This window comes from Oryx dammah, unplaced genomic scaffold, assembly GCF_014754425.2.
Source record: "Oryx dammah isolate SB20612 unplaced genomic scaffold, SCBI_Odam_1.1 HiC_scaffold_10, whole genome shotgun sequence".
In the NCBI taxonomy this organism is placed as follows: domain Eukaryota; kingdom Metazoa; phylum Chordata; class Mammalia; order Artiodactyla; family Bovidae; genus Oryx; species Oryx dammah.
Window position 1 is genome coordinate 16,305,556 of NW_024070194.1, and position 122,709 is coordinate 16,428,264.

Here is a 122,709-nt window from a genome sequence, read left to right on the forward strand (position 1 = left end):
TTCATGCTATTGTTGTCATACATTTTGCTTGCTTGTATGTCATAAAATTCTAAGTAGATTATTATTTTTGTTTAAATAGTCAATTATCTTTTAAGGACATTTAAATATAAGAAAAATTATATATTCCCCCATGGAGTTATTTTCAGTGCTCTCCATTCCTTTGTGTAGATCCAGATTTGTATCTTGGTATCATTTTTCTTCAGTCTGAAAACCCTCCTTTAACAGTTCTTATTGTTCAGGTCTACTGGTGATGAAATTATTTCAGCTTTTGTTGCTTTGAAAACATTTTCCTTTCATCTTCATTTTTCTCTCTTTTTAAAAACAAAGTAAAATTGACTTACAGTGTTAAATTAGTTTCAGGGGTACAATATCATGATTCAGTATTTTTATAATTGCAAAGTGGTCATGATAGGTCTAGTTACCATCAGTCACCATCAAAGTTTTTCCAAAATTATTGACTATATTCCCTGCGCTGTGCATTACATGACTTATATCTATTTTGTAACTGGAAGTTTGTACCTCTTAATCTCCCTCACCTGTTTTATACACCACTCCTTCTGGCAAACACCAGTTTGACCTCTGTAGCTCTGAGTCTGTTTCTGCTTTGTGATGTTTGTTTTTTAGATTGCACATATAAGTAAAGTCATATGATATTTGTCTTTTTCTGACTTATTTGACTTGGTATAATACCCTCTAGGTCCACCCATGTTGTCACAAATGGCAAGATTTCTTTTTTTTTTTACAGCTTATTAATATTTCATTATGTGTATATCTTTATCCATTCATCTGCTGATGGGCACTGAAGTTGCTTCCACATTTTGGCTGTTGTCAATAATGCTGCAGTGAACATTGGGGCACATAAATCTTTTCGAATTAGTGCTTTTGTTTTCTTCAGGAAAATACCCAGAAGTGGAACTGCTGGATCATAGGACAATTCTATTTTTCCTTTTTTTGACGATTCTCCATACTGCTTTCCGCAGTGGCTGTACTAATTTACATTCCTACCAACACTGCATGAGTGTTCCCACTTCTCCAGTTCCACACCAACCCTTGTTATTTCTTGTATTTTTGGCAATAGCCATTCTGACAGGTATGATACTATATCTCATTATTGCTTGATTTCCATTTTCCTGATGATTAGTGGTGTTGAGCCTAAGCTGGTCATTTGTGTGCCTTCTTTGGAAAAAAAAGGTATATTTGGTATATATGCCCATTTAAAAAAAAGAACAGGGGTTGTTCATTCTATAAAACTCTTAGAGGAAAACATAGGCAGAACACTCGATGACCTAAATCAAAGCAAGATCCTCTATGACCCACCCCCTAGAGTAATGGAAACAAAAACAAAAGTAAATGAGTGGAACCTAATTAAACTTAAAAGCTTTTGCACAGCAAAGGAAACTATAAGCAAGGTGAAAAGACAATCCTCAGAATGGGAGAAAATAATAGCAAATGAAACAACTGACAAAGGATTAATTTCCAAAATATACAAGCAGCTCATTATAACTCAATACCAGAAAAACAAACCCAATCAAAAAGTGGGGAAAAGACCTAAACAGACCTTTCTCCAAAATAGATGGCTAACAAACACATGAAAAGATGCTCAGCATAGCTCATTATTAGAGAAATGCAAATCAAAACTACAATGAGATACCACCTCACACTGGTCAGAATGGCCTCCATCAAAAAGTTTACAAACAATAAATGCTGGAGAGGGTGTGGAGAAAAGGGAACACTCTTGCACTCTTGGTGGGAATGTCAATTGATACAGCCACTATGGAAGATGGTATGGAGATTCCTTTAAAAACTAGGGATAAAACCACCATATTACCCAGCAATCCCACTCCTAGGCATATATCCTGAGGAAACCAAAATGGAAAAAGACACATGTATCCTATTGTTCATTGCAGCACTATTTACAATAGCTGGAACATGGAAGCAACCTAGATGTCCATCGACAGATGAATGGAGAAAGAAGTTGTGGTACATATACACAATGAAAAATATTACTCAGCCATAAAAAGGAATGCAGTCTGTTCTAATGAGCTGGATGAACCTAGAGCCTATTATACACCAGTGAACTAAGTCAGAAAGAGAAAGATATATATCGTATTCTAATGCATATATACAGAATCTAGAAAAATGGTACTGAAGAATTTATTTGCAGAACAGCAGTGAAGAAACAGACATAGAGAACAGACTTATGGACACGGAGAGAGGGGAGGAGAGAGTGAGATGTATGGAAAGAGTAACATAGAAACTTACATTACCATGTGTAGAATAGATAGCCAATGGGAATTTGCTATATGTCTCAGGAAACTCAAACAGGGGCTCTGTATCAACCTAGAGGGGTGGGTGGGGAGGGAGATGGCAGGGAGGTTCAAAACGGGGGGGATATATGTATACCTATGGCTGATTCATGTTGGTGTTTTACAGGAAACAACAAAATTCTGTAAAGCAATTATCCTTCAATTAAAATAAATAAAATTTTAAATTATACATATATAAAGAAAAAAAAAGGCTTGTCTTTTTGATGTGAGTTTATTTTGATGTGAGTATTAACCCCCTTTGGCTATATGGTTCACACATATGTTCTCCAACTCAGGCTTTTGTTTTTTTCTTTTAAACTTTTTATTTTATATTAGAATATAGCCAATTAACAACACTGTGATAGATTCAGGTGGACAGGCAAGGGCCTCGGTCGTACATATACATATGTCCATTCTCCTCCAAACTCCCCTCCCATCTAGGCTGCCACATAACACTGAGCAGAGTTCCTTGTGCTATACAGCAAGACCCTGTTGGTTATCCATTTTAAATATAGCACTGTGTACAGTCAATCCCTAACTCCCTAACTACCCCTTCCCCCCGATCCATCCCCCTGCCACCACAACTATAAGTACATTCTCTAAGTCTGTGAGTTTGTTGGTTTTGTGAATAAGTTCATTTGCACCCTTTCTTTTTAGATTCCACACATAAGGGATGTCATACACGCTATTTCTCTTTCTCACTTACTTCACTCAGTGTGACACTCTCTAGGCCCATCCATGTTGCTGCAAATGGCATTACCTTGGTCTTTTTAATGATGACTAATATCCCATTGCATGTATGTAACACATCTTCTTTATTCATCCCTCTGTTGTCGGACATTTAGGCTGCTTCTAGGTCTTGGCTATTGTAAGCAGTGCTACAATGAACATTGGGGTGTGTGTATCCTTTCAGACCCTGTTTTCCTCTAGATATGCCCAGGAGTCTCCCACTCAAGTTTTTAAAAACTTTCCTCTTTGATTTCTTCAACAATCCATCATTTGCTTGCTTGTTTATTTATTTAGGCTGCACCACACGGCATGCGGAACTTCCCCAACCAGGGATCAAACTAATGCCCCTACAGTGGGTGACCTACCCGAGGGTGTGGGTCCTGGTTACACTGCATCTCCACCCCTCCTGCCATCTTGCTGTAGTTCTCTATGTCTTTAGTTGTGGAGAACCTATTCTGCTAGCCTTCAAGTTGTTCTCATAGAGAGTTGCTCTCTAAATATTAGTTGTAATTTTGGTATGTCTGTGGAGGGAGCTGAGTTCAGGGTCCTCCTACTCCACCATCTTGGCCACACTATCCATTTTTGAGGGACGTTTTTGCTAAATACAGAATTATGGACTCGCGGGGGGGGGGCCGCGTCCGACACATTAAAGACGTCATGCCATTCCTTTCTGGCTTGCATAGCTTATGCCGAGAGGTCTGCTGCTATTCTGATATTTGTTCCTTGGTGTATGTTTTTATTTATTTATTTATTCATTCTCAGTGGTTTATCAATTTGACTGTGATGTGCCTTTAGGATGTAAGTTTTTTTTCATATGTATTCTTTTTGAGGACTACTGAGTTTTTTGGGTCTATGCCTTTATCGTTTTCGTCGTATTTGGAGAATGGTCATTATATTTTCAAGTATGTTTTCTTTTTCTCTCTCTCATCTCCTTCTGGTATGTATTTTTGATACTTGGTATTGTTTCACAGCCTCTTCTGTTCATTCCTTTAAAAGTATTTTGTCTTTGTGATTCATTTTGAATATCTATTTCTGGGCCTTCAATTTCACTGACATTTTCTTCTGTGTGATCACTTATGTCTGACTCTTTGTGACCCCCATGGACTGTAGCCCACCAGGCTCCACTATCCATGGAATTTTTGAGGCAAGAATACTGAAACAGGTTGTCATTTCCTACTCCAGGGTATCTTTCTGACCCAGGGATCAAACCCACATCTCCTGTGTTCCCTGCACTGGCAGGTGAATTCTTTACCACTAAGCCACCTGGGAAGCCTCCATTCTTCTGGGAGGGTCTAATTTCTTCTGCTGTCAATCCTATTCAGTTTATTTTAATTTCAGATATTTCATGTAACATCTCCAAAATTTGACTTGGATTTTTTTTAAGTATATGCCCTCTGACTTTCCTCATTATGTTCATGCTTTCCTTTATGTATCCTTATGTATCTATAATATTATCTGTTAAGGTCTTTGTCAGCTAATCCTATCATCTATCTGTGTCACTCTGGATCTGTGGAATGATTTTTCTCCTGACTCTGATCACATGTTTCTAACGCTTTGCCTGGTGAATTTGTTTTGCACCAAACAATAAATTTTACATTGTTGAGTGTTGGGTTTTGTTGTATTTCTGTAAACATGCTGGACTTTGTTCTGCCAAGCAGTTAAGTTGCTTGCAGATCAGTCTGAGGATTAATATTGAGCTTGTTTTATGGCAGGCCAAAAGCAACATTTACCCTAGGATTACTTGAGCCCCACTTCAAAGGCATGACCTTTGCAGGATTCTATTTAACACTGTGTGTTAGAATGTCTCTTCTCTGGCTGGCAGAAACTTCAACTATTCCCAGAACTATGGGAACCCTGGGAATTACTTGGCATGCAACTTTCTCTTTTTTCTTTCCCTGGTCACATGGAGTTTCATCCCATGTCCTGATCAGAACTCACCTAGGGGTCCAGGAAACCCTGTGGGATTTTCTGAGCTCTATCTCTGTGTAGCTACCTTCTCTGTTATGCTGTTGTTCAGGTGTTCAGTCGCTCAGCTGTGTCTGACTCTTTGTGACCCCATGGACTACAGCACGCCAGGCTTTCCTGTCCTTCACCATCTCCCGGAGCTTGCTCAAATTCATGTCCATTGAGTCAGTGATGCCATCCAATTATCATCCTCTGTCATCCCCTTCTCCTCCTGCCTTCAATCTTTCCCAGCACTGGGGCCTTTTTCAGTGAGTCGACTCTTTGCATCAGGTGGCCAAAGTATTGGAGCCTCAGCTTTAGCATCAGTCCTTCCAATGAATATTCAGGGTTGATTTCTTTTAGGATGGACTGGTTTGATCTCCTTGCAGTCCAAGGGACTCTCAAGAGTCTTCTCCAACACCACAGTTCGAAAGCATCATTTCTTCAGCACTCAGCCTTCTTTATAGTCCAACTCACACATCCATATATGATTACTGGAAAAATCATAGCTTTGAGTATACAGACCTTTGTCAGCAAAGTGATGTTTCTGCTTTTTAATATGCTGTCTAGGTTTGTCATAGCTTTTCTTCCAAGGAGCAAGGGTCTTTTAATTTCATGGCAACAGTCACCATCTATAGTGATTTTGGAGCCCAAGAAAATATCTCTGTTGTATACCCATGTAAATTTTAGCTGCCTCAGCCTTCCTGTACCCCTACCTCTGTCTCTTCAATTCAGTGATTCAGTGGGTGTCAGTTTCCCCATCTCTGTGCTGAAGGTTGAAAGAAAAGTGAAAGTGAAAGTGAAGTAGCTCAGTCGTGTCCAACTTTTTGTGACCCCATGGACTATAGCCTACCAGGCTCCTCTGTCCATGGGATGTTCCAGGCAATAGTACTGGAGTGGATTGCCATTTCCTTCTCCAGGGGATCTTCCCAACCCAGGGATCGAACCCAGGTCTCTGGCATTGTAGACAGATGCTTTATCGTCTGAGCCACCCGGGAGGTGCTGAAGATTGGTGATCACCCCTTCCTGTACATTTCCTGTCTCTCAGGGAGTCACAGCCTGTGCTTCCTGATGTCCAATGTCTAAAAACATTTGTTTTATGTATTTCATCTGCTTTTCTAGTTGTTTATGGTGAAAGGCAAATCCCACGCACTTAATCCTTCATGGGTGGAACTCAAAATCTCTACCCTAGTTGTTTTCACCATTGGTTTATACTTTAAAATATCATGTATTTAATAGATGGTGACTTCATTAAAAGTTGTTAGAGGCAGTTTAAGAAAATTGTGTTGGGAGTTAGTTCATGAATATTTTTGAGTTTTACGATTTTATCAGGCAGTCAGGCTCTGTGAAGATTTTGTGAAAAGTTGAACTAGGCAAAGATCTTCAAGGTTAACTCAAATTGATCAAGACACAATGCATTACTTAACCTTTAAATTTGTTTTCTTACAGCATTCAAGATCTTGACAGGGATGCCAAAACCATTCAAGGGAAAAAAATAATCTCTTTGGCAGATGGTACTGGGTGAGATAAATGGATATCCACATGCAAGAATGAAGCGGAACTCTCACCTCACACCATACACAAAAATTAATAAAAAATGCAGCAGTGACTTAAATATAAGAGCTGAAAATATAAAATTCTAGAAGAAAACATCTGTCTCAATATCCTGATGATTTTGTTTCTCTGGAAAACCCTAATATAGCAGTTCTCATCCACTACTGATGGAAATATACATGGTGCCACCACTGTGGAAAATCATTTGGTGGTTCTTCAGTTAGTTAAAGACCAAAGTATATATCTAAAAGAACTGAAAATAGGTGTTCAAACAAAAATTTGTACAAGAATGTTCATGGCAACACTACTGACAATAGCCAAAAGGTAAAAAACAACTCAAATGTTTGTTGACTGATAAATATTGATGAATATGTGGCATATCTATACAATATATTATTCAACCATTAAAAAAATAAAATTCTGATAAATGCTATAACATGAACATTGAAAACACTATGCTGAATGGACAAAACCAGACACAAAGATCACACATTGTATCATTCTGTTTACATTATAAGTATCCAGAATAGGCAATGTCATAAAGACAAGAAAGCAAACTAGTGGTTGCCAGGGGCTTGGCACAGGGTCTTCCCTGTGGCTCAGCTGGTAAAGAATCCGCCTGCAATGTGGGAGACCTGGATTCGATCCCTGGGTTGGGAAGATCCCCTGAAGAAGGGAAAGGCTACCCACTCCAGTATTCTGGCCTAGAGAATTCCATGGACTCTATAGTCTATGGGGTCGCAGAGAGTCAGACAAGACTGAGCAGCTTTCACTCACAGGGGCTTGGAATTAGGAGTGACTGCTTAATGACTATGGGGTTTCCTTTTGAGGGGTGAAGATATTCTAAAACTAAGGTGTGATGGTTGCACAATATCATGAAAGTATTAAAAACCAATGAATCATACACTTTTAAAATGGCTAAAATGATTAATTTATATCATGTGCATTTTACTACAATTAAAAAATGTGTTCAAGTACACAGAAAGGATAATTCTTGAAATTACTAATTAAGAAACAAATTAAAGATACGGAAGTGAACTTTTTAAGTTAAAAAAAAAACAAAACTGTGAATGAAGAATTAGAGGTCGTAAAATAAATCATGTGTGTAACTGTAAGGAAATGGCAACCCACTCCAGTATTCTTGCCTGGAGAATCCCATGGACAGAGGAGCCTGGCGCAGGCCACATGTAGTCCATGGGTCACAAAGAGTCAGACATGACTTGGTGACTAAACAACAACCGTTACAATGAACAGGTAGGCTTGTAGAGAATTACAATCACAAAGCAACTTTATTTTTGTCTCCTACTCTCCCTTAATTCTAGAAGAAAACTCAGGCCTCTGCAACTTCTCGTCATTCATGTCCAACTCTTTGTGACCTCATGGACTGCAGCATGCCAGACTTCCCTGTCTTTCACTATCTCCCGGAGTTTCCTCCACTTCCTTCGTGCATCTTAATATCATCCTGTAGGTACATTTGGGGCTTCCCAGGTGGTACAGTGGTAAAGAACCTGCCTGCCAATGTAGGAGACACAAGAGATGCCGGTTTGATTTCTGGATCGGGAAGATCCCCTGGAGAAGGAAATGGCAACCCACTCCAGTATTCTTGCCTGGAAAATTCCATGGACAGGGGAGCCTGGCGGGCTACAGTTCCTGGGGTTGTAAAGAGTCAGACATGACTGAGCATGCACACACACACACAGTCACGCTTAAGGTGTATAACAGTCTCAGTTCAGAAATTTAAATGTCCAATTCCGTTATAATCAAAATGGCTTATCACTTGAAGTTGAGGCTTCTCTGGGCCAGCTGCAGACTGGAAGACAGCATTAGGGAGGCAAAGTCTTGCTTGTGTATTAAGCTTTCTGACCCTTCCAGGGATAGGGCCGTGGGAGTGAGGAAATGAAGGCAAAGCAGGAACAAAATCCTGAGTTGAGCTGTTGTGGTAACTGGACACCGACCTGGCAAGTTTTAACTGTGTCTTTCTCCCATGGACTCCTCCAGCACCCCTCAGGGTGGCTTCTCCCTCCCAGTCCTGCCGTCTTCATGCCCAGAGACCCCTCAAGAGTGATGCCCACCATGTGGCCCTGCTTTCTGCTCCTCTGTCCACGCTGTGAGCTGGAAGTTTGCCTCCCGGAGGAAACCCTTGCCTCTTGTTCAGGCTCTGAGATGACTGCATGTTGGTTCCCTCACACGCACACAGCCTACATCCGGTCCTAGGGAGGTGTGCACGCAACCTCCTCCCCCCTCTGCCACATCCAGGCTCCAGGAGTGGAGGCCATACTCACCTCTGTCATCTGCTCCATCATCAAAGCAACCAGCCAGACACTGGTAGCTCATCCTTTAGATTTTTCCAGGCTAGGGTCTGAGTAGTCCACTGGATTGTCACCCTACAGGGGACGCACATTAAGTTTCCGCCCAGGCCCCCTTTCTTTGGCCTTGAGGTGAGGGGCAGCTGACACCCACTACTCTCCCTGAGGAGACTCAAAACACACAAACGGCTCTCTCAAAGAAATTCACACCAAGAACTCTCCTCCTTCACCTCTAACTTCTTTTACACCTTCAGTGTGGGTTAGGGAGTTTAAGAGGGCTTCAGGTTTTTGACTCTCCATTATAAATTCAGTGTATGGTATAGGTATGTAGTGTCTTCCAAAAGACATGTATTTTCACATCTTGTTAAACGTACATTTAAATAACTACAACCATTATTGAATACAGTTAACAGCTACTGTTGAGCCCCTAATTTGTCCCAGACATGGTATTAGGCCCTATTTTACATCTCATTTAAAGTTGGAAGGACTGATGTTGAAGCTGAAGCTCCAATATTTTGGCCACCTGATGCAAAGAGCCAACTCATTAGAAAAGACCCTGGTGCTGGGAAAGACTGAGGCAAAAGGAAAGGGGGGCGGCAGAGGAGGAGATGGTTAGACAGCATTCCCAACGCAATGGACATGAGTCCCAAGCAAGCTCCAGGAGACAGTGAAGGACAGAGAAACCTGGTGTGCTGCAACTCATGGGGTGTCAAAAGATCCAGATACGCCTTAGTGACTGAACAACATTTAAAGTTATTAACGGTTTAAATTCACTGAACGTTATTAATAGTTATAATTACTTGATTTATCAATTTCATGAGTTCCCACAGATAACTGGCATTAAAAAATCTACAGAGTGAGGTGGTATTAATAAGATTCTCAGTAGGAAGAAATATTTTGAAACACTAGTTGCAGAACTGTAGATCAGGAAATGATGGCAAAAGTTATTCAACCTCACTCATTGCCCTTAAGAAGCAGCTGAGGTCCCGAGAGGCTGAGGGACATGCCCAAGGTCATCAGAGTGACAGATCGAAAGATGGGGACTGTCATTTGCTGCAGCTCTTGTTTGTGAAAAGTATTAGATACATTCTGATGCATACTGCTAATTTTAATATTTATCAAACCAGTGGTAGAAATGACTTCTTAATGCAAAATAACTATTTCAGAGTCTTAAAAAATTGAACAATCTGGGCTTCCAACACGAGATAAAGCTGTGAGAATCCTAATCTACTGTACAGGAGAATAATGGATTCTTAATTGAATCTGTGCCTCAGAGTGGAAGAATGATTTTTAAATGGAAAATCTCACAGAGGTGGTGATGAGAAATGAGTTTAGCTAGATGAATGCTCTCAAGAGAAACTAAGACAGCAAAGCCAGGATGGAGAATGGCTTTTTCTTAAAGATTTCAAATAGACCAAATACAGGCAGTTTGTACCCAGATAGTGAACTACTGTGCTTACTCTCATCTTCCTAGTCTTGGCACTGTCTCATGTTCTGACCTCTATTGGGTACAGTACCCCAGGGTTTCATAGATATTTCTTAAAAAATAAGTATATATGGTATAATGATGATATTATTACTCTATTTATCAAGTACTGTTGGCAATCCAGGACATGCCATTCAGCATTCTCAGACTTCAGTCCTGCGTTCATTTACTGAAACACAACAAATCAAATGCTTAAGGGCTGGCAGGGCGTCTAGAAATAATTTCATCCAATACACTTCAAAGATGGGAAAACTGAGGCCCAGAGAGGAAAGTAACTTGCCAGGAAGGTCACACAGTTAATCGCTCTCATCACAAAAGTAAAGCAGTTTGACAGATTCATGAACTCTTGGGTAGTTCCACCCTCAGCTCTGAGGACCTCGGAGTCACATTTTGTAGCCTGAAGTGCTAATTAAACCTGAGGAATTATGGACTTACTATTTATAGGTAGGAGTGAAGACATTAACTAGGCCATGAAACCTGGGGACACAGAAGGAGACTGTTTCCTGAGATTCACATATTATATCCAGCCTTTATATTTTAAGGAAGAACTTGGTTAATGCCATAGTCTCAACTTTCCAACTCTGATCTTCATCTTGAGCTGCTACAGATGTAGCTCTGAAGGACCATGACTGCAGCAGTTTTTCGCATCATGAGATAAACAGATAACTGTACTTCTAATAAATGCTGCTCTCACCAATAACAAAGGTTAAAACCATCCTTCTAAAAGTATCAATTGCTTCAAAGGACTATATTTCAAACCATTTTTTCAATATTTTGAATTTTAACTGGTAATAGTTAATATGCCCTCTTGAATTTGAAAGTGAAAAGGAACCCACAAAAAAATATTTTTTTATCTCCCATGTTTCTTTTTACTGTTCAGAGTGGCTTTCACTGTACTGCCAACATCAAATCTCTCTTAGGAGGCCTGATGGTGTGAACAAAAGCACTGAAATCAAAGAACTTCCAAGTTTTAATCTGTCAGAGACTGTGTGGTACTAGGGAGAGTCATGTGACCTCCCCATCAGTCCCATTTCTGTACAATGAGGATAAAACTCTGGAGGTACCTCTCTTGGATACTGTGTGGACTGGCTAATTAAAGCTAACTAACCCCCTGGAAAGAACAAAAAAATTCTATGTAAGAGCTAAGTATTTATGGGCCACTAACAGTCACAAAAACTCCTGAGACAGGATTCTGTGCAGACAGTACAATCTCTATTGGTGATTACTAATTACCCACTGATTACAAAGAAAGCTTTGAGGGTTCCTTAAGAGGGAAGGGAAAAGAAACATTGTACAATGTCATTCAACAACACCATCTTTATTCAAAAATATATATCTATGAGACATTTCAGAATATACTGCTACCGCCAATGGCAGCCTATACTTCTAAATAAAGTCCTAAATTAATATACAAATTTAAGCTTTAAAAATATTCTTTAAGAAAAATAAAACAAAACAAACAAAGGAAGATTGAAGACTTTCTGAGGAACATGACCTAAAGGAAAGGTCTTGGAGGCCGATGGATGTCCTAAGTGTAGGAAAACACAAAACAAACCCCACCCCCACCCCACCTGGTCACCTCATACATACAAGGAGAAAGGGTCATTTAAATTAAACAAAAGAATAAAAAGTATACTTGGGGAGGATGTGGGAGAATTGAGAGTTAAAAAACAAAAGCATTTCATTGGGAAAAAAAAAAAACAGGACTAACCTCCTTATAGGAAGTCTACTAGTAACAGGTGTTAAGAGGCCAACACATTCATTTACATAATTGCTACAGTTTCATCTCTTGCTCTTGCTGTAATAATTACGCACCAATCTCTAGTCAAAGACTCAATCAGATAAAACACAGCAGTGGGCAAAATCCATTATGTTATATAACATTTTCATCTAGCTGATGAGAGCAAATGCCTTCTCCACCTTTCTGGTTGGTTTGTGGCTGCTAAGATTCTGCTTCCTTGGTGAAAGCACAGAGTACGTCCATGGCGATCTGTTTAGAAGCAGCTTGCCTGCAAGACCGCAGCAGCACACCACATGGGGAGGGGCTCATATGCAGATACAGCAAAGGCTGGAATTTATTTTGCAATTGTGATAAAGTCATTTACTGCCCTATGGCCTCTGGGAGAAACACTTTACAGACAGACCCATTAATTTAATAATGACAGGACGACAGGCAGTGTCGATATGTAACCAACACACAGTCCGTATTCAATCTGAAAAATAGCTTAAATGCTACGCAATCTGTGCTACGAGGTTCTACAGAGTTAAACTGCATACCTGCTGTGACTTTTCCTTATTTTCACTTCATGGCAGGCAGGAGAGCTTCCTGAAGGGAAGCCTGTTACACTTCTAAAAAGACATCACCATGCTCTAACACGTTGAACATGTAGAATCACATGTAATTGGCTTTTTTGGTAATCCTGAAAAGAACAACTCAAAATGATGGAAATCCTGAAGCCCCCTCCAAGGAATTCCTTTTATAGCTTTTGGATTTCAGCCTCCGGGCTCTAATTCCTATTACACTATTAGGGCGAATTGTTTTCTGCCCTTTCCAATGTCAAAAATCAGCCTGCCAAATGAGAATGATTTACAGACAGCAGGCCATCCTTTACTAAAAGTAAGATAAAAATCCTAACTACATCATACAGTCATAATGTCAGCTGGCATGATAATGGAATTAAGACCCCCCAATTAATATCCCTCACTTTCCCCCTTCCCGAGATGGGTTATTCAGCAACACCTGACACAAAGCACTCCTCCTCCTAGGGGCACAGAGACACGTACAGTGGTGTGAACTGAAGGACAGACAAGCATGCAGAGTGTCGGGTCTGCAGGGGAGAGCTTCAAGTTTAGTTACCATGCTGTGGATGTGTGCCCACGCAGTGCATTAATTGGTAGTGTGTGCCCTATTCCCCCAATGGGGTCAAAGCGACAGCAGAACCCGGACTCCCAGAAAGCCTTCAGTTTCAGGGGCCCACTGTGCTATTTCTAATAACTGCCTTCAAGCTTTCACAATGTGGGGCAAGGATAATGTTTCTAGAAACGTGCTCCTGAACAGAGAGGGTGGGACCCTTGATCAGAGCAGCCTGGGAAGGTTGATAGGAACCTTGAGCAAATACCTTATTTTTGATTCACGCTTGTGATACCCATGAGTCTGTCTCGGAACTGTGGCTTGATGTCCCAGATCGGCTTTGAATCTTTACTGCTAGATTCTCTAGTATGCTCACAGAACACATGCACCTAACCTCTGGCAACACATTGCCAGAAGTCACAACAAGGGAGAATCTGAGATTTGGCAAACTCTTTATGGCAAAGACGCTCAAAACAGTTGTGCCTCCAACCTCTGGGGTGTATGGTAGCCAGGAAAGCCAATGATTCCAGACCCGAGTCCCTTGGCGGAAGCCTGCCCTGAACCTGAACAAGCCCAGCTCGAAAAGGAGCAACTGCTTTCATGACACAATGTCGTCATGAGGGACAAGATTCTTCTACACATGATTTTCATAACTTCTTAGGTGTACAAGAGAGGGCTCAAGGGGAAAACCAACAGGGGCATGGAAACATGAAGTGAGTTTGTAATCTTTCCAAGTATACATTGAAACTGGATTCCATTTGCCACTGTTCTCAATTGTGCTCGACAGAGGAGAGGCCGGAGAGGGAGGAGATTCAGTCTGTGGTTCTTTCTTGAGGATGGGGGCCGACTGAACGAGGGACAGAACCAGGGGCTTCCAGGTTATTTCCAACCATGACGTGCCCTCTTCTTTCTGCTGGTACAGATGGGAATCTGGGGCATGACACCTGCCCTAGTCAGTTGAAAACAGGTCACCAGCAGAGGGCAGGGGGGCCAAGCCCCCTGTGACGTTGGGCAGCAACGAGAGGTCTGGCAAACTCTGAATGTGGGACTTGAGTTCCTTGCGGACCTGGGTTACCCGAGCAAGCTTCTGTTTATATTCCTGAGGAGACAAAGAGTTACGTTAAGGACAAAGAGAAAACAAGCTTCTGTTTATATTCCCGAGGAGACAATGCAGTTACGTTAAGGAGCTGATACAAATACTCTCAGCCTCCTAGTGTGTGTGCTCCTGACCAGAAAGCCCCTCACACATTCAGCTAGGCTACCAGGCTCAGGTTTTCAAATGCTCAAAAGCAAGACTTTACACAAAAAACGAAAGCTCTAGAGTTCGATACTGGCAACAGTGAATTAAACAGTATTTAACTGAGTGCCTGAAATCTGGAAGTAAAAAGTGATGTTTTGTATTTGTAGTGTCTTTAGTGCTTATCTATTTCAAAATACTTTGTAAGATAAAATAATGCTTGAGCTTTACAATTATTCTGAAGGCTCCACCTAGACATGACTAGGAAAACCACTCTAGAGCTAACTGTATTTTCTATGTTAAACTTAGATTAACCCAGAGTTAGCATCTTCATAGACAAGGACTTCAGAAGCTCAAAATTCCCACCGCCACCGCCTGGTTCAGGACTTCCTTGTTCCACACGTAGGCACTGTAGCAAGGCCCTGCTGAGGCCTTCTAGCAGTCACCCCTAAATATGCCCCTGGACTTATCTTTCAGAAGCCCAGCTTTCATCAAGTCCCTCCTCTGATAAAGGGAAGCATGGTGCCACACTATCTCCATGACTGATCTGAGTGCAAGGTCTTCTAAAATTAGCTCCTGCCCACATGCTGCACAGGCCAGAGCCTGCACTGGCTGTTTGTCCAGGATCCCCCAAGCCTGAAGGGCTCTCTTTCTTCTCCTGGTCTTGGCAAGGTCCTGACTCTGCTCCTTCGCCAACTGCTGAGTCCCGCCTCTCTAGGAAAATCTTTCCTCCTCGTCCAATACACTGGTCCCCATCTCTGCTGCCTTCCTGGGTGCCGTGCCCCTAACGGGCTGCTCTTAGGCGCTCTCTCCACATGTCAGAGTTCTGCGTTCCTCTAAAATACGACTCCCTGATGACAGGAACTGAATATACTATTTTCTTTCCTCAGCTCCCAGGTAAAAGATCTTGGGTAACAACTCTAGGCCAGAGGACATCTGGTTTATGGCTCCTTTGGGGCTCGACTTTTTTCTTTTCTCACCCTCTTCGGTGTTTCTGCAAAGACAAGGAGGCTCCTGAGACTGGACCCTTGCTGACTAAAGCCTCTCCTACAGGAACATAACAGAGCACTGGGCTGAGACACAAAGCCCTGGGCTTAGTCCTGGCTCCGACTCCCAAGTTCCAGTGTGACTGTGGACGTGTTCCCTCCTTTCCTCCATCCTTCTTTATCTGAAAATGAGGGAAGTGTAGCACCCATAACGTTTTTCTTCATGTTCTAGATTCCTTCATACCAGATACCTTCCATACACTTAGAGAGGCAAAAGGTTTGAAGAAGAGTGATAAGATAAGAAATAGGTTAAAAAAAGAACACTTAGCTGAAGTTGTAAAGACAAATTCCAAGCAAGGAGTGGGAGAGGGAAATGGGGAAATGAGCAGGGAGGCTCTGCCCCCAAGTGACTGCTGGCTGTCAGCCTTCCCCCTGAAGTGAGAGCTGGTCACACAAGCCCTCAAACAGAGTCAAGGGACAAGTAAAGAAAGGAAGCTCTCCTGCTAGCCCCTTCCTTTCTTCTGTAGACTTTACACAACTAAAATAATGACTTCTGTAAATTATTCCCAGTGACTCCCCCAACAAACCAGTAAGCATCTGAAGGCAAGGACCAAACCCAACTGCCTCCCCAGCACCCACCATGCCCAGCAGTGCCCTGCAAACAGTAACTATCTACACAGCTGCCCAATGAATTAACAATATATAAAAGATAGGATTATGTAACAGTAATCACCTTTCATTCTTGAAACAAAAAACTGATTTCAAATCTGAGGATCTATTAATAAAATGTCAAAGTTCTCTGCTCTTCCTTCTACAAACAGTTTTCTCCTTTGGTTTTACAGATGTCACAGGAAGCTAACAGAGGAGACCTATTCTATATTACTGGACATGGATTAATTTCTTGAACTTCTCCTGAATTCTAGGTACAAAAGGGGTAATAGTTACCCCTTGTTCCCAGTGACCATCCTCTGACCAAAGCTGAAACATGAAAGCCACCTCAACTCAGAGCCATCCAGAGCAGTCAGAGACCACTTCAGTTGAAGGAGGAATTCCTCAAGGACAGTTTGAAAATCACCGAGTCTCTGGAGAGCTGACCTAGGATCAGAATCCAAGGGTCCGTACTCTCGGGTGATCCTCAGACTAATTTAGCAAGTCCACCTGAGATCAAAAGGTGGTTGATTGGATTAACACTCCCACACTACCTTAAATTCAAACAACTCTCATCTTAAAAAAAAAAACAACCTCATTTGTTCCTCTTTAGGCGTACAAGAGGTGGGAGGGTATCTCCTCATGTTTCAGTTCAGTCGCTCAGTCGTGTCCAAGTCTGAGACCCCATGAATCACAGCACGCCAGGCCTCCCTGTCCATCACCAACTCCCAGAGTTCACTCAGACACATGTGCATTGAGTCAGTGATGCCATCCAGCCATCTCATCCTCTGTCGTCCCCTTCTCCTCCTGCCCCCAATTCCCCCAGCATCAGGGTCTTTTCCAATGAGTCAACTCTTCGCATGAGGTGGCCAAAGTGCTGGAGTTTCAGCCTCAGCATCGGCCCTTCCAATGAACACCAAGGACTGGTCTCCTTTAGGATGGACGGGTTGGATCTCCTTGCAGTCCAAGGGACTCTCAAGAGTCTTCTCCAACACCACAGTTCAAAAGCATCAATTCTTTGGCACTCAGTCTTCTTCACAGTCCAACTCTCACATCCATACATGACCACTGGAAAAACCATAGCCTTGACTAGATGGACCTTTCTTGGCAAAGTAATATCTCTGCTTTTCAATATGCTATCTAGGTTGGTCAAACTTTCCTTCCAAAGAGTAAGCGTCTTTTAATTTCATAGCTGCAATCACCATCTGCAGTGATTTTGGAGCTCAAAAAAATAAAAGTCTGACACTGTTTCCACTGTTTCCCCATCTATTTGGCATGAAGTGATGGGACCAGATGCCATGATCTTAGTTTTCTGAATGTTGAGCTTTAAGCCAACTTTTTCACTCTCCTCTTTCACTTTCATCAAGAGGCTCTTTAGTTCCTCTTCACTTTTTGCCATAAGAGTGGTGTCATCTGAATATCTGAGGTTATTGATATTTCTCCCAGCAATCTTGATTCCAGCCTGTGCTTCCTCCAGCCCAGCGTTTCTCATGATGTACTCCACATATAAGTTAAATAAGCAGGGAGACAATATACAGCCTTGACATACTCCTTCTCCTATTTGGAACCAGTCTGTTGTTCCATGTCCAGTGCTAACTGTTGCTTCCTGACCTGCATACAGGTCAGGTGGTCTGGTATTCCCATCTCTTTCAGAATTTTCCACAGTTGATTGTGATCCACACAGTCAAAGGCTTTGGCATAGTCAATAAAGCAGAAATAGATGTTTTTCTGGAACTCTCTTACTTTTTCAATGATCCAGCAGATGTTCGCAATTTGATCTCTGGTTCCTCTGCCTTTTCTAAAACCAGCTTGACCATCAGGAAGTTCACGGTTCACGTATTGCTGAAGCCTGGCTTGGAGAATTTTGAGTGTTACTTTACTAGCATGTGAGATGAGTGCAATTGTATGGTAGTTTGAGCATTCTCTGGCATTGCCTTTTTTTGGGATTGGAATGAAAACTGACCTTTTCCAGTCCTGTGGCCACTGCTGAGTTTTCCAAATTTGCTAGCATATTGAGGGCAGCACTTTCACAGCATCATCTTTCAAGATTTGAAATAGCTCAGTTGGAATTCCATCACCTCAGCTAGCTTTGTTCATAGTGATGCTTTCTAAGGCCCACTTGACTTCACATTCCAGGATGTCTGGCTCTAGGTGAGTGATCACACCATCGTGATTATCTGGGTCATGAAGATCTCATCATGTTTAGATTGCTATTATATTCTAGATATCATTAGAGAAAATTCATTTTAATGAAAGGAAGTATGTTCCACATTAAAGTCCTCTTTTCATAGCACTCTGAAAGTGGATGGATCAGGCCCACACGTCCTCGTGACCCAGAGAGGTCTTCTTGTTTTCTATCCACAGACATTTCTATTTTAAGAGCAGGTTCATGAGTCTAGGAGGAGGGCATCACTAGACAAAGGATGAAAGCAGGAGCCAATGAACAGGATTTAAAAAAAAAAAGAGTTGCAAGATACAACATTAATATATAAAAGTCAATTGCTTTTGAATGAACTAGTAGAATTGAAAATAAAACCCAATACTGTTTACATTAGTCTTAAAACAATGAAATACTTAAGTATAAAGCTAACAAAATATCTATGACATCTACAAGAGGAAAACTACAAAATTCTGATGATTGAACATAGAAGAGGTAAATAAATAGAGAGATATTCCATGTTGATGGATAGGAAGATGCAATTCTCTTACAATGTCAGTTCTTCTCAACTTGATCTGCAGATCCAAGGCAATCTCAATCAAAACCACAGCAAGTTATTTTGAAGATATAAACAAACTAATTCTAAAGTTTATATGGTGAGGCAAAAGATTCTGAAGAGTCAACACACTAGTAAAAGAACAAAGCTAGACACTACTTAACTCTAAGACTTACTTTAAGCTGTTGTAATCAAGAACGCAATGCTGGCAAAAGAACAGACAAAAAGATGAGTGCAACAGAATAGAGGGCCCAGAATATATAAACAGTCAACCAATCTTTGACAAAGGAGCAAAGGCAATACAATGGAGAGCAGATAGTATTTTACATACAACATCAACAACATGATCCATGAAAGAAATGACAAACTGGATTTCATTAAAATGAAAAATTTCAATTCTAGAAAAGACTGCCAAGAGAATGAAAAGATAAGCCAGAGACTGGGAGAAAATGTCTGTGAAAGACATCACATGTCATCAGGGAAATGCAAATTAAAACAATACTGAGGGCTTTGCTGGTGGTCCCCGTAGTTAAAGAGTCCACCTTGCAATGCAGGAGATACAAGTTTGATCCCTGTTCCATGAAGATCCCACATGCCTCAGGGCAACTGAGACCATCTGCCACAACTACTGAGCCCGTGCTCTGGAGCTTGTGCTACTGAAACACACACCCTAGAGTTTGTGCTCTGCAGCCACTGCGATAAGAAGCCCCCATACCACAATGAAGAGTAGCTCCCACTCGCTACAACTAGAGAAAGCCTGCACAAAGCAACAAAGACCCAGCAGAGCAAAAATAAAATAAACATTAAAAACATAAACAACATTGAGATACCACCCCATACCTGCCAGAATAGTCAGAGCGCAGGAAAGACATCACCATGTGCCAGGAGGAGGCAGAGTGGGAGGGATGCTCAAATACATCCCTGGTGGGAAGGCGACATGGTGCAGCTACTTTGGAAGACAATTTGGTAGCTTCTTATAAAACCAAACATGCTCTTACCATACGACTATGGTTGCTGATATTTACCCAAAGGAGCTGAGTAACTGTGCCCACACAAATCCCATCACACCACCGTTTACAGCAGCCTTATTCATAATTACCCAAAGCTGGAATCAACCAAGACGTCAAGTAGGGGAGTGGATAAACTCTGGTACATCCAAACACTAAAAAGAAATGAGTACGTCAAGGCTGTATATTGTGACCTTGCTTATTTAACTTCAATTAAATAAGCAGAGTACATCTTGCAAAATGCTGGGCTAGATGAAGCACAAGCTGGAATCAAGATTGTGGGAGAAATATCAGTAACCTCAGATATGAGGATAACACCACCCTTATGGCAGAAAGCAAAGAAGAACCAAAGAGCCTCTTGATGAAAGTGAAAGAGGAGGTGAAAATGCTGGCTTAAAATTCAACATTCAAAAAACTACGATCATAGCATCCGGTCTCCTGGGCTCCAAAATCACTGCAGATGGTGACTGCAGCCATGAAATTAAAAGGTGCTTGGAAGAAAAGCTATGACAAACCTAGATAGCATATTAAAAACAGAGACATTACTTTGCAGACAAAGGCCCGTCTAGTAAAAGCTATGGTTTTTCCAGTTGTCATGTATGGATGTGTGAGTTGGACTATAAAGAAAGCTGAGTGCAGAAGAATTGATGCTTTTCAACTGTGGTGTTGAGAAGACTCTTGAGAGTCCCTTAGACTGCAAAGATATCAAATGAGTCAATGCTAAAGGAAATCAACCCTGAATATTCATTGGAAGGACTGACGCTGAAGCTTCAATACTATCGGCCACCTGATGTGAACAGCTGACTCACTGGAAAAGACCCTGATGCTGGGCAGGAGGAGAAGGGGACAACAGAGGATGAGACGGCCGGATGGTGTCCCCGACTCAGCAAGCTCCGGGAGATGGTGAAGGACAGGGAAGCCTGGCGAGCTGCAGTCCATTCACTGGGGTTGCAGAGTTTGGACACGACTGAGTGACTGAACAACAAAAACAAATGAGCTATCAAGCCTAGACAGGGGAAAACTCTAAATGCGTATTATTTAGTGAAAGAAGCCAATCTGGAAAGGTTAACTACTGTATGACTCCAACTATATGACATTCTGAAAAAGGCAAAACCATGGATACAAAGGTTGGAAGGAGAAGGTACGGATGAACAGGTGAAGCAGATGATTTTTAGGGTAGTAGAAATACAATAGTGATGAATTACACATCTGTCCAAACCCACAGAATGTCCAACACCGATGTGAACTCTAATATAAACTACTGACTTCAGGTAATTAATAATATGGTGTCAGCACAGGTTCATCAGAGCTTCCCTGGTGGCTCAGATGGTAAGGAATCCACTTGCAATGCGGGAGACCTGGGTTCAATCCCTGGGTTGGGAAGATCCCCTGGAAAAGAGAACAGCTACCCACTCCAGTATTCTAGCCTGGCGAATTCTGTGCACAGAGGACCTTGGCGGGCTACAGTCCATGGGGTTGCAGAGACTGAACAACTTTCCTACTCACTCTGCGGGTTCATCAAGAGCAAAAATGTAGCCCATCTGGAGGACATCGATGGTGTGGGAAACGATACAGGTCTCAGGATAAGGGAGTATATAGGAAATCTCTGTACCTTCCTCTTAATTTTGCTATGAACCGAAAATTGTTCTGAAAAATGGTGAATCGGCCAACTGGTTAAAATGTATCAGTAAGAGCCACTAGGTATATACTCTGAATATCTAAATACAGGTAAAGACTGCCTTTTACACTGTTAAAACATCTCTGGACGGGGGAGAATAAGATCCCACAAGCCATATGGCACAGCCGAGAAAACAAACATAAATAAACAAACAAAATCTTTAAAATATGTAGCTGCTTAACTGGGACAGCTGAATGACCCCACTTAATGCCTTGAGGAAAGACAAACAGGTTAGAGCTCACCCCAAGCTCTGATTAGGTCAAACTGAGGCTACAGTAATTTTATAGTCCCCTAAACAGATTTAGTAGTAACTGACTCTGTGATATCCTCACCTTTTTTTTAAAAATTAGACTCAGCCTTTTCCCAAGTGTATATGTGTACAGCTTGTGTCAGGCTCTGTGACCCCATGGACTGTAGCCCACCAGGCTCCTCTGTTCATGGGATTATCCCTGCAAGAATACTGGAGTGGGTTACCATTTCCTTCTCCAGGGGATCTTCCCAATTGAGGGACCGAACCTGCATTGGCAGGTAGATTCTTTAATACTGAGCCACCTAGGAAGCCCTTAATGCTGCCACTGACCAACATAAAATTAAGCATGAATCCAAATAAAACTACTCCCCTAGACACAAATCCAGCCTTTACCTGTCTCCACTTCTTCCCTCAGTTGGGGCAGGGCACACCCTTGATAGCTGCCTTCCTGTTATTCTCTTAGGTTCTAAACAGGCAAAGGAGACAGACCTCAGGAGAATCTAAGCATCTTTTCCCTCAAGGTACTAGTCTGCTTTCTGACAACTAAGACCCACAAGCTCTGCAAGGCTCCACCCCGAGCCCTCAGGAACTCCTGTTCTCAGCAGAAATCAAGAATTTTTTTCAAGATGAAAACCAACTTCCAAGTGATGAGACCCATTCAAATTCTTTGGACTCACTCAAGTGCGCTGCATCCCACAGTCTCTTCAGCACACCAAGTACCATATGGACAAACGATGCGACAAGGTGGTCACATGCTCCTTGCTTAAAATACCTTAGACTTGTGCGTAACAGAGGACTCAGCCCTTAATCTAAGGCTCCCACTACCCTGCCTGGTCCAGGAACTCGAGATGGAGCCCTGCACCATTTACACCAGCAGATGCCACCCTGCCTGCTCCTGTTTCTTAGTCTTCTCTCCCCACCAGCTGATTCACCTCACCCACACTTCACTTGGCTCTTTTTCACACTCGAATCTTCAGACACTTGCCTTTTCCTCCACTACCAGGCAAGCACGAAAAGACAAGACAAACCCAGGAAGTGCTGTTGCTTTCCCTTCCCTGCTCATGCATAATTTACACTGGGGTGGTGGCAGAGGCGAAGGGTTGAGCCAAATTCGCCATTCACTACAAGCACTCACTGCAGCAAAACACCTCCCCACCGACCCCCACCATGGGGAGCCATGAAACAGGCAGGCGTTCTACCGGACTTGCGGCTACTGCTGCCCTGGTGCAGGATCCTGGAGGGGAGGTAATGGAGGGGGCAGCAGGCAGGCATGACGAACTGCCTGGGTTTCTATGATCGCCAAGAAACGCTGAAAACAGGGACGGTAAAGGACAGAGGTGTGGCTCTAAGACTGAGCCTAGGATTTATGTTCCTGGCAAAATTCTGGAATCTTGCCTCAAAGATTCTTCGAACCAGAAGTAGAAAATATGTCCAACATCCCCCTGCTTCCTATGGACCCAGCTGACACTGTGCGAACAGCCCAGCACAGCACAGGGAAACAACTGGCCGAGGGAAGCAAGGCTGACACATTCTTTGCCTTTTTTGGTTAGAGGGGTAAGCCAGACCTGACATGCTGCAGAAGAGCTGGGGGCTAAGACGGTTAGAAATGACAGGGGCCGATGTCGCAACGACCTTTCGAGGGGAATTTCACTTTCAAAACAAACAAAAATTGTAAGCATTTCCTCTAGCAACTCATGTAAGAAATACAGATCAAAATGTAAACTGTCAAACCTATTTTTTTTCCTTGCTAAGAAGTATTTACACAACAAAAATTATGTCAGAAATAACACCAAAGGCAGGGGCTTGATTTGATAAGATTTCTAGTAACAAGATGCCTGTTTTCCTTTATCTGGCCCTGTTGTGCTATAGGACATATGGTATATAAAAATCACCACTGCTCAGCTACTTCCAATTAAGAATTATAAAGGGTTATTATGCATGAAGAAGTTTATGAAGGGGCCTGTTTGAAACGTGATCTGCCGCACTGAATTAAAGTCAAAGAACTGCTTCATCACAGGAACGCCAAGATAGCCAGGCAGAAAGGGAAAACTGAACCTTGCCCCAAGGTTACTTAACATGCCCCATCAGACCCCTTGTCTTTCCAGGAGGCTTTAACTCTATAGTTGCTGAAGCTATAGACTTAGAAATCTACACTTAGAAATCATAGCTTCAACTTAAACTACAACTAATTAACTCATCCTTCATTTTTTATGGGAAAATACAGTATCTAAATCTTTGGGCTGAAAATAAGAATGCTGTTTTTAATTTTTCTTCAAGGATCTACATGGGAACATTAAAAACCCATGGCTGACTCGCACTTCTCTCCTAGCCAGCTCCATTGCTCCATGTGACTTAGTGGCAGCTGCGACATTTCAAAATGATCCCTTCTGAGGTGTCACAGCAGGGCTGGAGCTGCTGAGTTAAGATGCTGGGGAAGATACAAGGAAAAGAAAGCTGTGGCTCTGATTCTAGTCTTCGGTGGCTCTCAGCTCCGTTACCAAAACCAGTAATAAAGGGACTACTACTGTTGGGGCTCCGAGTGGGCTACCCCCAAATGGTATACTATGGCATATTAATTATCTGAAGTTGCATGAAAAGCACTGATATAAGAAATTAAAAAACAAGAAAAACTCTGATTCTCTTCTGTCTCCCTGAAAAGCAGGAAATAAATCTCTAGAGTGAAAGGTTCGCTTTCTGCATCTGGAGGTGGAAAGACAGACACCCTTATTGTCAGAGACAGGAATTCAGAGCTGAGGAGCCTGTATAAACAAACTCTGTTACTTCTCTGATTTACTACCCCACACTCAAATTCTGTTTAGATTCTCTTCTAATTAAGCACCCAAAGCCTAAGTTTCTTTGTGCTGTCCATTCCTTACAAATTTACTGTGTAAAAAGTATAAAAGCTGCCTGCTCTGGTTACTTCTTAGGTCTCATTTTTAGAAGACCTCTGTGTATATGAAAAAAAAAAAACATTTCTTTTTCTCCTCTTAATCTGCCTTCTGTCCTTTTTGTTTTTTGTTTTAGTAGTACAGTCACAAGAGGAGCAGAGGGGGAAATCCCCCCTCTCCAAAAAGTACACACACACTGTTTCTCAGGAGGGAAAGTGACAAAATGACTACAATTCGAAGTATTCGCAGAGCAATACATTACTTTACCAACAAAGGTCTGTCTAGTCAAAACTATGGTTTTTCCAGTAGTTATGTATGGATGTGAGAGTTGGACCATAGAGAAAGCTGAGCGCTGAAGAATTGATGCTTTTGGACTATGGTGTTGGAGAAGATTCTTTAGAGTCCCTTGGACAGCAAGGAGATCAAACCAGTCGATCCTAAAAGAAATCAGTCCTAAATATTCATTGGAAGGACTGATGCTGAAGCTGAAGGTCCAATACTTTGGCCACCTGATGTCAAGAATTGACTCACTGGAAAAAACCCTGATGCTGGGAAAGATTGAAGGTAGGAGGAGAAGGGGATGACAGAGGATGAGATGGTTAAATGGCATCACTGACTCGATGGACATGAGCTGGATGGAGCAAGCTCCAGGAGTCGGTGATGGACAGGGAAGCCTGGCGTGCTGCAGTCCATGGGGTTGCAAAGAGTCAGACACAACTGAGCCGACTGAACTGATTGGCGGAATCAAATGGGAACTGGCTTCTTAAGCTGGAAATCATACCACAAAGTGTTTTTGAAGTATTTCTTTCTCCCCAGAAGACCCTCTACACAAAAGGTTTAAGGGAGCTTCTACTATCACAACAAAAACCCTCTTCTGAGAGGGATTTGCAAAAGCAAGGGAAGAGAATGAAAAGTTACTATGTATCATGTCCGACTCTTTTGCAACTAGATCCCGCCAGGCTCCTCTGTCCGCTGGATTCTCCAGGCAAGAATACTGGAGTGGGTTGCATTCCCACTTCCAGGGAATCTTCCCAACCCAGGGATCAAACCTGGGTTTCCTGCATTGCAGGCAGATTCTTTACCATCTGAGCCACCAGGGAAGCCCAACACACATAATTAAACTAATAAAAATGAAACTAACAAAAGTAAAATCCATTTTGCGTGCATGTGTGTGAAGTCACTTCAGTTGTGTCCGACTCTTTGTGACCCTTGGGACTGGAGTCCTCCAGGCTTCTCTGTCCATGGGATTCTCCAGGCAAGAATACTGGAGTGGGTTGCCATGCTCTCCTCTAGGGGATCTTCCCGACCCAGGGACTGAACCCACATGTCTTATGTCTTCTGTATTGGCAGATGGGTTCTTTACCACAAGCGCCACCTGGGAAGCCCAAACTCCATTTTGGGACTGGGCAAATTTTCAAATCGTAATGTAATCATAAAGCTAAAATTTACAATTGAACAGATGCCTGTGAAAGTGCTTTAAAGAGACTAATTTAAAAATGCACCTGGGTCCCTCAAAAATGCTTACACCATTTATACAATGGGTCCCTCATAAAAAACCAGGTAAAAGCAAACCACTAATGTACAGGAAGTATATTTATAATTAATTCATTTTAAAAAAAGTTAGCCTTCAAAAACCACAAGCTTTATGCAAATAAAGCCCCCACAAACTGATTTCCTTAATAACCATTTTAATAAAAAACCAAGTTATTGATGTTGTGCAAACATGAAAGGTGCAGGCAGACCTTTCAACCGTTTCTCCTGTTGAGCCTGATGCTGGTGGAGTCAAGTATTCCTGCAGGGCAGTGAGAAGCAAAGGGCAGAAAGGAAAAGGACGTCTTTCACACAAAATAACTTTAAGCCATGTCTGTTATAATTTAAAGTGCTTAAAGGTCTGCCTGGAGCAAGGTGGCCTGTAGGTTACTGCTCTGCATTTGATACAGCTCTCTCTACAAGCAAAAAAAGTTTTCACTTCCTCCCATTAGCAAAAAAAAAAAAAAAAGGAAGTAAAATGCGTTTCCTAACTCTCCCAAAAGACTGAGGGTACGTCACCCTCCCATGGGAGGGAGGTCTCCATAGTAAAACAGAAAAAACCTGGAGTGAGAAATTCCAGATTCAGGGACTTTCCTGGTGGCCCAGTGGCTAAGACTCCACTTGGTGTTCCCAATGCAGGGGGCCTAGGTTCAATTCCTGGTCAGGGATCTAGATCCTATATGCTGTAGCTAAGACCCAGCTCAGTCAAATAAATAAATAAGAAAGAGTTGGACACGACTGAGTGACTGAGCATCCACACACTCAGGTGAGAGATGGTGTCAGTTGGGACTACAGCGGTAAGTGGAGACAGAGATGAAGAGGAGGAGGACAAATTCAAGAAAAACTGAGGAGATAAAAATCACAACGGCTTGGCGACTACTCCAATGTGGAAGAGAGGTGGCGGGAGGCTGTCTTGCAGAGCTGCAGCAGTGGAGCTGAAGAAGCAACTGGGACATCAGGCAAGTGAAGTGACTCACGTGGGAGGTGGGAAAAACACGAAGAGAAACACTGGATGAGGCCTAGCGTCTGGCTTTGATGAATGGCAGTTGGAAGGGAGAAGATGGTGAATGTGATCATATTAAGTATGAGGTGTCTGTGGAAATTAAATACATGGGTCTTAAGTACAAGGAAGGATCTAGGTATAGACCTAGATTGAAGCCATCAGCACACAGGTGGTAGCTGAAGCCACTTCAGAGAATGAGAATGAGAAAAAAGCTAAAGGAATATCCATTTATTGGGCAAGAATAGAGAAAAGCATATTAAAGGACAAAAAGCCTAGAACCAGCAGAAGGTGGGATCCAGAAACCAAGAGGAGGAAAACACATGAAAAGTAATAAACAGTATTAAGTGCTGTAGTTTCTAGCCTCTAGCCCTTGCTGGTCTGGTGGCTAGGACTCCTGGTTTTCATGTAGATGACTGTTAGTCACTAAGTCGTGTCCGACTCTTTGTGACCACATGGACTACAGTCTGCCAGGCTTCTCTGTCCATGGAATTCTCCAGGCAAGAATACTGGAGTGGGCTGCCATTCCATTCTTTCTCCAGGAGATCTTTCTGACCTAGGAATTGAACCTGGGTCTTCTGCATCGTAGGCAGGTTCTTTACCAACTGAGCCACCAGGGAAACCCCCATTAAATGCCATAGAGAAGGCCAAAAAGAGAAAAGAAAAAGAGAGCCAGAGATGGAGAAATATCTTTAGGCTTTTGAGATTAGACTACTGGTGTGGGTGGGTGCTCAGTCATGTCCAGCTCTTGGCGACTGCATGGACTGCAGCCCTCCAGGCTTCTTTGTCCATGGGCTTCTCCAGACGAGAATACTTGAGTAGGTTGTCACTGCCTCCTCCAGGGATCAAACCTGAGCCTCCTGAGGCTCCTGCACTGGAAAACTGATTATTTTACTGCCAAGCCATCTGGGAAGCCCTAGGCTCCTGGCGGGGGATTCTAAAGACAGTAATGGAGATGTACCTGCCAAGCTGCAGTGGGGTAAGCAGAGGCAAAATGGGGAGCCACGACGCAGTGATGTGGTCAAAAAGGGAGACTAGTAGTGATGCGGGGTGTGTTCGTGTGAACACACGTGTGAACGTGATATAAAAACCATATTAGAGAGGCAAGGCATGATACACCTGCTGAGAAGGAGCCCTTCAGCCAGCCTACTGGAGACTTTTTACACAGAAAGGAAAATAACTTGGCCCTAGAGGTCCTGCGGAGAAGGCAGTGGCACCCACTCCAGTACTCTCGCCTGGAAAATCCCATGGACGGAGGAGCCTGGTGGGCTGCAGTCCATGGGGTCGCGAAGAGTCGGACACGACGGAGTGACTTCACTTTGACTTTTCACTTTCATGCATTGGAGAAGGAAATGGCAACCCACTCCAGTGTTCTTGCCTGGAGAATCCCAGGGATGGTGGAGCCTGGTGGCTGCTGTCTATGGGGTCACAGAGTTGGACGCGACTGAAGTGACTTAGCAGCAGCAGCAGCAAAGGTCCTGTGCGCTACCTCTTTATAACGGGTGAAGATAAAATTGTTATTTTATAAATGAGAAACCATGCCAAAGATAGGAGGCTGCCAAAACCACTGACTGGCCTCGGTAGAGAAAGTCACAAAGAGCCTGGAATGGGCACTGCGGATCCTCATCACTAAATCCTGACTGGGGTTAAATGGTATATTTCTGGGAATAACTCCTTGTGAGCCTTATGTCCCACAGAGCAGAAACAATGGTGGGCAAAATAAAAGCACCAAACAGAGCCTACCAGACACCATGAAGGAAAAAGTGGGATGAGTCTCTTTTAATCACTATCAAAACCCCAAGAATGCTTAGAAAGCCACCAGCAAATTTTTGCTGAGTTGAAGTTCGCAAAGTTACTCTGCTTAAAATTCTCAAAGAACCTCATGACTGGAGTAGGAGAGATGTCCATACTTTTTCCTAAAGATGTTGAAAGAATCTGAATAAGGAGGAGAACAAGTAAGGAGGCTTGCAGAGTCACAGAGAAAGTTGACTGGTACCATCACTTCTTCACGTGAAGCATGCCATATCTTTGGGAGCTCAGGGACTTTGTAAAGGGTTGATGTTGACTCCTTATTATAAGCAAGCAAAATTTTCCTCTAAACATGGAAAAAGACTCATTCTGACCTTACTTTAAGCCCTTCATTTTATAAGGGAAAACAAAGTCAGAGATATAACTTACAAAATTGCAGAGCATGCCATAATCTAGTTTCACCTTCTTCAAAAACCACAACTTACAGTGGGAGCAGAAGGTCCACCTGAACAGGAGTAGGAACATTCATAAAAACCAGAATAGAGCTTTGTTCAAAATAACATGCACCCCTTGGGTCAAATAGACACTTAGACACAAGAGCTCAAATTTCTGTAATCTGAACTCTGCTCTCAAAGCTATGCTCAGTCAAGTCAATGTTATAACAAGCAGTTGCCATCTTCACACAGCTGTTTCAAATGTAAACAGTTAATTTAAAACCCAGAAAAGAGCCCCATTTGTCTAATTTGTCTACTTCAACGTTCACGCCTTCATAAAACCGAGATTAATCCTTAACTTGTGGGTATATACACACATTACATACATACCTATGTATCTTCTACCTATCTGTCTGTCTATAAAGCTCAGTGAAGTTCTAGTCTACTTAAGATGCTCTGAAAAAGATCAAGAACCCATAAGTCAGAAATGCCTACTGAAGGCAAAGACCTTGAAATACATATGACCTGGGGTATACTTAAAGACAAGCAGATATCTGCACACATACAGAATCCATTTTTTAAAATTTCTAGGAATTAAAAAATCCAGATACTAAAAGTGAGTCCAAAGTTAAAAAAAAAACTTCAATAAAAGTAATTGAATATCAAACCATATTCAAGAAACCATTTAAAATGTTTACAAAGTTTTTTGCTAATAAGGGAAAATAATCACGTAAAGTTTTTAAAGGCAGATATGATCATTTTAATTTTAAAACAGGAGGAAAAAATAAAAGAAATATACCAAAATTAAAAGTAGTTATCTCTGAATAGTGAGATTATGATTTTTTTTTATATTCATTTTTTCTAAGTTTCCTGTGAGTGCTTCTTTTGTAATTCAAAAAAGAAAAAGAACTGAATATTAGTTGAGTAAGAATGAATGTTTGGGGACTTCTCTGGTGGTGGGGTGGCTAAGACTCCAAGCTCCCAATGCAGCGGGCCTGGTTTCAGTCCCTGATCAGGGAACTAGATCCCACATGCTGCAACTAAGACCTGGTGCAGTTAGGCAGCTAGCCAAGTAAGTTAAGTTAGTTTAAAAAAAAAGAATGAATGAATATTTTGGCAGACAAAGCAGTGATGCAGGGCTTGAATACTGTTTTGAATCAATGCATATATGCACTTTATAAATAAATATGAAGAATTAGTGCTACACACACTTGCTAAAACTCAGTGGAGCTGTTCTGGGAAGGAGGAGGAACCATCAGAAGTTAAACAGGAAAACAATGCTGTGGCTCAAGGTGTGGATTTACAGCTGGGAGAACTTTGAATTTGCGTCACTGTTTTCAAAGTAAAGTCTCAAGTGTCACCAAGTAAGTGAAATACATTATATGGGGACTTTTCTCCCCTGGAGTAATGAGAGATTAATATAGAAAGACATACACACACCCCTAAGTGCACACACTGACAGATAAGAGCTCCAGCTACAAATCTGGCCTGAGCTAGAAGGGTCCCCAGTACCTAAAAAGAATGGAAGGAATCCAAGGATTAAACACAGCCTCCAAACTCCAAATCACTTACAGAACCACGCAACTCAAAAAGTCCCCACCTACTGGAGGGAAACTTTAAAAAAAACAGAAGAAAGAAAAAAAGGGGACGCACATCAAAGCAGGGGTGAAAAAGCAGTGAGCAAGCCAAGGCCTGCTGGGTGGGGAAGGACACAAGTACAACTCCATTCCACCAGCCCACCGCTGACCAAGTGACCAGTATGAGCAGACTGGCCTGCTTCCGCCCACAGTGCTGACAGCGCTGCTAGTCTAGGGAGGGGAAAATGACACGCTAAGGAAGGGAGTGATACAGAGGACCCACAGGCAGGGCCTCTCAGTTCCCAGGGAACATAGCAGATGATCACTGGGGTCAGGATTCTGCAGACTGGGGTTCTCTCCTCACTGACTTCCTTCTGTGACCCTGAACTGCTCAAAGGAATGCTGAGCTCTGTCTTCTCATCTAAAAGGGGGATTAGATTACCTGCTCCCATCTGCCCTGACTGTAATGGACAATGAGATACTGGCTTCCCTCACCATGGAGAAAGGGGAGGATTTGTCCAAAGCTGACCAAAAATGGAGCTCTCTAGCCCTACCTACTGTCCATCCCATTCCTGGAATGAACACCTTTCACCATCTGCACCCTGCGGGGAGGTGGGGGATGCCGCCAGAAATAACAGATGCCATTAGTGCCTCCTCAGCTATAGCCCAAGAATCTCTCAAGTCTGCTGGAACCAAATTACAAACAGATACAAGAAGTCACAAGTCAGTGCTGGATTCTGGGCCATTTCCCCCTTCCCACCTGTGCTGTGCTGTCATAAGTGAAAGTGAAAGTGTGAAAGTGTTAGTCACTCAGTTGTGTCCGACTCTTTGTGACCCCATCGACTATATACCCTACTAGGCTCCTCTGTTCATGAAATTCTTCAGGCAAGAATACTGGAGTGGGTAGCCATTCCCTTCTCCAGGGGATCTTCCTGACCCAGGGATCGAACCCATGTCTCCTGCATTGCAGGCGGATTCTTTACCATCTGAGCCACCAGAGTCTCAAAGGAAAAGTCACATGTACTCTTGAGTATTCATTACAGTGGAGGGTGACCTACCAAGTTTGGGAGACACAGCAACAGGCCCAAGTTCAATGACCAATTTCTCCCTTCCTCTCAGAGCAAAAGCATGCAGAGTTATGGCAGGAAGGTACTTAGGAGCTTGGTGGCAAAGTGGGCTCTCTCAAACTCAGAAAGGTTTTCACAGGGGCCATTCCAGAATGCTTTCCTGCAACCATTTACATGCCCCTATATAAGACATCATGTCTCTAAAATAAGATTCTTGGGACTGCTGAAATGATCAACTCTGGCTACTCTTCTGTGTAGAGTGTCTTTCTGTTGTGACCTAATGAAATAAATAAATAAAATTTTAAAGCCACGATAAATAAACTAAAACACAAACTTGATAAAATGACAAGATGTCTGCTTTAAATTGTATTTCTGGTCTGGGCTAACTCTGGGTCTGAAGAGAAGACTATAACAATTCAGAAGCTGGACTATACACCTTCTGAGGTCCTATCCAACTCCATAATCCTATTAAAAACCTTACCTAGACATCCAGGCCTCTCCTCTGCAGAATAAAGCTGGCAGTCTTGCCTGTGCCCTGGTGACTTTGTTAAACACACATGTGTACATATGCAGGCCTTCCAGAGGTGGGTAAACACTGTGCACTGTAAGGAGAGACGGACACTGTCTACTGTGGTTCTGGACACTGAGGGTACCTAAACAAGGCCTCTGTAAAACCAAATGCACTGGGAAACGATGCTCCAGCATGCCTTTGAAAATTCTGCAGCAGAAATTAAAGAACTATCTAACTAAATGGGAAGACATTTCACGTTCAGGGACTGGATGGCTTAAGACTGTTAAGATGGCAATAGTGCCCAAAGCAATCTCCAGATTCAACACAACTCCTATGAAAATTCCAACAAACTTTATTGGAAATGGAAAAGCTGGTCCTCAAATTCCCACAGAACTGAAAGAGGGTCTGAACAGCCAAATGACACTAAAAAAGAAGGACGAAGTTTGAGGACTCACATTTTCTGATCTTAAAACTATGAAGCTACAGTGATCAAAGTAGTTGTGTGTGATACTGGCCTAGGACAGACACACAGATCAGTGGAACAGAACAGAGTCAAGAAATAAACCCATACATCTATGGCCAATCGATTTTTAACAAAAGTACTAAGTATTCAGTGGGGAACAACAAACAGTGCTAGGGCAACTAGGTATCTGTATGCAAATAAAGAAGGTGCATGCACACCCCCCTGCCCCACCTCACATCATATACAAAAATGAACTCAACAACCTAAATGTAAAAGCTAGAACTATAAAACTCCTAGAAGAACACACAGGAATAACTCTTCCTATGACCTGGATTTTGCAATAGATTCTTAAATGTGACACGGAAACATAAGCAACACAAGAAAAAACACATTAGATCTTATCAAAACTCACTGCTTCAAACAGCATACTGAAGAAAGTGAAAAAAACAACCTACAGAATGGAACAAAATATTGGCAAAACATTTAACTGGTAGAAGTCTGATATGCAGAACATACCAAGAACTCTTACAATTCAGGAACAAACAACTCAGATCAAAAATGGGCACAGGACTTGAACAAACATGCTCTTAAAAAAGATACACAACTGGCTGACAAGCACATGCTCAGATGCTCATCCTCGTCAGTCACCAGGGAGACGCAAATCAAAACTGCACGACATCACTTCATATCTGCCAGGATGGCTAGAACTTAAAAAGGACAGACAACGCCAAGTGTTGACAAGGATGTGGAGAAAAGAGGCCTCATACACGGCTAGTGGGGATGGAAAATGGCACAGCTGCCATGGGAACCAGTTCTGGCGTCTCCTCAGAAAGTTAAACATAGACTTCACCTTACGACTCAGTAATTCTATTCCCAGGTATACATATACCCAAGAGAAATAAAAATATGTCCACACAAAAACACACACAACTGTTTACTACTACTACTACTAAGTTGCGTCAGTCGTGTCCGACTCTGTGCGACCCTATAGACAGAAGCCCACCAGGCTCCCCTGTCCCTGGGATTCTCCAGGCAAGAACACTGGAGTGGGTTTCCATTTCCTGCTCCAATGCATGAAAGTGAAAAGTGAAAGGGAAGTCGTTCATCATGTCCGACTCTTAGTGACCCCATGGACTGCAGCCTACCAGGCTCCTCCACCCATGGGATTTTCCAGGCAAGAGTACTGAAGTGGGTTGCCGTTGCCTTCTCCATACAACTGTTTATGGCAACACTATTCATAACGGCCAAAAGGTGGAAACAACCCAACCGTGCATCAGCAAATTGATGGGTAGACATTTTTGCATATCTATAAGATGGACAATTCAGCCATAAGAAGAAATGAAGTACTAATACATGTTACAATCTGGATAAATTCCAAAACATGCTAAGTGAAAGAAGCCAGACCCAATTATATGCAATATCCAGCACTGGCAAATCCATGGGCACAGAAAGCTGACTGGTGGTTATGAGGGGCTGGGAGGAGGGGCACACAGGGAGGGACTGGTTAATGGGGTATAGGGTTTTCTTTTGGTATGACAGAAAGTGAATTGTTTTAGAATTAGATACAGGTGGTGGTTTCTTAATACTATGAATGTACTATGTGTCACTGAAATGCATATACTTTAAAAGGGTTATTATTTTCATGTTTCACCTCGTATTTTTAAAACATCTGCAGACAGGAACACAGTACCCCAGAGCTCGTCCCCGTGTGGCATACAGTCTGTGTGTGTATCACTGGCACGGACATCACACAGAGATCTGTCTCCTTTCAGTTCTAAAGCATCGCTAGAATGTCAACAGTCAAACACCATGTTAAAAAAAAGGACTGATGTGTCAAGGTGGTAAAATTATGAGCATCTTCCCCATTTTGATTTTTTTCTTCAATGCATGTACAAATAAGATTTCCCTCCCTCCCTCTCTTTCCCCTTTGCATATGCCCAGATGGAACATACCACATCAGGCTTTCTCCAGAGTGACAAGACTGGAACTCTGTCCCCCCGACTCTACGGCTTGTGAGCTTCCAGCAATCACTTGGGGCTAGTGGCCACCTCTGTCTCCCAGAAACAAATTCTCTCTTTGCTCTAAGAACTGAAGTTTTAGAGGCTTTTCTGGCTCCTTTGCCTTTTTTGAACTCACTTTCTTCTAGCTCCTCCACATTCCTGATCCTCCCTTTCATGCTGCTATTCGTGCTTCCTGCTGCATGCCCTCTTTCCCATTTCTACGTTTTCTCATGTTCACGACAAAAGCATGACAAATATTAAGCAGCTTTCCTTCTAACCTGCCTGGAGTTTAAGGCCAATGTCTATTATAACATCCAAAAGCAATAGCATGGGGAAAAAAGAAAAGCAAAAAAATAGGTAAAGAAAAAATGAATCATGATTCTATTTAAAGGCAAAAAAAAAAAGAAATACAAAGCAGGAAACCCACAGTTTCCATCAAATATTCACCTTTCTTTACTAATATAGATAGTCTTTACAACCAACAATCAGTTTTTAAATGCAACCTAAAAAACCCTCTTCATTGAGTAAGGTTGTATCAGGTGATGAATTTCACTCCCAGAACAAATATTTACTGAAAAAAATTACGTTCCTGATACTGTAAGAGCTGCCAAAGAACACCTATTCTAGTGAACTCTGGAAGATCTGCTGAAGGCATTGTTGTTGAGTTGCTAGGTTGCATCCGACTCTTTGCAATCCCATGAACTGTAGCCTGCCAGGCTCCTCTGTCCAAGGGATTTCCCAAGCAAGAATACTGGAGTAGGTGGCCATTTCCTTCTCCAGGGGATTTTCCCCACCCAGGGATCGAACCCATGTTTCCTGCATTGGCAAGTGGATTCTTTACCACTGAGCCACTAGAGAAGCCCACTGAAAGCACAGCATTGTTCAAAAACTGCGTTTTATAAGTCGCTTCTATTTTAAATAAATGTCTGATCAAAACAGTATATTAAACAAATAACATTTTCAACTTCCCTCAGTTGATTTTAGCTTAGACATAGTGAGTTAAGGTATTCCCCTTATTGAGAACATTTCTCACATTCTACCTTAACTTCATTCTTGCTTCTACTAGAGTGGAAGCTCACTGAGGGAGAGCACATATCCTGCTCATCTCCACTTATCTCCTGCCTGGCATGGGTTCTGCTAACTTCATGGCTGAATGAGTAGCTGCTAAAAGAGTTTTGTTGTTGTTGAAAGAGTAAGATGCCTAATTCCCACGGAAGGGCTCTGGGACCCCGCTTCCCATACCTTCTGTCTGTCTTCCTTCACTCATCTGTCTGCACCAGTTTGGTTGTTCTCCATTTACAAATGTATTTCCCTTCTTCAGTTGCTACTTCCTCTTATGAAAAGTCTGCCAGGAAGTTTAGACTTAACCTTAAACCACAATCATAACTGCAACCACAATCCTAATTGCCAATTGTCTCCTTGATCTATATTACATACAATCCCTTGGTTTGGTTTCATGTTCAACCATCCTGTTTATGCAAAAATATTATTTCCTTGAGGGCAGAAACACAATCTCTCTGGGAGCCATAACTCTTGTCTTCTACGTCTCAGGGTCTGAATCATCCTAGGCTCTGAATCATTACACTTCCTATCCCAAAGTTCAGGAGACACTGAGAATCTAAGATAAAATTCTCAAGTGAATGAATAAAGAGGTACACTCATTATATAAGGAAGATATAAACCTGTAGAAAAAAATGTTATGTGTTATCAAATTAGAACTTTGGGAAGAAAAAGACTCTCAAGCAAGTAACTACATTTCCAGAGGTCTAAGAATTCCATGTTCATACACTGATGGCAATGAAAAGATTAAAAAATAAAAGCAGATTTCATTACTCTTCTGATGTGGCAGTTTTAAAACAAGGACTGGTAATGTTAAAAAAAAAAAAAAAAGACTGTTAAAAAAAATACATATACTTTATGTACTGTCCCTATCAATAAGACACTTTTGGAAGATTTAGAAGAAATCATAGTAATAATGTGTCTGTCAAGTGGCACATACTTATTAAGTTTTATCACCATAAAGATATAATGGAATTAAGATCACTCTATTATGAGATATGAGAAGAAAAATCTCAGATTCTAGGGAGCAGACTTCACATTTTTAGCAAACATGGATAAAGAATGAAAACCATCTCTCAACATCTTATATCTAACAGTTTGCTTTTTTAAAATGTAGCAAATTTAGCTCCATTTTTACAATGAATAGTTTTCACTCATGTGGCTGACAGACATGGTTTGGGATAAGAACCGGGAGTTCAGAATCTATACTTTCGGGTGATGGGACATACCTGTTCTGATTCTTAAAGTGATGGAATTCCAATGCCCAAGTCAGTAAAAAAACTGGGGCTGGAAAGCAACAAAACAGATCCAAATCTCTGATCCATTTCTGCCTTAATGACCTCCTGTGGCATTTAGCAAACCATTGGTTCTACAGAAACCAGGAAGATTCCCCCAGAAGAAATATAGGGAGGAAAGTGCAACCATGAGGAAAGGAGACGAACAAAGAGTTAATTCACTCTACCAACCCAATCTCCTTCTCAAAGACTGTCCTCTATGGTAGCCTGCCACGTTCCACCCAACAGCAGCTGCTCATGATAATCAATGTCTGACAGATCAGAGAAAGCCCTTAATGTGTCGCCAAGGGGCAGTTCAACAGATGGTATGGTGACTTACAACCAGAATCATTAATTATACTCTCTTATTAGTCCCGGGGCACAGGGCTGAAAATGCTTCCTCAGTGAAAGATGAGCATTTCAGATAAATGACCGTCTGGTACTGCCTATGAAACTCCCTTTAGGATTTCTGGTCAGTGTTGATTTCTAAATCTAAGCCATACTATTTTTATATCTCTTTCCCATCTTCCACTTTCAAGCTGGCTAGGAATATGAAGTTCCCACCTAACACTGCCCATCACAGCTCTCGTAATCATTGCAGTAACGACATGGGAAGAAGCGCCATCTTTCATTTCCCAGCACAAGTCAAATGACTGTGCTGAAAGGCAAACATAATCATGGCAGCCTAAGGGCTAGCTCACTTTCCATCCCTCTGGGCCACAGAAAGTGTTTCTTGAGTGCAGGGTTGGCAGATGGGGACAATCCCCTCCCTCCTTGATCTACTCGTTTCCTGTAAGAAGTGACTAATTCTTCAACTCAAAACTGTCTTCCCTTCCCAAGCCACTGGTTGCAACTCTTCTCTATATATCTTTGAAAAAAAGAAGGGCAGACATTCCTTAAAAGGAAGCTTAGCTGCAGGATGCAAGCAAAAGTTCCCAGATATCCAAACTGCTGGTTCAGTTATCAAAGGACTGAGATAAACCACCAGGTATTTAATTAAGCCAGACAAATGCATGGAGAGAAACTAGTTCTGGAGCTGCTCTCCAAGGGCATTCAGACAATGTCAACTCAGGGTAAAAATCAGCTCCTTCTCAACAGTTTGAGAACTGGCCTCCACAAACGTTATTAGGTTTATGTGGAATTCTAGAACAGACTGCAGACAGAGCTTGGAGGCACACTACTTACTGGCCTTAGTAAGGATATAAGTTGGAAATAAATCTCAATATAATCCAAAAGAAAGTTTTAAGCATTTCCCAAATGCAATCATTCCTTGGCTGTGCTGAATGCCTATTCTTCTCAAACCTCAATCTACAATTGTTTTTCTTGAAATATGAGTTCAAACTAAAGCAATGAGACCCTAAATGCTGTGATTTAAGACTTCATTGCTTGCTTTCTGCATTCCACTTTGGTCTTTCCTGGACATATAAAAAACATGACTTCAATTTTTGACTTGGTTTAAATCATTACAGTATCTGACGGATGTTCTCATCTCATGAATGTTTTAAAGAAAAAAATGTGCTAATTAAGGCATAATAAAACCCTCCTAATGTGGGCTCCAGGAAGGTAAACTTGGGGAGTTTGGGTCTGCCTTGCCGTGTACTCACTTCCAGTTTTTTCTCCTTTTCTGACAAAACGTCTTTCTGGTTCTGGGTGTACTCCACCAACATCCGAGCCAGCTGGCGTCGGTCTTCCAGCTCCGCCGCCAGGCGCCCGTTATATTCGGCTAGTAACAGACATGCTTCATCTACTGTTTTTGAAAGACGTTCAGCTGCCTCTTTGTCTAAATACAAGTGAGACCAAAAAGAGAGAGACAATAAATAATGACACAGGCATAAATGCAAAGACTTCTGGGGGAGGTTAGCAGTTTCTCCCCTAACACCCAAGTCCAAGAATAGGCTGGAACCTGTAGACAATGGACTGGCTGGCAAAAAAATCAAAGGTACTTACTCCTGTCAACAAAATGGGACCTTTCTGAACTTCCTGAAATGAGACAATTGTACAAAGAGGTGAATCTGACAAAGGACTTCAAAATGCCTATTCCTATAAAAGCTCTACAAATAAACAGAGAGTTACAGTCATATGTGAAATAATATTTCCCCACCTCTGAAAATTTCAAAACTGCTTTCTTCATATTACGTCATTAAATATTCTTTGCATATCCATCTGAAATACAAAGTAAGCACCCATTTCTTGAGTGTGAAAACTAAGACAACGAAAGCTACACAACAGATTCAGTATCGTGGGCTTTGCTGAGGAGCTGTGGACTCAAAACCATCGCTCTAAAACGGACCTACAGGGACTTCCCTCGTGGTCCAGTGGTTAAGACTTCACCTTTCAATGTAGGGGGTGTGGGTTCCATCCCCGGTTGGAAAGCCAAGATTCCACATGCCTCATGGCCAAAAAACCAAAACATAAAACAGAAGCAACATTATAACAAATTCAATAGACAAAAAAAAAAAAAAAAAGCTTGATTAAAAATAAATAAATAAAATGGACCTGTAAGATTATATTTCTTAATCTGTGTAAGCATTAAACCTCTTGTTCAGCAAAATATAGTCTGATAAGACAGAAGCTTTTAAATGCTTTTGAATGTGACCCATGCTAAGAAATACACTTTATATAAACATATATTAAAAAAGAAACCAAAGTTTTATTAGACAATATTTCCTTCAGTGTGTGTAGAGCATTCTATCTGCCATCTCATTTAAAAAAAAAAAAGAAAAAGTTTGGTTATTATCTACCAGACTGACTTCAGGCCTAATTAATGGGTTGCAACTCACTGGGGAAGAAACTGCAGAAGAATCAAAGCATAAGAAAGGGTATCCTTGGGAAAAAGTGGTGAACCACACTCAACCTCAGAAGTAAGAAAAGACAAAGGATGATTTGTATTTTTAAAAAACTGATGTAATTAATTACTTGTGGGGACGGTGAGGTTAACACTTAAGTATGTATGTTGCTGTTGCTGTTGTTCAGCTGCTAAGTCGTGTCCAACTCTTTGCAACCCCATGGACTGCAGCACGCTAGGCTTCCCTGTCCTTCACTATCTCCCTGATTTTGCTCAAACTCATGTCTATTGAGTCGGTGATGCCATCCGACCATCTCATTCTCTGTCACCCCCTTCTCCTCCTGCCTTCAATCTTTCCCAGCAACAGGATCTTTTTCAGTAAGTCAGGTCTTCACATCAGGTGGCTGATAGTACTGAAGCTTTAGCATCAGTCCTTCCAATGAATATTTGGGGTTGATTGGTTTGATCTCCTTGCTGTAAAAGGGACTCTCAAGAGTCTTCTCCAATACCACAATTCAAAAGCACCAATTCTTTGGCACTTAGCCTTCTTTATGGCCCAACTCTCACATTAGTACATGACAACTAAAAAACCATAGCTTTGACTATCCGGACTTGGCAAATTGATGTCTCTGCTTTTTAATATGCTGTCTAGGTCTGTCACAGCTAAAAAGACTTTAAAGGATCAAGAGAGTTCGGTGCTTTGAAACAAAGCACTAGAGACTCCAGTAGTTCCATGGGATAAACTGAAAGTGAGTGTCAGTGATACAGATTTGTTGCTTCCTCTGAATACAGGTGGTCAAGGTGAGAGAGTTCAGCACAATCATAGGTAACCCAGATTTAAGAATTCCCCACAGAGTTTCTCTGGCAAATAGTGCCTGACTATTAGATGCTGCCTCAATATGAATACTGGAAGGTGAACTGTTGAGGGATTCCAAATTAGGCCTGATGCCAAAGAGCAGGTACTTCTAGGCTCCTCGGGGACAAGGAAACAACAGGATGTTCTTGGTGGAGGAGTGAGCCAAAGAGAAAACAAAGGAGAGAGACGATTTCAGTCACTGAGGGTAAAGAGGACAGCAAAACTTATTCTTCTAGACCGGTGGCACAGTCTAGGAACAAGCTGCTGGGGTCGTTAGGTTGGTTACCTTCGTCACTGCTGAACTATTTTTGCAATGGTTAATTTCATTAAAATGTTTCAGGGCCTGTGGCAGAAAATGACAAGTAAAACACTACTTTTTGAGATTTAAAAAAAAAATCAATTCTCACACTCCATGAAGTTGTACGAGGGAAATAATTCATTCACACAAATAATTACAACCCAGAAAAAGAACCTGTGATAGTTTTATGAGCCAGAGAAAAGAATGCAGTTGAAATGCAGCAGTGAGATGCTCACTTTGGGGAACTCACCAGTGGCTACCCTCAAATGCTCTGCCCTCCCAAGTCCACAGAAAAGCGCTGTGTGCCTCTTTCAGTCACTTACGCATGGGCACCCCATCTGCTTCCTCCAAGACCCAAGTGTCTGGGACTGTCACCTGCATGTCCCCAGCCACCTCTCCCTCCGGAAGCATTCCCACTAGCACGCACACACACTGCTCTACCTTCGGACCATGGCTCACTCCCCAGCTCCCATGCCACATGCCTGCTCCTCTTACAGCGGAGCTACTCAACAGAGCTGTCTCTCCTCGTGGTTCCCACCCTCTCTCCTACCAGGTCACTAAACTCACTCCAATCAGACTTACACCTCAACCCTTCCGAGCAGCCTGACATATACGTGGACTCCTATTGTGTGTCCAACGCTGTTCTAGTAACACAAAAGACCAAAACTTTCTGCCTTCAAGTTTACATTCTCAGGGAGGAAGAGAAATAAATAATACACTATATTTTACTTATTTACCAGCTGAAGATAACTCTAGAGAAGAAAAAGGCAAAGCATTTGGAAGGAGGTGGTGAGAGAACAAATCATGTGACCATCTGGGGAAGATCATTCCAGGCAGAAGAAACAGTCAAGTACAAGGGCCCTTGGAGAGTGCTTGGCAAGGAGCCCACATGACTAGAGTGTTCTGAGCAGAGTGGGGCATGATCCAACTTCTATTTTAGTGGATCACTCTGGTTACTATGTTGAAGACAGACGGATGGCTGGGGGACAAGAGGCGGCAGGGAGAGCAGACAGGAAACTACTGGGATAATTTGAGTGAAGATGGTGGAGACTCCCACTAGGTGGCAGCAGCGGAGGTGGTAACAGGTATCGGGTTCAAGCCGTAGTTCAGATCAACAGGAATGATGAGAGGGTCATCTACTGAGATAGGGAAGACCATGAGACAAATTTGGAGGGAAGAGGAGGAGTCTGGTTTGGGACAGGTCAAGTCTGAAATGTCTTTCAGGATATCCAACACTCAGAGCAGGAGGCTGGATGTATGGGTCTCAAGTTCCAGGAAGAGGTCAACCCTAGAGATGAAAACTAGGGGATCATTAGCACAAAAATTGTTATTTGAAGTCATCAAACAGGATGAAAGGAACTGTCAGTGAAACTAACTCGGGGAAGAGAGCTAATTACTCAAAATTAAGAGGAGAAGAAGGGAAGAAATCAACAAAGGAGCCTGAAAAGACACGAGATTAGAGAGGAATGCCAGTACATATGGCGTCCCAGCTTCCTCCTGCTGCCAGTAACACAGCATCAGAAACCTGGTGGCTTAAAAACACACAAACGTATTATCTTGACATTTATCATCATGGCCCTTTCCTTTATCTTCAAAATGCATCTCTCCATCTTCTGCTTCCCCAGTCACATCTCTTACTCCTGCTCTCCTTGCTCTTCTAAGGACCCGGCCCACTTGACTAACCCAGGAGAATAGCCTCCGTGCCACAAGATTCTTTACTCAACCACATCCACAAAGTCCCTTTTTCTAAGTAAGACAATATATTTGCAGGCTCTAAGGATTAGAACATGGACATTTGGGGAAGACCATTATTCTGCCTACCACACCAAGTGAGAAAGTATTTTTAGGAAGAAGAAATGATCAACTGGGCCAAATTAAGAATGGGCAAAAATATATAAGGCCTTGATAAGACTAGTGAGGGGGGCACTCTTCATCCCCCTTCTGATGTCTATGTCAGAAACTTTGTCTCTTTTTATACTCTGTGCCACACACACAAAAGAATGGGCAGAAAACGTTCACCACTGAATTTAGCAACATGGAAGTCATCAGCCAACACTGATAAGAGCAGTCAGTGAAGTAAAACCAAAAGGGGGAGCGGGGAGAATAGAGACAGATGAGTAAATGCCATCTATTTAGAATGTTCAGCTACACTACAGAGAAAGGAGACAATAGCCGGAGGAATGTACCAGGCCAAGAAAAAAAAATTTTCCACATGGGAAAAAAATATGTATTTTTATGCTACGGAGAATGACCCAGTGGGGCGGGGGTGGGGGAGGGACTGGAGACGCAGGAGAAAAGGGGAGAATTATCGGAACGTGCCCTTGGGTGGTTAAGAAGAAACAGGCTTACTAGGCTAATGGGCTGCTTTAGAAAACAGCATGCTCATCCACAGAAATAGGAAGAAAAGTTAGCCAATGTTTATCGTTTGTTTTGTCCAGCCACATACAATTGTGAGTGGCAGCAGCCAGGAGCTGGGGAGTGGATGGGGACAGTGAATTGTGACTTTAATGATAGACAGTTTCAGTTCTGCAAGATGGAATGAGTTCCAGAAATTGGCTGTACAACGTGAATGTACTCAGCTCTTCTGAATGGCACACTTCAGAATGGTTAAGATGGCAAGTTTTGTTAGGTATATTTCACCATAATTAAAAATCAAAATAAATAAATACTTTTTAAAAGCCATGTAAGTCCTTTCCAGTAGTCATGTATGGATGTGAGAGTTGGACTGTGAAGAAAGCTGAGCGCCGAAGAACTGATGCTTCTGAACTGTGGTGTTGGAGAAGACTCTTGAGTCCCTTGAACTGAAAGGAGATCCAACCAGTCCATTCTAAAGATCAGTCCTGGGTGTTTTTTGGAAGGAATGATGCTAAAGCTGAAAATCCAGTACTTTGGCCACCTCATGTGAAGAGCTGACTCATTGGAAAAGACTCTGATGCTGGGAGGGATTGGGGGTAGGAGGAGAAGGGGACGACAGAGGATGAGATGGCTGGATGGCATCACCGACTCGATGGACGTGAGTTTGAGTGAACTCTGGGAGTTGGTGATAGACAGGGAGGCCTGGTGTGCTGCGATTCATGGGATCGCAAAGAGTCGGACACGACTGAGCAACTGAACTGAACTGAACTGAAACTGAAGTCCTTTAAGTCAGTGAAAACAGACAGCAGCAATTACACGTGCTGCTGATTTTATATTAACTTGTTTTCAGTTTTGCAGACTGTGATTCAAAAAGTTGGGTTTTTCCAGGAGACTATAGGGTGGAGGGGAAAAAGAGCAAAAGGCACTGAGGGTGTGTGTGAAGGGTGATTATAAAGATCTGAAGCCGAGTAACAGAACACGAGGCCAGAAGGGGGCTAAAGGTTGGGAAAAGGGGGAAAGATCAACAGCCTGTACGCTCAACAGGTTCTTCGATCCAGTGGGTTTGATTGCTGGGGTGGGGAGAGTAGAGAGCGAGCCAAGAGGCCAGGCTGTGTTCTCCAGCTATCCCACTCCTGCCTGAAGGGCTTCCCGCCCCCTCTGTCTGGGTAGCACTGCCTTCCCTCACATCTCCTTACAGCTTGCTTCCTAAATGGAGGTGGGGGCAGGGGGGTGGGGGGGCGGAGTTCACGCGTACTCCTTCCGTGGGAAGAATGTCAACCACCCCTCCCTGTTTAATTGGGGGTGATCATCCCAAGGCCAAGGTGATATGATTAACAATATAAACCCGGGGTTCCCGGCACTGAAGAACCTCAAGGGGGCGTGGCAGGGTACAGTGTAAAAATCATGACACTGAGCCATTCATCTCTTTTTTGTTAAGGGGGTCTTGAGTTTAATGCTTCCCCCTCCTTTGCCCTCCTGCACACACAGTTTGTACCCTGGTTTCAAAAGACCTTAGTTAAACTGAGTACCACAGGCTGAGGCACGCTGCATTTCTGCAATAACTCCTAAAGTATTCAATAGAGCACCCAGCCCCAGGTGGAAGGTCTCTATCTGCAGACGTTGGCATGTCCTGGGGTCTGATGCACTGGAGATATGTTTCCCCTCCCTCATCCTTCACCCGACCTCTAACTTCTCACCTGTTATTTTTTCCAAAAGAGAAACGTCTTGCACTTCCTGGGGTAAAGAAGCAATTTTCTGTCGGACAGTAGCATCCCCTGATGCAGCATTTTCTAGGTCCTGCAAAGCTTTGATCAGCTCCTCAGTCTGTACAAGGAAAACAAAGATAACACCATCCATGAAGATATGTGGGGATGTGGGGTTTAGAGAAACTTAGCTGGAGTTCAACAAGGTGAAGGCGAATTCTATAAATGATCATCCCTGACATTTAAAAAAGAACCACTGTCCTTACCCCAGAGTGTATACTGAATCAGTGATACGGATTCTAAGAGAATGCACACAGTATTTCTAAATATGAGGCAGAACACAAATGAAATTCTACATAACTGTGAAAAAGAATTTTTCTTAAAGAGTATGTTTTTTGAAACTTAAGAAAATGCAGTCTGGTTTACACTGCTTAGTTTCAAAGGATGCATCATATCTAGTATAGAACGGCCTCCAGTTTAGAGTAAAGGAACATGTATGAAATGCTCTAGCAACCTGTGTGTTGGCTGTTTAAATAAAAGGACACTACCTACTTCAATTCTTTCCTGGACTTGCTCTACAAAATGTATGTCACGAAGATGACGTTTTTGATTTCAGCAGCCACTACCAAAATCAAATGTGTCAGGCTCATTAATTATAAACAAAGAGGGAAGAAAACAAAAACAAACAAACAAAAACCAAGAATGCATATTCTGTGTATACCAAAAAAGGGTTTTTTAATTGTCAGGGAAATATACAACACTGACAGGTTAGCTAGTTCACAATACCCCCAGAGTACCATGGAGATGGCAGTCAGGTTATCCTGAAAGTTGGTCATTTGGGCTGTTCTCTTGAAAGTTTTTAAATGCAAAGATACATGGCCTAACACTGTTTTCATTTAACTCCCAGGCTAATTTGACATCTTAACATAACACAAATCAGACATGCTTTCTATTTACACTGGCCTTAAGCACACCCATGTGTAATAAAATAAAGCTGCATTAGGCAGAATGAGAGGCAGTGCAACTCAGTGAAATGTGTATGGGCTTTGAAGTCAGCCAGGCCCAGATTCAATTAAAACACCGAGTAAGTTACTTGTCTCCTTGAGACTCACTTTCTTTGACTGTAAATGAATACATAAATAAACAAACAGCTAAAACGAACCAACCATACAGAGTTCATGAACTACATAAGGGGGTCAAACAATGCAAATATATGGCTAAAAACTCAGTCAATGCTAGCACCTGCTCTAATATTTAAATAGGCTATAGTGTGGCAAATTTGATGTTGCTAGACAGACTACACACTGTTTACTTATAAGACAAGCCGTGGTAGAGGACTTCTGAATGTCTTTGTAATATCTACTGCTTTACATAAACTACTTTTAAAGAATATTTTAAATTTATGGGAGTGAAAAAAAGCCAAATCCAGTTACTCTGTAAAACACAAATCCATCCCGGAGTGGAGGCACGCAAAGACAAAATCAAGCCTGCTTCACGACCTGGATCCTGCGCCCAGTGCCAAGAGCTGCCCTCTGGTGATTCCATACTCTTGATCGCTAGCTCCACCTTGTGGCCAGAACCTTCTACTAGGGGTTACTTCAAGCCACTCAGCCCTATGCTCTGGGGGGTCAAGACATACCAAGAGGGGTCCTGCAGAAGGATCTTGGGGAGAGTAGCTTCCAGGATAGTCGTCATCCTCCTCCTCTTGTATTTGCTGAAAAGTTCGCTTCAGAGATTTCTTCTCCTCTGTTGCTAGAGGAAAGAAAAAAGTGACACATGTGGGTCACTGCAGCCTGAAGAGGCAGGTCAAATGCTAAGCACAATGGGTCACAAATAAAAAAGGGTAGAAGGGTGTACCTTTCCAAAGATGGCTTAACATTAACCCTAACTGCCACTTATTTTCAAGTGGTGGTCATTCCGTACATCATTGAGAAGAGTCAAAATGGCCTCAGTTGGTCATCTCAGATTGACTCACTGGAAAAACACCACCGGAAAAAAGCATCTAAAAGTGAAACTTACCCAACTATTTCACTAAAAAACCTCATTATCTTTAAAAGAAAACAAGAAGTTAACAGGGACTGTAAAAAGGTAACAAACCTCATGAGAAAATATAATGAAGCAAGCCAACGTGTGTACAATGAGAGACTTTACACTTTCTGGGATCATTTCAGAAAATAAGTAGTCGAGAGAGACCCATCGATAAGACTGTGTCAAAAGCTCTAAAAGCAAATACCCTTTAAATCATCCCTTTAAGAACAAAACAAACCTGGTTTTACACTAAAATTTAAAATAACCATTGCTGAGCATGATGATACTGCTAAGAGAAATGACCTAAGTCAACATTTTAAAATTAACCACTTTTGAGGCTAACGGGTTACATTTTTATTTTTATTTTATTTTTTTTTCAGGGGCGCCGGGACCAACGATCACCAGCTTGCCCCACTAGCAAAAATTATGCTTCCAAAATCTCTTGATGTCGATTCCGCACGTAGAGCAAACGAGCTGCCCTACGTGTGCCACTCACGACAGAAGCCCTTTTTTTGGGTTACATTTTTAAATTATCTGTATCATGTGCTCTTAAATTTTTATGATGGATGTATTAATTCCAAAATCATTCCTTTTGCATTAAATTGGACAATACAAAACAAACGCCAAACAACTGAGGGACATAAAGCTGAATGAGAAATTCAAGCCTGGAAAGTAAAGAAACTACTGGATGCGTAACATGTGCCAGCCATCCCAATAGTTTCTTTACATTTGATCCTTTCAACAATTCTAAGGCATGGTGTGTCTCCATTTTATAGGTGAAAAAATGAAGACCCAGAGAGGCTAAATAACTCATGTAACAGTATGATTTCAACATCTGTGTGCTTTCCACTGAACGCAACTAAAACTTACTTAGTGCCACACAACTATCCTCTCCTCTTGTCAAGGGAGAGATGCCATGCACCTGCCTCAGAATTCTGTGAGTTATAAATGGGACACGGATACTTCCTGCTTAATTCAACATTCTCTTCTGGAACCCAGGATGTAGCTTCTGTTCTCTACCTTACATATTAACTGAGCAAACTGTGTTTGACGTGAAAGCCAAATCAGTATCATGGGTTTCATTCTTTTTTTCTTAATGCTTTGTCTGCTCTACTAAAGAAGAGAAACAGCAGCATTCGTATGACGGGCAGTCCTGTCTTCGTGCTATTCTATTATGCACAGATTTATTACCACGGTTTGGTTAAATGACACCATTCCCCCAACGACACACTTTAAATTTCAGTTGTCATGGCGTATTTACTCAGAGTAACTGCATCAACAAACCTCGCTGCTAACTCCGGTCCACCAATCACTACGTAAATAACAGAAGGGCATCGTGACTAGTGACCACATCACTTCTTTCAAGGTCAGTAACTGGTCACTGTTATTCAGTTCACACGTAGGCAACAAAGTGTTTAGTCGTGTTGTTAGTCTCCCAGTGTCAAAATCCACATGACATTTTATAAAAATAAATAATCAAAACAGGGAACTGACTGATAAAGATGAAAGAGCAACAAAGAAACTAAAACTAAAATTAATGCTGGAAATGAAATTCACACGAAACATAAATGGGGCTGTACAAGAGACAGCTGGCTGTAGGGACGCGGACACTTGTTATGTTCTCCAAGAGACTCTGGATTCATAGCCAGAGGGAACTCAGTGAAGGCCAACTAATCAACATAAATGAAGAAAGTGGTTGTGATGAAAAGAATGACAATGTCCTGGAGAAAGTAATGTTGACAAAATTCACTTTAGAGGAACGCTTAAGAGTTACTTCACAACACTGACAGCACAAAGGAAAACACGCTGGAAACTAATCCAAAGTTAGAAAGGAGTATGACAAAGACGGGAAAGATGCAACGAGCTTTGTTCAAATCACTCTTGATAAGTCTGTTACAGAGCAATAAACATCACAGCTCATGTTACTAACTTACGTTAGAACATGCTAAATAAATCTTTACTTTTTTGTTTTCTTATACAATTGAGATCAACAGTGAGTTTTCCTTTCTTTGACAAAAAAATTTTAAAAGTCACAGAACAATTGTAATTTTCCACATTGATTATTAAGATCACTTTGATGGTATTCAGCTTGACCAGTCATTTTAACAGTCCTGCACTATGCAAAGCAAGGATGGCTGTATTTTTCAAACAGAAAAGCTGTAAGGCTATAATTTGCATATGAAATATCTCTGCACACAGTGGCTGCCTAAGTAGAGTGTAGCGTGTGGTATGACCCTGTCGACATTCAGTCACTACAGCATCAAAGTGGCTATTTTTGATTAGTAGCCACAAGAATGTAAGCACAGGAGCAAAAAAGAATTTATAGTATTGTTCTGTTCACTTCCAAACACCTAGAAGAGAATGCTGAAAAATTAACTGTTAAACACACTAAAGAAGGTAGAAAAACTTATAAAACTTGAGTCCTTCAATTTTCCAACTGTCATACAGAAATTATTACATATAAAAACCACGTATCACTGAACATCTCAGGTCACTCAGAACCACTGAATTCAGATAGTGGAAGCCCTTACACATACCTATGTCTTTGCTTTCCCCACTGCTCCCCACCTCATTTTTCATGAGAATGTCAAGGCCCATCAGCTGAGGTTTCTCTAAAGCCAGAGAGCTTGTTTAGTAAGTCTGGGTTCTACAGCAAAAGCTTTTTGCCTCCTAAGTGGGAGTTCCTGCTGTCACTCACTCATAGCAACGCAAAACTGAAATCAAACTGATGACAATTTTAGAGCTGTTTCCATCCTTCACATCCTGATGGAAGAGGGTGTAATAGGAAGTAACCATCATCATCCTATGTTTCCGGTTCTCTCCTGTCTCCACTTAGAGGACCTACTGGAAATAGATTATTTATCATTTCCCCCACAGGGCTTCACCTTTCCTGAGCTATCTAGTTCCATTATGAACACTTACACTGGCTCCATCTTCCAAGTACCATGCCTTGGAGAACGGCAGAATCTCTCCCCAAGTCCCAACCTGAAACAGATTCCACACCTGTGAGGAATTCTTCCATATGCCCACTTTCTGCTTCTTCCCAAAGCCTCTTATCAGCCACCTGTCCTTTCTCATGCCTCATCCAGACCGCTGTCCCATCCTGCCTCTTCCAATCACTCCTTCTCCAGCATGGACCATACTCTCTCTCTCACTAAAGCTGAGCTCTGGCCCCATCAGGCCTCTATTCAAAACCCTGGAAAGACCACCAAGGTTCAGTCTACTTGGTAACGAATGGTAATGGCAGCATCACTCTCAGCACTCCCTTTCAACCATCACCGTCTCCCTCTAACCCCATGGGCCTCTCTTTGAAAGCAGTTGGCCCTGCTACTTTGCATGGCCGTTGGCAGGCACAGGCCTTCCCTCTCTGATAGAAACCTTCAGTACCTTATTCCTTTACAGCCCTATGATGCTCAGGAAAGTGTCAACACACTGAAACCTGAAACCTCCTGAGGGCAGAGGAAGCACAGTGCTTGGAAAGCCCCGGTGCTGTGCCACAAATGACCATCCCCACTGTCCTTTACATGAACTGGACTCTCCTCTGCTCATGTGCAGAGTTAGCAGTGAGGAAGTCCAGAATCCTCAATTGAGTCACACAACCATTAAAACGACCCAGGCATATGCCAGGCCCGTTCCTGAGTGGATTTCAGACCAGGCACCTTCCACTACCCATTCAGCTCTGACCACAGCAGTTCCACTCACCCCCTTTTCACACCCTCACTCACTCTGTTCACAGGCAGGGCAAACATCTCAGGGGCAAAGTTCCTTCTGTCCTCATCTCGCACATCTTCTGTTCTGTCCTCCAACTCATTCCCGTGTCTCCAGGAGACCTTGCACTCAGCTAATCATCAAATGCTCTGATGACCGAAGGGTTTACAGTATGCACAGACCTGCCTATGGACTAGTTTTTCCGACAGTAAAACTAATTCTAAGGCAGAAAGTTAGCCCGAAGGATCCCCAATCACATTAGAAAATGCAGTCATCTACCCAAAAACCTGGACCTTCTAAAGATCTACTAAAAATTTCTAAGATTAAAAAAAAAAAGAAAAGAAAGAAAAAAAACAAAAACCCACAAACTTTATATTACTTTTGTAATGAAAAAAGAGGAAATACTATTTCTAACAGCTCCCTCATTCTTTGTTCCCTCCCTGCAAAATAAGACTTTTCTTTTAAAAAACACATTAACTTCTACCTGCGGGGAGAAAAAGATGTGAAGCAAACCGAGGACTGACACCCGAGGCACGGTACTGGGAGCACCCGACCCGTCTCATCTAGCTGGAATGAACCGCCAGGTCCAGCCCTGAACCCAGGAAGGTAGGCCTAGGGTGTGTGCTCTGAACCACCATGCTTTCCAACTGAAAATACTAACAAGATTCTTCCTACTTTTGCTATTGGCTTGTATTTACAAACTCAGAATATTAGATATTAGAACTGGGAGGGGGTGCCAAAAAGAAGCCATGTAATCACATTAATAACTTCTTATCTACATGATCTCAAGTAATCCTCACACAAGCCTATGAGGTATTACTACTAAGAGCCATACTGTACAGTGAGGAACCTGGGGCTCAGAGAGGTCAAATGCCATGCCCAAGGTCACACAACTTGCAAGTGACAGAGCCAGGATTCATACTCTGGAAGTTTGCTTTCAAACGCTTGCCCTGAAGAGCTAAACTAACTACACTAAAGGTCCAGGGAAGCTGAGTGACCTACTCATGAATTCATACCCTAATTCAAGTCTACTGAATCCATGTGCTTGCAAGGAAAAGTTATGGTGTGAAGAAAATACGCTTTTAAGTTATATAGACCTGGGTTTATATAAACTTACTTATCAATTGTATCTACTTGGACAAAATTACTCTATCCTTTCGAGTCTTAATACTGTAGATTAAGTATTAATACTGTACTTACTACATACAGTCCTTCAGTACCTAAAATAAATTAACAGGAAAAGAAGCCAGCAGAGAGAGAGGAGTTGAATAAATGCTACACCCTTTGAACTTCCCTTTCCCTTCCGAAGTCTACAACCATAGGGTACTGTGTGATTTATGCGGGCCTCCAGTGAATGATGAGGTTCCACCCAGACAAGCAACGGCCTGAGTACCCCCAAGAGCAGAGAGACAACTTTAGAATCTCTGGGTCCTGTATCTGAGAGACAGGTCAGAGAGTCAGTTCCTAGGCAGGTTAAGAAGAAGTCCGGGTATCCCCGAGGAGAGAGGGGTCTGGAGGAGAGCACAAACAGTTTTTTTCTCTACACTCATTAGTCTTAGTCACGTAGTTTTTTCCTTTAAGCCCGGAACTGATGATTACACAACAAACAACTCAGTTTAAACTCTACTAAGGATTATATAACAACAATGTATATATAACAACAATGTATCCTGCTTGAGGGCAGTTCTCCTTCCTAAAAACCTTCTGGCTAATCCTGTTATCTTAAAATGTAAACTGTGGGAGTGGGTCTGGTAAAATTTTCACAAACTTGAGACATTCTTTTGATTTACTGTAATAATTAAAAAGTATGTAACTCCCTTGCTAACATTAGCAAGAGGGGCATTCTCCATCCCCCTTCTGATGTCTACGTCAGAAACTTTCTCTGTCCCTTGTCTTACTTTAATAAAACTCTGCTACACAAAAGCTCTTGAGTGATCAAGACTGGTCCCTGGTCCCGTAGCTAAATCTTTGGAGATCACAAATCCAACATTGTTCACCATAAGCTATCACAGGTATATAAACTCAAGAAAAATCCAGTTCTAAAAATTCCTAAACTCACACATTCTAAAAGATTACAACTGCCAAAGTTCCACAGGAAAATTTTTATTCCAAGGGTAAACTCTTATATAAAGCTGTCTGCAGACAAAGAATTACTCATGAATTAACACTGCAATATAAATGGACTATTTAAATTTGGAAATAAGCTTCTGGAAAAACCCATCAACATTCTGAAAGGACTGTGTAAAATATTCTGGTAATTGAAGTCTGAAGAAGACAGTGAGTTAGCTGAGACGAATACACACGTTGGAACCTTTTGATACGTGTTTTCATCTTTACAAACTAGAAAAAGAGAAATTATCTTTGGATCAGTATCATCCTCCACAGTAAAGGAATATTGCCTCCATTGTTAATGTCTAGACACTCCAAAAAAAAAAAAAAAAAACCCAGAAACCTAATGGAGCTATTTTCAAATCTACTGCTACCACAAATCCCCCAATTAGTCTGACTGCTCCCTGAGTGCAGAACTATTTCTCACTCCTCTCTGCTCTTTCCTATACTGTCTAGCAGAGCTGTTTACTCATAGCATATGTCTGGCAAATGTTTGCTGAATTGAAATTCAACACTTGACTTCAAACATCATCTTTCAGAGCTCTCCTACTTGCCCAAAGGTGTTTTTAAGAAATCAGCACTGTTTACCAATGAACTTGAAGTCAGAGGAGAGGAAAGAATGCCAGCTAATTCCCCAACGCTGTGCAGAACACCTCCAAAGGACACGATGCAAACACGGCCAGAATCCGAAGTAGGAAACATCGTACTCTTCAGAGCGGCCCCAAAATTGCCCTCTGTCAACTCCAAGTAAAACAACAATGGTCTGCAGCCTGAAAGCACTTATGCCATTCTTAGCAAGCCTCTAACCTCTAGCTTCACAGGAAAGTTACCCTACCTTAAAACACATATAAACTCAGATCTGGAAGGGATTATGAAAGGTATACAATAAAGAGTTGCTGAATGAATATCATCACGTATGCTGCTACTGCTAAGTCACTTCAGTCGTGTCCAACTCTGTGCGACCCATAGACGGCAGCCCACCAGGCTACCCTGTCCCTGGGATTCTCCAGGCAAGAACACTGGAGTGGGTTGTCACTGCCTTCTCCTAATCATGGTTAAATTCTATTGCAGACGCATGTACAAAATACTAGAGGAACAAGGAGGGAATTGGCTACATGTGCCCAGACAAGCTGGCAAAGACGTCAGAAGGAGAGTAGCATTCTTGAAGAGTAGGTTCACCACGTACAAGGGGCAGAAAAGACATTTTAGGCAGAGGTAACGGCAAATGCAAAGGAAGGGGAACCACAGAGCATTCAGAAGGGAAGCTGTTAGGAGTGGCCAAATATGGTACATGTGAAGAAATGGGAGAAGAATCTGGAAAAGGAGACTGGTTCACATTATAAAGAGAACACCATGTCAGGACTCGGACTTGATCCTCCAGGCAGTGGGTATATATGCAGTCACATGAGAGCTATGCCAACCAGAATTCAATCACAACTAACCAGAAGCCAAAGAACCAAATAATGTTTGGTCTTACTCCTCTTCAAAGGAAAAAACAACATAGCTTTTAAGAAGGACTTGGCAAAATTCACATACATGCATGTACACATTACCTGAGGATATTCTTGGTTCAGTAAAGACCAAAACCAATTTTTGGTGACAGCTGACACCCATCAAAAGTACATCCTCAAACCACATGAATATTTAATGAAACCAAGTTCCAAAAGGGCTAAAGGACTTATTCAAGAGCCTGTAGTAGTTAACGGCAAAGCTAGGACAAAATCTTACCCAGGGTACTTCCTAGTTCCCGACAACTCTAAACAAGTTTGTTGTTCCTTTCCCTTGTGCAAGGAAAGTCTCAGAAAGGCAGGAGCAAACCAAGAAGAATACAGAGCAAAAGGCAGGGTACGAGATGATGAACAGCATGAATACTAGAATCAGGCTTACACGCTGCAAGCACTACATAAATTCTCACCATCATTTATGATCATCTCTCTCTGAAGAATCATACAATCGCTGGTGGTTCACAGCAACCCCCACTGCAGCTTTTCATATTTGATTCGAAAGTAGGCAAAGACCAAGAGCTGTAAGCATGTGGTGATGTCTCTACCTTTGGGGGGAGGGCTCTTGGAGTCCTCCATAGACAGCTTCAGCTGCTGGATGAACTCGCCGCCATACACACTTCTTTCTTGCCAGATGTTCAGCAATCTTTCTAAAGGTTTTTTACAGCCTTCATCTGCCTCTCTGCCCAGAAAAGATGAAAAGATATATGTAAGTTTAAGATTTTTTATTTTAATTAGGACAGACTTACTTAAAAAAAAAAAAAACCCAGAAAACACCAACAACTGACTACATGATTTACATATTTAAAAACAGAAGAATAAGGTACATACTGTAATTAATGGATACTCAAAACTTCACCAGAAACTATATTCTTCCTGTGGTGTGTAGGGAAGAGAAAGGGATTATGTTACAAAAGTAATCTGTGTCTTTTATCCTCTTTGAAAGGTAAATAGGGCAAAGCCAAAGGCTCGTTTTCACTGACAGAAAATTATCAAAAACCAATCATATCAATTGTGACAGCCTGCTTTTTAGAATGCATTAACTTAAATCTGGTGCCAAACATACTGCTAGAAAATTAAAGCAGGCCAAAACTTTTTAGGATGAGAAAAATGATTAAAATCAAATGTTTAAAATGGGGAATACATTTGTAACAACTCATCAATGCTAACACACCAACACCTCTAACATGCACAAATACAATTGTACACATATATATGTCAAGACTAATCTCAACTTTATACTCACTACCTCATAATTATGTTCATTCCTTGCTAGGTCTACATTCCAGGTTCACACAAAGGTGTTGAGCTATATCTGAATGAAAGAAGCTAGATAGTTTTATTCTTGACATATTCCCTCTTCTTAAAACAGACCATTTTTCAGGGCAATGACCATAGCTCACACTCAGCGTTAGACAGTTGTTTACCACAAAGTGTCAGACAGCAAGTGGAAGTGTAGGGGGAAGACTTTTCGAAAGGAAAACAAATCCCCTCACCGTCCGCTGTGTCACTATGAATTGTTCTGTTCTGTGAAGCACTGAGGGGCTTTACACAAGAAGAGATACCCCAACATCTTAACATCTAAGTCAACATATAGCTTTAACAAGAACCTCAAAAAGTGGAGAGTGAAAGTCACTCAGTCCTGTCCAACTCTTTGCAACCCCATGGACGGGAGTCCCCTAGGCTCCAGGCTCCTCTGTCTAGGGGGATTCTCCAGTGGGTTGGAGAATCTGGAGGGGGTTGCCATGCCCTCTTCCAGGGGATCTTCCCAACTCAGGGAAGTTGGGAAGTCCTGCATTGCAGGCAGATTCTTTACCAACTGAGCCACCAGGGAAGCCCTCCATACCAAGTTCAACTTAGGTGGGCATTTCACCCACCACCAGCCCTGACAACACTTTTAAAACTTAAAAGATGAGCTGAGGTTTTGGCCTCATCTGGTCAGATTGTATTACTTACGAATTATTAGTGGCAAATTTTGCTAAATTGGGGGGTCAAAGTACTAACTAAATCAGGATACATGCAAAATTAATTATTCTTTTGTTCAGCCTTTTTTTAAGTCAGAGGTCAGGATGAGGAAAAGGGGGGGAAACTCATAGCTTATAAAACTTAAAGACATGACCTTGATATTTATTAAAAAAAAATCTCTACTCCATCTTCAAAATACATCTAGAAACAAATTACTTCTCTTTCTCTGCTATCAGCCTGGTCCAAGTCACCATCATTTCTTATCTAATGACTACAGCAGCCTCATTACTAATCTCCCTGCTTCCACCCTGTCCTCCATCTCTTCCCAAGTTTTCAAACTCCAATCCTGTCTTGTGAAGGCAGTTCACATCACTTTTTTTCTCCAAACTCTCAACAGTTCTTCCCATTCTCCCTCAGAATAAACCTAATCAAGCCGATAAACCCCTTCTCGGCCCAGCCCATCATTCCCCTGACCTCACCTCCTGTCCTCACTCTCCCTTCCCTCCCCAGCAGCTCCCTGGCCTTCCTGCCTCAGGGCCTTTGCACTTCGCCTGGAACCACATTACCGGACACAGCTCAGGCCCAACAAGGCCCCTCTGCTCTCCTCCTTCAGGTGTGTCTGTTCGCACAGCACCTTTCCAGGGAACCCTTTCCTAATCTTCCTATTTAAAAGCACACTCCTTACTCCTGCTTAATTTTTCTCCGCAACATTTACTATTTGGATGTGCTCTATGTACAGTTTCCCTGTTGTTTATACTCTTTCCATTTGAATGTAATTTTCACAAAGGCAGGGATGTGTCTTCCCCCAACTGCTATATGCCCAAGAATAAACACAATAAATGCTGAACTGCAATGTTTTTAATAAAATTTTAGATAAGTTTCAGTAGGCCAGACAATCAGTTGGCTTTCAAAGACCACTTGATCACATGGAGGTCATTCATGTCAGACGTCAATGCAATTAAATACTCATCTGCTCATTCATCGGGGTTTGCTACCGTGCTTAGAACACACTGAACAAAGTCTAGGTCCTCACCTCTAGGGCTTGATCTAGCAGCACCCCACCTCTCCATACCTTCACATTCTAGAACGCTCAACCGTATTTTCTACTCAGCATTTTGCTGCCACTGGTAAATGTGACTGTGTTCATGCTATCTCCACTCCCTTGAATGGAACCCCCAAAACGGAACAAGGTGAAGAGCAAGAAGCTGTAATTCAGGTAGCTGAAGTGTATAGGGAGTGTGTGGAAACAACAGAAGAAACTGGAGGGATAGAGACAGAGTGGCTTGAGATTACAGAGGACCTTATTTTGTTGTGAAGTCGTTATGGCCTTTATCCTGGAGGCAACGAAGTCCCTAATGTGATCAAATGTAGGCTTTAGAAATATAAAGTCATTTTAACTACTGTAACAACAAAATCACAACTAACCAGAGTTTAACTGGCTGGTATTTTAACATGAAATCTGTTGTCTTGGGGCTTCCCTGGAGGTCCAGTGGTTAAGAGTCTGCCTTACAATGCAGGGAATGTGGGTTCGATCCCTGGTAGAGTAACTAAGATCCCACATGCCAAGGGGCAACTAAGCCCACGTGCTGCAACTAAAGACTGTGTGCCACAAGGAAAGATCCTGCTGATGCAATGAAGACAGCTCACAGCCAAATAAATAAATATATGTATTTTTAAAATTAAACAAATAAATTAAATCCATTGTCTGCAAATTTTCCTAAAAGAGAAACCAATCATGTCAACAAATTCCTGAAAGGATTGAGGGACACCTACCCAACCACCACCTACCATTCCTGCAGCTTTGGTCTGGTGCTCCATTAAGGCTGATAGTACAGCTGCAGTCTCACTATTGGACAGTGGATACTGATGCTCAAATCTATTATCACCAAAAGATTTTCAAAGGCTTTCGCCACTAAAGGCTAGAGCCAAAAGGGCACTCTAATTTAATGAGTGAACTAATTAACCATGATAGGCTGATTCCTTGAGCACTATAGTAAAACAAAGTTTTGCCACCTAATGTCCAAAGACAGAGACACAACAGTCAAATCTTTTTACAGATGGGGCTTTGCTGTAAGTAGCTCCAATGAAGTGGAAGTCACTTTAGTACCTGAACTGGATACAACCAAAGCAATAAAATCATTTTATGACAGGAGGAGCTATCTTTTCAAGTTGCACTAATTCCATTCTAATTAGAAAATATTTAAGTGAAAAAACACCAAAAAACCCCTTGCCACCTATCAATGAAAAACTCAGAGATAAGTACATATATAACTTATTTTGTGGAACACAACTTAGTATGTATCTTAATTTTAATTATTATAAATCCAACCACTGAAAATCTCATCTAAAACGTGAAAAGTATGTATTATACCCATGTGGGACTGCTGATTGAAGTGTCAGCTGGATACCCGAGGGCCCGCCAAGCCAGGTTACAGATCTTCCTCTGCAGTGCTAAGGGCACTGCCTTCCTTGATACACCCACCGTAGCTCGTGTGTTTCTCTCTAATCCCATGCACAGTACGCCCATGGCAGGCCTACTCAGGACAGAAATGCTAAGTACCCTCAGCACTTCCAAAAGCACCTCATGTAAGGGCAGAGCAGAAACAGTCCTTTGCAATTGTATAGAAAACGTGATGGATTGGAAAGCCTGGCGTCCATGCAGTCCATGGGGTCACAAAGAGTCTGACATGACTGAGTAACTGAACTGAGAAAAGAGTTAACACGCAGGCCTGAGACTGCTGCCCTGAGAAAGGCCTGCTCACAGGGCTGGCCATGGACTGGCATCTGGGAACTTGGATTTCAGACATGGTCCCATCACGTCCTAATGGAAGAGGATGGTTTACTGTGCTTAAACTGTTTGTACAAACAGTATGGTTTTATGCTGAATACCTGTTTTTCTTCTGGGAGTCTAGAATTTTGGCCAAGAGTGCCTGTGACCAACCCCAACAAACCCCTAGGTACTAAATCTCTAATGGGCCCCCAGGTAGACAACACTTGGCATGTGCCATCACAACTCAAAGTGGGAAGAACTGAGTATGTCGCGTGGGACTCCACCACGAGTGGACCCCGGGAGCTTATGCCTGGTCTCTGGACTGCAGCCCTTGCCTCTTTCCCTCTGCTCATTTTGCTTTGTATCCTTTCACTGTAGTAACTCACAGCCATGAACCCAACTACACACTAAGTCCAGTGAGTCCTCCTAGAAAGTCACCAACCTGGAAGTGGTCTTGGGGACCCATGATTGTTATAACAGGAAATAAATATGTATAGGGGGATAATTCCAAATTCATGTCTCCAGAAATTAATTTCCTACTGAGCTTCCAACTATTTCATCAGTCTGCCTATCTGGCATCACTGCTTGGACTATCTATCAGCCGTCTCGAACTTAATATAGCCAAAACAAGATTCCTGATTTCCTCTACCAATTCTTTACCCCAGTCTCCATCACAGTAAGCAGGGCCATCAGTCATTCATATACTCATGTCAAGAACCTAGAAACACGCACTCTTTGACTTCTCTTTTCCCTCACTACCAGCTCCCACTTAATTCCCACAAACCTTCTCGATTTTACATGGGAGTGAGCCACACCAATCTATCCATACACATTTAATAAAGCTGTAATCGTCTCACTGCTTCTGAGTCCTAGCCAATGTCACCTCTAGCCCATGCAAGTGCAACACCCCCATGCCCATGTCCCTGCCCTTTATAGTTCATTCTCCACCCCAAAGTGGAGGGATGCTAGAACAAAAGTAATCGGAATACATCATGCCCCTGCTTAAAATCCCTCACTGACATCCCATCAGGACAAAATCCTAACTCTCTCCCAAGGCTCACAGGGCATATATGACTGTCACCTGGCTACCTTTCTGGTTACTTAAACTGCTATTGAAATTATATCTACTCCCAGGAGCTTGGGTTTCGCCCTGTAGCTTAGATGGTAAAGAATCTGCCTGCAATGCAGGACACCAGGTTCAATCCCTGGGTGGGGAAGATCCCCTGGAGAAGAGAATGGCAACCCACTCCAGCATTCTTGCCTGGAGAAGTCCATGGACAGAGAAGCCTTGGGGGCTACAGTCCAAGGGATCAAGGAGAGTCAGACACAAATGATCCACTAACACTTATTTACTTACAAGCTTGGCAAGCTTTCCCTGACTTGAGAGGTTTGCTCCCCTCCCCCAACCCTAGGTGGCAGGGGGTTTGAAGGAGGAAGTAGGAAATTATCATAGAGATTCCTAATCAGTTTTAGTCAATATTAATGGGTCTATCTTTGTTCATTAATTGGACACAAAAAAACAATACAGAGAGCATTTCTCATTGTTGATAAGGTGCCTCAGGATCAAAGTGGAGTGGCTGGACTTTCTATCCTAATAATGGGAGAGGGAGTAGGGAGGGAACTTAGAAACATGGGGATCTTGGAAATAATATCCAAACAGAACCTTAAAAGAACTAGAAGAATGCAAAGAGGAAAGCTAACAGGCCTGTTTTATTTTTTTTAGGATCAGATCTATTTTCCCCACGATGCCATGGAATTAGCCAATACATGTTTACAATGTCTCCTAGATAGGTTTTAAGATGAAACCAAGTAGAAAAGGAATTTTTAATCTTGGTATTGCTCATCCCTCTTCTCCCACCCCTTGCTACTTATCCTTTTCTGATTTGGGGGCAGCTAATGATTACTGTTCAATGTTTAGGAAAATGTCTGTTATCCCTACAGGAATTATTTTAGTGAATTTCCTATACTCTAAATTAGTTAACTTATTCAGTGACTATTTCCTGTATCCCTACTCTGTGCCAAGGCTGTGCAACAATGTTGCTCAGCTCTTGGGACATCACTGATATCAAGACTAAATGGTGTTACCTAAGCTACGTAAGCCAGTAGCTCAATGCCAGACATTGCACTAGGTGCCTGGAACACAGCAAAGAATAAAAAAGAAACAGTCCTCTTTACAGAGTTTATAATTTAGTGCTCTCCCGTGAATGAGCAAAGACGGTTGTTTTACTTTAACTTCACAACAACTCTAAGGAGATCGGTGGTAACATCCCCTTTTAATCAATTATGAAACTTGGGTTCAAACAGCTAAGTAACATATCCAAGGCCACTCAGACAGTGTTGGAGGTAGAGCTACAGCCCACATCTAAGAAACTGAACTAAATCTCCTCAAACAAAGAAATTGCCTCTCTGCAATTTCAGACGGCTACTCTAGTAGTCTGTTCTAAGTTTATTCACTGTTATGAGGATTCCATATGTTTTCAAGTTCCTAACACATTCTGGTTTTTAAGTAGCCATGTTCACAAAAAAAGTCACTTGATAAACAAATATTTTGTTTCCATCTCTATAAAGCTAGATGTCATCTCTTAAAAATGTTCTGAATTTCTCATTTCATTCTTTCAAACTTCCAAATCTTTCATGGAATGCCAGACTTATTTCCACACTTAAGGTCTTTCACTTACACTCTAGACCCTAGAACAGTTTTTGTTTAACCCACTAGTCTCCTCACTGCCAGTTTCCTTTGGCAAAGATGTTTACTTTCATGTGTTTACTTAGTAACATTCTAATGAAAAGTAATTTTTCTTTGCTTCTTCTGGGCAGCTAAGTGTCAAAAGCAGTTTGCTTTTAAATGAATAAAAATGATTTGTAAAATTTTTAATGAGATGTATAATTTCCATGATCTCAGCTATATGTATGCCCTACGCTCCCGTCCTCTGTCACAAAACACAACAGTGGCAGAGTCTCAATATGATAGAGCCAGAGAAACTTTTAATACTAATAATTACTATCTTTGCAGTTACAATAATGACTACTATTTTTAGTGAGTCAGACATCCAGACACTCAGAAGGAAGTAAATAAAAACAAAGGCACAAGCAACTAATTTCTTGCTAAATAGCATGGTTTTGTTACTGGAAAGTTCCCTTGTACAATTTAGCTTTGTTTTTTGACCATAAGCTAATGAGGTAACTCAGCCAAACCAAGGAAAATACCATATTCTAGAAATAAATTCAATAGTGAGTCCATCTTTTCTAGGAGAAAAGATGTGCTTTAAGTGTTAGACGGAATCCCTTCAATACAACAAAATATTTACATGTCTGAGATAATTCTCAAGGGCCCAGGCAAAATATAAAACCACACTCTCTATAAAGCACATCTCTTTTAAGTATGAAGTTGGTGAGTTACAAAGGCTATCACAAAAAAAGAACAAAAGGGAAAAGTAATGCATTTAAAAATAAAACATACCTGGCAACGTGAGAAAAAGCATCCACAAGGACAGATTCAAATTCCCTCGTGAACTCAGGTCCTTTCCTTTTACTGTTCTGAATGACATCGTTGGCTAAGTATAGAAAAGTAAGCTTTCTATTTGATTTGGCTAGAAAAAAAAGAAAAGATAATTTAGCTTACAGCAAGGAAATTCTCAATCCACAATTCTTTCGCCTTACGCTACTCCTAAAGAATACTAAGACAAACATTACCCATTTGAGGTCTAGACTGCTATGTTTGAAAACAAACCAAAAAACCCCACAATTTAAGGAACTCCTGGAGGTATGTCTAGTAAAATAGGACTGAGAATACAATTTTGAAAAAAAAAAAAACAGGAAACAAGAAAAGCCATCTTAATTTCTGTGTTATTTTAATCAATGTAATTAATTGGCAATAAAAATGAAGATAATCCAAAGAAGATTCCTAAAGGATAAGCAGTCAATATTCTCCAGAAGACATATTAAAAGCAAGATTTTCATTTATTCTGTTGCAAAGATGAACATTTCTAACTCACTGTTAATTATCAAATACCACAGAATGAAAAACTCAGTTAGGTTTCAATTTTAAAATAGACTCTTGTAATTTATGCTCCTGGACCAAGAATTCCTTTTTCAACAGTTTAATAACCATAATCAGTCAATGATACCAACTCTACAATCCAGAGGAATCTCTAGATGTATCCGTGGATATTCATCTTAAATAAAAATACATGTTAATGCTACATAATCAGTGAAAATTTACACACGTCTGAAATCTGGATATGCAAAATCATGGCTCCCACAAAAATTCTTCTCTCTTATACCTACTAAATGTAGCATTCTCTATTACTCTACATGGCATCATATATTTAACCATAAAAACCTCATGCAATATATCTGAGTTACAGTTGCTTAGGGGAACACAGTCAATTTCCCGGCTTCTCTGCACATAACTTTTCAACCATGGAGTTAACATCAATATCATTTTTGGTCCCAGTTTTCCTTCGTAAGAAATAAATAGTAACACAATCAGTTCAAAACAAAGTTTTCTTCAACATCAAAGTGCCCGAAACTCAAGCAAGCCCTTTGTCAAACTTTACACACTGAATTACTAGTCCTTATTCTTTGCTCTGAGAAACCATTTCTGTTTCTTTTGAAATGCACACACCATGCATAAATTCTGACACAGCAGGCATAAGATCTGACATTTTAAAATGTAGTACAGGAGAATAACTCGGGTAAAAACAGATTTTTAAGGCATGTTAATAGTGTAAACTGATGACTTAAAGTGCTCATAAAATTAAACATGGATACACTGAACTGTATTAACCTTCTGGTAATAACCTAGTTTAGATAGCCAACTGATGAGAATATTGAAAACCTGGAGCTATCTTTAATTCTAATGATTATTCAAAAGCAGAACATAAGCATCAATAGTTTCAATATGCCACTGTTACTACAAAGGTATGATTACAGCAAAAAGCACTTTTTTTAAAAAAGTAAACCTTGTTCTAGGATATTGCAGCAAATTAAACTATCACGTTAACAACACCATGAAAGTTGAAGATTCAGAAGTAAAACAGAACTTCTAAAAGCAAATCGGACTAAGTGAAGGTTTACAAATACGATATACTTTATGTTTTTTTTGTTTTGTTTTTTTTTAAAGCCCAGAATCCATATTGTAAAATGTCTGTTAGGCCATTCAAGACCTGATACATTGTGTACTATTACAAATATGATAGCTAAGAAGATACAGAGCCAAGGTTTTCACCATCTATGATGCCAATTAATTCTCATCACCCTCAAATTTAGCAATGGGCATTTGTTTAGGATAAAACTTCATCCCCCCACATTCAATGTCCCGAACAGTCAACATTAGCACCATGTGTGCAAAAGCAATATATCAAAGCCTTAGACAGAATTCCCTGGTGGTCCAGTGGTTAGGACTCTGAGCGCTCACTGCCTAGGGCCTGGTTCTACCCCTGGTTCTATGCCTTAGTTTTTATGGGAACTAAGATCCCACAAGCCAGAGCCAAAACAAACAAAAACAACAACAAAAAAACCCTACAAAACCCTAGAATACTTGAAAATACAGTCGTCACACACACACACACACACACACACACACCCTCCCCCACCCCCCCCACCCCCGTCTACTCCAGCCCTGGGTGATAACTCACTTGTTCAGGTGTCTTTCCAATATGTCAGTACAGATTCTTTCACTCCCTACAGAAGCCCATTCCAAATTGGTTGAAACAGTTATTGAGCAAGGTTTAAGTAACTGGCTCTCCAAAATTTTTCACTTTCACTTTGGCTAGTTCTGACATCTAGGGAAACTAACTTTTTTTTTTTTTAAAGAAAAGGTTCATTTACCTGCATTCAGGCTAAGGTACAAAACACTACTGAAAAATGTTCATCTAAGAGCATTTTCCCTGGAGAAGGAAATGGCCAAGCACTCCAGTATTCCTGCCTGGGAAATCCCATGGGCAGAGGAGCCTGGCAGGGTACATACAGTCCATGGAGTTGCAAAAGAGCGGAACAGGACTTTGCAACTAAATAACAACAACACAGAGTATCTTACACCAAATTGTTTCAAAAATAAAGGGAGCCGTTCTACTTAGAACAGAGTCCAAAGGGATAAATTAAGAATTATTCCTCGGAAATGGAAAGAAAATAACAGCAGGAATAGAAATAGTATTCAAGCAGGAAAAGGAAAAACTTTAAAGTCTCATAAATATTTGGAGGCAAAAAGACAATCCGTGAGTGTCTGAAAGAAATGACTACAGACAGAAATGCCCACTTTTAAAGACTCAGGGTGGGCTAGAACCTAAAGGGCTAGTCAATTTGAATGTCAGGGCACAAAATCCCTTTCCACTTTAGTGTGGAGGCATTTTCAATTCATGAAGGAAGCTTGGGTATTAGAAAACTGTATCATGAGGCTTGGAAGACCAGCCTCTAGTTCTTTATTGTCCAATATGGTAGCCACTAGCCACATGCAGCTATGAATATTTGCTTTGTACCTAACAAAACTCAGGAACTGAATTTTCCATTGTATTTATTTGAAACTTCCTTAGTCACACATTTTGAGTGCTCATGGCAAGAGGCTACCTTATTGGACAGCAAATGTAAAACATTTCTTTCATCACAGAAAGCTCATGTCCCAACTGGATAACTCTTGACAAAGCATTTAATCTCTTCATATCTTTATCTTTTCATCTATAAAACAGGGATAATAATGCTGACCTACTTACAACATAAGGTTCCATTATACGAGATTAGGGTTTAAAGGGAAGTCACTTAGTCATGTCCAACTCTTTGCAACCCCATGGACTGTAGCCTATCAGGCTCCTCTGTCCATGGGATTTTCCAGGCAATAGTCTGGAGTGGATTGCTATTTAGCTTCATAAACAAAAGAACTCTAAACTGTTACTCTCAGTAACTCAAATATGGTGAGGTGGGGAATCAAGATGGCATCACAAAAGAAGTGACATTTGAGATGGATTTTGACATGCCTCTGAGATCCTCCTAGAAAGGATCCTATAGAGGCAATTCAAATTTCCTCCCCACGTCTCAGATGATCTGAGTGGCACAGTAGGGTACATGAATGACATTCTGGGAGACCCAGGCTCTGTTCTCCAACTATCTAGAAGGATGAGGCGGACCGTCCCCTCACACCTCGGTACAGCACATGATATGTGGGGGGGTGGGGGCGCGAGGGTCTCTGCCAGAGGACTAGAATTGGGTCTCCCAAAAGAATCCCGGATTTTGGTGTCTGCCAATCTGATGTTATCCCAGGCTCACAGGTTTTCTCCTCTGCATAACAGGGTGACATCCTGAGCTCACAGAGAGCAGAGGACACATGTAAAGTTACCTCCTATGCTATAAAAGGTCTACCACACACAGGCTGTCCAAAACAGCGCTACGCTTCATTTCCTCCGCTTTCTGCTCTGAAACTCACCGGGGCCTGCCACCACTATGCAGGTGCCCATCTTTCCTCCCCTGAAGGCAACTGTGGCAAAGACCATGTCGCACATGGAGTCACCAGCAAACCCCTCACCGCATCTATCCAGTGCCTACACTGTGTCGGACACCATGCTAAACGTTCATGTGAATTAGCTGATTACTCTTCACCCCACACCCTTTGAGCCTCCTTTTTTCTCACCTGCCAAGTTCCTACTTCATAGAACTCTGAGAATTTAAAAAAAAAAAAAAAATGACATGTGTGTAAAGAGATCAGTACTGCACTTGGCACAGAACAAACGCACCGTAAGTATCACTTATCATCATCTTCATTTTACAGATCAGGAAACTGAGATACAGAGAAGTTAAGCTGCCGGAGCTCAGTCAATGACAAAGTCGGGCTTAGATTCCAGGCAGTTGGCTTTCAAGCACCCAACCCAGTACCTGGCACATGACAGGCTGAGCTCAATCAATGGCGGCCAGATCCTGAGCAGGATCTAGAACCAAGGAGAGCTGCATGAGAAGAGGAGCCTGAGAGGCTAGGTCTAGGTGGAGTGGCCTCTTAACTTCTCTGTAATGGCAGTGACTATATCCATTCCCCAGGACAGTGCTGAGCATTGAGTGCAAGGATGTACGAAAGGTCCTAGCACACTAACTGGCACAGAATAAAGCCTCTGTAAGGGCCAACTGTCCTCATTTTCGTTTGACAGATGAGAAAACAGAGGCTTAGAAGAAAATTGCCAGATATCACTCAGCTAGTAAAAGTGGCTGAGCCAGGGCTCGATCTGGGCAATCTTGCTTCAAATCCCTAGCCAGTGCCTGGCACACAACGGGCCAGGCCCTGTACCCTCCACCTGGCGCTCACGGGGCCGAGAGAACAATAGTCACAAGTGTCAGAAGAAGCCGGAGGGGGAAAACGACTGGATGAACTGAGAACCCTGAACCCGGGTCAGTGGAACTTAAGCACCTTAAACCTTCCGAGGCCTCGGTTTCCTTCTCCGAGAAATGAGGATAACACTGTCTCCAACCTAAGCAAGCGCAATCGATCACAGGTCCGGGCCTGGAAAGCCAAGGCTCAGCAAAGCTACAGGAGCCGCGGGAGTGGGTGCGGACGAGGGCTACCGGGGGAGGACCGGAGGGGACGGAGAGGATGTTTACCTTTGCGGAGCTCGCGATGCCACACCGAGACGATGGGTCCCGCGTGCTTGCGGTGGTGGATGAGCCACAGGGAGAGGGTCTGCACGCTCTGCTGAGAGTTACTCAGCTCCGAGAGCTTCTTCTCCAGCGCCGACTCGGAGAAGGAGGACATGGTGGCGGCGGCGAGGCCCGGCAGGGAGCGGCCTAGGCCGCCCAGTGCGGCGGCAAGAGTGACGGCACGAGGCCGGGGCCTCACTCCACCCGCCTGCGGGACTCTTTACGGACTGACAGACGGCCCGGGGGCCCTGCGGGGGAGGGGATGGGTCTCCGCAGTAACAGCCACCCGCACCGCGGCCACAAGATGGCCACCGACCTCTCACCCCGCCGCGAGCGCAGGGTCAAAGGGCAAGCGCAGAAGTGGTGGGGTACCGAGGTGGGGGGAGTCAGAGTGTAGAAAACACCCTAGTGTTGAAGGCCTCTTTGAATATCGCTCTTGAGTACTCCGAGAGCGGCAGACCAGGAAAAGAGAGCAACTCGACGGCCTCCGGAAGGCGCTTTGACCGCTCGCGCCCGTACGCCGGCGCAGTGAGTCTCATCGGAACCCTTTCTCCCGCTCCCGCAGAACCTTTCTGGCGCTGGGCGGTGCGCGAATTACGCGTCACTTCCGGCGCGGCGGAGGAGGCGGGAGAGTGAGGGAAAGGCTGGAAGACGAGGTAAGGGAAGAGTGGCGCGAGCAGGAGGGAGCACAGCAAACGCGAGCCCTTAGAGGGGAACCCCAGGGAGACCATGAGGTTGAGAGATCATAGCCTGGGAATGGAACGGGGCCTTTCTCCCTCACCTGGCAGGCCGCAGCCACACTCTTCCTCCTGCTTTCTGACCTTCCACCACAAAAAGCTTTTTTTTTTGGTTCCGCCGAGCCACGCACGTGCACTTTTTCTGCCTCCACATCTTGGCTTTTGCTCATCTTTCTCCAGAGGTGACGCCCCCCTCCCCACGTGGTGGGTTCCCACTCCACCTCCAGAACCACCCTTAGTGGCCAGTTCCGATGTTGAGTTTGTGACGGCTGTAAAACACACCTTTGTGCTCTTGGTTGTTGTGCGTGCCTGCGTGCGTGCTCACTAGTATTTGACTCGACCCACTTCAGTATTCTTGCCTGGAGAACCCCATGGACGGAGGAGCCTGGTGGGCTACAGTCCACGGGGTCGCAAAGAGTCGGACACGACTGAGCGACTTCACTTTCACTTTCTAACCCCATGGACTGCAGTGCCAGGCTCCTCTATCCATGGGATTTTCCAAGCAAGAACACTGGAGTGGGTTTGCCGTTTCCTACTCCACGGGATCTTCCTGCTCTTCGGGGAATTAAAGGCTGCCCTCTGGGGGGGTCCATTTGACTGTTGCTCAAATTTAAGTACCATATGTTAACTTTGTGGGTGGATAAGAAAGTCAGTGGGTTCGTTAACCTCCTTTAAGAAACACTATTTTGACACTCTGTTTTCAGAAACAGAAAACTCTGTACTCTTTTCCTATTTCAAAAAAGTTATAAATTTCAGTTATCAAATCACCAGAGAAATTTGTCCTTTTAACTGCTATGGGGTTGGTGGTAGGGAGTTAGGTTATTGTAGACATAACAGAATTTTTAAATGTCCCGATCATAGTGGAACCAACCAGTTGAAGCAGATTCCAGTTCGGAGACGCTGTTCTGTTATAATCAATGCCTGTTTTTGCTCTTAATGCCCTGATTTTTGCTTGGCTGCTTTTACTTCTCCAGACTAGAATCGTGATAATCACAGCCAACATAATGAGCTGCTGCTGTGAGCTAGATACACTGTTTTCACACAGTGACTCATTTAATCGTCGCAACAAAGCTATGAGACAGTATTATGTATTCTCATTTGGCAAATGAAAAAACTGAGGCTGAGAAAGTTTAGGTGACCTATCTAAGATTACAGGGAAGGGACTCTACCTATCTTTTTTACCCTAACACCTTATTCGTAGCTGGTTGAGTGAATTAATATCAAAGAGGTGAAAAGCCTAAAATCACAGTCAATATCCAGTAATAATTATAACCTAGGGCCTTTGAGTCCAGTTGCTCAGTCATGTCCAACTCTTTTCGACCCCATAGACTATACAGTCCATGTAATTCTCCAGGCCAGAATACTGGAGTGGGTAGCCGTTCCCTTCTCCATGGGATCTTCCCAACCCAGGGATTGAACCCAAGTCTCCCGCACTGCAGGCGCATTCTTTATCAGCTGCTGCTGCTGCTGAGTCACTTCAGTCGTGTCCGACTCTGAGCGACCCCATGGACTGCAGCCCACCAGGCTCCTCCATCCATGAGATTTGCCAGGCAAGAGCACTGGAGTGGGGTGCCATTGAGCCACCAGGAAAGCCCAAGAATTCTGGAGTGGGTAGCCTGTCCCTTCTCCGGCAGATCTTCCCAACCTGGGAATCAAACCAGGGTCTCCTGCATTGCAGATGGATTCTTCCAGCTGAGCTACCAGGGAAGCCCCAAATCTAGGCCATCTTTCTATATTAAGTAACAGTGTCATATAGTGAGCACTTTTACACCAAGTTACTATGTATTAAGCATCTTACATACATTCTTTTATTTAATCGTTAACAACAGTCCTATGGGGTATGTGAGGTTGCTCAGTCATGTCCGACTCTTTGCGACCCCATGGACTGTAGCCTACCAGACTTCTCAGTCCATGAGATTTTCCAGGCAAGAGTAAAGGAGTAGGTTGCCATTCCCTTCTCCATGGGATATTCCCGACCCAGGGATTGAACCCGAGTCTCCTGCATTGTAGGCAGACGCTTTACCCTCTGAGCCACTAGGGAAGCCCATGGGGTATGGGTATCAGTATTTGATATATGAGAAAACATTAAACATGGATGAGTAATCTGTTCAGTGTCACTTGGACACAAGAAACAACAGAACTTGGAAACAAATTGAGGTTATCTTGTCACAGATTCTTCATTCTCAAGCCAGGGGTTCATTTATTCTTTCAGCCAGTAGTTTTTGAGAGCCTTTGAAGCACTATTCAGAATAGTGCAAACAGACTGAATCTTTGTCCTCGGAAGCTTATCTTCTGCACAGGAAGATAAACATAGTCGTATGTAAAATGAGCCCAAAAGTTGTAAATGCCTTGAATAAAGATAAAGGAGGGTAAGAGGGATGAGGGGCTGGGGCGGGGGGTGGTTCCCTGGTAACTCAGTGGTAAAGAATCTGCCTGCCAAGGCAAGAGACTCAGGTTGGATCCTTCGGTCCAAAAGATGCCCTGGTGAAGCAAATGGCAACCCACTCCTGTATTCTTGCCTGGGAAATCCTATGGACAGAGGAGCCTGGTGGGCTACAGACCATGGGGTCACAAAAGAATGAGACACGACTTAGCGACTAAACAACAACAACAAAAGTGTAGCACCTTATCCTATACAGAGTGTCGCATTTGTCTTCCACACCTGCACACCATGGCACAGAGGTCTTATATCGCCCATGCCTGTGACAAAGCAGAAAGAGACGGGAAGGAAGGGGAGAGGTTGCCAGGGAAATGGGTTCGCTCAAACACTGATTGCAGTTCTGTTCCAACACCTCCCCAGGGACTGCTTTCCACAACCCAGTAGGGCTCCACTGAACTTGGAAAAGATAAGAGTCAAGAACTGGTTTATTCAGTCACTCTCTGCCACAGTTGAACTCTGCCTTGTCTTCTCTGCTCACCCAGAGAATCAGGTTGTTCTGAGTGCCTCATCCCAGTATCACTTTCTGGGCCAGAATGCCTCTTGCTATAAGTTATATAAACATCAGACTTTGCAGTACCACTTTAAATAATCAGTGTTGCATTTTATAGGAATAGAATCTAGGACACCTAAGCTTCTAAATCTCTAAACAGTTTCTTCTGTAATTGACATATTGTCACACAGGTGTGATTTCATGGCCATCCCATAAAGGTGTTATATATGCGTACCTTTTATAGTCATGCCAAAGTAGCCATTTGTTATACTCTCTTCCTTACAGAAAGCTGGTTTCTGTATTTCTTTGAAGATTCTCAATTGTGGTAAATCTTCATCTGTACAGTATCCCATTGGGAGAATATACTGCTATTTATGCATTCTACTATAGATGTGCAGTAGTTTTTAATGTGGAGGCAATTGTGGATAGTATATTCCAGAACACATCTATTGTATGCATTTCTGTTGGGTATATTTATCAAAGAATGCGCTTACTAGATCATAGTGTGTATGTTTGTTTAACTTTAGAATAATAGATACTGCCTAAGTATTTTCCAAAGTAGTAGTACCAGTTATACTCTTACCAGCACTGAATGAGAGTTCTCATTGCTTCATATTCTTGCCAACACCTAGTATTTGCTTTTTTCTCCCCCTTTTTTTCAGTTTAGCCCTTCTCGTTGTTGCGTAATGGTGTTTTGTTGCGGTTTTATATTGCGTTTTTCCATACTAACGATGTTAATATCTGTTAATATCTTTTCATTTGTTTCTTGGCCATCTAGATAGCCTCTATTGTGGTATGTTTGTGCAAGTCCTTTCCCATGTTTCTGCTGGGTTGTCTTTTCCTTAATGATTTATAGAAAATCATTATTATAAATATAGATGTGTTATAAGACATATCAGATATCTTTCCTCACTTTATGGGTTGTTTTCATCCTCTTAATGGTATCTTTCGGTGAACAAAAGTTCTTAATTTTAACATCATCCAATTTATCCATTTTTTTTCTATGGTTAGCTCTTTTCTGTGTCCTGTTTAAGAAATCTTTGGCTACTCCAACATTACAAAGATTTTCTTTTTCTTTAGAGAGATTTATTATTTGACATTTCACATTTAAATCTAGTATGAGATGTAATCAAGACCTATTCTGTGCCAGTTTATTTCAGTGTCACCTTCTACATGTGGAGTCTCTGTTGAAGGGGTTAAGTCTCTTTGTGTGGGGGTTATTTCTGGACTCTATTCTGTTCCATTTATTTATTTGCCTTTCTTTTTCCCAATAGCACACTGCCTTTAATTGTCATATCTTTACAGTAAATCTTGAAATCAGGTAGTGTAATTTACCAATTTAATTCCTCTTCTTCAAGATTATCTTATCTATTATAGGTGGTTTGTATTCCCATATCAATTTTAGAATAATCTTGTAACTTTCTACAAAAGTGCTACTGTGTTTTGGTTGGGCTATGTTGACTCAGTACCAGTGGTTCTCAGCCAGAGTGATTTTTACCCTCCACAGGACATTTGGCACTATCTGGAGACATTTTTGGTTGGTACTCAGGGGAGCGTTCCTGGCATGTTGGGGATGGGGCCAGAGATGCTGCTCACCATCTGACAATGCACAGACCAGTTCTCTACCAATAAATTATCCAGCTCAAAAATGTCAATAGAGCCACTGTAGAGAAATTCAGAATTAACGTAATCAGTGTTTCTTTTGGGCTTCTGTCTACCATCTTGTCTTCTGTTTGACTTACTGGTTTTGCTTCCGTTTTTTCTCATTTTTCACCTTCCTTTGGGTTAATAAAAAATATTTATTATCCCTTTTCATGCTGTTCATGGGGTTCTCAAAGCAAGAATGCTGAAGTGGTTTGCCATTCCCTTCTCCAGTGGACCGCATTTTGTCAGAACTCTCCGCCATGACCCATGTGTCTTGGATGGCCCTGCATGGCCTGGTTCGTAGTTTCATTGAGTTATACAAGGCTTTGATCCCTGTGATCGTTTTGGTTAGTTTCCTGTGATTGTGACTTTCATTCTGTCTGCCCTCTGATGGATAAGGATAAGAGGCTTGTTTGTGCAAGCTTCTGATGGGACTAGCTGTAGGGGAAACTAGGTCTTGCTCTGGTGGAAGGACCTTGCTCAGTAAATCTTTAATCCAATTTTCTGCTAGTGGGTGAGGCTTTGTTCCCTCCCTGTAGAACCAGACATGGAACAAGGCTCCATGGATCAAGGCTGTGGTCTTTCCAGTGGTCATGTATGGTTGTGAGAGTTGGACCATAAAGAAGGCTGAGCCTCTAGAATTGATGCTTTCAAACTTTGGTGCTAGAGAAGACTCTTGAGAGTCCCTTGGACATCAAGGAGATCAAACCAGTCAATCCTAAAGGAAATCAACCCTGAATCTTCATCAGAAGGACTGATGCTGAAGCTCCAATACTTTAGCCAGCTGAAGCTCCAATACTTTAGCCAGCTGATGCGAAGAGCTGACTCATTGGAAAAGACTGTGATGCTAGGAAAGATTGAGAGCAGGAGGAGAAGGGGGCGACAGAGGATGAGATGGTTGGATGGCATCATCAACTCAATGGACATGAGTTTGATCAAACTCCAGGAGATGGTGATGGACAGGGAAGCCTGGCATGCTGCAGTCCATGGAGTTGCAAAGAGTTGGACGCAACTGAGCAACTGAATGGCAATGAATTTATTATCCCATTTTTACTGCTCTCTGAACTTGTTAGGAACATATTCTTTTACAGTTCTTTTGGAATTTACCCTACAGATTTCAACATGCTCTCTTGACATGTTAGCTAATACAGTTTTTTTTTTTTTTTTAACCACTTGCTGGTACTACTAGTCTCTTCATATCCTTATCTCCTTTTACAGCACCCATGTACCTTTTGTGCATTATTGTCTGGCTTTTACCTTCAATTTTGAAAGATATTTTGTGGAATGTAAAATTCAAGGTTAGCAGTTACTTTCTTTCATCACTTTAGAGATGTCATTCTATTGTTTTGTGGATTTCATCATTTCTTTAGAGAAGTTATCTATCACTTCTGCTATATTAAGACTTTTCTCTTTATTTCTGGCTTTTTGGCTGTATGATGTGTCTCTGTGTTTCTCTTTGTATTATCGGCTTGGAGTTTGCCGAGCTTCTTGAATCTGTGGGTTAATCTCTTTCATTTTGTTAGCCATTTCTCAGCCATTTGTCCCCCAGAAGCAGCCTCCTCTCAGAAGTCATGTATTTTGAGATTCCTGAAGACTATGGTTTTGCTTATAGGACCTCAATCCTATATTACCACATTAAAAGCATCATCGTTGCTTTCTCATCAGTGACAGCCCTTGGCCTGGGCCTCATCATAAGTTTGAGCCATGTCCAGAATCAGCAAATAGACCAAAGGAAAACAAACAAACCAGCTGTTGATTGTTGACTCACTGTGACTTTCATCCTTCACTGGAGTCTTAGTCCATCTAGTCTTTGTTGCTTCTACAACTGTTTGATGCTTTAAGAAATGGTTTTTAAAATTTCTCTGGGTTTCTCTAGTTGTTACTGGGTGTACTGGCCTGCTATCCTCTACTGGAGCTATTTGAAAGGAGAATCTGTACAGATGTTTTTGAGTGCTTTGTCATATGCCAGATTTTCTTGCAGCTTCTAGGTGTATGGTTGCCTAGTCTAAAGTAGGTAAAACCGGCACAAACAAAATAATTCAGCATGCTGAATACTGTAATAGCAGTGTATACAGTGCTAGGAGAAAGGCGAATATGACAGCACCACCTGTTTAGGGAATTGCAAGTTGTATCGTTTCACATGGTGCAGTTTCCATTTCAAGGGGTGAAGCAGCGAGAAATGAAGTTGATGAGCATGGGCCTGATGGTGCAGAGCCCTGTACGCCATGGTACAAAGGCATTTGTACTTTAGGCAGGCTACAAAGAACAGGTGACGAATTGTAACCATGGAAAAGAGTGATCCAGGTTTTTGTTTTAAAAAATTACTTACATGTCAGTGTGAAATGTGGGTTCAAGAAGGACTTACACACAAGGCAAGGGTTGCCAAAGAAAAAACATTATGATCAGTCCAATATTAAATAGATGATTATAAGCATCAATAGGTCTGGAAGATACTGAAGGGTAGAACTGATGAAGCTTAAGGGAAGGGTGGAGTTAAGAGAGGTGAGGGGCCTCCTCAGTGGCTCTGTGGTAAAGAATCCACCTGCCAAAGCAGGAGACACAGATTCAGTCCCTGGCCCAGAAGAATCCCACATGCCACAGAGCAGCTGAGCCTGCACGCCACAACTACTGAGCCTGTGCTCTAGAGCCCGGGAGCTGCAACCACTGAGCTCACCCACCACAACTCCTGAAGCCTGCGAATTCTCGGACCTGTGAGCTGCAACCACTGAAGCCTGTGCTGCACAACAGGAGAAGCCACTGCTGTGAGAAGCCCAGCCACCACAATGAGGAGTAGCCCCTGCTCACTGCACCCTTAGAAAAGCTTGGGCAGCAACAAAGACCCAGCACAGCCAAAAATAAATTTTTTCTTTTTTTAAAGGGAGGTGAAAGAATGCAGAGAGTCTAAGGTGTCTAGCCCAGGCGAGGACCATAAATCATGAAGGGAATACAGCAGAAAGAGCAGATGAGTTCAGTTTGGGACAGGCCGTGGTCTCACTTCACTAGCTCTGTTACGGTTTTCGTCATGTAATCTGAGAACGTAGATCCTGGGATCCCCAGGATATCTTCTTGAAACTCCTGAGATGAGTAAGAGAGATGCAGAACCCCAGGCCTTCCACCCAGCTTTAACCAGACACTGATTTTATCAGTTTTACATGCTGGGCTTCCATTTAAACTGTTCTATTTGAAGGAAGTTTTCCATGCTAAAAGATAAAAAAGTTACTAAGCAGTGTTTCCTTCTTCATTCATCTTCCCATTTGAAGTCTGTTTTGAGTCACTTGTTTGAATGGAGGCCTGTGGTAGGGCGTGCAGAGCTACTCTCTCTGAATCCTTGTCTGTGGCTCTTTGACCCTGACGGCTGCATCTCTTTACTGTAAGTAGGGTTTGGGGGCCACAATCCTTTATTCGCAGTCAGTAGATGCTATTCCACTGTCTTCTGTTGCAAATGAGAAGTCCAAAGCTGGTCTTTTTCTAAGTTATATGTTGTTTCTTCCTGAAGGCATATGTGATCTCCCCTGCTTTTATCTTTTAGTGTACAGGAATTTTACCAGAATGTGACTAGATGTGTATCCTCCAGTCTTTTCAATCTCCAGGTAAATCCTTTTGCAGCTTAGGGAAGTGTTTCAGTTGTTTGTTTTAGCTCTTCCATCTGTTCCTTTTTCTCCTTCTAGAATTCCCAGCTATTTTTATGTGGGTTCTCCCAGATCTGTCCTCCAAACCTCACGTTTTTTGTCTCTTTGTGTTCCTGCTCAGTTTTAAGATAGCTCTACTTGATCTTGCCAACCACTAATAGGATCGCAGCGATTAACTGTCTTTAAAAAAATTTTTTTTAATCAGTTGAGTGTTTTTGGTATGGAAAGACATGTTTTTAAAATTCTAAGAGATATCTTTTTGTCTTGTAATTGAATTTCCTTATTACTGTTTTTCAGATTTTTATCTATCTCCTTTTGTTGTTGTTTGGGTCACGCTAAGTCCTGTCTGACTCTTTGTGACCCCATGGACTGTAGCCCACCAGGCTCCTCTGTCCATGGGATTTCCCAGCCAAGAATACTGGAGTGGGTTGCCATTTTTCTTCTTCAGTGGGTCTTCCCAACCCGGGGATTGAACCTGTGTTTTCTACATTAGCAAGCGGATTGCTTACTGCTGAGCCACTGGGAAACCTTGTATCTCCTTTAGTTGTTCTGTTACTGTAATATTCACCACCTCAGGGGTTCTCTATCTGCCTTTCCTACTCCTGACCTCTGTGTCCCATTAAGTGGTTACTTCTTTCATTCTGTTGTTACAGTTACTAGTACCTCCAGATCATCGGTGTGTGGTGTGTGAGCTGGTGCTGATGGAGTATCGGTAGTCCTTGACTTAGCTTTCTGGCATCCATACCTAGCATTTTGCTAGCCTGGATAAGAGAGAATTTGAGCTTCTTCCTTTCCCTGGCTTCTTGGAGGTCACAGAGACTAGGAACCTCACAGACCAGCAGTGCCCTTCTTCTCATAGAACTCTGGGGCCAAACTTTATATGGGATATGAGAACCTAATCGTTGCCCAGAGCCCCCTCCTGACCCCAGGGGAGAAATCCAGGACCAGCTGTCTCTCTCTGGGCTGAGCAGGTTTTGCCCTCACCTACCAGGCACCACTTGCCTGCCAGCTATATTGGGACAGGGAGAAGCAACAGACACTTTTATTTAAAAAAAAAAAAAAAAATGTATTTGTTTGGCTGCCTTGGGTCTTAGTTATGGCATGCAGGATTTTTATTTGCAGCATGTGGAATCTAATTCCCTGACCGGGGATCGATCCTGGGTCCCCTGCATTAGGAGCTGGAGTCTTAGCCACTAGAGCGCCAGGGAAGTGCCAGCAGACACTTTCTTGTCATCATCTGTTCAGAAGCCCCCAGCAAATAGAGAGAGAGAGACACACACACCACCAGGCTAGGTGATCTCTAAGCCTCCATCCAGTGCCTGCCTTTTACAGCCACATGTATTTATGGTCTCCAGCTTCAGCTCAATCCTCAGTACCCTGGGACCAGACTTTTATGTCTTCCCAGCATGCTTTGCTTTCCCCAGAGGGAATATTGGAGACTTTTATTTCTCTCCTCAAGCCCTCTGTTTCCCCTCCTTCTTGTTCACTGTCAGCCCATGACTTTGCATTTCCCCTCGTAGAGAAAAAGAGCTTCTCTTGCGTAAAGTTGCTGAGCTCCTTTGATTACCTATAAACCTGTCTCCTTTCCCTGCCTGCCTGCCGTCCACCTCTCCATCCTGCCCCAACCTCTCTTCTCCCGTGGTCTCTGTGATCATCTGCGCTCCTGGTTTTCCCATCTCTCTGGCCGCTACCTTTCATTTTGTGTTGCTTTCAGTCCCACCCAGTTCTGAGTCTTCTCCTGTATTACTAGCTGCCAGGGAGTCTTTTTCAGTGAGTAAAGTTGATCCAATCACCCTCTGCTTAGAACCTGTCTATGATAAGAACAGGCGTAACTAGTCCATGCTGGTAGAAGTCAGAGTAATGGTTACCTCTGGGTAAGTAACCAGAGGGTAGGGGAAGTGGGAATTGATTGCAAAAGGGAATGAGGGAGCCGTTCAGTGTGCTGGAAATAATTCTGTATCTTATTTTGGGTAGTGTTTCATGGGCCTCTGCATATGTTGAAATTCACTGAAGTTTCTATTCACTCCTCCCTTGAGTCTTGCCTCAGCGTTTTCCTCCTGTGAAACCCAGGCTGTCTGTCTGAGTGTTAAGACATGTAGGTCTTCCAGGCTCACATAGGACAGTAAGCACTGGTCTCTCCTAATTCTTCATAGACCGTGTTGTCACTATATATCTGCTTCCCTCACTAGACTGGGAGCTCCTGAAGACCAGGAACCGGCTCTTTTCCATTCTGTTGCTCCCCCAGCACCTCGTGCAGTGACTGGTACGTAGGCCACTGCTGAATGTCTGTTGAGTGATGAGTGCGAGTTCGTTTTGTATTTGCTCTGAGCGTGGCCTTCTGTACTGAAAAGTCTCCTTCCCTCCAGCCTGCAGGATGTTTCCTCAATGAGAGGAAGGCTGTTGCACAATGGCAGTGTTTGATACCCCAGAGGAGGCCTTCGGTGTCTTGCGTCCGGTCTGCGTTCAGCTCACCAAGACGCAGACGGTGGAGAACGTGGAGCGTCTACAGGCCCAGTTACAAGCCGTGAGTGACTCTGCCCTTCAGGAACTTCAGCAGTACATCCTCTTCCCTTTGCGATTTACCCTGAAGACCCCAGGCCCCAAAAGAGAGCGCTTGATCCAGAGCGTGGTGGAGTGCATCACCTTCGTCCTGTCTTCAACATGCGTCAAGGAACAAGACCTCCTCCAGGAGCTCTTCTCGGAGCTCTCTGCCTGCCTGTATTCGCCCAGCTCTCGGAAACCCGCGGCTGTGTCCGAGGAGCTGAAACTGGCTGTGATCCGGGGCCTTGGCACGTTGATGCACTCGGCTTATGGGGACATCCTTCTGACTTTTTATGAGCCCTCCATTCTGCCTCGCTTAGGATTTGCCGTATCTTTGCTGTTGGGCCTCGCAGAACAGGAGAAATCCAAGGAAATAAAAATGGCTGCCTTAACATGTCTGCAGGTTCTGCTCTTTCAGTGTAACTGTCAGGACCATCCCCGCACCTTGGATGCGCTCCAGCAGAAGCAGCTGGGGGATTTGTTTGCTTCCTTTTTACCTGGACTCTCCACTACCCTCACCAGAGTCATCACAGGAGACTTCAAACAGGGGCACAGCATCGTTGTGTCTTCCCTCAAGGTCTTTTACGAGACAGTGAGTTTCATTATGGCCGATGACCAGCTCGGAAGGGTCTCAGAGGTCCAGGCGAAACCTGCTGTGGAGCGCAGAGTAGCAGAGCTGATGGTTCACAGGGAAGCTAGCTGGGTAAAAAGTACTGGTGACAAGTTGACCATCCTTATTAAAAAGATAACAGAGTGCATTTCAGTCCACCCACACTGGAAGGTCAGGCTGGAGCTGATAGACTTTGTCGAGGCCCTTCTGTTAAAGTGCAGCCGGTCACTGATCGAGTCAGCTGGTCCCCTTCTGAAGGCCCTGGTGAGTCTGGTAAACGATGAGAGTCCTGACGTCCAAGCCCAGTGCGATAAAGCCCTGAGGCGTTTTGCAGATGAGAAGGTGGTGGTGGGCAGCAGAGCCTTCGCCGACGTCCTGTCAGAAAATCTGCACTCCCTGGCCACGTCCCTTCCTCGCCTGATGAGCTCCCAAGACGACCAGGGCCGATTCTCCACTCTCTCCCTGTTACTCGGGTACCTGAAACTCTTGGGCCCCAAAGTGGACTTCGTCCTCAACTCTGTGGCCCACCTCCAGCGCCTTTCCAAAGCACTTATCCAAGTCCTGGAGTTAGACGTGGCGGATGTCAAAATTGTTGAAGAGCGGCGCTGGAGCTCCGAACATCTGAGCGCTTCTCCAGAGACTCCAACCATGAGGCCCTGGGCTCAGATGCAGAGGAGATATTTCCGCTTCTTCACCGACGAGAGGGTTTTTCTGCTCTTGAGGCAGGTTTGTCAGCTGCTTGGTTTCTATGGGAACCTCTACTTGCTTGTGGATCACTTTATGGAACTGTACCATGAGTCTGTGGTGTACCGGAAGCAGGCCGCCATGATCCTGAATGAGCTGGTCGTGGGAGCTGCTGGGCTGGGGGTGGAGAATCTCCATGAAAAACCCACTCCAGCTGACCCAGAGGAGCTGAGGGAGATCGTGACCTCCATACTTGAAGTATACACAAGCCAAGAAAACTGGTATTTGGTCACTTGTGTGGAAGCTGAAGATGCGGGAGAGGAGCTGATGGTGGGGTGGACAGGCCTTCAGGCCCTCGCTTCTGGTGCACACACCTGCCCGCCTACCTCTTCCCCTGCATTCTCAAACCCGAGTCCCACGGTCTGCTCCATGAACAGCAACATCTGGCAGATATGCATCCAGTTGGAAGGGATCGGCCACTTTGCACACGCACTAGGGAAGGACTTCCGTTTGCTCTTGATGTCAGCCCTCTATCCAGTACTGGAGAAGGCTGGGGACCAAACCCTGCTCATCAGTCAGGCGGCCATCGGCTCCATGACGGACATCTGCCAGGCTTGTGGCTATGACTCCTTCCAGCACCTGATCAATGAGAATTCCGACTATTTGGTGAACGGGATCTCTTTAAACCTGCGTCATCTCTCTCTGCACCCTCACACCCCGAAGGTCCTGGAAGTTATGCTACAGAACTCGGATGCAAGCCTGCTTCCTTTGGTGGCAGACGTGGTTCAAGATGTCTTGACCACCCTGGACCAATTTTACGATAAGAGAGCTGCAACTTTTGTCAGTGTTCTGCACGCCCTGGTGGCAGCGTTAGGTAAATTGAGAGCCCTTTTTAATGCTGATGGGAGGGAAGGACTAGTATCATCGTTTGGGGCATCTTGTTTTTTTTTTTGTTTGTTTGTTAGTCTGTTTATTTGTGGTTATGCCATGGAGGACGTTGTTTCATTATTTGTATAGTTGTTTATCTGGTCCCACATGTTATGCTAGGGTTCCATTGCTTATGTTCTTATGCTTGTAACAGTCTCTTTCATCCCAAGAGGCTCAACGCCCCTGCTCTATCCCAGGGACATAAACCCTGCACACTATAACTGTAAACGTTATTTTTATTTTACAGAGAAGGAGAACTAAAGCTCAATGAGCTCCTACTTAGCTGAGGTCACACAATTAATAAGGAGGAAAGTCAGGATTTATGATCTCTTCGATATACCAGGCTGCTTCTGACAGTATTTAGAGTTAGCAGTATCTTTGCTAATGGAGAACAGAACTAGCCTGAATTATTCAGTCCACAGATAATCCAGAACAGTACTGTCCAACAGAACTTTCTGTGATGGTGGAAATGTTCTATATGTGTTCTGTCCAGTACACTAACTACATGCAGCAAGTGCAACTGAGGTACTGAATTATTTTTATTTAAATAGCCACATGTAGCTAGCGACTGCCACGTCAGAGCAGGCCTAGAAACTTTAACCTTTTAATTGTATGAGTTGGTTTGAATTTCTCTCCTACCCTTTGACCTTGTTGGGTGTCTGTTGGAGGTATTAGCCACCATTAAAATGGCAAAGTTTTGGACTCTAAGAAAAAAGAATCCCTCTACTGGATAGTCCATCTTTGCATGAAAAAAATAAAAAACTAAAAAACGAGCTATATATACATGAGCTCCTTTTATCCAAGGAACATATATCCAGTATTTATTTCAGTACCGCTGCTGCTGCTGCTAAGTCGCTTCAGTCGTGTCCAGCTCTGTGCGACCCCATAGACAGTAGCCCACCAGGCTCCTCTGTCCCTGGGATTCTCCAGGCAAGAACACTGGAGTGGGTTGCCATGTCCCTCTCCAATGCATGAAAGTGAAGAGTGAAAGTGAAGTTGCTCAGTTGTGTCCAACTCTTAGCGACCCCATGGACGGCAGCCTACCAGCTCCTCCACCCATGGGATCTTCCAGGCAAGAGTAAGGGTGGAAAGGTCGCTGACCTCATTGTATCAGCTGACAAAGCCAAGACCACATAAGAAAAGTTTCTCAAGGAAGATGACTGAACAGGGACAGTCTTCTGCCCTGTAGCTGATCCCGCTTCCAGCGTTCATTCATGAACATGCAATGTAAATGTTCTGTGATTCATTCATTAAATAAAGGGTGCCTGTTAGATGTCAGACACTGTCCTAAATAATCAGGATACAGCAGTGAACAGGACGGATAAACTCAAGGAGCTTTCCTGCTCCTGTGAGAGGGTAACAGGAACAGTAGCAGAGTGGTCAGGAGGGGCTTCTCGGAAGAAGGGACATTATAGCTATGACCCGAAGTTTGAGAAGGGCTCATCATGGAGCTGTCATGTCCTTTTCAGGGTTTTTAAGAATATTCAGGCCAAGCAAATAGCAGGTGCAAAGGCCTGGAGGGAAGAAAGGGCTTGGGGTCTTTGGAGAATGGGAGAGAGTTCACTGTGGAGAGAGTGACACCAGATGAAATTGAAAGGGTGGGTAAATGTGAATCCCACAGGCCTTGTAGACCAAAGGAATGAGTCGGGGTTGTATTTTGCAACCATGAAGAAGTCTGTGTCCTGGGCTAGTCACTGGGGTAGCAGCGATGATCAAGGAGAACCTGGTCCCTGCCCTCGTGGAAGTTCAGCTAACACCTGCTGACTGTTTATAGATCTTAGATTATGAATGGCTTCCATGGCCCAAATATTCCAGGGCCTAGACTCCTGCTCTTAGTGCTTTGGAGAACTCTACTATGTCTTAATTTGAGTTTTAAAAAATATATTAAGGCCTATTAAAAATATCCTTGGGACTTCCCTGACAGTCCAGCAGTTAAGACGCCATGCATCCAATGCAGGGGTCTCAGGTTTGATCCCTGGTTGAAGAACTAAGATCTCACATGCTGTGCAGCACACACACACTTATGATAGTTGTGCCTGCTCAATTGTGAACTCTTCATGACCCTTTGGACTGTAGCCCACCATGCTCCTCTGTCCATGGGATTATTCAGGCAAGAATGTTGGAATGGGTCACCATTTCCTCCTCTAGGGGATCTTTTGGACCCAGGGATCGAACCCTCTTCCAGTATTTCCTGCATTGCTGATGGATTCTTTATCCGCTTTAACCATCGAGAAAGGCCAAAGTGTGTTAGTCACTCAGTCATGTCTGAATCTTTGCAACCTCATGGACTAACCTGCCAGGCTCCTCTGTCTATGGAATTATTTATATATATATATATATATATATATCAGGAGATATCTCATTTTGGGCCTTGAAAATGGAATTGCCTTAGATTGCCAGTGTCTTTGATCATTTCTAAAGGAGGGATCCTATATAGCACCCTTTCCTTAAATTGTAGAAAGGAAAATGAGGATGGCAAAAGCTTGACTTGAGAACATCCTAGGAAAAGCTGCCAAAGTGGGGATAGCTATTCCAGAAGTTTCAGAATAACCCAGATGACACTTGCATTTTGAATGGTAAGCAGTACTGTGGGGAACAGATCAGCCCCACATGAAGCAAAGTAGCACTGCCTGCTGGCTTTTCTTCTTCTAATTGATGGTCACATTCTCTTAAGATGGGAGTGAAAGTGTGGTCTCAGGGAACTTCCGAAAGGTTTTTAAAGAACGCGGTATGCCTTTTAGGAAACCGAGTTACTATAAGCACAGCGTTTCACACTCATTGACTAAAAAGCCATAAGGTTCTATAGTGAAGGCAAGAACTGTCAGTTAAATTACTGCTTAGCACCAGCTACTGGTTGGCTGATTATTTGTAACAGCAACAACAACAAAAAATTGAGTCTCTGAAAAATGAGAAAGCATCCATGCCACACACCTTGGCCTCCGAAGAACGTGCCATCCACACATACAGTTGCCATATTTTGGTGGCCGCATAGTGCTCTGTTGCATGGCTGCACCATGATTTAAGCAGTCCTTTCTTGGTGGATATTTTGTTTGTTCTGATCTTTTTGTGCCACAGGCCCCCCACCCCTCCTACCCACCCCTACCCCCCGTCCAGGCAAAATGCTGCAGTGAGTATCTTTATAGGTCATTTTGGACATGTCTAAGTGTATCTATAGGGTAAATTCCTAAGACAATTGCTGGCTTAGAGAGTGTTACATTTAAGTCTTTGATAGATACAGTTTCAAATTGCTCTGTAAAGAGGTTACACCAATTTAAACTCCCATTGGCAGTATAAGAGAGCAGCAATTTTGCCACCCCCCCATCCACCCTGTATATTACCTTAGCTTTTTGATCTTTGCTAATCCAGTAGGAGAAAAATTGCACCTTATTATGGTTTAATTTGCATTAAGAGTGAGGTTGAGCTTCTTTTCATATGTTTAAAAGCCATTTGTGAGCAAAGACTTTGTAATGTCTGGCAGTAGTCTTAAATCTAGAAAATAATCTTCGCAGCGTGTCTGCTTTCAGCAGTGTAAATGCTGGGTACTGGCCTTAACCCACTGGGAATGCAGTCCCTCAGAGTACAATAAGGACAGGTTTACGTCTGGGCAGTGAAGCACTGGCGTAATCGATCCCTTCGTGTAGGAACCTTCAAATACTGAACCAGGGGTTCTCATGTCCAGCATTCACTCTCTGCCACTCCCAGTTGCCTGGCCCGGGCATAGCCCACCTGCTACTGCTGTGACTCTGCAGATATTCCTCGATAGAAAGGAGATTGTTGCTGTTGTTGTCTTAGTTGCTAAGTTGTGTCTGACTCTTTGTGACCCCATGCAACCTGCTAGGCTCCTCTGTCCATGGGATGTCCCAGACAAGAATACTGGAACCGGGTTGCCATTTCCTTTTCTAGGGAATCTTCCTGACCCAGGGATCGAACCCACGTCTCCTCCTTTGTCAGGTGGATTCTTTACCGCTGAGCCACCAGGGAAGCAGAAAGGAGATTAGCAGGAGCCAAAGGTCATCAGAGACTTTCCCCTGCTGTCTGTAAAAGGAGGACAAAAATTCAGGCTACAGGGCTTTCTTATTGTTTTGGTCTTTAAGTATTAAGTGCCATTTTTGAAATGAAGCCCTGGGGGACCCCAGTATATAAAAAGAGTTAAAACTAGAGTAGTGCTGGCCACAGAAGGCGGAGAAACCCTGTTCCCACCCTTTAACCTGCTGTCTCTGGGTGCCCTTCCTCTTGTGACCCTGAGACATTTCTGCAGAGCGCTAGGGCTCCTCAAGGCACAGTTTGAAAACCACTGATTCAGTACCATTTGAAGCTTATAACGTGGTGACACATCAAAAGTATTGGAGGATCACTGAAGAAGGAAAAGCTTTGGAGAGAAAATGCCAGCCTTCTGAAGCATTTTGTATCAAATACCTGTGTGAGACTTGTTAGTTCTCGAGGCTCTGCTGAACCTCTCTTCTGCTGATGAGCAATGTAGTCTGCACTCAGAATTTTGTCTCTTGCAGCTGTCCTTCAGTCTGGCATATTTATTCCTTCAGCACGTGTTTTGAGCATCCACTCCATGCTGGGCAGATTGACTTTGCAGGGGTGATCACTGGAGCACAATGTCTAATGGGATATTCAGACACTAAACAATACATAGAAAGTAAATACAGTAACTGCAAATGGTGATGAGTTGACATGAAGAACATGTCTAATATAGCATATAAGAGACTTACAAGTGGCTTTACTGGGTGAGGTGTGTTTGTATTAAGACATGACAAGTGAGTTGGAATTAACCAGATGTGACATAGGGGGTAAAAGTATTCCAGACAATGAGAACAGCACGTGCAGAAGTTCACAGACGGGAGGCCGCCTGACAGATTGGAGGAACCAGAAGACAGTGAGTGAACAAGCAGCCAGGAGTGGTTAGAAGAGAAGGTTGGAGAGAAGTAGAGACTGGATCCTGTGGTGGCCATACAGGCCACAGCAAAGAGCTTATTCTAGTTAGAAGGTACTAATGCCTATTGTCAATCACCAAGGTGATCGTTATAACACTTTATTTACAGTTCAGTGGTTCCCAGACACGGGTCATCGCGGGCAACTCCAGGAGCAAAGTGTAGGGGAAGAGGGAAGTCCTTTGAGCCAGAGATCAGCAGATCTTGAGAAAGGCCTTGAGAACCCCACAACAGCCGAAGACATTGAACAGTTCGTGCTGAACTACCTCAAGGAAAAGGATGTGGCAGCTGGGAATGTCTCAGATCTTGATAATGAAGACGGTAACTATCATTTATTTTGGCTTCAACTGTTTTGTTTTGTTTTGTTTTTAATGTTTGAAGCAGATTATTGTAAAAACAATGAAACATTGTTATAGAAAGTTTGGAAATAAGCGTCATTCATAGCCCACCATGCTAACATAGGCATTCTCACTTTGTGTGTTGCCTTTTTCCCATCCTTTTCTGTTGCACACCTGTTTTTATTTGGTTGCAGCCACAGTTGAAATGTATAGATACCCTTTTTGCATTTAGTTATATAAGAAAGAACTCTACACATTGCTATGGAGTTTTCATAATTAATGTTTTAATAGCTGCTACTAAGCATCCATTCCCCCGTGGGAAGTTTAGGTTGCTTTCACTCTGATAAACAGTGCTTCAGTGTATGATTCTGTGCGTGTGACCTTTTCCTTCCTTTTGCATATTTCTTTATAAATCCCAGAAGTGGTATTTCTAGGTCAAGGATATGAACATTATTTTACGCCTGCCAAATTGCCTTTCAGAAAGGTTGTGTCAATTTACGCCTTCCCTTTAGCAGTACAGGATTAATACTGGTTTTACCACAGCCTTGCCAACAACGGCTATCACCAGTTTTACTTCTCGCTGAATCAAATTGGCTCTGGTTATTTCACTTTGCATGTCTTTGATCACTAGAATGGTCGAACATCTTTCTGCACGCATCTTTCCTAACAGTTTTTTTCTTTTTTTCTTACACCCATTATCTTTTCATACTCTTTGTCCATTTATTTTATTTATTGGTAGGAGGAGATTCCAGTGTTTTTCTTACCAACTGATATGATGAAGAAGGGAGTTTAGGCTAGTTGAAGCTCTGGCCTGTTGTTTTATTCACAAGCTCAATCTGAAGCTTCAGGTCACGGAAGGATTAATAAATTATTAGAATCTCCTCTGCAAACATAAAATGCCAAGTCATAATGAGCTTGGTGGTCTCAGAACTATCCTAAATCGAACTGAGTCCCAAATTAGTTTGTTAGGTTGGAGTTGAGCAGATTTCTCTCTCTCTTTTTTTCTTTGGCAGTCTCTACTCTGAGGCTCTGGTGAACTGAAGCCAATACTTTTTTAGGATAACAGGAAATAGTAGTTCAATGCAGCTAACTACAACAAATTCCTTCTAAATAGCAGGGAAGCATCACAACCAAGAAACAATTTATGCAGAACTGAGTTGTTTTTCTCTCTAGAAACAGAATTTTCTAATCAGAAATCCATCCAGCTTTTTCTTCTCCTTTTTGTTTCTGGAGCCAACCCAATCCTTGTAAATTGCACCCCTTAACCAAGCCTAGAAATCATGAAGGAGAGGCATCTTGATCCCTGGTAATCCAGATTGGCCATTCCTGTTTGAAATTCTAGCATCATCCCTGAATCCATTCTTTCATGATTAGGAACTTCTGGTTCTAGTTGATGTTCGCCAGGAGTGGAGTGAATGAATCATATTTTTCTTGCAGTAGCAAGAATCCACAGCTCTCAAATAGCATTCCACAGTAGGTGAATTTCAAACAACCAGTCCTCCTCTAGAAGCAGAGCACAGCCTTGTCGTTCTTATCATTATCATTCGTCAAGTACACACTTGTACCACACACTTGGCGTTATAAGGAATGTTTAGATTGATAGTGGTTTGACATGAGTATTTTGTTTTAGCCATAAGCGCACCTTGGGTATCTGAGACCCCTTTCACCAGGAAATCCAAGCATCCTATAAACACATTTTCTTTTATCTTTTCAGCATTGTTAGAGACAGATGTAGACTCTTAAAATTCTGTTTTTCCAGCAGAGGAAACTGAAGTGGAAAAAAGTTAGGGGAGCAATGCTCAGCTCCATGGAAATGAGCACAGCTGATATTGAGGATGGTCGGGAGGCTAGAGGCTATAAGCAGAGGGAGGAATAATCTCAGGGAAGGAATTTTGGCCTGGGTTTCACACTACTCAAGTGTTTTTTGTTTTAATTTACAAACTTACACTTATCTCATGCAATGTAGCACTCCAGGCAGTTAAAATAAATAACTGGTGACATTCATCTCATTTAATTCTCTCACCAAGCCAATGAGATATACATGCTTTATCCCCATTTTTTTCAGGTGAGGTAACATGGGGTGAGAGGAGCTGCTAGTAGGATGTGGAGGCAAGACTAGTCCTCTGACCAAACCCCATCATTGTATATTGTATCAAGCTGCCCTGGTGTTATCCCTCATACCAGGATGTACAAGGCTTGATCTTGGCCCTCAAAAGAGCTTCCAGGCTGGTACAGAAGACAGCACGTACCCCCTTAGTCAAAAGGAGAGGAAAGAGAATAAAGGGCCAGAGGCTTACCAGGGAACTGCCCAGCCTCAGGGCTCCCAATTAGAACCTTGCCCTCTTATGTTTTTATTTTAAATATTTATGAATGGCAACTTAGAAAAGGCTAATGGTATAGGGAAAAAATAAAAATCATTATCTCGTGACCCCATCTCTATTAATATTCTGTACTTCCTCCTGTCTTTATATAAAACTTTATATAATAGTACTCACACTGTGTATGCAATTTTGTATCCTGCTTTTCTCTTTTTAACACAATGTATTTCATAAGCATTTTTCCTTGTCCTTAAAGCCCTTGTTAAACACAAATTTTCAGGCCTTCATAACATGCCATTCATTCTATGAATCATACCATGGTATATATAACCATCCCCCTACAGTGGACATGGAGGGTTTCCCTAGCTGTTAGTAATACTTTGGTGAATATCTTGACTCAGAGCTTGACCCACGTTTTTTACATGGTTTTCTTGGGATCAGTTCCTTGACATTTTCCCTCTAAAGTCTTACTCCAGATCTGAGATTGGGAGGTTGAGGTGAGGTGCAGCATCTCTCAGAAAACACTGCCCCCAGTTATCCTTTTTTTCCAGAGGAGCAGTCAGACCCTCCCGAAGTGGAGGGGAATGATACCAGTCCCCACGTGGAGCCACCACTGCCGGTGCAGATCCAGCTAGCCACGGACGTGATGGAGCGCTGCATCCACTTGATGTCAGATAAAAGCCTGAAAATCCGCTTGAAGGTCAGCGTGCAGCCCTACCCCTGCGTTCACAGAGCAGCGGGATGAGGTCTGGTCTGCGGGCAGTGACTGCAGGGTGAGGAGGAGCCACCCTTCCCTCCGGTGCGTGTGCGGTGGCCGAGAGAAGGCCCCAGGAGGAATTTAGCTGTGGGATGCCATCTTAGTCTTTCTGGATCGACCCAGATGCCAAAAGGGAGCTGAGTCCCCATGATGGAATTAAAAAGCACAAAGTTTCAGAGAGTCATCGCATCTCCAAGGTGGGGAGGGAAGTCATAAGCTTTGGGAAGGATATCATTTTCTGTGCCAACTTAATATGGGACACAGGTTTTAATACTTTAAAGTAGTCATTCTTCCAAGCCTGACTGTAGCCCTTATCTCTGTTTCCACTTCCATTCTCATCCTAGGCCAAGCATCAACACTTTTATTAATCTTACATCCTCGCTTGCTGGCAGTTTCTGAAGCAGCCTCCCCATCACCAAGGTCTTAAACTATACAGTAGTGATTCTGATAACAGGCCAGGGGCATGGGGGCAGGGTGAGCATGGGGGACACAGCTTTCAGATCACCTGGGGGCAGATCTGACACCCAAAGGAAAGCACAGCCTGACACGCTCCTGCCTGTCCCCAAGCAGGAGTGACAAACACAACCGCCTCCATGAATTACTGATAGCGATGAGGGCACTTTGCCCTGACTAGGGGCAGTGGACTGGGAAACCCTGGCCCCCAGATTGCTTCAGACTTCAGCATCTGGGTTTTGTGGGACTTGTTTAGTCTTCCCAGAGATACTTCTTAGTATTTTCTGTTCCATTCAGGAGTCATTTTTCAGGTGGCTTTTGTTAGTGGTGTCTGGTTGATACATTAACAAAGTGTCTTCCTTCTTCTGGACACTTTGTAGCAGCCATGTATGAAAGGGAAAGTCACTCAGTCATATCAGACTCTTTGTAACCCCATGGGCCCTACAGTCCATGGAATTCTCCAGGCCAGAATACCGGACTGGGTAGCCTTTCCCTTCTCCAGGGGATCTTCCCAGCCCAGGAATTGAACCCAGGTCTCCCGCATTGCAGGCCGATTCTCTACCAGCTGAGCCACAGGGGAAGCCCAGTTGCCATGTAAACACTGTAGCTCTGGAGAACGTCAGCACCGGAGTCACATCGGCATACCCGAGTTCAAATCCTGGCTCTGCCCCTCACTAGCCACGTCACCTGGAGTAGATCAGTGTACCTTTTTGAGCATCTTCTGCTTCATCTGTAAAGTAGGCATAATGATGGCCTACCTCACTGAGTTGTTGGCTATAAATGAAAAACAGCATCAGATGTGGCATTTATACTCATTCACTTGTTCGCTCAGTACTTATTGAGGACTGCTGCAGATCAGACAGAGGTTGTGTAGGAGGAAATGCAGCAGACATGATCCCTGTCTTCATGGAAATTTCTGACTCTCGAGAGGAAAGAGGTGATGCACAGATACACACATGTACGTGGAGGAAATGCTGTGAGGGGAGTAAGAGGTTCGGTGATAGAAAATTCACCCCTGTAGTAAACGTGTTTGGAAACCTACTCTCCCACAGCCTATTGAATAAGAGGGAGCTTACATTCTGATTTAGACCAGGTTGTTGGGTGATGGTTAAGTTTGAAGGCTGAGAAGGAACCAGCCCTGCAGGGGCAAAAGGGAGAGGAGGAACCTTCCAGGCAGAAGGGGGAAAGCGTGCATCTTTGAGTCAATGGAGTATGATCTAACTTGCCCGGTTAGAAATTCAAAGCCAGTCAGCAATCCCAAAGCCATTTCCCCCTGAGTACTACCCTGCTCTCCTGAGGCTTCTCTTCTTCCCCAACTATTCAGCCCTCAAGGGCAGGGCCTGTTTTGTTCTCTGTTTCTGTTCCAATCTTCCTATGACCAGCACATACTAGGCATCCAATCTGCGTTTCCTGCGGACCTCACTCTGTCTTCCTAACTCACATACGTACCCTCACGCGCTCTGTGCTGGGGAAAAGCCTGCCCTGCTCATCATGGTGACCGCTGCCTGTGACCCTGAGCAGGCTGTCTGTCTTCAGTGAACTTTGAAATGTGAGAGATCAGGAGACATATTTTCAGGAAAGGTAAAAAAACCAGTTGACATCTAGGCTACCCCAGACCTCTCTTCTGAGGTCAACCAGTGTCCCAGCTGCCTACCTGACCTCTCTGCTTAGAGGCAACAGAACCCGATCTCCCTCCCCACTCCCGGTTTCCTCCCCCTCCCCTGTTCCTGTCTCATAGAGCTGCACCTGCATCTGTTCAGTTGCTAAGCCTGAATCCAAGCAGCTCTTTTTAACACTTCTCTTCACCTCCCCAAAGAGCAAGTCCTTCAGCAATTTAAGCCATTTCATCTCCAAACAGATCTCAAACGCTTCACATCCCTGCCTCTGTCTCCAGCATGTGGCCGCATGACTCCACCCAAGTGGACATACGTCTTGGCTTCCTCCAGGGCCTCCTTACCTCTTCTCGCTCCCACTGCAAGTCCCCTCTCCACTCAGCATCTAGAGTGACCTTTTTAAAACATGAATTGTATCATATCACGTTCCTGAACATTCCCCTGGCTCCCCACTGCATTTAGTACCAGATAAAAAAGTCTTAACGTGATGCCTTCATGGTCCAGCCCCATCTTACCCCTCCTCTGTCACGCTCCAGGCTGCCCTGCTCTAGGTTCTTTTTAATTTTATTTATTCATTTATTTGGGTGTACCGGGTCTTAGTTGCTGCATGCGAGATATTTGTTGTATCATGTGAGATCTAGTTTCCTGACCAGGCATCAAACCCAAGCACCCTGCATTGGGAGTGCCGAGCCTTAGCCCCTGGACCGCCAGGGAAGTCCCAACCCTTCTGCTCTTTATGTGACTAGTTCCTGCTCATCCTTTATGCCTCCTTGTGGAAGTTACTACCTTGTTTCTGTCTTGCTCACCTCCTTACAGCAACCTTGCAAGGAAGATACTGGCCTCCCCACTTTTGACAGAGGAGGAAGCCAGCCCAGCAGCCTTCCCGGCAGTTTGTATGGTGTAGATCCCTCCCTTTAGCGTCTCTGCATTTCTCCTTTGACTTTGTCCTTTGTAGCACTCGTCACAATTGGCAGTCATTCATCCCCTTATTTGTCTTAGCTAAGGTCTAAGACTTTGGGTCTTTCCCCAGTTGACCATAAGCCCCCCCACGAAGGCAAGGAAACATATGTATTATGAACGTACGTATTTTGTCCCTGTGTGCCTCCCACCCAGTATACCTCACCAGTGCTTGGCATGTAGTCAGGAACTCATGAATGTTTATTTGACTTATGAGGGTCTAAGCTTCATTCTTTTGGTTTCAAGCCTTTACGGTCTTCTTCCCTTTCAGGTCCTGGATGTGCTGGATCTGTGCGTGGTTGTTCTGCAGTCCCACAAGAACCAGCTGCTTCCCTTGGCTCATCGGGCCTGGCCCTCGCTCGTACACCGACTCACCAACGATGACCCCCTGGCGGTGCTCAGAGCCTTCAAGGTACCACACTGGTGCCCCGCTGCCATCAGTCATAGGGATGGGGGGATGTAAGCTGGAAGCTCAGCAGCGTTTTGAGGGGATTGGTTCTCTTTTTATCTGATGTGACCTACTATACCTTGAAGAAAGTACAGAAAAATAAGAAAAGCACAGAGAAAAAAAATGAAAGTCAGTTTCCTTTTGAATTGGAAGCAGAATGAGTGAGCTAGTAGATGAAAGGGCCACCAGTATCCACTGAGCACCTCCTGTGCCCCAGGCAGCACGCTTGGCAATTCTCCATGTGTGAGCTCATCTCCTTACAACACCCTTGCAAGGAAGATACTAACATCCCCATCTTTGACAGAGCAGGAAACAAGCCCAGAGATATTAAGGAACTTTCTCAAGATCACACAGCTAGGGACTTCCCTGGTGGTCCAGTGGTTAAAAATCCGCCTGCTGATATAGGAGACGCAGGTTCGATTCCTGGTCCCGGAAGATCCCACATACCTCAGGGCAGCTAAGCCCTTGTGCCACAACTGCTGAACCCACAGTCTGGGGCCCACGCTGCACAACGAGAGAAAGCACCACAATGAGAAGCCCACACACCGCAACTAGAGAGTAGCCCCCCGCTCACCACAACTAGAGAAAGCCCTCACACAGCCGTAAAGACCCAGCACAGTCAAAATTCAAAACAGAGATCACACAGATAGTAAGTGATAGAACCTGAATCTGTGAGTTCATGCCCACCTTCTGTGCATGGCACAAAGAGTCAAGGTGAAGAGGCCAAGGGTCTGCAGTCTAGCAGTGGGCATCCTCTGTCCAGCTGAGCAACTCTGGACAAAGCTTGTGGCCACCTAGCCCACCTTTCTCATAGTTGTTGATGTCGAAGATAAAATGGGACTGTTTGATGAAATGCTTCGAAAAGGTAAAAGCCTTCTGTGTATGTATGGTATTATTCTCCCTGAGTTAGTTTGGCTTACGTTAGCACACATATTTTGGCTTATTTATTTATATCCTTCCTTGTTCTAAAAAGCACTTAAGGCAGCTTACAGAGATACATTTACCATGGCAAGCTAACATAAGTTAGAAGTGGGTGAGCAAGATAAGGCAAAGAAAAAAAGATGTGTAGGGATATAAAATGAAGCCAAGGATGCAACAGATATACTTGGCAGAAGTATATTGTGTTTCTGTAAGGTTCTTCAACATATACTGGACCAAAATGCAAGCTTACACTGATAACATACAAAATTGCTAATGTATTTTCAAAAGCAAAATGTGCAAGGTGACACACCTTGCTGTGATGTGCTGGTGGTGGGGCGGGGTGGGGAGAGAGAGAGGGAAGAAGAGAAGTTAGGGGAAGGGAGGAGAAAGGAGGTCTTGCTCAAATTGTACTCATCTGTGCTGTTTCCTTTAAGAAAATTAATAGGTTATCTGAAATGACAGCAAGTGTGGAAAAACCAAAAAATATAAAGGTGTATGCACTGTAACTGAGGCTGCTTTCCCACTGCCAGACCCATTGGTGACCCTTAAGCTCCATCAGGCCTTGTGCAGTCCAGCTAAGGGCCCTGAAATAAGTGCCTCGTTCTCTACAAAGTCGGCAAATGCTCTCTGTGCTGGATATGCCTTGCTTACCAATTTTTAAAGAAATTCTTATTATCCTGTACACTTGGTCCTGTGCAGTGGGGCAAAACGTTTCAATATGTTCTGCTAGAGAAAGTTTAAAACGAGACATGCAAAGAGACTGCCTGTTGTGAAAGTTGGAATGAGGTTGATGTACATAAGAGATTGTGCCACGGAACAGAAGGAACTCTGACTCAGCTCTGCCCACCAGGGTCCCTGCCCAGACCCAGCCAAGGACCTCGGCCAGTCACTGCCGTCCTGATGCCTGCACATGGCAGCCGCTGAGCTGGGCCTGGGCTCCTGAGCCTGTTGGTGTGTGTTCAGCCAGCTAGAGTTAACAAGCACGTCTTTCCTTCAAGGGCTGTTAGGAAGATTCAAGAGATGATCTATGTGAACTGCTTTAAGCTCTTGGGTTGTTTTTTTTAAAAAAACAAAAAAGGGAGGAAAATCCAGGTATTAACCATATTATTCATCCAACCCAGATTCCTTTGAATTATTCTCCACATAATCTGTATTTATGGATAGAAGCAGCCATGCCTCAGGAACAGAGACCTCCAAATTCATAACTGTCAGAATCACAAACCATGGGCAAGGAATTCACAGCAATAATTCTATTTTTTTTTTTTCAAGCAGAGACTGAGATGAAATTGAATTACCAAACATTCTCTTAAACGCTCTTGCTGCCTTAGCGATGTTCAGTCACCAGATTAGGCACTGTTTCTGCAGGTTTTGCGTACCCTGGGAGGCAAGTGTGGCGATTTTCTAAGGAGCCGGTTCTGCAAAGATGTCTTGCCAAAGCTGGCTGGCTCTTTAGTCAGCCAGGCTCCCATCAGTGCCAGAGCTGGACCAGTCTACTCCCACACGCTGGCCTTCAAGTTGCAGCTGGCCGTCTTACAGGGCCTGGGCCCCCTCTGTGAGAGACTGGACCTCGGTAGGTACCAGCCAGTTTCGCCTGGACCCACACCCCATCCTCTCTGTCTCACCCCTCTGTGGCCCTCTTTACTTGGCCCTGCTCCCCTCAATCTCCCTTCCTGTGCACATCCTTCCGTCTCACTTCGGCCTCATTTATCCATTTACCTTGCTGTGTTTTTTGACTTGGGGATGGAGTACACAGCCCATGCATCTTGCCGAGCTGTTCCAGTTTCATGCAACAGTAGTGGGTTACTGCTCATTCCTGATGAAGTCTGAGGGCCAACACTTGTTTTGTTTTTCCTCTCTGCAGGTGAGGGTGACCTGAATAAAGTGGCGGATGCCTGCTTGATTTACCTCAGTGCCAAACAGCCCGTGAAATTACAAGAGGCAGCCAGGAGGTACGTCTGCTTGATCACCCACATCTCTTTTACGTTTGTCCTAAATTATGGATGATTTGCTAATGGCGAGCAGAGTGGAGGCATCCCTGCTCCTTTCTCTTCTCTCTGTCCTCGCCAGGTTAAGATGGGTTCTTTAACTGTGCCAACATCCAGAGATGGCATTTTAACTAGACGCCTTTCTCTTTGAAAGTAAACTTTTCCTCTGGTGCAGCATCAGCAACAGTTCCAAAGGGGCCAAAAGCATAAAGACAGTGTCCTGGAGGGGAGCAGGCAGAGGGTGATTGGCTTCCAGCTCTCCTCCCTGGTGACCCTGGCACCTCTCTCTCAGCTCCCCCACTCGCCAAGCGAAAGCGCTGGGTTATTGATCTAGCAAACCTTGGCTCCACAGAATGTCTTAATGGTCTTCGGGTGCCACAGACCCTCACAAATCGTATGCAACACTGTGTGTGTGTGTGCACGCGTGTGTGTGTGTGCACGCGCGCGTGTGTGTGTGCGCTCGAAGCAGACACGTGCATGTCTTTTCCTAGATGGAGTCTACATCATTCATCTGATATATAATAGGAGTCTGTGAACCAAGAATCGTTCAAAACCCCTAGACTAATGATTTAAAGGGCCTTTTCAACTCTGAAATTATGTGAGTCTCATTTCTAAGAGATTTGCTTATTGAAGAATAGCTCTACCACCTCTAACAGAAGAACCTATGTCTGGTTCCTAGAGTCCTAAGGAATATTCAGCAAAAACTAAAACTGAGCACAGCAGCCTTCCCCCGACTTGAGACCCACAGTGCACCCTGACCCCCCCTCTCCTGAGCCCTCCTTCTAGCCGGCAGCAGCCTGCGCACTGGAACTGCCATCCTTGGACATCTGCAGCGGAGGTGAAAGCTGGCTGGTCTGTCTGGCACTGCCTTCTGCCCTGGGCCTTACAGTTCCACCTCCCCAGGCAAAGAAACAGCCCCTTCCACTCCATCAGCTTCTGGAAATGCGCCCCTAATCTTCCTTGGTAGGGTTGGCGTCATCTCGCCCCCTGAAGGGCTGGAAGGCTGCTCTCTGTCTGTGAGTGAGGAAAGCCCACTTGCTCCCTTATAAACCTTGCGCTCTCTGGGAGTGATGGAAATATCTCTTCGAATTGATTTATTATCCTTTGCAGTTTTCTGCTCTTGATTTCCCCAGTTCCCTTTTTTCTTTCTGTCCCTTTCCTGTCACATCCTCTAGGCCCAGAATCAGTCATGGTTTCTCAAGCGCAGGGGCGCATCTCAACCAGCTTCTTGTCCCCAGACATTCTCGTTCCTTAAAGATGAAAATCATCCTCCCCCAGGCAGAGTCCCTGAAGCTAATTGTGCTCTGATTTAAAGTACAACTCACGAACATGACGGATCCATCTGGAAGCAGATTCTTCTGGGTGTCTGCTACGATCGAGAGTCTGAAAGGTCTGGTTTTTCTCATCTCCCATCTCATTCTACTTTTCCTCCACCCTCCCCATAGCTGTCCTTCAAATTCAGACCCATCAAACAGGCTAATATTCACAATTCATTATCTTTTCATTTCTAATCTTCTTTTCTTTTTTTTTTTTTTTTTGCCACTGAAAGCAATCAAACCCAAACTGGACCTTGTTGACTCTTGAGTTGTAATTCCAGGTGCCTCCGGAGGAGGCGGGTGGGGAAGGAGGAGGTTGCTGCCAGCCGGCCTGGCCTGACCACAGTGCCTTTTGTTTGCTCCACCACATTCCACTCAGGGCTGAGTCAGATGACCTCCTTCTGCCAAGCAGGGAGGAAGTGCAAGGTTGATTGCCTCACCAACACATCATCTGTAAACTTATTTTGAAGTCAGGGGGAAAAATACCTGTGTTGTCCTTGATCTGGAGCTGATTTGGCATCTTGATTCAGAAATTAATAAGCTCTCTAAATGGGAGAAGAAGCGTGAGACAATAGGCAACCTGGTCCCTTTGTGAGTCTGATTGCAGAGCAAAGACAGGGAGAAGGGTGGGCCAATGAGTATGAAAGCAATCAGACCTCCAGGGACTAAGGAACGAAGTCCCCTGAGTGAGACACAGGCCCCAGCTCAGCAAATGGCCGCACATCCATCCAGTTGTTGGTCCTTAATTCTCCTCTTTCCTTCACACGCTTCATCCATTCCAGAAGTGAAGCCTGTCTATCTAACTTGCGATATCTCTCTTAACACTATCTGCTTCTCCTTACCTCCAAGCTGCCAGGCCAGGCACCCTCATCTCTTTACCCAATCCCCTGCAGAAGCCTCACCCCAGGCCCCTGCTTCCACTCCTGCCCCTCAGTGTTACCTGCCCCCCAGCAACTGTCAGTGACACCCCTATGCACTTGGGGGAGAAGAAAAGGTGGTGTGTTCTTTGCCAGGGCCCACAGGGGAGTTCTGTAACCAGAGGGTTACAAAGACTCAAACCTCAGCTCCATATTCAAAAGAACTAGTACAAACTAGAGCCGTTCAGAGATGCCCCAACTCCCTCCGGGGTAGTGACTTTCCGGCACTGGGCAGGTGACTGGCTCGCTTTGGCTGTGGCGGGGCTGGTGAGGAAACCTGGGAGGGTAGGTGGCTGCTCTGAGGCCCACCACCCCCAACCCAGTGCTGAAAGGAGATGGAGGAGCAGCTGTGTCTGTAGGTCTGGCAGGTGGGGGTTCGGTGAGACCTCGGCAGGGCGGCCTGCCTCATGTGGGGATGGAGGCAGACTCAGCAGCTCCAGGCAAGTTCCCCTTTGTGTGTATTCACAGTTGGATTTTTCCTTCCTCCTGTTTACTTCTCCTGGCTCCAAAGAATGACCAAGCCTGTGTTTGCTTTTTTAATTTGTCATATTAAATATAGCCTTTGTGGCAGGCTTTTACATCCCGGCTGTAAACTCTAGAAATGGAAATTGATCAGGGGGTGGTTGATATAACCAAGGCCATAAATGCTAAGAACGGAGATGCCATTCCAGTTTAATGCTTTTATCTAGCGAATGTGCCTTGTAAGGAGGAACATAAATCTTGCAGCTTGGTTGCGGGGAGGAGGTGGGATGGGGGGCATGGGGGTGGGTGGTGGGAGTAGGGGTATAATCTTGCTGTTTGTTACCACCAGATGTCACTGTTAACTGGCTGTGCAAGAAAAAATACCAACTCTCCCAGAGTTCACCTAGTTAAGTGATTTCAGTGGATAACAAATGAGAAAACCATGTTTGGGGTATGGGAGGAGGGGTCAGCATGTCAGGAGCTATAAATAAGGCCCAGTCCCTGAGAATAAGCACTGGAGTACAAAATAACATGTTCTATCAGCCACACCCCCGTCTCAGCCTTGGAGAACTTAACTGACATAAATTCCCCAGTGGCCCCAGTGGCCTTTGAGGTACCTCCCAGCATGCAGTGGGCCTCCATGGTTCTGTGCCTTTCTGACCACGGAGCTTTTCCTTCTCCTACATGAAAGGAATCTGAGATGAGCGCACATTCCCCCAAATTCCTGTTTTTCCTTCCAGTCAGTACCTGCTCTCAACCTGGTTCAATTCAGCTCCATTAAAACCACACTTCTCAGGCCTCTCCCTGAGCAGCCTCTGAGGTTCCTTGTCTTTTGCATACATCATCCAGTCAATCTCCCACCCTCAGGCTAAACAGAACAAGAACTGGGCAATATCTGCTTTTTCAAACTTGGAAGTCCATGCCCAGCAAGGGAGGGACAATGCTTTCAGGCCACCCGGTTTCCACCCCCACAGTCCTAACTCCACCTGTCACCCTGAGGCGTCAGGTGGGGGTGCAAGGTGCCAGCAGGTGGTGACCAGCTGGTTCACCTCCTGGTTGGGCAAGTGCGGGATGCTGCGGATCTTCTGCATGTGGTGGGAAAGGGAGAGAGCCTCCCCGGACGTTGTGTAGACAGGCCCGGGGCTCCAGTCCTGGACGCAGGCAGACCCAGTGCACATCTTCCTAGCTCTGCGACCGGACCTTGAGCAGGTGGCTTCGTTTCCTTGCTCCTCATCTCCTTTCCCTGTAAACTGGGTTTGGTGATAACAGCTTCCTCCAGACATGTCACGGCGATGCTTAGCGTTAGTGTGTAAGACTCCACTCGGCAGTCATTCATGCTGCTGATCGACTGAGTAGCTACTCCGTGCCTGGCACTGTTCCAGGCATGAAAACTAGAGGGGGGCAGGAGAGAGGAGACCTGTGCCCTCATGATGCTCCCATTCTGGAGTCACATTTATTTGTATGTGCACACCCGTATGGAAAGCGTTAGTCGCTCAGTCGTGTCTGACTCTTCTGTGACCCCATAGATTGTAGCCCACCAGGTTCCTCTGTCAATGGAATTCTCCAGGCAAGAATGCTGGAGCGGGTAGCCGTTGCCTTCTCCAGGGGATCTTCCTGACCCAGGGATCAAACCAAGGTCTCCTGTGTTGTAGACAGATTCTTTACCATCTGAGACGCCAGGGAATCATTCATGTGGGGAGATATATAAATTTGCCAAATATATGATGTGCTGTGTGTTTGTTACACATACGTGCATACCCTTGGGCATGGTATTTTGGGGGCATGGAAGTGCAGAATCTTAACCACTGGACCTCCAGGGAAGTCCCTGAAAGATCTTTTTCATGGTAGTTGTTCCACCTTTCCCTTACCGCTTTTGCTTGAGCAGCCAGGACCAAGTTTGAATGTTCATTTGCTGACTGACTTCCCCACATTCTTTCTAGCAGTAGGATCTCAGCCCATCAAAGATGCAGCCACTGCCTCAAACCCTGGACGAACTCATACTGGCAGAGGCTTGTTCATTTCATCCCCGTCAGAGTCCCAACTCCTCTCTTTACCCACATGTGGGCTTATTATATTTGAATGGATCAGCAGCCTCAGAGGTGATCCATTAGTTCAGCTGAGCTTGAAATTAGCAGCTCACCCCCTTAAATGGTGTGGGCAATGTGTTTGAGCTTGGGCTGCCGAGCTGTTTCCCCCTCAGACTACACACAGCATGGAAATGAGGGCACTCCTAATATTTTCCCTTTTGACATTTGATTAATAGTGGACAAATCCAGACCCAGTAGTTAGCTTTCCTATTATCCATCTTTTGGCAGGCACTGCTGCTTTTCAAGTTTCATTGTTCTAAAAATGTACTCAGATCTGAAGCTGTTCACTGTGTGGATATGATTTCCTGGTGTCAAAGATAAGAGACATCTGCCATGCAAATTACAAACGAAGTGGGTTGCTGGGTTTCAGATCGGAAGCCAGGGACCTCTGTGCTACCAATTAAATCAAATGCTACCCATCCTTCCCCTGCTTTCTCGGTGTTGTCACGTGACTGATAATCTGCCAGGGTCATCCAATCTACCACCCAGTGGTAAAGCCCAGTGTGGGGCCTGCATGCACATTTATATGCGCCATACTGGGTCGGGAACCATGATGCTCATGATGGGAGATGGAGCCTGGTAGCTGGACAGCCTGCACCAAGTGGATTTCAGGTATCAAAAGCCTTGGCCGACTACAGAGTGGTCATTTCATCCCTTTGTAGGGTCTGAGGTCTGACATGAACACCTAAGAGGCAGGAGTGAATGTTGACAATCTCAGTGCCAAGTGAAGTAGCCAGGGACGTGGCCTCAATTATCTTATTATACATGTATTTATTCAAAAGATGCTCTAGAGTCTCTTATTCACCAGATACTGTGCTGAGAGTTCAAAGGTGAAGACCACGTTAGAGCTGGCCTCACATGACTATTTAGTAGTGGTATCACCTTGGGCAAATTAATTTCCTTCTGGAAGTCTCAGTTTCCTCATCTACAAGACTAGAATAAACATATCTTTTTTTTTCTGCATGATAAAATTATTACAAAAATTTAGCAAAGTCATGTATATTAGTCTTTAACACAGAATGTCAGCCCAGAGTCAAAAGTCAATCAGTAGTAGTCATTATCATTATTTAAACTTCCTCCTTATTCCGAAAAAGACCTCGAGTCTTACAAACTAAAGGGTATGCAACAAGGTAAGTAAGAAGCGAAGACATTTTTTAAAGGAAAAATAAGAAGAGGGAAAACAAAGTGAAGCCAGGGCTGAGGTTCATTCGTAAAACACAGACTTGGAACTCTTCACCTCTGCTAGAGATGAGCCTGCAGCAGGCTCTGGGCTTCCTAACAGAGGAGGCAGAGAGGAAGACATACCTGCTGTGCGACTTCCAGTCATTACTGAAGTCAGAACGGAAAGCTTTTAGAAGGCAGCCCTCTCTGGAATTCCCTTGGTACTGAATCCCTGGGTCATCTTAGAAGAACACTAGGTACTTTTGTGACTGATGACTCCTAACAGCCTTGCAGTAAATATAGAAACACATTTCCTAGAGCTGTTTCTTACAGCTCCATCAGTGGAGGCTGCTGGCTCGGTGCCCAAGCGTGGGTTGCAGGAAAAGAGTTCGAGGGTGGCAGGGAAGGGGGCGCAAAACAGGTAGGCTACCAGGAAGATGTCTTTTTCTGCAACGGTGTGAATCTTCCAGGGAGGGCCAGGAAACTCGGCATGCAGCCGGAGAGTACAGACGGCCAGGGCCACTTTGAGGTCCATGCCCAGCAGCGTTGCCATCGTGGAATCTGGGCTGTCAGTGGGGCCTGGAGCCGGGAAAGCTGGCCAGATGGGAAGGACTGCTTTTAAATCCGGCCCCAGTGGGATTTAAACCCTTCTCGGCTCTGGCTTATTTTTGAATTGTCGGTAACAGATTGGGCCTCTCAGTGCCATATCTTTTTAAATATGCACAAAGCCATGGAGTCATTCCACTGCAACTATGATACTTTGTCTTGTGGTACTTTAGGGACTGCATTAGCATCATAAGCTTCCACTAGTGTTTATGGTTTTAATTCCTGTCCCGGTTGCATTTAAAAATGGTTTTAATACCGGCCTCTGCGTGAGTGTGCAGGTTGGCGATCGATAGATGAATGACTGTGAACAGGTAAATATAGTTAAGTCGAACGAGTATGTGTAGCTGCAAAGGCAATTGGTGGTATTTATTTGGAGAGTAAATCGTTGCTCCAAGTCATAATCCTCCATTTCCAACATTTAGAAACAAAAAAACGGCCTCCGTGCAGGGGAAGATAGCTAAATTGAATAGCAAGAGAGGATAGGCTTGAAATACTGGTTAACCAATGAAGCGAGACTCATTAGAGTAAATTACCAAGTATGGAAGCATCGCCCCACTGCTTTGCTGACTCCGACACGTGGATACCCTTAGCATCCGTTTATTTAAAAGGAAACACACAGCCTCATTTGTAGCATTAGCATGTACCGAGTCAGCAGGTACAGAATCATGGGAGAAGAGGTGGCCGGGGAAGAGAAGAGCGTGGTGGCTGTTCTGCCAGAAAGGGAACCACAGGGAAGCCAAAATCACTTTGCAGTATGCCTGCTTTCCAACAAGTGAGTTTATCCTCCAGTTGCATTTAGTCGCACCCACATAGAGACAGCCTGTGTCATGTCCCTAAGGAGATGCCCTGAGTAACTTGTTTCAATGCCCCAAATAAATAAATAAATAAACCTCTCAGAGCCGCAAGTTCTTTACCACTGGCATTTATGCAGACAGCTCATGAGAGCATTTTATAAATCCAGAAGGAGACAAGAAGCAGCAGATCCCGCAAGCAAGTAATTGACGAGAAAGAATAGCCTGTCACCCAGGAGAACTGGGAGCACTGAATTTCAGTTACGGTTTATTTAGCTTTGCCGAGCCTCGATTGGCCGGCGGTTTTCTAGAATTCCCCTTGAAGCCAGCGCGGTCTAGCACGAGATGGTGAGGACGCACTCCATAATATTCGCGTCTTCAGCAGAAGGGTGTCTTTTGGGTTCTGCCCCACTTGGGATGGACAGGCCCAGGACTCAGCCCCCAGATTTGAGAACTGCTGGGGCATGTTGGAGCTGGAAGGGGCTTAGAACCAATCCCACTGATGTCCAGGAAAGACTTGCTGGGTCCCCACCTCAGGAGTCCTTCCCCGGCTCCGGCCCAGCTGTGACCTGAGCCTGGCCCTCTTCATGTCGCACTGTGGGTGTCTGTGGTCCATCTGTCCTCCCCCACCAGACAGGGAACCCTGAGGCCAGAGCCTTTGTCCACCCATCTTTGTGTCCCACACACCTGACGCAGCTCCCTGCGCTAGACCAGGTGCCAGTAAACATTTGGTGAACCACGCAGAGATGGGACCAGACCCAGCCAATCAGATTCAAGCAGCATGTTTCCCAGCCCCCCAGGCACCCCCACCCCCAGCTTTGTCACTCAGAGCACCTGATATTGATCGTAAAGGAATGAGTCGCGTTCTGTTGGTTTGGTGTCTGGAGTTTATTAGGTACTTACTGATACCCGTCAACTGTAGATAGGGCTGAAGTGCAGGGAAATGGCTGCCTACATGAAGTGAAATTCAATAAAACCGCATTTTAAGTGAAAAATCAGTATAAACACCAGGCTTCTTTGCCATGGAAACAGAGGTTGCTTAGAAACTGCCTAACGGCGAGTTCTAAATTTTTTAAAGTCAAGTTATCATTTAAGCTACATGGCCCTACAGGTTATTGAGAGAGAATCACTCGCCTCAGGACACTCGGAGGCAAGAGGCCCAGCCGAGAGCCTCCCAGAACTCTGGGGACCAGATAATCTCTTGATAACTGTGCCCCCTGGAGCCACTGATTTGGGCCTGGGGGAAGGAGAAAGAAATTTTTGTGCAGGAGTTAAATGGTGTACATATATATATATTTTTAAAGTGTTTTTTGGGGGGGCTTGAAAAAAGATGGAGTTGGCCATTTGGCGTGTTCACCAGCCATCCCAGCCATGTCTCAAGATGTATTAGGAACATTTTCCAGGCAGTTACTCCAATCAATTCAAAACAGAGGTCTCCTCTTTGTCTTTCATCTTTCGATTATGCAGAAGGATGCTTTCAGGGTCTTCGGCTTTCTGCCTTTCCCTGTCTGGGTGCCCCTCTCCCCTAAAAGGGCAGGAACCAGGCCCGGGACAGGGTGGTCCTAGAGGTTGGAGCAAAGCCAGGCCTCTGAGTAATCAGACAACATCTCCTGGGTCTCAGGCTCAGCTCCCAGGGCCTCAGAGTGAACGAGGGTCTGGGTTTAGAATTTGTCAGTGTTTAGAGTTCAGCAGGTCGCATGTCTTTTGCCAAGCAAAGAGCACAGCTCTGCCTACCAGCCACCTGGCACAGTTGCACGGCACAGTAATTGCTCCCGACCTCAGGCACATGGAGGACAAAGAACAGTGCATTCATTTCTTCCTGAAAATAATGGGCAAAATTACAACCCCAGTGGCTGAGAATTGGGACCCCTACCAAGTCAGTATGAAGGAAATTATGACTGAAGCAAAAGACAAATGTTCTGCCCCTTTCAGAGCATCTGAGAATTTTCCGTGGTGTGGCAGTCCTGCCGGGGTTGGCAGTGATAATTATTCCTGAGACACGCACACTCTTTCTGGAAGGAACAGTTGTTTTCATCATACACTTCAAAGTGCTTTCCTGCGCCTCATCTCCTTAGAGCCTCTGAACAAACCTGTGAAGAGGGTGGGGCCAGTGTGATTATTTTCCTTTGGAGAAAGAGGAAAACAGGTTCACAGAGGCAAAATAATTTGCTTCCAGACGCAGAGAGAAGAAACCAGCATAGCCAACCTGCCATTCTGGGGATTCTATCACTTTAGGAGCTCAGGAATGAGACCCAAAATAATTCTTCCAAGAGTTTGGCCCTGGCCTCTAGAAGAAGATGAACTTTGCACGTGATTTTTCCTTTGCTTCCCTGTTAATGTCTTATTTAGGGATCCCCAAGGGCAGAAAGAGTGGCTTCCTTCCTTTTCCTTTCCTGCCAACAAATGCAACACCGAATTTAGCAAGTTAAAAAGGGATGCTGAAAAGGAACTTCAGCGTTGCAGAACAGAGTGGTGACTGATCTGGGCTGCAGCACCACTTGGCTGGGTGTCACCCAGATCAAAATACCCCTTGAAGTTGAGAGTGTGCACCCATGCTGTCGCTTGAAGAATTGTTCCAGTTCTTGAAGGGGGAGAAAAAAAAAAATCAAATGAAGTCATTTGCATTCTAACAGCCTTTGGCACCAGGGAAAACTGTCAACTGTATCACGTGTAAATAGAAATCTGCTTCCCAGTTTTGGTGCATTTTTTCATCACTTCCCTCGCCACTCTAATTATCAAAGATATTTTTGTTTTTAAACAAAAATTGTCTCCTACGCAGGCCCCATCTCCTTTCTGCGGTGAAGTGGAAACAATGAATTAGAATATTCTAATCATTTCTCCAGGAGCCACCGCTGAGGTTATAAACCCAAGATTATCCTGAGTAAAGAAAACTTTAGGCACTAGACAGGTCAGAAAATCAGAGTGCCCCCTCCACCTGTCTCCCTGGCCACCTGAGCCCACATCTGTTTAAACCCAAGGAAGGAAACAAAACTGGCTCCGCTGAAGTACATCCTGAATCCATCCCCCAAGGGCGCAGGCTTTTCAGATTAACAAAATTAAAAACCAGAATTTAGTGCCAGTTAGCAACCGTTTTGGACATGACTGAGCAGGCACGCCACAACTGTTCCTATCCGACGCCCAGTAGTAGGGGAGAGGCGCCTCAGAATGGTCATCAAGAATAAAACGTGATCCATCAGATAGATTCTGTCTGCTGTTAGCTGGGAGACAGGGATCCCATGCGGGCAGCCCTGTGTAGGGCCGGATCTGCATTTTCCCAGTTAAACCCCAGCAGAGCGCTGAGTGAAGTGTACCTCCCATTTTCAGAAATGAGGAAGCTGAGATGAAGATAAATCACGCAGCTAGTGGCGTCTGTGGTAATGTGACTCCCGTCAGTGACATCCGTGGATCCTTCCTCAGTGGTGAGCCGTTCACCTCTTCTTTAGGTCATTTTATAGAATATAGCTATTTCAGCTCTAATATTCTGGTCACCTAATGCAGACAGCCAACTGATTATAAAAGACCCCAATGCTGAGAAAGATTGAGGGCAGAAGGAGAAGAGGGCATCAGAGGATGAGATGGCTGGATGACATCACCAATGCAACGGACATGAACTTGGACAAACTATGGGAGATGATGAGGGGCAGGGAGGCCTGGCGTGCTGCAGTCCATGGGGTTGCAAAGAGTCAGACATGAGTTAGCGATTGAACAACTATTTCAGCGAGGGATGCTATCTGAAGTCATTAGTGTGCAGCGTGATAAGTCCCTTCCTTATTAAACATGAAACCTGTTCAATCAAATGTTGGTTGAGTGCTTACCGTGTGCACCCCAAACACCCGAGATACAGCAGAGAAACAGGCGTCCCTGGCCTCAGGGGCTTGTGCTATAAGGAAGGGAGATGGTCAGTCAACAGGCTGTTGACAAATGCTGGGAAGAGTGTCCTGAGAAGGAAAAGTCAGGGGCGAGCACCTGGGCAAGGTGGCCGGGAAGGCCGCCCTCTCTGTGCAGGTGGCACAGGCGCTGAGATGGGCAGGATGGCTGCAAGAGAGCCACCCAGCTAGGGAAGGGCCTCACCCTTCCTGAGACTGAAAAGCCAGACTCTGCATCGCTGAGTCAGCTGAGCGTAAGAAGTTTACACCTGGGTTGCCCAGTGCCATGGCCCCGGGCATCATTTAGAAATGAAATGTGAGCAGATAAGAGGCAAGGGTTGTGACCCCATGATTCAGACCAAGATAAAGAACCTCACCTGTGGTGGGTGTCTGGCGCTGGGTAGCCCAGGCCCTTCCACTGTGTTTGTGTTGTGTTCGTGACCAGTACTTGGTGTCTCCTAAAGGTCTCAGGGCAGGGCTTAGCTGATCCTGCCATGGGAAACAACTGGATCAGATCTCTCTGTGGGCGAATCCAGACCACCGAAATTCCATGGCTCTCAGAGGCCTCGACTACTGAGTTCAGAAGCTTGCTGGAGGGAAGAGATAAGGACCTGAGGCCCACGAGTTGAGGGTTTTGCCCAGGCTCCCCAAGAAGGCCAGGGAGTCCCTGCCCACGACTGGTCCTGTGAGCAGAGAGGACCTTGTAATGGAGGTGGGCCTTATCCATTTCCTTCCTTCTAAAAACTGCTTTGTAGCCAAGAATTTAACCACTTTCTTTGCCAAGAGCTTGTTTGATGTCAATATGGTTCCACTCAGACTAATTACTTTCCTTCTCTCTGTCAACGGAAATGAAACTCTTTACCTCTCTTTCTGTGAGACTTTGGGACCATCATAATGGTCTTCAGAACTAAAGCGGGTTTTGTTCTGCTGTTTGAAGGGATATGGTTATCAGTTTTTTTCCCAAATAGCCCAGTACGGAGCCTCTGGGGGTGCGGGGAGCCCAGCAGCCCCCTCCACGCCCCCATTTTCCATCTCTCCACAGCGTTTTCCTCCACCTGATGAAGGTCGACCCGGACTCTACCTGGTTCCTCCTGAACGAACTTTACTGCCCAGAGGAGTTCACGCCTCCCCACCCCAGCCTCCACCCTGTGCAGCTGCGAGGGGCCACCAGGCAGCAGAACCCCTACTCAGCTAACGTGCTCCGCCTGCTCCCGGAGCTGCAGTGACACCCCTTCCCTCCCCGGGCGGCCAGGTGGACGCCAGAGGAGGTCCCTTCCCTCCCCTGCCAAGGAGGGCGAGGACGTGGGGCCGACCCCACCCTGGTGAGGGCGGTGGCGGTGGCAGCGGAGAAGACTGCCAAGGTGGATTAGACAGCCGATCGATTTATAAATTGATCGATCACACAACTGCTCAGAAATTGGATTGAAGGAAAGCAGCCGACTGTTATTTATATTTCATACCTGGTGTTTTCAAATGACATTGTCTGGCAGCTCTAAGGGCTTAACTCCTTAGCGCACCACCTTTGCGGCCCCAGCTGCCTCACAGGCCACCCCCCACACACACCCATACCCGAGAGCTTGGGAACACGTCAGGCAGAGGCCTGTGCATCGTGTGTGTCCTGTGAGCGCTCAAGGACCACGTGGAAGCAACACCCATCCACGAGTTTTCCAGTCACTGGCCGGCAGCACCAACTCACACACCTCCCTCTCCTCAAATAAGGAGATGGAACTTCACTGTTCTTTGGAAGGAGGTGAAATAAAAGCACTTCTTGGATGAAAAGTATGATCAAGACCTCACTTTGAAGTTTGTTATTTAAATTGGGCGACTTTTTAAAAATGAGTTTATGTTTGTAAAGGGATAATACAGACTCATGGTATAAAATCCAAGTGGTACAAAACACTGAGAAGCCATTCTTCCCATCCTCATTCACCAGACATCTAATTTCCCTCTCTAGAGGCAAATACTCCTGATAGTTGTTTGGATACCTTTTAATTTATTTTTCAACTGTCTATCATGGATAATGGTCTCCTGATGGCCAGGTGGCCGTGACGCAGTTGCACCAGTCAGGACTTGGCCAGCCCTGCCTCCTCTCTCCCCTTCCCAGTTACCTCCACGCCCCCACTCAGCCCCTGCATTATTTTAAAGCAAATCCCAGATGTCATATCCAAACTGGGTTTTTTTTTTTTTTTTTAATGGACAACCAGAATAGATTGGGCTTTCCTGGTGGCTCAGATGATAAAGAATCTCTCCACAATGCAGGAGACCTGGGTTTAATCCCTAGGTCAGGAAGATCCCCTGGAGAAGGGAACGGCTACCCACTCCAGTATTCTTGCCTGGAGAATCCCATGGACAGGGGAGCCTGAGGGGCAACAGTCCATGGGGTTGTAAAGACTTGGACACGACTGAGCGACTAACCCACAGAGTAGCATTCAAAAAATTTTAACAATGGTCCTTTAATATTATATTCAGTCAGTGTTCAGATTTTCCCAGTGTGTTTGAATCAGGATTCAAATAAGGTGTGTACATTGCCATTGTTGATATGTCCCTTAATAAATCTCTCAATTTATAGATTCTCTACCTCTTTTCTTTTCCTGGGAAGTTTTTTGTTAAGGAAACAGGTCATTTATTCTACAGCACTTCCCACAGTCTGGGTTTACTGATTACATCCCCTTGGGGGTCATTACACAGGCTCCTCCTGTCACCTGTATTTCCTATAGATGAGGCAAAACAAGAGGTCAGGGTTTTTTTGTTTTAATTTTTTGGCAGCACTTCTCTGTGGGTGGTATCAGTTCCATCAGGAGGTGTATGATGTCTGATCTCTTCTTGTGATGTTGGCACTGGTGGGTCACGCCTGGACCTAGTCATTCATTCCAGACCACAGAGCAGTGCTCTTCCCGCCCCACCATGCTAGCTTGCTTGTAGCTGGAGCCTTGCATCCCTTCATCAACCATTCAGTAACCTTGAGAGAGTTTGTGTGGAAAAGGCAGGATAAACACTTGATTTTCGGAGCTGGGAGACTTAAAACCCACAGATTATGTAAATTCAGGTATACAGCCGCGCGCACACACACACACACAGGTGCTGAAGGACACACGTGCAGGAATGATGAATGCTTTCTCAGCACTTGCATGGTGAGGCACTAGCTAGATAACGCCTCCAGTGACATAGATAATCCCCAAGCTCTAAAAATAAAAAAACAACCAGAAGACGACTGGCATGGGGACCTCGTGGAGCAAGGATCCCCAGACCATTCCAGAGAGGTCCCACTCCTCGCCTTGCAGAGCCTCCATGCAAGGGCAGCGGGATGGCCCAGCTGGCTTCTGGTCTGGCTCTGTCACTGAGTCATCAGCCTCCACCCCCCAACCCTCCGCCAACAACTTTGGGCCTCAGTTCTCCCACCTGGAAAGTGGACGGAATGGGCCAGAGGGAGAACTCTTAAACTTGGAGATTCTAGACTCCGCTAGGTATCATTCCCCGAAAACATTCCTCCTCCGCTGTCACTCCCTGGAGGGTACAGCATCCTCTGAGCCTGCAGTAACGGCTCATCTCCACCTCTCGCTGGGTCCTCTCAGCTGACCTCGAAAAATTCTGTGTCCAATTTCAGATACCTCACCTGTGACCCCACAGGGACTCCAAGTTAAGAAGCCCTGAAAAGAAAGAGATAATCACTTAACTCTCTCCCAGTTCGAAAATTCTGGAGTGATTTCCTTTGGGGAAAGGGAGGAAATACCCTCTAATTGAGGGGATTGTCAAAGGATTCACAGAGCATTGTTCCCGATTCCGTTGGGGACACAGAGTGATAGACTAATTCAATCTCTCGGTCCTGACAAATGAGAAAACAGGTCAGAGAGGTGGCGTGACTTGTCGAGCATGACCTGGCTCCCAGAGAGATTAAAGCAGCCTGCCTTCCTTTACCAGCTGCCAAGGTGTGGCAGGCCAAGATGGTGTGCCAAGGAATCGGGGTACATGCACACCCACCCTGTACCATGATATTAGAAAGCTAGTGCTCTGGGGAAGCCCTCCAGGGGATAACGTGCACGAGAGAATTTCTGTGATGTTCTGAAAACCCACCGCTTCCTCAAAGAGTTAAGATATCCCGAGTCACTTTCAGATTCCTGCAGGCAGATTGTTGCACTTGATTAAAAAAAAAAAAAAACTAATTAGAGTGCCTCTCCGGTTATTATTATATTCAGGCAACTTTAATTTTGAATCTGTCCTGCTGACTCAATCTAGTCCTTGTTAATGTCCGCTTTGCAAAGCGATCGTTTCCCCCTGTTAAAATTTCTGGTGCAGTGATGGTTTCTCCTCTCATTCAAGGTGTACCCTGAGTACCGAGTGGCTGTGTGGCTGGAGTCGGGTAGGGGAGGAATGAATAGGCAGATGCTGAAAGGCCCTGCAGTTGGGGTTGAGATGTTTGAGCTCTGATCTGCAGGAAGTGGAGGATTCAGGGATATGTAAAGCTGGACCCAGGGGATCCTGAGAAGAGTTAGATGTGACCCTTGGTGCGGGGGCTGGGGGGGAGCACCATACTCTGGAAAGAACATGGATGTGGAGTTCATCAGAGCTGGGGTTGATTTCTGACTCTGCCTCTTCATAATGGCATGACCTCATTGGGTCACTTTACTTCATTTTCCCATCTCTAAAAGAGCCGCTGGGACTGCCTTGGTGGTCCAGTGGTTAAGAGTCCACCTTCCAATGCAGGGAGAGTGGGTTCCATCCCTGGTCAGGGAACCAAGATCCCACATGCCAAGCGGCAACTAAGCCTGCACAGCACAGCTAAAGAAGCCTGCTTACCCCAATGAATATCCCACGTGCTGCAATGAAGCCCTGATGCAGGTCAAATAAATAAATATTTTAAATAAGTAAGATGGAGCCGCTGCCACTGCCTCTTTTGGCAGCTGCTTCAGGAGGAGTAAATGCTGCAGCGTCTCTGGGGAGTAAGTGAGTGCCTGGCTCCCGGGACAACACACTGTCCTTCCCCCATCTCCCAACCCCACTGCTCGTGGTTTTGTTAGGGATGCAACACCTACTCCTCCAAGACACTTAGAGCTAAGCAAGTAGATGGTTATGTCTCTGAATGAACCATCCAGGAACTACAGGGCACCACAGCAGTGGAGGAGATAAGATCCAAAAAGATAAGCAGACAGAGAGGATAAAGGGCATTCCAGACAAGGTAATAACATGCCTAAAGGCATCGGGCATACCTGCCAATATCTGTACTCATCATAACTCCTTCCCTTGCAGCTGGCAGGAGACCCAACTCAAAACTGGCTTCAGCTACAAAGAAATGTCTGGGCTCACATGACCAATTGGCCGAGCTGGCTTCAGCTCTACAGCCAGCCTCTGTCGTTTGATTCTGCTTCCCTCAGCGTTGCCTTCCTTCTCAGGAGCCTTTCTCTGTTAAGTGCCTGAGGAGGCCACCGCTAGCTCCAGACAGAGGTTCAACAAACTGAGGAGAGTGTGTTCCTTCTTCTGGCAGCTTCAGTTCTAGTCCTAGCACTTGCTCTCCTCAGCTCGGCCAGTCTGTCGCCACGCCCCCAAACCAAGCACTGTGCATCCAAGCGGGTATCCACAGACTTTTCTCTGTAAAGGGCCAGCAGGCAAAAAAAAGGCTTTGCAGACAGGTTCTCTAGGACAGGGGTTCCCAACCTCTGGGATCTAATCCCTGATGATCTGGGGTGGAGCTGATGGAATAATAATAGAAATAAAGTGCACAATAAATGCAATCCGTTTGAATCATCCCCAAACCACTCCCTCCTCTTTGGTCCATGGGAAAATTGTCTTCCATGGCTGGAGACCTCAGCTCTATGGAATCTTCTTCCTTGAAACTTTTTTACAGCCTTTTCACATGTAAGCACTATTCTTAGCTCAGGAGCCCCTCAAAATAGGACACGGGCCATGTTTTTTTTTTTTTTTTTTTGCCCAGGGACCTTAGTTTGCCCTGATCTACATTTTCACAGGCAGGCCTGGAGGCAGGTGTCAGATCAGCTCACCAAACTATACGGAGAGGGAACTGGGGTGGTTTCCCCTAAAAGGAAGCACTGCATTTCCGTTACCAGGAAAAGAGATGCGGGGTGGAGAGGGGCCAAGTCGACAGGCTGTGTCTGTGACAGGTGACAAAGGGGCTTGGCTGTCTAGGGAAGGGGTGCATGAGGAGGTTGCGGTGGCCAAGGCCACATGTACGAAGGGCCTTGACTTGTCAACCTGGAGATCCCAGCCTTAAGAGATCAAGAGGGGAGGCCTTGGAGGGTTTTTGAATGGATGAGTAATGCACTGAAAGCAGTGTTTTAGGAATATTCATCTCGTGGCAGTGTGCAGGAGAAATTGGAAAGGAGAGAGCCTGGCAATGAAATTGTGTTTCTGAAAGTCCCAGGATGAGAAAATGTACCTCTTCCATCAACCCCAAACTGTTTGACATGCCGTGGTTCATGGGCAACTCGAGGCACATAAATATGTGCTTTAAAGTTTAAGAGTAAGAAGTGAGATGAATGGAACCTCTGATGAGGCTCCCTCCTTGTTCAGAAGCCCGGGGAGTGATTTTCCAAAAGCGGCTCCGGCTGCGATGAGCAAGGCAGGGCTCCTCTCCCTTTGTGTGACAGCCTCTGTGTTGGCCTTGATTGGAAGCAGAGTTGCCCGTGTTGCCTTGCCTCCAGAGTAAGGAAGAGAGGCCAAATTTCAGAAAATAACTCTGAGTGATGGCTGCCTCTATGGAAGCGCTGATTGCTTTATAAATGGCCTTCCTCTCCCCACCCCCCCACCCCCTTCCTGACAGAAGTTTGGAGGCGGCAGTGGCTTTCCAAATTATGCTTGAAAAGCAGCCTGATTTCCCTGAGGAATCCTCCCCGAGATGAGGAGCTGGTCTCCCTTTTTTCCCGACACTTTCACCCAGAGGACAAAGCCTGTCTGCCAAAGGCTCAGAGGGAGCGGTGCCCACCTCCCTTCAGAGCCATCAGCACCAACCATTTATGAAAATCTCTCTGGGCTGCCCGCCTGTGCAACAAGAAAGGGTTAAAAAGCGCTGATGACCGGCTGCCTCCAACACCCCCTTCCATTTCCCCCCCTTGGGTAATTCGCCATTCTTTTCGCACAACAGCTCCCAGGTCTCAACCTGCTCTCTCAGTCAGTACCCTCACGTCCTCAGCTTCCTCCCACACAGGCGGCTCTGAGGTAAGGAAGCACCTTCCGGAATCTCTGAGGCCGTTTCCAAGGGAAAAGATGGCAGGGGGTGGGGGAGGTGGAGCAGGGAGAAGTAATGGAGATGAGTCAGAAGTTTCTTCAAGAAATAAAACACGGGAATTCCCTGGTGGTCCAGTGTCTAAAATCTGCCTTCCATTGCAGGGGGGTGCAGGTTCAATCCCTGGTCAGGGGACTAAGATCCCACATGCCGGATGGCACAGCCAACAAAAAATATACAAGAACTAAAACCCGTTACGTTTCCCAGGGCAGAGGTGTGCAGTGGACACAGGCCTTGGTGCACCCCGTTTCCCCTCTGCCCCATTTCACATCCTTTCTTGCCTCACAGACCCCACCTCCTGCTCTCACACATTCCACCCGGGACACTGCCCAGTCCCCAAGAAGAGGCCAGAGAGGCCAGAAATGGGAATCTAACCATGCCACAGTTTACGAGTGACCTTGGGCGGACCCTCCTCCTCCCCAGGGCCTCTGTTCCCTGTCTGCTAGATGAAGGATTTGAACCAAGCAGTCTCCAAAATTGCTCCACCTCCTAAATGGTGACTGACTTGATGATAACGTGTGGGCAAGTATGTGGGGGAAACAGGCATGTACATTGGCACGAGCTCGGGGTCTCCTTGAGAGTCCAGTTAGCAAGACTCCTTGCTTCCACTGCAGAGGGCATGGGTTTGATCCCTGGTTGGGGAACTAAGATCCCACATGCTGATCTTGCATGCTGTGCAGTGTGGCCAATATCTGTATATATATATATATATATATATATATATATATATATACACACACACACACACACACACACACTCCTCTATCCATGGAATTCTCCAGGCAAGAACATGGGCATGCGTAGCCAGTCCCTTCTCTAGGGGAATATATATATAATATGTATATTGGAGTAGGCTCTCTGGAGGTCAACTTGACTGTATCCCATAAGCTTAAGTGTACACACCTTTGACCAGCAATCCTGCCTCTAAGAATTTAATACTGATGCACGTGCACAAAGGGTACCTGCTCAGGCGAGTCACTGCAAGGTTGCTCCTGCTTTGCAGAAACCCACAATACTGAATGCCCAGCCTGCACCAGGCATTATGCTTAATGCTTTACATTAATACCTCAAGAGACTGGTAGCAAAAGATAGGAAACAACCTAATCACAGGACTTCAAATCCACCCAGAGGAGGCTGAAAGACCCCTTCACCCCACCCCGCCAAAAAGCCCCACCAGAAGTTCTAGTGAGCTAGACTGAACAATGGTACATCCAATGTCATGAAATGTTAACTATTTCCTAAAAGTAAATACGGAATTAAAAAAGAAAGCAGAAGGAGGGGTTGGGGGGGGGAGGGAGGGAGGGAGGGACTGGTTAAATGAACTACCCGTATAACAAAATGAATGAAACAACAATGGGTACCAGAATTTTAAATGCACATACTCTTTGACTCAGCAATCCTGCTTTTAGGGATTTCCTTGTCCATATGCAAAGATGGGGGCTGGTAAAGAATCTGCCTGCAATGCAGGAGACCCCAGTTCAATTCCTGAGTTGGGAAAATCCCCTGGAGAAGGAATTGGCTACCCACTTCAGGATTCATGGGCTCATATGGTAAAGAATCCATCTGCAATGGGGGAGACCTGGGTTTAACCCCTGAGTTGGGAAGATCCCCTGGAGGAGGGCATGGTAACCCACTCCAGTATTCTTGCCAGGAGAATCCCCATGGACAGAGGAGCCTGGCGGACTACAGTCCATGGGGTCACAAAGAGTCAGACATGACTGAGCAACTAAGCACAGCACAGCATGCAAAGATGGTGAACACAGTGTTCGTTGAAGCAATGTTTGCATTAATAAAAGTTTGGAAATGACCTCAAGGTCCATCCAGAGGGTCTTGGCTAAATAAGTGTCATACTGTCGTGCCAAATAGACTTAAAAAAGAGCTAGTTCTCCGTGTACATCACCAAGATTTATTATTAAAGAAAAAGGCAAGCAGAGTAATGCTAGTATTTATGGGGGACAGAGATACTTTATGTGTGGAATTCCTCTTAAAGAATACCCAAGAGGCAGCCTTCTAGGAAGAATAGCAGGATCAGTGATGAGAAATCTTTTCACATTGTACCCTTCATATCTTCACATTTTAAAGCCATATACATAATCATATGTGTAACTTCTTCACTCACTCAAAAAATTATTATTAAAATATAAGGCATTTGTGAGTCTGTTATTCTACTCACATTTTGGTGATAGGGGTATAACATCATCTGGGCTTCCTCTCATGTGCTTTGCATTTCTCCAGGGCAACCAGGCTTGGGAAGAGGAGGTATTGCTTAAGCCAAATAAGGAAAGGCATCTTGGCAAAGATCCCTTCACAGGATGGGTTGTATACTGTACAGGCAACCACCGCACAGCTCCTGTGTGCATGGAGAAAGACCATCCCCCATCAGTGCCCCAGCTCATCTGAGCCCCTCAGAGCCCTAAAAGAAGGTGGAGGCTCAGAGGCTTTCCTGGCTGCCTTAGTGCTCTTGGGCATTGCACGTTGCCCTCTGCCCTAGCCTCTACTGTGGCTCTGTCAGGCTGGCAGCCTTGTCCCTATGGAGAGATGGCGTTCCTGGCTGCATCTTCAGCACCTTGGACAGGGCTGTGGCAGGTACCTTCCTCTCACTGTTAGGATGACAGCCACCTAGGGATGGGCCCAAAGGCACCAAATAGAGGGCAATGATAGAATTTAAACCCGAGGCAGCCAACATCCCATGATGAATTACATGATCAGTTACACCAGGTTACGCCACAGAATTCAGAATCTGCAGGTTGGAAACTTCAAGTCCATCCAACAAGCATTTTTCAAGGCTTTTTATGTGCCAGACCCCAAGACAAAAAGGCATACATTCTGTCTCCTAAGAGCCAAGCCCAGAGGAGAGCTAAACAAGACAGTCACCATGAGGAGGCAGCGATAAAGTCTGGATTGGAAGAAGGTTGGGAGCAGCAGTTAAGAGCATGGCCTCTGGACATACAGCCTGGATTTTACTTCTGACCCTGCTGCCTCGGCAAGTCTCTTCATTGCTCCAAGCTTCAACAGAATGAGCATAAAAATCATACCTCCCTGAAAGCATGGTGAGAATTAGAGCCCGGTGAGAATAAAGTGCTCGACTCAGGGCCTGGCCCCTGGGCAGTGCTCTGTAGGAGCTGGTTGTCAGGCGACGATGATACCTTAGAGGTATAAGTGCCAGCTCAGAATGTGAACTGAAAGGAAACTAGGAGGCTTCGTGGAAGAGAGGCCATCCAAGCTGGCTTTGCAGTATTTGCCCCTCAGACACAAAGGGAGGGGCCCCTCTGGGAAGAGGGAAGGAGGTGAGGACAGTAAACAGTAAGGCTAGGGATGTTCCTGGTGGTTCAGTTCAGTTCAGTCACTCAGTCATGTCCAACTCTTTGTGACCCCATGGACTGCAGCACGCCAGGCTTCCTTGTCTACCACCAGCTCCCAGAGCTTGCTCAAACTCATGTCCATCGAGTCAGCGATACCATCCAACCATCTCATCCTCTGTCATCTCCTTTTCCTCCTGCCTTCAATCTTTCCCAGCATCAGGGTCTTTTCTAATGAGTCAGTTCCCCGCATCAGATGGCCAAAGTATTGGAGTTTCAGCTTCAGCATCAGTCCTTCCAATGAACATCCAGGATTTTCTTTACAATTGACTGTTTTGATCTCCTTGCTCTCCAGGGGACTGTCAAGAGTCTTCTCCAATACCATGGTTCAAAAGCATCAATTCTTCGGGGCTCAACCTTCTTTATGGTCCAACTCTTACATCCATACATGACTGCTGGAAAAACCATAGCTACCTGGTGGTACAGTGGATAGGAATCTGCCTGCCAATGCAGGAGACACAGGTTCAATCCCCTGTCCAGGAAGATTCCACATGCTGCAGAGTAACTAAGCCTGTGTGCTACAACTACTGAGCTCATACTCTAGAGCCCAAGGCCTCAAATACTGAACCCACGTGTCACAGTGAAGCCCACTCACACTAGAGCCCATGCTTCACAACAAGCCACTGCAATGAGAAGCCCACACATCCCAAAAAAGAGTAGCCTCCTCTTGCCAGAACAGAGAAAAACCTGTGCAGCAATGAAGACCCAGTGCAGCCAGAAATATAAATAAATAATAAATAAACATTACAAGCACAAAATGAGTTGATGTTATTTTTTTTAAAAAGCATTGGGCTGAGGGGTGGGAGGGGGGTTCAAGGGGAAGGGGATATATGTATACCTATAGCCAATTCATGTTGATGTATGCCAAAAAATATCACAATATTGTAGTTATCCTCTAATTAAAAATTTATTCTGTAAAGCAATTATCCTTCAATTAAAAATAAGTACATTTTTTAAAAAAAAGAGAAAAAAAAATTTTAATAGAAAAAAAATTTTTTAAAGCATGGTGGTACAATCCTTAAGAAATAAGTCTGAACGAAAGGATGAAACTTCAGGAAGGGAGACTGGTCTATTCCACACCCAACGGCAGACACAACTGTACTTCAAGTGCTCAGTATGTGCCTGAGGAATGGATTGGTAGCATTGCCCCGGGGAAGTTGTTCTCTGTGACTTTTCTGCAGGACTGGATGGAAGGCCGAGTTCACCCCCAGTCCTCCACTCCACTGTCCCTGAGGCCTCATCCTTCATGTGGTGAAGTGCATGGGATCTGAAGGCAGCCTGCCTCTGCCATTTATGCACTTTCCAGCCATGACCATGTGACAAGTCAGTTTCCTCATCTGTAAAATGGGAGTAATAATAGCAGCTCATCTTGTCGAATTTTTGTGAGGACTCACAAAAGTTTGATGTAGGCAAAGTGATCCCACATGTGGGATCTTAGTTCCCCGACCAGGGATTGAACTTCTGCACCCTGCATTGGAAGACAGAGTCTTAAGCCCTGAGCTGCAAGACAAGTCCCAGGAGACTGGTTGTTAATAAGAATGAAAGAGTTCAGGACACTGGGGCTGCCATTCTCAAATAGACCCTCTATCGACCATCAAGGAAGATAACACCAGGGTGTGAGCTGATATTCCTGGCTACACAGCTTTCTCTAATCTTCACAACAGCCCTGAGACTCAGTGTTGTTCCCATTGTACAGGGGCAGAAACTGAGCTCAGAGGGCTGAAGAAGCAGATCCCAGGGTCCCACTGCAAAGCGGGGCTCTCCCAGGGCAGTTCCAGCTTGTGAGTCCTTGCTTTCCTGACTTTGGGAAAGTCTGCACCAAGTAGCGGGGGCAAGGTTGGGGGGAGCCCTAGAATTTACACTCCAGTGTGGGAGGCCAGACTTTTCTGAGAAACGTTTTCATTTACTAATGGATTTAATGAGTGTAGAACTTCCTGTTTTAAACAAACAAGTGATTAGCATTGACTACAGAAGTGAAAACGAATCCTAATGAATTGCTAATTAGCCTCCTCCTCTTCCTGGGGTCTTTAACTGGTAAATACTCTGGCTACTGGAAGTTCTAGTCAATGGGACTGGAATGCACTCATTTTTCATTCATTCACCTCACATCTATTTCTTGAGGACCTACTATGTGTCGCTGTGAACAAGGACAAGCAAGATCCTTCCTTACAGTCTGATTGCAAGACAGTCTATGAGAAAGACATCAACTAACCTCACAAATATATAATGACACACTTACAGGACAGGGATCTGGGCTGGTGTGCAACAGGAGGGCTTGTACTTGTCCTGGGGTGGGGGTGTCCCTCAGAGCAGGCTACCTAGAGAAAGGGATGTTTGAGCCAAGATCGAAAGAATAAATAAGACTTGGCTACATGCAAGGGGACAGGAAAGAGTAGCAGAATGCTTCAGATATGTCTAGGACAGCACATGCAAAGGTCCTGTGGTGAGAGAGAACAGAGTGAGTCTGAGGAAAAGGAAGAGGCCAGCAGGAGGTGTGTGCAAGGAGTGTGTGTGTGTGAGAGAGAGAGAGAGATGAGGCTGGGGTTAAGGATGTTGGTTCTTTCCTCTGTAGCAGACAGGGCCCAGTGTCTAGCCCACATCCCTCAAGTCTTACCACCTCACTGTGCTCCCATTAACTTCCTGCTACCCCATGTAGGCATCTCTTTGCGTGAAGACTTTCCATAGATAAGGAGGGCCTTCTTAGCAGACCAGAAGTCTTGGCATATTAACAGCTTGGGAGCAGCCTTCAGCCAATGACTGACGGAAGTTAATGTATAAAAGCCACAGGTCCCCCAGCCCTAGGGATGACTTTGAGGTACGTGCTCTACACTGGCTCCCAGAACTCCTTGGTAGGAGAGAGCCCCACTCACTCACAGTGGCTGCTTGCCTGACCACTCACACTTTCCCTGTCTCACTTTTCCACTCTCCTTCTGGTACTTTCTGGAATCACCTTCCCCAGTAAACTACCTACCCTTAAGCCTTTGTCCCAGGGACTTCCCTGGTGGTCCAGTGGTTGAGAGTCTGCCTAGCAATGCACAGGACTTGGGTTCAATACCTGGTCGGAGAACTCAGATCCCATATCCCACGCCACATCTACTGAGCCTGAGCACTCTGGAGCCTGTGCTGCAACAGAACATCCTACAGGACATGACAAAGATCTCAAGTACCACAACTAAGACCTGATGCAGCCAAGTAAATAGATAAATAAACTTTAAAAAATAAATATTAAAAAAAAACCCTTTCTTTGTTCCAGTATCTGCTTCTGGAGGAACCCCATACTACAACATCCCTTAAACAAGACACAGATAGTTTGCCAGCCGCCTCTGCATCCTTGCCTGGATGCCTTCCTCTCTCCCATTTACTTCCCTCGCAGAGTGTGGGGCCCCTGGACTGTGGTGGCCCAGCTGGGGTCTGCCTGGCACAGTGGACGTCAGATCCATCACCAGCCTCTTTCTCAGTACTCTGCCTCTGTAATTCAACCTGAGCTGTCTCTCCTCCGGGGCGGCAAGTCCAACAGAACTTTCTTCAGTGACGGAAGTGCTTCGTGTCTTCTCTAGCCACCAGCCACAGGTGTCCATAGAGCACTTGCACTGTGGTTGGTACAACTGGGGGACTTAATATTTTATTAGTTTAGATGTAAATAAATACATGTGAAAGGAGCGAATCTGAGTTGGTTGTAGTGAAGTGGATGAACCTAGAACCTGTTATACAGAGTGAAGTAAGTCAGAAAGAAATCAATAAATACCATATATTCAGTTCAGTTCAGTCACTCAGTCGTGTCCAACTCTTTGCGACCCCGTGAATCACAACACGCCAGGCCTCCCTGTCCATCACCATCTCCCGGAGTTCACTCAGACTCACGTCCATTGAGTCCGTGATGCCATCCAGCCGTCTCATCCTGGGTCGTCCCCTTCTCCTCCTGCCCCCAATCCCTCCCAGCATCAGAGTCTTTTCCAATGAGTCAATTCTTCACATGAGATGGCCAAAGTACTGGAGCTTCAGCTTAGCATCATTCCTTCCAAAGAAATCCCAGGGCTGATCTCCTTCAGAATGGACTGGTTGGATCTCCTTGCAGTCCAAGGGATTCTCAAGAGTCTTCTCCAACACCACAGTTCAAAAGCATCAATTCTTCAGCGCTCTGCTTTCTTCACAGTCCAACTCTCACATCCATACATGACCACAGGAAAAACCATAGCCTTGACTACACGGACCTTAGTCGGCAAAGTAATGTCTCTGTTTTTGAATATGCTATCTAGGTTGGTCATAACTTTTCTTCCAAGGAGTAAGCATCTTTTAATTTCATGGCTGCAGTCACCATCTCCAGTGATTTTGGAACCCCCAAAAAATAAAGTCTGACACTGTTTCCCCATCTATTTCCCATGAAGTGATGGGACCAGATGCCATGATCTTGGTTTTCTGAATGTTGAGCTTTCAGCCAACTTTTTCACTCTCCTCTTTCACTTTCATCAAGAGGCTTTTTAGCTCCTCTTCACTTTCTGCCATAAGGGTGGTGTCATCTGCATATCTGAGGTTATTGA

General features: G+C 44.3%; 2 protein-coding genes and 1 non-coding gene across 4 annotated transcripts; 1 reads left to right on the forward strand and 2 right to left on the reverse strand.

The window, feature by feature from the left end:
• Positions 1-11,622: 11,622 nt before the first annotated feature.
• On the reverse strand, positions 11,623-68,517 carry RPRD1B (regulation of nuclear pre-mRNA domain containing 1B). The gene is made up of 7 exons (XM_040247333.1): positions 67,905-68,517; positions 62,788-62,917; positions 55,141-55,274; positions 46,885-46,997; positions 45,240-45,366; positions 38,853-39,028; positions 11,623-14,275 (listed from the first exon to the last, which is right to left on the reverse strand). Exons 1-7 carry the CDS (start codon positions 68,053-68,055, stop codon positions 14,126-14,128), a joined length of 981 nt encoding a protein of 326 aa, XP_040103267.1. The 5' UTR covers positions 68,056-68,517; the 3' UTR covers positions 11,623-14,125.
• LOC120869603 lies at positions 47,652-47,785 on the reverse strand. Its single transcript, XR_005722573.1, has one exon. It is a non-coding gene; the product is annotated as a U11 spliceosomal RNA (small nuclear RNA).
• A 29-nt stretch (positions 68,518-68,546) lies between the features above and the next one.
• On the forward strand, positions 68,547-109,374 carry TTI1 (TELO2 interacting protein 1). 2 transcript variants are annotated; one of them, XM_040247335.1, is made up of 9 exons: positions 68,556-68,596; positions 76,781-76,841; positions 79,247-81,589; positions 86,694-86,903; positions 89,790-89,938; positions 93,290-93,430; positions 95,753-95,957; positions 96,249-96,336; positions 108,621-109,374. In XM_040247335.1, exons 3-9 carry the CDS (start codon positions 79,288-79,290, stop codon positions 108,802-108,804), a joined length of 3,279 nt encoding a protein of 1,092 aa, XP_040103269.1. In that variant the 5' UTR covers positions 68,556-68,596; positions 76,781-76,841; positions 79,247-79,287; the 3' UTR covers positions 108,805-109,374. The 2 variants fall into 2 exon arrangements, with proteins under 2 accessions (XP_040103268.1, XP_040103269.1); XM_040247334.1 differs by lacking the exon at positions 76,781-76,841 and having other exon boundaries at positions 68,547-68,596.
• The last annotated feature ends 13,335 nt before the right edge of the window (positions 109,375-122,709 follow it).

What these genes read in the sequence shown, in the direction of transcription:
- TTI1 (XM_040247334.1), top strand. Translation starts at nt 79,288, where the DNA reads ATGGCAGTGTTTGATACCCCAGAGGAGGCCTTCGGTGTCTTGCGTCCG. An exon ending in CGCCCTGGTGGCAGCGTTAG is followed by an intron (nt 81,590 to 86,693) that starts GTAAATTGAGAG and finishes CTTTATTTACAG; the next exon opens with TTCAGTGGTTCCCAGACACG. An exon ending in CTGTGAGAGACTGGACCTCG is followed by an intron (nt 95,958 to 96,248) that starts GTAGGTACCAGC and finishes TCCTCTCTGCAG; the next exon opens with GTGAGGGTGACCTGAATAAA.
- RPRD1B (XM_040247333.1), bottom strand. Translation starts at nt 68,055, where the DNA reads ATGTCCTCCTTCTCCGAGTCGGCGCTGGAGAAGAAGCTCTCGGAGCTG. An exon ending in GCATCGCGAGCTCCGCAAAG is followed by an intron (nt 62,918 to 67,904) that starts GTAAACATCCTC and finishes TTTTTTTTCTAG; the next exon opens with CCAAATCAAATAGAAAGCTT. An exon ending in CTTCTGCAGGACCCCTCTTG is followed by an intron (nt 45,367 to 46,884) that starts GTATGTCTTGAC and finishes TTCCTTGTACAG; the next exon opens with ACTGAGGAGCTGATCAAAGC.